At 41.5% G+C, this 143,881-nt stretch overlaps 6 protein-coding genes across 10 annotated transcripts in view; 4 read left to right on the forward strand and 2 right to left on the reverse strand.

Annotated features, from left to right (window-relative positions):
• Positions 1-12,533: 12,533 nt before the first annotated feature.
• On the forward strand, positions 12,534-17,677 carry LOC110368971 (mucin-1). Its single transcript, XM_021320168.2, has 4 exons — positions 12,534-12,617; positions 14,230-14,897; positions 15,749-15,874; positions 16,744-17,677. Exons 1-4 carry the CDS (start codon positions 12,569-12,571, stop codon positions 16,798-16,800), a joined length of 900 nt encoding a protein of 299 aa, XP_021175843.2. The 5' UTR covers positions 12,534-12,568; the 3' UTR covers positions 16,801-17,677.
• Positions 17,678-38,638: 20,961 nt separating this feature from the next.
• LOC105931221 (malate dehydrogenase, cytoplasmic) lies at positions 38,639-50,419 on the forward strand. 2 transcript variants are annotated; one of them, XM_036136751.1, is made up of 9 exons: positions 38,639-38,909; positions 44,095-44,193; positions 45,403-45,499; positions 46,134-46,309; positions 47,114-47,236; positions 48,032-48,208; positions 48,306-48,419; positions 49,623-49,712; positions 49,982-50,419. In XM_036136751.1, exons 1-9 carry the CDS (start codon positions 38,856-38,858, stop codon positions 50,102-50,104), a joined length of 1,053 nt encoding a protein of 350 aa, XP_035992644.1. In that variant the 5' UTR covers positions 38,639-38,855; the 3' UTR covers positions 50,105-50,419. The 2 variants fall into 2 exon arrangements, with proteins under 2 accessions (XP_035992644.1, XP_012725260.2); XM_012869806.3 differs by lacking the exon at positions 38,639-38,909 and adding an exon at positions 42,994-43,131.
• A 2,697-nt stretch (positions 50,420-53,116) lies between these two features.
• On the forward strand, positions 53,117-66,994 carry LOC105931220 (UTP--glucose-1-phosphate uridylyltransferase). 3 transcript variants are annotated; one of them, XM_021320156.2, is made up of 10 exons: positions 53,117-53,310; positions 56,058-56,173; positions 57,611-57,718; positions 62,480-62,665; positions 62,753-62,886; positions 63,333-63,630; positions 63,725-63,922; positions 64,103-64,345; positions 64,562-64,666; positions 66,583-66,994. In XM_021320156.2, exons 2-10 carry the CDS (start codon positions 56,075-56,077, stop codon positions 66,688-66,690), a joined length of 1,479 nt encoding a protein of 492 aa, XP_021175831.2. In that variant the 5' UTR covers positions 53,117-53,310; positions 56,058-56,074; the 3' UTR covers positions 66,691-66,994. The 3 variants fall into 3 exon arrangements, with proteins under 3 accessions (XP_021175831.2, XP_012725258.2, XP_012725257.2); XM_012869804.3 differs by having other exon boundaries at positions 53,117-53,306; XM_012869803.3 differs by lacking the exon at positions 53,117-53,310 and adding an exon at positions 55,608-55,834.
• Positions 66,995-68,598: 1,604 nt separating this feature from the next.
• On the reverse strand, positions 68,599-89,696 carry vps54 (VPS54 subunit of GARP complex). 2 transcript variants are annotated; one of them, XM_012869801.3, is made up of 25 exons: positions 89,480-89,696; positions 89,223-89,353; positions 86,663-86,837; positions 85,904-86,145; positions 83,960-84,044; positions 82,473-82,507; positions 81,653-81,781; positions 80,857-81,242; positions 80,624-80,750; positions 80,214-80,243; positions 79,713-79,820; positions 79,562-79,617; positions 78,051-78,147; positions 77,589-77,914; positions 77,156-77,285; positions 76,854-77,035; positions 75,256-75,368; positions 75,003-75,066; positions 74,692-74,797; positions 74,252-74,339; positions 74,042-74,163; positions 73,861-73,941; positions 72,206-72,313; positions 71,999-72,093; positions 68,599-70,049 (listed from the first exon to the last, which is right to left on the reverse strand). In XM_012869801.3, coding segments are annotated over exons 1-25 (3,123 nt in total). In that variant the 5' UTR covers positions 89,481-89,696; the 3' UTR covers positions 68,599-69,943. The 2 variants fall into 2 exon arrangements, with proteins under 2 accessions (XP_012725255.3, XP_012725254.3); XM_012869800.3 differs by lacking the exon at positions 80,214-80,243 and having other exon boundaries at positions 89,480-89,695.
• Positions 89,697-91,047: 1,351 nt separating this feature from the next.
• LOC105931263 (E3 ubiquitin-protein ligase pellino homolog 1) lies at positions 91,048-114,167 on the reverse strand. The gene is made up of 7 exons (XM_012869867.3): positions 113,922-114,167; positions 103,659-103,836; positions 96,252-96,381; positions 95,903-96,004; positions 94,591-94,788; positions 94,296-94,484; positions 91,048-92,836 (listed from the first exon to the last, which is right to left on the reverse strand). The coding sequence occupies exons 2-7, from the start codon at positions 103,742-103,744 to the stop codon at positions 92,258-92,260; spliced, it is 1,284 nt and encodes a 427-aa protein (XP_012725321.2). The 5' UTR covers positions 103,745-103,836; positions 113,922-114,167; the 3' UTR covers positions 91,048-92,257.
• A 10,264-nt stretch (positions 114,168-124,431) lies between these two features.
• Positions 124,432-143,881, forward strand: part of LOC105931209 (equilibrative nucleoside transporter 2) — a 19,637-nt gene continuing 187 nt past the window's right edge. Inside the window, exons 1-13 of the mRNA XM_036136752.1 lie at positions 124,432-124,538; positions 126,328-126,386; positions 126,473-126,554; positions 126,649-126,788; positions 126,980-127,119; positions 128,047-128,181; positions 140,192-140,289; positions 140,464-140,539; positions 140,636-140,733; positions 140,920-141,028; positions 141,909-141,994; positions 142,872-143,068; positions 143,639-143,881. The exon at positions 143,639-143,881 is cut by the window's right edge and continues 187 nt beyond it. Coding sequence (XP_035992645.1) covers positions 126,349-126,386; positions 126,473-126,554; positions 126,649-126,788; positions 126,980-127,119; positions 128,047-128,181; positions 140,192-140,289; positions 140,464-140,539; positions 140,636-140,733; positions 140,920-141,028; positions 141,909-141,994; positions 142,872-143,068; positions 143,639-143,750 — 1,311 coding nt within the window. The 5' untranslated portion in view covers positions 124,432-124,538; positions 126,328-126,348 and the 3' untranslated portion in view covers positions 143,751-143,881. The remainder of the gene's footprint in view (positions 124,539-126,327; positions 126,387-126,472; positions 126,555-126,648; positions 126,789-126,979; positions 127,120-128,046; positions 128,182-140,191; positions 140,290-140,463; positions 140,540-140,635; positions 140,734-140,919; positions 141,029-141,908; positions 141,995-142,871; positions 143,069-143,638) is intronic.

The raw sequence follows: 143,881 nt of genomic DNA on the forward strand, positions 1-143,881 counted from the left end.
GGCTTAAAGAATACATGAATTAAAATAAAAAAGCAGTTTATGTCGAATGTGTGACTTGGACTCAATTAATTTTCTTATCTACAAGCAAGACAGAAATCCTCGTGTCAAAACTTGAATGGGTTTATTTAGTTGTAGTTCCTCAGCCTAGCCAATACTTGATTGTTTTGATGTATAGTTGTCACTTAGTACAAACTCAAAATTATCTCAAAATCTCTGATCAAGGACTTAAGTAAAATAAACTATCGAAGCTTCAACAAAATTTTTTTGCAGAAGATCACATTTTGCTCCGTTTTGCAATTTTGTTCCTGAAATGTATGGAAATATGGCCGTTTATGGACGTATGATGGGTAATCACACAGCTATAGCCAAAACCTAATCACTATTTTCTTAGAAATGGAAAATCTTCCATATTAGGAAATAACATATGCCAGATCAAATCCAGCAATTGTCAATGGGTTTGCTGACAGGAGAAATAATGCAGAATTACCTAAATGTTTTACATTCTGGAGTTACTGTCACTTTTAAACATGATGACAAGGAAACATATCACAAAATTGAGAGGCCAAAGACTTCTTGAAATTGTAAAAATACACTACAATACATCCTTCTGAAAACGAGTAATTGGATATACAGGTGCTACACCGGGCATCTCCAAAGTTTTTTCTTGAACAGCCTTTCTTGTAAAGTGATGCCCTCCCCCATCCCCTTTCGATATCAGACCACTCAGAGGCACTCCAGGTTTCTGCAGTGACTAGATCTTCAAATTTCATGTGAATGTCAGATTAGCTCGAGAACAGTGCTTAGATTGAGCAGCTACATCCAAAAGTGACATCACCAAGACCAATGTAAAGCGTAGAATGTCCTGATGTAAAGTACACTGCCAATGGGCTCTAGCAGTGCATAAATATTCTCTGGAGTGACAATTCATGCCTGTCTATCTGGCAATTCAACCGACAGGTCTGCGTTTGTCAGCTGCCAGGAGAACAGCACTTGGCTGACTGTATTGTATGAAGTGTAATGTTTGGTGGAGGGAGAATAATAGTCTGGGGCTGCTTCCTGGAGTTGGGGCTGTTCCCTTAGCTCCACTTAAAGTAACTCTTAAAAGGTACATAGCCATGTTATTTGACATTTTTTTAATTTATGCATCAGTAGCTTACTCTGGTTGCAAACAAAGTTTTATTTTATGAAAGATTATCACATCCTGCAGGCGTATTAGTTGTTATTTTGCTGTTTTATGCTTTGTATTTGCTCAATTTGTTAGTAAATAAAACTTTTCGTGTTTATTTTTAATAACAGCAGAGGTATATGACTCGACATGCGCAACAGGGGAAGGAAGGAAGCTAACAGCTAATAGCATCTCCCAGTGAAACACTGAAGAATGGTCAAAGATCCAGTGGAAAAAAAACACATAAAATATATGATTAAAAGAGGGAAAAGACTGGATTGAAATGGAAGCTAAACCTGCCGAGACTCAGATGTGACCACAGAGTTGATTGATGTGAGTAAATCTTCTTATATGAGGCTTTTAAAGTTGCTGTAGATCGATGTATTCAATTAATAACGGTCAGTCTCTGATCACACCAAGCTGCTGCTTTACTGAGAGGCATTGCAGAGGGTCAGGCTGGGTCCAGCATTATTTACAAGTGATTTATTAATTAAGTAAACTGTCATTATGATAGTTCTGCAGTACTGCTGGTAGATGTCGCCACGTCTGTTTATATCTGCTCATTGCGTCTGTTGTGGGGCTATCTTTAGGCTCAAAGAGGACCATAAAAACATTATCAGGATGGACGCTTGGTGTATATAACCTTATTTCATCATGATCAAATGCTTTTAGTCTTTTTTTTTAAATATATAACATGGCTATATAAGACATAATGGACAATTGAATGCTTCCAACGCTGTAGGAACTGTTCAGCATGACTCTAGATGAACAAAGCATGGTCCATAAAGTTTTGGATGATGGAGTTTTATGTGGATAAATAAATCACCTTTTGGGATGAAGTGAAGTGGAGATTGTGCCCCAGGCCATCTTGTCCCACATCAGTGTCTGACTTCACAAATCCACTTCTGGAAGAATGGTCAAACATTCCTTAAAAACACTTCTAAACCTTGTAGACAGACCTCTCAAAAAGAGCTGAAACTTTGTTTAGCTGAAGGGATATTAAAGCCTTTGTAATAAAAATGGGATGTTATTAAGGTTATGTGTGTAGAAGTAGTTTACCAGAGATGAGCTGTATGGATGCCTGCAGCATCAAATACTGGGATTTGTTTGCTTTCATGAAGTGAGAATCTGATCAAGTGAAACAACCTTAAGCTCAGTGTTTGTTCCGCTTAAGAGGAACCACGTGTCTTTTGGTAACACAAAATGTTCTGCCCATGTTCTTCATAAAATATTCATTTGATGCTAAATCCCCCGACAGACTAGCTCCTCATAGATAATATCAGCTGTAAAAGTAGAAGCCTCTGTAGGGACTGGTCGCCGTCATTAAGAAAGATATTTGATTTCCTCTTGGAGATTGCAGATTATTTGTGTGTAAAAATGCTCAAAGCCACCAAACTATCCCACCTGTGGTGCACATGGTCTTTATTCAAAATTTCCTAACTCACATCTTGAATGGAAAACCATTTAAGGTATCAGAAACCCTTCGATCCAATTTTTTTATTGACATTATGTTGTTAAGCAGAGCTATAAAGCTGTCTGGGGTTTTCTCAGATTTCCTCTTACTTGTCTTCTGTCTTTTTCTGTATTAGCCCAATGTAAATGGTGACATAAATACCCCTACATGTGTAAAAGAAACCTTACTGCTAAACAGTGTGTATTTATCTAAAATAAGAGAAACATCAAATCAGAGATTTTTTTACATCATCAAGTTTTTACTCAATAAACAAATAGCAACTAGATATTTTGTTTCATTGAATATATTAATGTATGATAATAAATTATTTGTTTAAAAACTCCTGGTAGGCTTTTTATTGATTATAACAGAATGCTGTTAATGACAGAGAGTCATTCTGAGACGGAAATCAAGATGTTCAATGACTACAACTTTGTGGCACACAGGTAACCTTTAACATCCTATGAAAAACATGGGAACAAACTATGCAACAACTTCAACTGGCTTTCTGATTTCTTTTTTTTTATATATATATAACAGCAGGTCATGGTTCAGTTGTACCCTGATCTGCACCCTGGAAAACAGCATCTGAGCTGCGATTACCAGATGATTTAGACTCCAGAAGAACATTACATACAAACAGTATTGACTGGGTGGAGTGTGTTGATATATATATATATATATATATATATATATATATATATATATATATATATATATATATATATATATATATATATATATATACATACATAGATAGATAGATAGATAGATAGATAGATAGATAGATAGATAGATAGATAGATATGTATACGTGTGTGTGTGTGTGTGTGTGTGTGTGTGTGTGTGTGTGTGTGTGTGTGTGTGTGTGTGTGTGTGATCTATTTGTGATTTACAAAAATGTAATGTAAATAAACAAAAGAAAATCTTGCTTTTGTCTCACAAGCACACATTTCAGCGAGGTCTTGCTGAAATCTGAGCTCTGAGTGACAGAGTGTGACTCTGGCTCCTGTTCCTTGACCTTTCATGGGGTCAACAGTAAGAACTCTAGTTTGGGGAGGAAAGACGCTTCGGACTGCTGTGCCGAGTTCCGACAGGTGCGACAGTGGCACAGAGGTTAGGAAGTTTTGTCCTGCAATTGGCAGTTCAATCCCCCGCTCTGACTGTCTCAATTGTTGTGTCCTTGGGCAAGATACTTCACCCACATTGCCTGCTGGTGGTGGTCAGAGGGCCCGGTGGCACTGATGTATGACAGCCTAGCCTCTGTCAGTCTGCCCCAGGGCAGCTGTGGCTACTAACATAGCTCACCACCGTCAGGGTGTGAATGTGTGAATGACTGAGCGCTTTAGGGTCGTCAGACTAGTTAAAGCGCTATACAAGTACAAACCATTTACCATTTAACTCATATATCATTACATGACGAAAACACACATGGACAATGACAAAAGATAAACACCATTGTTTATGAGCTGCTACTCCCTGCATTAGGTTTGTCACATGAGCAAATCAAGGTGGTGGACCACCTGGAGCAGTGGCCCTTGGAGTTGGATGATTTTTACCCACAATGGGCTCAGACATTGCAGGTAATTTAAGCAGACCATGTGAGAGGTGTGGCTGAGATATCAGTTTCTGGATCTCAACAGTCACTGTTGCGTCAGCTTGAAGCCATACCATCCACTATGCAAAAGCACTGCTTATAAGGCTGAGTTTAGCTGTAACTCTTCATACTGACAAAGTCTCTTGGAAAAGAGAGAGAACATTTCATCAAAAACACTGTTATTGACTGCACCCTGTTGGCGGTCTTCCTGATCCTTTTACTCTGGAGGAGCTCTCTTCATTTATTTATAACTTCTTTAGTAAGAAATTACTCTCAGAACAGAAACTATACTTAACACATTTAATCTAAACAAGCTAGATAAATGGTATAGACTTTATCAGAGCTGAGGCTCTTGATTAATCACAATGCAGAAAAAAAGGTTTGTATTAGCAGGGACACACTCTACAATAATGCTACAAATCTCGCATAATGAACAGAAACTGGTGACTACTGGGGTAATACTGTGGAATAGGCTGGAGCCAGAGTTTATCCACTATGTGACACTCTTAGAAACTTTGGTTTAACTCAATATGTCACACAACCAACACACAAACAGGAACATATTTCAGACCTGAAATATGTTTAGACACTAAGGGTCTAAACATTTCCAAGGTCAATGTAAATGATGTTGCCCTATCTGATCACTTTTCTGTTACCTTTGAAAGCATCATTTCCAATGACTCAGTCAGCCAAAGGGACATCATAAGAAAACGCATCTTTAAGGACGATACCACTGAACCCTTTAACCAAGCCTATTTTTATACTTCCTCTTTGTCCTGCAACTCAGTAGATGAACTAGTATATAAATGAGATCAGATGATCAGACATCACTGAGCGCATTGCCCCAATTAAAATTAAGGTTGTTTCTGAGAGGAATAAATCTCCATGGAGAAGTGCTCCAGCAGTTAGAAGTGAAAAAAGAGAGTGTTGAAAAGCTAAACGCAGGTGGAGAAAGGCTAGACTCCAGGTTCACTGTGACATCTATAAAGAGAGACATTACAGATACAGCTGAGACCCCAAACCCCTGCTTTCATCACCCTTTCAACCAGGACTGTTCCGCTATCCATCCCACAAACACAGTGGTGGAGTTTGCAGACAACACCACTGTAGTGGGTCTCATCTCGAACAATGATGAGTCCCACTACAAGGATGGGGTCAGAAATCTCACACAGTGATGCTCCAGGAACAACCTGATCCTGAACACCAGTAAGACTGAGGAGGTAATAATAGACTACAGGAGGTCCAGGAGGACTGAACACACTCCTCTCTACATGCAGGGGGAGGTGGTGGAGCGTGTGGACACCATTAAGTTCCTGGGTATCCACATCTCCTCCGACATCTCCTGAACTGTGAACACTTCCCACTTGGTGAAGAAGACCCAATGACAGCCCTTCTTCCTCAGGACACTGAAAAGGTCTGGACTTTCCACTAAACTGCTAAAGAACTTCTATAGAGCTACCATAGAGAGTGTTTTATGTATCAGCATAACTGTGTGGTATGGGAGCTGCACAGTCCAGGAGAGAAAAGACCTTGCACGGGCGGTGAGAACAGTGCAGGGGATTGTGGGATGCCGTCTGCAGGATCTGGACTCAATTTATGCAGAACGAATCTAGAGAAGGGCAAGACGCATCTGATCCCACCCAGGCAATGCGCTCTCTCTTTTTCCATCAGGTAAGCGCTTCAGAAGCATTAAAGCCAAAACAAATAAACTTAGAAACAGCTTCTTCCCAAGAGCTGTGAAGGCTATCGCCCCCTGATGGGATACTTCATCCAACACGTTAAAAATCATCCCACTGTGAAGGATAACTAATTCATATAACATGGCTCTACCACTCACAAAGGGACTGATACCAAAGCCCTTGGATTCTGATACAAACATTTGAATTTTTAACTTTTAACTTAATCTTTTGAACGTAATAATGAGAAAAAAACATAACCCTTGTTCATTGCCTGTTTGTCTTTTATGTGTACTCCTGGTCAGAGTGGCCAAAAAATAAATTTCACCACGGTAACATGCGGTGACAATGAAGAATCTTTGAAAAAATGCAAGGCAATCTTTCTTTTCTGAGATCATCAACAAAAACATTGATAATACTCTTGCCTTATTTGCCACGGTCGACAGGTTAACAAATCCCCCTGTCTGTGGCATCTGAACTCCATTCCACCAGAGCCTGTAATGAATTTGCTAACTTCTTTAGTGAGAAAGTCCAAAAGATTAAAAGGGCAGTCTGTACATCCATATAATGTTCAGAAACAAAGCTGTCTCCAACTAGAATTGATCTCGACAAAATGTCCCAATTCAGACAAATAAACCACAAAAGCTTAGAAGACATTATTTACCAGCTAAGTTCCTCCTCCTGCTGCCTTGATTTTCTACCCACAGCTTTCTTTAAGAATGCTTTGCCTGTCATAGCGACTGATTTGACTCAAATAATAAACACATCCCTTCTGTCAGGAGTTTTCCCCTAACAGCAATTATCAAACCACTGCTGAAAAGGAACAATTTGGACAAACTACTTATGCAGAATTGCAGCCTCATCTCTGTTTCAACAATTGAATACCTTCTTAAATATGACCAGTCTCTTTGGCATTTTCCAGTCAGGTTTATGTGCCCAGCACAGTGCAGAAACTGCCATTGTTATGGTGTTTAGTGATATTCATATAAATGCAGACTGTGGAAGAACCACAGCTCTGGTATTATTGGACCTCAGTGCAGCATTTTATACTGTCAATCACTCCATTCTGTTAGAGTGCCTGGAAAACTCAGTCGCCCTTTCTGGTACAGCTCTCCACTGGTTTAAATCCTACTTAAAGGACAGGGACTTTTTGTGTCAGTAGGTAACTTTACGTCAGAGATGACAAAAATTACATATGGGGCTCCCCGAGGGTCCATCCTGTTCAACATGCTCCCTCTAGCTCAGATCATAAAAACATAAGTTACCATAACTATGCAGACGACACACAGCTGTATATCAACATGTCACCAGGTGACTATGAACCCATTCAAGCGCTTAGTAAATAAATAGAATAAATCAATGCATGGATGTGCCAAAGTTTTCTTCAATTGAATAAAAACAAAACAGAAGTAATTTTTGGAGCGATAGAGGAGAGATCAAAAGTTTGTGTACAGCTTCAGTTGCTTCAGCTAGAATCACCGATCAGGCCCAAAATCTGGGTGGACTGATGGACTTAGACCTGAACCTCCAAAAGCATCTAAACACAATTACAAAGTCGGACTTCTATCAACTGAAGAACATTTCCAGAATTAAAGGACTAATTTCTCAGCAGGATCTGGAAAAACAAATCCATGTGTTTATCTTTAGTTGAATAGATTACTGCAACAGTGTTTTCACAGGTCTCCCAAAAAGTGGATCAGACAGCTGCAGCTGATCCAGAACGCTGCTGCCCGCGTCCTCACTAAGACTAAGAAAGTAGAGCACATCATCCCAGTTCTAAAGTCCTTACACTGGCTCCCTGTATCTCAGAGAATAGACTTTAAAATACTTCTGTTAGTCTGTAAATCACTGAATGGCTTAGCACCTAAACACATCACAGACTTGTTATCAGTGTATCAACCCTCCAGACCACTAAGGTCTTCTGGCTCCAGCCTGCTCTCCAGAAACAGAACCAAACACAGAAAAGCAGCATTTAGTTTTTATGTGTAACACGGGGGAGGAACCCAAATTGTGACAGAGGACGTGGCCCTAAAGCCAACTGGTAGACCTCTCAAATAATATCAAGAGGCCTAGGGTCTCCCGATTAAAAGTATCCAGGTAAGTCTGGCTTAAAATAATGAAACAGAAATAGTATACACAATATATTATATTTTTTACATTCTTTTACAATATTGAAAAATAGAGTATTATTCTAATTTAAACCCCAATAAAGCACAGGAGCCCAGGACAACATTAGAAGCAATCTGAGACTTAAACAAGTCTTGCAACCTAAATTAGTAGCAACACAAAATAACACAAAATAAGGTTAAATAACAAAAGAAAAGCAACTCTCACATTGCGTCAACCCAGTCCTATAAAGCTGTGCCCAATCAACTAATTCATAAAATCAAATGAAATATGCACCATTGTTCTGGTTCTGTAGTGGTTGTGCTACAACCCCAGCTCTAAAGGATGACCTGTTAGCTAATTAACCCAGAGCATAACAAACAAATGCACCTTGGTGAGTGCATAATATGCAACAGCAGCAATCTTAATCAGCCACACAAACGGGTACATTCAGACGCTGCAGTGAAAAGCCACTGAAATGCATCCAGCAGCAATTACTGGCGCCGCAGCCCGACGAGCACGGCGCCAGTGGTCATCCAACTGCACACAACCACGGACCTGACACTTGGCGGGCACACCTGGTGCCTACATACACTAATGAGCCCAACAATGCTGCAAAACCAAAGTGAAGGTGGGGAAACGGGGCATAGATGCATTCAGGGGACCAAAACGGGTGGGAATTTACAGCCACTTCATGTAAACACTGTTCTCAATTAATACACCACCCGGTTACAGATGCTCCACTTATCTGGAACATACTCCCAGATGACTAAAAATGTTAGACCTGAGTTCCTTTAAATCAAGGTTAAAAACCTGTTTGTTTATAATTCCCTTCAAATGTTGATGTTGAAGTTTGTAGTCCAACTTGTCTACTTGTAACGGTTACCGCTGGCGAACCCAAAATTCAGCCGGACACAGAGTTTCGTAAAACGGGGTTTATTGAAAAAGCAACAACGGACCAGGAGATGCAGGTGTTACCAGTCTGGAACCGAAGCAGGTGGAGCACGTAGACAAACTGAAAAAAACACGGCGACAGGGCACAAGTGAGGCGACGAGGCCGCCTCACTTGTGCTGTGAAATGAAATGTGAAATGTGATAAGAAATGACGATCTGGCAGCCAGTGGGTTAGTGAGGCAGGTATATGATGGCAGGTGAACAGATGAGCAGAGTAGGAACTAATGAGTGACAACAGGTGGACATGGTCTGGGCAGAGGACTGGGCTGACTGGAGACTGAAGTGTGGACAGGGAGGTGACAGGGGCTGTTTGCTGAGGAGACTGGAAACTAAATAGTCAAGAACAAAGCCAACAAAAACCCAAATCATGACACTACTGATCCAATGCAATGTGCTTGCCTCTGCAATGTTTTTCCTCTGTAATGCTTTCTTTGTTGTTGTTTTTTGTTCTGTTCCTGTACAGCACTTTGAATTGTCTTATTACTGACTTGTTGAAGGTCTACTAGTTGATGTTCCTGCCCTCTAAAATAGAGAAGAGTATTACAGAGCCTATTCTATAGCTGTACATGCTACGTGGTTTACATGAAAAATAGTTGGTTAAAAAAAAGTCAAAGCTGAAGTCGGCTACTGGTTATAGATTCATATCTCTAAATTAAGTTCAACAATACAACTATAAATTTAGAATACTGTGGCCCATCTTAAAATAATCTAAGTAGTAAAGATTGTAATCTAGTACGGATTAAAGTTCCTCAAGAAATGAAAAATTAGGTGAAAAAGCCAATTGTGTTTTCCATATCTGAAGCTACAAATTGCAAGCCAGCTTCTGCTTCTTGAAAAATAACACATCTTCATAATAAAGAAAGGCTAGATATTTAGCAGGCTGAGTAATCCGTTGACCTTTACGTTGATCCCCAGTACAGTGTGGACCATCAACTAGAGTATAGATAGTCTAGTAAATCCAGCCAAACCCGACCAGAGCTTGCAGGCATAAAGCCCGACCCAACCTGAGCCTGACCAACAAACTTGAACTATGCGCTTGACCCCAAAGAAAACCTAATGAGAATAAATATTTTATTTAAGATATCACTGCTACTAGACTCAGTCAGTCTGTGCAGCGTGCACTACCACACCGAGTTTGCACACAAAGGAACGCTAGGCTAAACAGCACACAGATGTTTGTGTCATGCAGTTCATGCCCAGGATGTAGCAGAGCAGAGTTGACTCAGATATGCTATCTGTCCCCACTGCCGCAGCTGCAATATAGGCTCATATCTGGCATGAGAGAAAAATGAAATAAAATCTTAAACCGCAGTTCCATCAACCTTACACAGTTTAGTTCGCCCACATTTGCTCTTCCCTGCTTGGTTTAACCCTCTGCTCTTCCTGGGGTGGGGAGGCAGCTATGCCTGAATTGGGCCCTCTTGGGCACCTTTGCTCTGGGGGTCCTTTCGGGTGTCTGGGGTTTTGGTTTCCCCGGTGTCTGCCTCGGTGCTCTGGGTGGCGGGTCTTTGGCTCCTCACAACCACTACTGAGCATTTTTCTCATGGATATACCTTCCATACACAAGTGCACTCTCACAAACACTTACAGGTGCTTGAAGGTACTAACAGATTGACTTTTATCCAGAAAACCCCTATTATTATATTTTGCTGTCACTTTATAAATCTTGTAATAAATAATGCTGTGTATTTTACAGAGATGTTATCACGGTATTAGCTGTTTGTACCTGCAATACTTTATCCGTTGGTTTTGCTGTTCATTTATATATATCTCTGCAGGTGTAGAAGTAGACTCTGAGGATATTGCCCTGTTCTAACCTTTTCCTCTCCTCTATTTTTGTCACCTTTTCTCCCTTTTAGCACTTTTCCTCAACTTTTTCTCTTCTTTTATCTCTTTTACCTTCCCATTTATGTGTCCATTGAACATGAAATACTCCCAGAATAAAATCTAATAAAGCTTTATGCACATATAAATCGAACGGAGCACTATGGCGAAAGCAGCGATGCTCCACTTGTGAAAGTAAAATTTATTGAGCTGTCTTTGGCATTAAGAAAGCAATGCTTAATCCTACACTGCCAGACAGGACGTGTTAAAGAAAAAAAAGAAGAGATAAGTTGTGTCTATTCTGTATATTCGCTCCTTCATCTATTGTTCCATAATACTACAGCTCACCAGGCAGGTTTTCAGAACAATACTCTGACAGCTGATAGACTATTATTTCCTAATAATCAGTTGGTAATTTTTTCAAAATTTACCAACTTTATTAATAATTACCCTGGGCACATATTAATAATTCTTCAACGCCAAACCAGAGCTGTTGTTGTGTAACACTGCAAAGTCAATGACAATAGAAGCAACTGTTGACTACATGATACATGCTCATACAGGAGGAGTGAATATTGCAAGTCAATGACTAGATACAATGGGTTTCACTAGATAGAAAACTCTGAGTAATAAACTGAACTGAGCCACACCGTCTGATGATAACTAAGATCAATTTGAAATGTATGTAATTGACTTGGAATCTGTTTGCATGGTTGAATTTTATTTAGGTTTTGGATTTGTAAAGTGTCCGGTGGGAGCATGTTGTGAATTGGCTCCATATGAATAAAATCAATTAATCTCTGACTGGATTCTAAATCAGACGACATCAAAAATTCAATATTCAGACAGAATTGGAAGTTATTTAGTTAATTTGGACATAAAATTTGCCACCCTATTTTGAAAATGTGATGACTTTTCAGTTCATCGACTGAACAGAAAACAAGAAGACAGAAAATGGAGTCAAATCAAACCTTAAAAACACCACAGTGTGTCTGTTTCGCACCTCCGAATGATAAAATCTGCATGTTTAAGTTTTTTATATTAAAATTGATTTGGAGGATTAATACAATTTACAGACTGCAAATTAGGTTACTGATGGGAAAACAGGACAATCAGCAGGAAGTCTTTCTTGATCTACAGCTCAATTCAAAACTCCTGATCCTACCTGCATATTCATTTCTCCTTCAGCCAGTCAGGGTTCTCTGCTCTTTTAAAATGGTTCTTATCAATGGTTCTCTCCAGATGTTCTGAAGGTTTGTTTTTTATTTTATTTTTATTTTGTTTTTTTTTTGGGGGGGGGGGATGACTTTGACTGCCTTTTTTCTTGTCCAGTTGTTTTAGTCCAGTTGTCGTGACTCATCATTACTGAAAAAGGCACCTGAAGTTAGAAAAAACAGTTTACATATATGCTTATTTATCCAGAATTGATTTAAACAGGAACAAATTATGAAACAATATTACATTTAGGGAAACAAGCAATGACGTTACAAGAAAATAAATGTTTGACCAACACATTTTTGATAAATACAATTGCATCCTGAGCAGTATCTGATAACAGATACAAAGCAAAGCTTTGCTGCTGACTATGAACAGTTTGACCACAGAGGGGCGCCGTGCTGCTGCTGAGAAATCTCAAATCCTGAGGAGAGAGCCCCATCCCTCCCTGTGTTCCTCCCCCACCTGTGTGCAGGTGAGCCAGGTGTATAAAGGAGTCTTTCTCCTGGTGCAAAATGACTCCGAGAGATTCACACACTGAGATCTTTGTCACAAACTGTCGGCTTTCCTTCAGAAAGATGGAGACACTGCTCCCACTCTGCATTGTTCTCATGTTCCTCTGCTCAGGTAAGTAAAACCAACTCAACATTTTCATGGATTTACATACTTCTCACAGTTTGTCTGACTGTATCTTACAGTAAAACGGGAAAAATTGATATCCAAAAGGTTTGCGGGGATCTAATTTAAGTAGAGATGGAAGCCTTGGTGTTATGTTTCAGTTACAGGCTATAGAAGGAAGCCAGGCATTTTTTGAGTAACGTTTCAAACAACCAGTTTCTTCTTTTTCTGGTAACATTCACCAGAGCCTGACAAATGTTACCTACGGTAATTAATTGTTGTAGTTAAACATGTTGTTACCTGAACCAGCAGATTTTATTTACTTTCTTTTCTCTTAAATATATTTATGTTTCAGCAAAACTTTATAGAGATAGTATTTTAGCTGTAGTCATATTTTTTTTTAAAAAACGTCTTGTTTCAGCTTTATTGTTTAAATTGTTGTTTCTCTTCATTGGGCTAAAATTAACTTATCTTAAAAAATCCTGAATCCATCATATTTTAGAAGATACATGTTTAAGTTGCACAACATAATAACTGTCACTGCTGTGTCAGTGTGTGCAATATGGTCATTGAGACAGACTCTTACTATATTTTGTAGACTGTAATATATCTAGCTTGTTGAATAGAATTTGTTGCCCGTCATGTCCAGACCTGATGGAGACTCTGATGTAAAGGTGAGGAAAATGTGGGTTATTTATAAATACAAAATTCAATAATAATATCACAGTCACAATTTATTATTGTGAAGCCCTTATTTAGGTTTAGGGCAATCTAACTAATTTTTCAGCCTTTCAGTGTGATTATAATAAAACGAGCCAAAGTTACACCAAACCCACTGAATATACCAGAAAGCTTTTGGAAACTACACAAGCATCTTTGTTACATCTTGTTATTACACATTTAGTGCTGGCGATAAGCTTATATCCTACTTATGTTTTCTTTATCTGGATCTTTTTATTCACTTTTTTGCTCCAATAAGAAAAGAAGTTCAACAACACCAACTCATTTCTGAAAAAGCTTTAGCACCAGCTCATCAAGATCGCTTTTCCAAACCTCCTCCCGGGTCATGAAAGGCTCTAATCCACATTTCTTGAAGTTTTTTTTCCCCAGAAAGCAAAACTAAAACCAAGAAAACTAGCCAAGGATTAATACTGTATTATTCATGTAGGGAAAACTTGTCAGGATAGACAGCGAGATCATTCAACCAATAGTTTTCTTGTTTTGTTTGGTAATGTAATCTGGTCCAGGATCAGAACCAGAACTCCAGTTTAACTTGAATTTAAAGTTGTCTAAAATCTAAACGAGTAATTGTCATTTTCTTGTGAATGATCATGCATTCAGTTGATCAAGAACCCAAATATTGGGGATAAAATGTCAGTATGAAGGTGGTGTTGCAAATCAAAGTAAGGTTTTTGATTTACATATAAGTAAGAATAAAGATGTCAGTTTACTCAATTATAATAAATTAGGTTTTTCTCCTTGGAAGGAGACAAACATCAGGTGAAAATAATAATAAAACAGGAACTATGTTTCAGGTTTATGTTACTGTGATTTAAAGACAAACCAGGTCTAATTTTTTTCTTATTCAACTTCTGTGTTGTGTTGTGTTTTGTTTTGTTAGCGTCTGCTCAGACAACCACCTCTGTCAGCACCAGCCAGAAGGTTTCAGCACAATCTACGCTGATCACAGCGACTGAAACCAGTACCAGCAATGGCTTAATATCTTCTCAACCCAGCAACCCCACATCTGTAGCCCTCGGCTCAACAGCCACGGACAGCAGCACAGCAACGGCCAATCTAACAACCAACTCCCCTTCTCCACAAAACAGCAGTTCCACTGGGTCTACAGTTTCATCCGGCATCACAGCAAATGGAACCAACACCACACAGGGAACGAACAACTCCACTGACTCACCCCTCTCTGTTTCTCCAAGCAATACGGTCACAAGCATGAATGCAACCACTCTAACTGCGACAAACACAACAATGGAAGTGAATGTTACCCTGGACACAAGCTCAACAGCTGTTTCAAACCTGACCACAACTCCCAACGCAACCCAAACATCTCCCAGCAACAATGTGACTGGACCCACAAGTGTGAGTCTGACTACTACCCCAAACACAAACCCAACGACGATCCAAAACTCAGCCCCCACCTCAAACCCAGCAACGAGCCCGACTCCCCCGGCCGCCAGCAGCAGCGGGGGCGGGGTTCCTGGATGGGGCATAGCTTTGCTGGTTCTGGCTGCCGTGGTTCTGCTGCTGCTCCTCCTGCTGCTGATCGCTCTGGTGAGTCCTCACACTAAGTCCAGGGGAGTGTTTCATTAGGGCGCCTTGGTTGAAATGCTATGGCTAGATGGACTTTTATTGTACTTACAAAGATTGAACTGAGAAAAAAATATGCTCATAGTTCCACAATGAATTATTCTCATTTAAATTTAAATTTCCAACCTGAAGTAGTTCACCTTCATTTATCTGCTTAATGGTTTATTTGTATTTCTTGCTAAATGTTTCCAACAAAATGTGTCTGAATGCAAGTAGATGACTTCATTTGATAATCAGCATAACACCCTTTCAATACGTAACATTTATTCAGACTTTATTCTTTGTTTTAAGCCATTTTTATTTTGTCTATCAATATACTGCATTTTAAATTAGCAGAATTTCCAACAAAGCGCCTCTCTTTTGGACATTTTCTCATGGTCATGGTCTCATGACCATGAGAAAACTCAATTAACAAACATTCCCAACATGACATTTAATTTCCAAATCAATTACATAACAAATTTCCCAAATGATGATGGAACCCAGACCGGCACAGGGACCCTGTCTCTCACTAATTTCACTGTGATGCAGAGATGCTGCAAAACTGCGCAGCAAGATGCACAAATGATGCCCCCACCACACCCTTGGCTTTGTAGCTGACTCTCTCTCACACACACATACACACACACACACACACACACACACACACACACACACACACACAAATTGCAATCACCACCCTAAGATACTATTTCAATCAGAATAAACCCATCAAAGGGCACCGTTTGGCTGCACCCTCATCCACTGCACTGTGTTTCATTACTTTGATCCTGTCTTTGATGTCATCTCAGTAAATCTATTTGTTGTCTCTGCAGCTCGTGTGGTTTTGCTGCTGCAGGCACAAAAACAGCTTCAGTCCCTACACGCACCTGAACCCTGCAGACAACATCCCGTTGTACACCACCCACAGCCGGTTCTTTAACTCCAACGGCAGCAATCACGTGAGTGAAACTTTTCCCACTAGGCTACTGATGTGATTAAGCTGGATCCTGGGGTTCAATGGGGTTTTTTGGTGTGAAGCCTTTGTTTTTTAAGCAAATGAACTCTGATCTATGAATCGTTCAGGCAGGAAAAGGTTTCTAAACTCAACAAACTAATCTGTGTTTTGCCAGCACAAGTTAGTTCCAGCTACTTGGCACACTTTATAACACTCACTGCCCGGTTCTGTTTTCTTTTCCCGACCTCCAGGAGAGTTGAAGGGAAAAAAAACAACTGCCACCTTTTCCAAATTTCCACAGATATGAATCAAAGATATTTATTCCTCAGAGAGAAAACACTTTGATTTCAACCAAACACTGTGGATTTATTTGTGAACATCTTTCTCAAGTATAAAATCTGAGTGGACAGGAAAGAGCAGGCCATTAAAAATTACAAATACTCCGATGATGATGTCGAGTCTGGGTGTGTTAGGGAGGATGAGGTCAGTGTAAAAGTCATTCAGATGTTTAATGAGTCAAAGTGTAAACAGGGAAAACACTGAAAGCCACAGCCTTTCTTATGGCCGACATGAAGAACAAATAAAAGCCATCAGAGTGCGCATTGACTTTCAGTCACACACCCCAAACAGGTGGTGTAAATCCTCACTGACTTTTGTAATTTAATTTTACATTTCTGATATTTCTACCTGGAGATCAAAATAATACTTTTCTAAATTCTGACTAAGTTAAATTCAGTTTGACAACCTTCATTAGATGCACCCAAAGTAGAAATGTTCTCCACCTGAAGCTAAAAACAACAGGCTGTCCATGTGTGAAAACACAGAGTAAAAGGCTTAATCAGAATCACATTACAACTTATTGATGTGTTTCAGGAAGACTTGGGGAAACCCAAGATCCAGCGGTCGGGCTCATACAGCATCACCCAGTAACGAGCCTTAACAGGCCAATCACCAGAGAGGACACATCCCATTAAACCTGTCTTACATTCAACAATTTTCTTTTTGTTTTGTTTTTTGTTTGTTTGTTTTTTCTTTTTTTTCTTTTTTTTTTACTGTGGCATTTCATGTATGTATTACATTTAGTAAGTCCTGCTGAATTTTTATTTATTGTCTCCAAAAGAACTGTGGGACTTTGTTGCTAAAAAAAACAAACTATAGAACTGTTTGTAGGATTTAGGATTTGTTTTTGTTTTGTTTTTATGTCAAGTTAATAAAGGTAAAAATGATTGTTTTAATATTTTATCATTTGTACATTTTATCCATCCATTGTTTATGTCCTTGTAGGGTTGCTGGGGGGCACTGGGTGAGAGGCAGGGTACACCCTGGATGGGTCACCAGTCCATCACAGGGCAACACAAACACACACAGGACAAAAAAACATGCACACACAGCCACTCCTGAGGGCATTTTAGAGTAGTCAGTTACCTAAGAGTTAAGTTTTGGGACTGTGGAGGGAACCAGCGCCCCCAGAGAGAACCCATACGTACAAAAGAGAACATGCAAACTCCATGCAACAAGATCCCAGGCCCAGATTTGAACCCAGGACCTTCCTGCTGTGAGGCAACAGTGCTATCAACTGCTAAACAGTACAGCCCACTAATATGTAATTACTATAAAATATGCTAATTATATATGTTATTATAAGTACATTTTATAACAAATATAAACAAAAACTACATCAGAAAGTAAAGAGGGGCAGACGACACTGAGCAGAGAAGGACAACAACAGCTCTCCTATTATAAGGTATCAATCACCCCAATAGATGGTAAACATATTTATTATTGTAATTTTTCCAATGAAGATGACAAAAGCAGTTTTTAAAATTGCTGCAAAGACAGCCCTAAGCACAGTTAAACTCAATAGTATATAGCTGCAGACTCAAGACCAGTATCAAGCCTGTTCCACCAGAACGGTTCTGGTGCGTAACTGGTTCCAGGGCTCACTAAGCACAAGTTTTTTTGTTTCCCCCAAGAGAAACTCTATTCCAGGCCCTAACACACCGCCGCTAACCCTGTGCCTAACCCTACAGCCCTACAACAATGGCAACTCAGCCATTATTGGAAAGGAACAAATGAACTGATCAAGAATAATCAGCAGATTGATATTAAGGTACATATAAGCCCAGATTTAACAACAATTCCCATCGAAATGACTGAGAAGCATAAATTAAAAAAGAATGATAATAATAAAAGTCCTCTTACTGTGTCTTACAGTCAGCCAATAAGGGTTTGTAGATATTCAACAAATAAGTCAGCAATAATTTTTTGCAATTTTTAGAAAAGACTTCTGATTAACCTGATTGATAGCACATCTTTTATAAGGCTGTGTGTAGTGGAGAGATCAATATCTTCTGACATCAGCTGCTGGGGTAGCAGCATTAGAGCAAGAGACAAACAAACTGATAATTGCGTGAAATAAAAGGAGTCTTAATCAAATTCAGAACATTAGGGGAAAACCCTGAGCATCCTCCTCATGAGTCTGTCATACAGCCTTTGAGTGTCTGGAGTCAGAGGCCTTATGCTTCGGCTGTTTTGATCTTGCTTTTTAAAAATATTCCAGGTTTGTTAACGATCAAAAGGTGCTTGGATTGTCAAAAAATTCACCAATTGTCATTTATTACCCATGATTAATGGGCAGAAACACAAAACTTTATGTGGCTAATTTTGAACTTTTTACATTGTTTTGTTGCTTGATATTCACAAACAAAACCAGAAGTCCACCACAACAGATGTTTGACCATATAACATCTATCTTATATATGTATACATATATATATATATATATATATATATATATATATATATATATATATATATATATATATATATATATATATATATTTGTGTGTGTGTGTGTGTGGGGGTGTGTGTGTGTGTGTGTGTATAATTCATTTATTTTTGTACTATAAGATCATCTGATGTGATGAAGCCTAAATGTTTTACTTCCTACATGTCAGATGGAAATCTTAGACATTTTCCTGGATTACTGTAAAAGGTTAGGCGGTTAAATATTGGTTTCTTTTTAGGAACCAACCCTGCCCTCATGTCATGTTATTTCTGATTCCATGTTATTCGTGTTTTCTTCTGCTGCATTTGCTCTTAACTATTCATTCAGGGTCCGGGACTTAATTTGGCAGCAGCCACTGTGTCCCAGTTTGCTCTTTATTCTGTAGCTGCAGGAAAATTCCACCTGAAAATGGATCCTCATTGTTTGAGGACTGATGCCTCTCTCGCAGCCAAAGTCCAGCTTTACTTTTAGTCAGCGGGCTCAGAGAGAGAGTTTCACAAAGGCAGAAAGAGAAGACAAAGGTGGGGAGCGAGGTGTGGCAGGAGAGCAATTCATGGCCTGAACTGTGTTGTTTATTAGAGAATGATGGAGCAGATACCAAAGTCAAGAATTGGGCAGGGCAGTGAAATGTTTCCTGTTATGATTACTCAGCTGACGTCAAACTGAGTGATTTGAATTATGGTTTCTATGTACCTATTTCATTGTGTAAAAGGGAATCAGTGCTAAGTTCTGATTGAGTATTTCATTTTTATTTCTCTTTTCATTCATGTCAGTGGAGGTCTCAGGACCTTCTAATTTCAGGGCAGCGTTTTGACGGGACAGTAAATTTATTCAAGCTGTTATACAAGCTGTTATTCATGCTGTACACTGACTGCTTTACACTTCATCAACATTTCATATATTTAGTTTTGTTCCATAAAATGATTTTAAATATTTACAGATATGAGGGATCTATCCATCTTTTTGACATACTAAACATGAACTTAAGATCTCATTTTATGTATAATGTATAATATAGTGATAATATTAAGTGATTATAAAAAATATTTTTAAAAATCATGACTGCCTGTTTCTACACACACACCAAGCCCTACAGACAGACTGTAAACAAAAAATAACTAAAAACAAAAGTTGCACATTATTAAATAGACTACTTCAGTAGACCAGTTACATTAGGTAGTGCAACTGTACCACTAGACACATTGTTTCTAATAATATGTTTTTGATATATTGATCCTTTTTGATGCTCTCATGGAACCAAGAATTGATATAAAATGATAAAAGTAATAACCCTCACCATACTTAATTTTTTAAGGTTTGGAAACATAATCTATTACAGTTTAGTTACTATGCTCCGCTTATCTGGAACAAACTTCCGGAGGATTGTAAAAGTGCTGAAACTCCGAGTTTCTTTAAATCAAGGTTAAAAAACATTTGTTTACAGCTGCTTTTAAATGTTGAAGTTCATAGTCTAACTTGTCTTATACTGTATCTAACCTGCTGTTACTATTCCACTGCAATGTGCTTGCCTCTGTAATGGTTTTCCTCTGTCTCTGTCATGCTTGCCTTTACTATCACGGAAAATCAAAACTCTCATCCAGATAAAAACAAATTCACAGATAAACAATTATAAAGAACGATATACTAGTTCCCATCCCTTTCAAGTGTTTCAAAGCATTTTAAAAAGACTTGTACAAAGCAAATAATCTCTCTATATGTGAAATGTAAATTCTTGGCAATGGTGTATGTAAAGACTAATAAAGATGTGCAAACAAGCTGTCACCTGTTTTATCGATATGCTCGTTCATGGGTTAAAATCCTGTCTTTCTTTTTAAAGTACTTCTGTTCCTTCTCTTATATTACATCTCTTAAACTACACAAGCTCAGCAAGAGTTTGCTGCTGGAATAAGGCAACACAAATTACACTGCTTAATCTGAACCACGTAGTTGTCTGATTGACATAGGTGCCTTCCAGGTGCCATCTTTGATGCTACAGATATTACTGTTTAGCTGACACCCTATTCTGTCCTATAGTCACATGTATATCTGAATATACAGGTTCTAACTCTGTATAGTGTAGACAGTTCTAAACAGTGGCATAACCACAATTTGCACCCTTTTTATTTAAAAGAAGCTTGCCAAGTTTGTGGGTACAAGTAAGGAAATGTACTTTAGCTTCCAATGTTCGCAGACAAGCGGATCAGCAATCTACAATCTATATTTATATAATAAAACATTTTACTTGGATTAATGTGAAAGCATGGGCTGTATGTAAAGGAGAGTTTTTTTCTTGCATACATACATATCTGTAACTATGTATCTGTACATATATACATACAAGGGGTAAAAACTTGCAGACATAGTGCTGATATGTTTTTGTTTTTTTTTCTCAGCAGAGGAGCTGGTTACCCTGGCTGTAAGGTATTCATCAGAGTCATTGGGGATAGACACTGGCTCTGGGTCAGCTCATTTTAGCCATCATCACTCTGTAGTGCTGACCTAAGTGTAAAAGTCAGAATAACCTGTGACCAGGATGAGTTGGGTCAAGAGCTATTTTAGCTGCCTTTTTATTGGCCTTGGACGTGTACAGTTCATGAATGGAAGGTCAGTCCTGATGTTTCTCTCTGCAGATCATACTGTGTTTTACAGTTTGGTCCTGTCTAGTTTAGTGGTTGAGCTAGACCCCACAGAGATGAATGAACATGACTGAATGATGGCAGTGTAGAAGATGATTTGTAGCTCCTGAGAATGGTTGTGCTTCTTAAGTTGAGTCTCTGCTGGACCTTCTGTCTGATGGTGTCAATGTGGGAGGACCATTTTAAGCCTTGAGAGAGAGTGGTTCCTAGGAACTGGAAGTGATCCACAGTAAACACAGTGAAAATAGTTAAGAGGGTGGGGTGGGGTATGTTCTGTAGAAGTCCACTGTCATCCCCATAGTCTTTAACGGTTGAGCTTCAGGTGGTTCTGGCTGTACCAGAGGACCAGCCAATCCACCTCCTGTCTGTATGCAGACTCATCACCGTCCTGGATATCAGTCCAATGACAGTGGTGCCATCTGCAAACTGCAGGACTTACACAGAAGGGTCTGCAGATGAGCAGTCATTAGTGTATAGAGAGGACAGGGGAGAGGACACACTCCTGGGGCGCTAGTGTTGATTGTTCATGGGCGGGAGAAGATGTTCCCCACCCTTACCAGCTCCTGGCGGTCGGTCAGGAAGCTGGTTATTCACTGACGGGTGGAGGGTGGCACTGGGAGCTGGGTGAGATTCTGGTGGAGGATGTCACAGCTGATTGTGTAAAAGGCCGATCTGAAGTCTACAAACAGGATCCTGGTGTATGTTCCTAGATGGTTGGGGTGGCACAGGATGAAATCTAGACCCAGGCTGACAGCATCCTCTTCTGATCGGTTTGCCATGTAAGCAACCTGCAGGAGGTCCAGCAGAGGATCTGTGATATCTTTCAGATGCTTCAGCACCAGGTGCTCAAAGGATTTCATGACCACAGACGTCAGAGCAGTAGGTCTATAGTAATTTAAACCTGTGATGGTCCGTTTTGTGGGGGACAGAGATGATGGCAGAGGGGTTTACGCAGGTGGGAACTTCACACAGTTCTAGAGACTTGTTGAATATCTTGGTGAAGATGAGGAACAGCTGGTGAACGCATGTTGTTAAGCAGAGGAGGAGACACCATCAGATCCTGGTGCTTTCTTCCTACGCAGACAATTGAAGGCCCTCTTGACATCTTCCTCTTATCTCGGTAAATCCGTGGATTTGATACAACGTGTCTGGGAATAGAAAGCTGAAGTGTCCCTTTTCTATATTTTTTTACCTTTCAGGCATGGTTTGAATATAACACGATTATATTTTGGTTTGAGCCACTCTGTTCATAGTGGTCCTTAATATTAAGGTCTTCAGATTTTTTTTGGACTTCCCTGGAAAATACTTCTCACTGAAAAGAAGGGTGTTCAGTTATAACTCCTCTCAAGTGCGCTCAGTTTGACCTTATTTCTCAGCAGAGCCAGAAAAACCTGGGCTGCCCCTGAAAAAGACTGCTCCTGAAACGCTCGAAAGTGAGCAGAGCCATGTGGTCCACAGCTATTACGAGCCAGTGGAACTGGGGCTTTTGATCTTAGGTGCTGGCAGAGGTGGAGTGGAAGGGTTTGAAGAGTTGTTGGTGGGGGTCTCCACTGGAAAGCATCTTCTTTGGTAAGAAGCTTTCCACAAAGGAAAGCTTCTTACCAAAGAAATATGGATTATTGTTGTTGACCCTGTGGGTGGTCTAAAGCTAGGTTTGTACTCAACGCACTGAACAGGGCACGAGGGTCTGCGCGGCGAAAGTGGAGGATATGGATTCACACCTGATTCACGCTTGGGTGACCAGGGTCTGGTGGGGTTGGTAGACTGTCGCTCCTGGATCCTGCTGGGCTTCTGCTACCAGGAAGTAGAAAAAATTTTTGTAGCAGGTGGTTCGAGATTTGCAGTTTTTGTCTATATGTTTCTTAGTCTCTTCTTAGTCTTCTTCTCTTTCTTTTAATCTGTCCTTGTTATCCCTCTTCTCCTCCTCTGTTATGTTTGGCATCAGTTTGTGCATAATACCTTACAGCAATTAAATAAATCATCAAGGGTTGGGTGCCTAGGGTGTATTTATTGGTATAAAGCCTCCCTTGGTAAAGTAAGTATGTTTGGCATAACTAAAGCAGTCAGAGAACATTTTTCTTGCCATTAAGCTGGACATGACAAGGACAAAAAAAAGAAAAGTAGAGTTTGACCCTAATAGTGTATCCTGTAAAGGCAGGTTTATACCTGATCCTCAGGAGTCTGTTTCCCTTCGAATTGTGTTCTGAGTACTGTTACACATTCACTAATGTGCACAGACTTAATCTCTTTCAGCGTTTCATTGTTGCCTTTGTTTCTCCCTCCACCAAAATGTAACGACAATCTTATTATGAAACTTTAGTCCTTCAATAAAACTGTGGCAGTGCCATCAGATCTTGCGTTTCCTTGACCTTATGCAACCATATTGAAACTTTATTCTGGGCCTGGATTCAGGTTGTTATCGCCAACGTGTAAAATACATCGAAGACAGACATTTGTTTTAAGCGTTAAATTGATTAAAATAAATTTTAAAAAGGCAAAAGAGTGGTGGGGCTCATAAATACAGTCACTATAAAATCAAGATCATGAACAATTTTTTATACATGTTCCAGATTCTGGAGGAGGAGGAGGAGGAGGAGCAGGAGGTGGTGGTTTAAGTCATGTAAACAGCTTCCACTCCATGAATTTGTTTTATGTGAACAACCAGTCTTAATGAAAACACATAATCCAATGAACAGTCAACCTGCTCTGATTGATAATATTGTTGTAACAACACAATACAGGTAAAGCTTAATTTCTCTTCTTGACAATTCACATAGAAGATAACATATTTTATATTCTGACTCCCGCAATTGTCCATCACATATCCCCTTATATCTTAAATGTAGCCACTACAAACTGATAACAGGTTGGAGAATGACAGTAAGGATCCCAAGAGCAGGATCTACTGGCCGCATTCAGTCACATTTGCACCTTCATCTTGGAGGATTTTGGCCGTGACAAATGTCTCTTTAGCTTTAATACCTTGATACCTTGAGCCACTGCACTATTTTAAACTGTAGTTAGCTGGGTGAAAAATCTGCCCTTGTTCAACAACAGGTGGCAGTTCTTTTACAGAGAAAATGCATTCCCAATCCAGCGAGTGTTTTTTTTTTTATGACATCTGAACATGCAATGTTTTACCATCTAATGTTGAACAGATTACTGGATCAATGTGTGCTTCTGTGCTTTTTTGTCTCTCTTGTTGTGTCTCTGCTCTGTCTTCTCTAACCTCCAGTCGGTCGAGGCAGATGACCGTTCATACTGAGCCTGGTTCTTCTGGAGGCTTTTCCTTCCCGTTAATGGGTGGTTTTTCTTCCCACTGTCGCTTCATGCTTGCTCAGTATGAGGGATTGCTGCAAAGCCATGTACAATGCAGACGACTCTCCCTGTGGCTCTACGGTTCTCCAGGAGTGAATGCTGCTTGTCGGGACTTTGATGCAATCAACTGGTTCCCTTATATATTTTGACAAATCAACTGGTTCCCTTATACATTTTGACAAATCTATATAATCTGACCCAATCTGAATAATATGTTTGAATTTGACTTTGTAAAGTCCCTTGAGATGACATGTTTCATGAATTGGCGTTATATAAATAAAATTTTATTCAATTGAATTCAATGTTATTGTTTCAAAAATAAAAGACGAAGAAGATTGAAGGAAAGATAATAGTCAGGAAGCTTGCTTAGAGAGCGGGACTATATGGTAAATGGCCTGTACTGTATAAAACTTCATCAAGTCCTGAGGACCCCAAAGCCCTTTTCACTAAATGCAGTCATTCACCCTTTCATTCACAAATTCACACGCTGGTGGTGGTGAGCTACATTTTAGCATTGTAGCAACAATCCATCTGTTCGCTAATTTTTTGAGTCCAGTTTTCAACAAACGTATTTTCCCACCAGCAGTTGAAACACTCCTACTCTTTAATGAGCGGCAGATCAGTCGACCCGATATTCACGATTTACTCAGGTTTATTCATAAATAAAGCAGAAAACAAACACTGGAGGATGGCAGGCAGTATTCCAGAAAGGAGTGGACTCTTCACAGCAGGAGATGACAGGCAGATGATGCTGCAGGCGGAGAGCAGGTCCGTGAGGCGAGCTAGGGTCATACATGGGTTGGCAGGCAGGAGAAAGCGGACAGGAACAAAGGGCTGGGCTGGAATCGTGGTTGAGAAAACAGTCCAAGACCGTGTCCAGAAGTTAGAAGGTCGAAGATAGCAGCTGAATCAAGGTTGTTTACCAAAGGATTAAAAAAAATCTGAACGCTGATAATAATGGGAAACATTTTATTATCATACAGAGTAGCTAATCACATTACTTTTACTGGACTGTTTAAGTAGCGTGTTGGTTTTTACCTGTGATGGTTTCAGCCCTGATCCTCCAGATGTCTCTCAGTACTCTCTGCTGATCTGTGCATCAAGCAGAACCTCCTGGAAACACAAACAAGAATTTCTTTAGATAACACATAATGACCTTTTCATTCTCTACTTGAAATGTTTCATCCTCTTAGAGTAATTTTATTATCAGACAAAAGCAGGTTTGTGTGTGCTGATGGACATGAAGATGGTACTTTATGAGTCTAACTGCCCGAACTCATGAATACATCTAATAAGTTCTTTACAGTCAGATGAAGATGGATGTCAATATGGCATTTATCACAGCCGTCACACTGAACAGAACCACAAAGGTAGGTTATTCTGCGCGTCTTTTGAATCCTGTGAAGTAGATCAACGTTTTATCAGTAAAACATCTGGGTAAAAATGCAAACCAAAGGAGAGGAGGCGAATGGCTTTTACTAAATACAACTCAGTAAGGGCTCTGAGGGCAACAGGCTGCCTGTTTCTTAGCCTGTTTGGCATACACTGAGAGAGAAGCCTCACAGCTGAAGTTTATGAGAAACCTGCACAATGAGCCTAACTGCTCCTAAAGAGGGAAGGACAAGAAAGGTGAACACATCAAGGAAGGGTTTTAAACAGTTTATTTTCTATAATATTAGAAAATATTATTATAGTAATATTTCCTCAAATGCTAGGGATAGGGAAATGGAAGTTTCTGTAAAATGAGGCAATTGTTTCAGTGAGGCCTTGTTATGCGCTAGAGATTTTATGAAGTTCTTCATGCCGTGATTCTGGTTTTAACTCAGAGTTGGAAAGGGGGATTCCAATTGATGAGGACAGCTTTGATCCTGATAAATTACAGGTGCAAGAGAGAAATAAAGAGCTTATGTTTAAGGTTGAAGACTTTTTACCTACAGTTATAAAATACTGAAGAAATGTGTGTCTGAGAGACGATACTCAAAAAGCTCTGCACTCATATACATGCTATTATGTAGCTATTATGTCCTCTCCGACTATTCAGGATTAAAATTCGCAAATGTAAGGTTTGCTTCTTTTTATCTAATTATTTCATACCTGTTTGCCACCACAACTGTGACCTTATGCTGCATTCAACAATTAATGTCAAGCATAGACAGGCTGAATGAGTGGCTCTTAAATAATGATCTAACATTTATTGCAGACCAAATAGTTATTTGCAATAGGCATGCTACATACAGTTACAATGCAATGAAGCACTCAGCTGGCTGTCTGATAGTTAAACCACTGTCAGTGTGAAGCGCCTTACATGGGCCGATACACCGGGAACTTCCAAACCACATCTTTGAGAAAATGAAATCTGTTTTTGAAACCAGACAAAAGTCTGGTTTCCTGTGCTGCCGGTTGGCTGATTTGAGCTTCAGGCTCAGGTCCAACACTCACGATTTCTCTGGATTATCCTCTTCAAACACTCAGAGAGGACTCTTCCTCTGATTATCAAGTCGTTAAGATTGCATCAGTCCAAACATTTTAAAACATGCATCTAGATTTCATGTGTAATAAAATCAGTATAAAGGGGACTGTACTATAAATGTTTAATTGGCCGCTATGTTTTGTCATTCACTCAGTTTTTAAACTCACCATGTGCAAAATTAGACCTGGCTTTCGCTGTTTAGAGTACCAAGAGTATATGTAGAGAGGATAATTTAGAGAAATCTGCCGACACAAACCTGCAGCCTCCACCTGCAGGAGGAAGCGTGTCTCTGTGTCGTTCCTCAGAGCACAGGTGTGGCTCCCTGAATCTTTGGCAGTCAGAGAGCTGAACAGAGGGGTGGCGCCCGTCGCTGAGAGGACGTGGCCATATTCAGCCAGGCGACCTCTGGGTGGCTGGAACTGGAGCAGTTTGAAACGCAGCAGAGTATGACGTTTTCCCCACTGCTGAAGCCTCCCTCGCTACTGTAGCCAACTACTGTCATTTTTGTATTATCTGCACAAAAAATCTCCCTCAGTTATTTTATATATAAATCTCATTATCATGACTGCTTAGTACATGGAAGGTATATTCTTACCAACAACAGCGAGTTTAACTCCTGTTGTGTTCCCAAAATTTCCTTCAACGTCATCAGTTTCCACTCTGAAGCAAAAGGTTGCATCATCTCTCGTTTCAACATGTAATCTGTAAAGTGCAGTTTCCCTTCAGGTCTCCCAGGTACTGATATCGAGGGTTGTTGTTTGTTGATTTACCTTCAAACACCGAGGAGGCTGAACCCTGACAGACCAGATGGTTCTTATACTGGTGAACCCTTACAATCTTTAGTGGTATTTCTAGTCCTTTGGAGAAAGATTTGGAGGGTGTGAAGGAGCAGACCAGTTTGGCTGTTGATCCTCTGCTTACACAAGCAGACGTCAACTGATGCTGAATCTAGAGCTCCTGGAGGCAACAAGGCAAGGCAAATTTATTTATATAGCACAATTCAGTACAGAGACAATGCAAAGTGCTTTACATGATTAAAATATAGGAAAAATAAAACAGAATGAAAGCAAGTAGGGATAGAATGTAGAAACAAAAAAAGAACATTAAAAACAGTAAAACAGTTTAACTAGAACAGTCAAAGGCAATTTTAAACAAATGTGTTTTTAATTTTAATTAAAAAGAACTCAGGCTTTCAGCACTTTTACAGTTTTCTGGAAGTTTGTTCCAGATAAGTGGAGCATAGGAACTAAATGCTGCTTCTCTGTGTTTGGTTCTGGTTCTAGGTATGCAGAGCAGGCTGGAGCCAGAAGACCTTAGTGGTCTAGATGGTTGATACACTGATAACAAGTCTATGATGTAGTTAGGTGCTAAGCCATTCAGGGATTTATAGACTAACAGAAGGATTTTAAAGTCTATTCTCTGAGATACAGGGAGCCAGTGTAAGGACTTTAGAACTGGGGTGATGTGTTCTACTTTCTTAGTCTTAGTGAGGACGTGGGCAGCAGCGTTGTGGATCAGCTGCAGCTGTCTGATCCACTTTTTAGGTAGGCCTGTAAAAAACACCGTTGCAGTAATCAATTCTACTAAATATAAACGCATGGATTAGTTTTTCCAGATCCTGCTGAGGTTCAGGTCTGAGTCCATCACTACACCCAGGTTTCAGGCCTGATTAGTGGTTTCTAGCTGAAGCGACTGAAGCTGTGTGCTAACTTTTGATCTCTCCTCTATTGGTCCAAAGATTATTACTTCAGTTTTGTTTTTATTCAATTGCAGAAAGTTTTGGTACATCCATGCATTGATTTCTTCTAGGCATTTACTCAGTGCCTGAACTGGTTCATAGTCACCTGGTGACATGGTGATGTAGAGCTGTGTGTCGTCTGCATAGTTATGGTAGCTGATGTTGTTGTTTTTTATTATCTGAGCTAAAGGGAGCATGTAGATATTGAAGAGGAGGGGACCCAGGATGGACCCTTGGGGAACCCCGCATGTGATTTTTGTCATCTTTGATGTAAAGTTACCTACTGATACAAAAAAGTCCCTGTCCTTTAAGTAGGATTTAAACCAGTGGAGAGCTGTACCAGAGAGGCCGACCCAGTTCTCCAGGCGTTCTAACAGAATGGAGTGCATGTGCGCCGGACTGGTAAGCAAAAGGCGAACACAATGGCGGAGGCAAACAGAGAAACTGACGAGTTCTCCACGTATTTTTCTTCTTTAGATAACGTATCACAAGATCGTTTTAAGAATAAGTTGATGGTTGATGGTATCAGATTGCCAGATCCACACAGCAAAAGCCTGAAGGGACGGAGCGAGTCTGTGAAATGCTGACCAAGTGTTCCGTACCGCGACATATACAGCTGCCTTATAAACACGCAGGCCAGTACAGACGAGAGAGCGTGAAAGCCCCTGAAACCACTGGACGGCTACAATTATTTTATATCGGGAAAAAGGCTCCAGCAACGCCTGCGACCCCATGAGGGATTAAGCGGGTCAGAAAATGGATGGATGGATGTTCAGACATGTTTGTGTAACAGCAGAAAGCGACGTCGGACACAGACTGCGTCTCAGCAAAGAGGAAGACCCGCCCGGTAGGTTAAAAAAAACATTGTTCACTACGGATTATTTTGGTGTTTTTGTCTTGTTAAAATGGGTGGAAGTGTCGGCGACGTTGCAACGTAAACACAGACGTACTAGCGCGCGTGAACAGGGGCGTAATGCAGCCGCTGTCTGAACATTATGGCACACTGATTGCACGAAGAAAACTAAAATGATGCGGCATGCTGCTGCTGCAGCGCATCGACTCCGCTTCTCCGGCCCGTGTAGCGATCGCCACCTCCCCTACGACACTATTTAAGTAGAACAATGACTAGAGCAGAATGAAGTTGTATTTACTGGAGATGAAGTGTAGACTGCAAATTCTGTCGTGGTATGATGGCTCCCCCAGTCCATTGGGAGTGTCTGCCTGTGCTCTTTTCATTGAAATTATCCATTTCTCTCTTCTTTCTTCTTTCGGTAAACGACAGAAACGTACATCCAACAATTTGGACTGCCTCTGTGTGCAGCCGGGAGCATAACAAGTCGTAGGCATTGTTTAGATTCCAAAAATAAACTAACTAAAAGTACGCTCTAAATCACCCATTTTGTCATGTAGTAGACGAGAACAGTACTGTTTTTGCCTACCCGCGGGACCCGGATGTAGCGCTGACATCACACGTGAACTGGTCTATAATACCAGCACGGTGGTTCTTTCAAATTCATTGCAGGCCCTGGTGGAGTGGAGCTCAGAAGTCACGGACACAGGAGGATGTGTTAACCTGTCGACTGTGGCAAAAAAGACACAAGCATTATTAATGTTTTTCTTGATGATCTCTGAGAAGAAAGATTCTCTTGCATTTTTCAGTTGTAAGTTATATCTGTAAAGTCTCTCTTTATAGATGTCATAGTGAACCTGGAGTCTGTTCTTTCTCCACCTGCGTTCAGCTTTTCGACATTCCCTTTTTTCACTTCTAACTGCTGGAGCATTTCTCCACGGAGGTTTTTTCTTCCCGGAAAGAACTTTCACTTTAACTGGAGCAATGCAGTCAATGATGTCTGAGATTTTAGACTGAAAGTTATCTACTAGCTCATCTACAAGGGAGGCAGATTACCATTCATTAGTTTGCTACAGTTTACATTTTATCATTGAAGTATATACTTTGCATTCAGAAGCTGTTTAATAAAATAGGACTAACAGATAAATGTGCAAACTGAAATAATAAACTGGATGTTATAGAAACACTCGGGTGGGAATTGATTAAACAAATATTTCCATTTAAATATATTTTTCTTTTCTTTTTGATATCTATTCACTCGGTGTGTCCACATCCTTCATGACTTTAAATGGTCATATTTTGGATATTTTCTTTTACATTAAACTTTTTTCTAAAAATAAGAAAACTGTAGAAAGTAGTTGGGGAAGACTCTAAACCCTTCCTAGCCCCATAACTTTTTAGAATACTTCTTTAAAGTTTTTTCTGTTCTCTCTCTCTTCAGAGACGGTCTGTGCTCCAGCTCCAGATGTGCTGGAACGCAGACTGGCTTTGGTGGTTGAACTCAAAGTGGAGATGGGATAAATTCTGGATGTGAAACGCGGAAAAAAGCCCAACAAACTTGGATTATTGGATTTGCCACGTGGAGCCAGCAATGAATAGGACATCTCTTCCCTTCTTCATCTTTTGATTTCTTTGTCTACATGTTGAGTTTTGCTCACTTTCTTTGAAGCCTTTGTTCAGGAGTGAAACCACCTCCTGATCAAAGCCCGCCCTGCACTAGGTGCGTGCGCTAGATACGTCATTAGGACCTCCTCCTCATGCATCACGCAAGATTGTAGGTCATATGTCGTCATAGTCGCCATCTTGGAAAGGTGCATAGGTAGCCCTAGACGGTTAGCTTACCGTGTTGTGGAGTACAGAAGCAGCTCTCCATCTAGCTTCAGGCCTGTTTTCTCTAAGCTATATTGTCTTTTAATGCTGTGATAAAGAAGTAAGGGTTAAAACTCCAATTGCAGTTATAATTTGAGTTATCAACGTTTGCTGGATAAGTTTAATCGGTCAACAACCGGTCAGATCACACCTTTCCAGCATAAATAAATTCATAATTTAATAATTTCATTACAGGCTTATAGCCCTTGGATCACAACCATTTGAATTATATTTGTTATAGCTACTATTTGAGTTTGAATTATCTATTATTAAATTATAATAGCAAATTATAATTAATAATAATATCCATAATCAAACAGGTTTCTGGCATAACAGTTGTCTCATTGCTAACTTGGTTAGGCAAGTCAGTTTTACAAGCTTGTCAATCAAAAGTCGATAAAATGCCCTCCCAGCAATACAATTAGCAGTTTTCTCATAACCTGTGAGCGAAAGGTACCGCTTGTAGTAAGTGGACTGAAAGTGCTTGTGAAAGCAAAATCTGTCGAGCTCTATCTGGCATTAAGACATCAATTCTTATTGCCACATTGCTAGACAGGACACTGGGAAAAAAAAAAAAAAAAAAAAAAGTGGACAAATCCTTTTTTGGAGTTGCTCGACCTTTCTAAACAAATTCAGTCCTGAAAAAAATCACAAAACATCTGCAAACAAATCCATGTCTTCTCCTCCTTTAGATATTTTGGGTTGACAGAAGAGCTATGAAAAGATGCAGTTTGTTAGCTCTCGTTAGTTCCCTCTCTGACTACACGATCAAACAATGGAAACAATACGCTGACATTACCTTACACACATTAGAAGGCCTTGGTGTCGCCTGCTCGAAATCAGACTAGTTGAAGAACCAGCTGAATCACCACTCATTTCAGGCTACAGGTCTCACAGAACTGATAGTGAAGGCCTCCAGGCAGGTTGGTTTGCCCCTTGCAACAGATGATACCTGAAGTGTAATTGGTCAAATGTTTTAATATGAAAATACACATCAGGAAGCAGCAACCAGGGCAAAAGCGATACAAGGAAATTTACAGATCATTTGAAATTACTTAGTCTTAGATAAAGCAGTCATGATCAAAATATAATGAACACCAGTGTGGGATTCAGATATTACCACACTGGTGGGAATCAGCACTGGTTGTTTTCTCATTCTGTGGGTTTTCAGTTTTGAACAAATGGTCTAGGTCTCCTTCATAATTTTTCTCCTAAAGTCAAATTTCACATCATCTTTATCTTGTGTTGTGTGGACAGCAAGTTGCTTGAAGGATTTTGGCAGCCCATTTAATACTATGGCCATAATCATGCTCTCACCTCCACTACTCAGAGCTGTAATGAGGTTCTCTGTTTTAAAAAGTGCCGTGTTGCTCTCTGTACTTGTTATGTGCAACGTTGTCAAGAATGGATGCAGATTTAGTATTTGTATAATAAAATGTTCTCACAGAATTTTCAGAGCTTCTCTACCACCATCTCCAGCTTCATGACTTGTCAGCAACAAGTCTTTTATCAGCCAGCACTTTCACACGCTCTTATTCATAATCAGCATTTTCCCATCTGTCCTCAGTTAGCCATACTGCAACATTAGGGTTGTTATGGAGGTGGTGGACAGCAGCAGTAAGGAGCCAGAGAGCAAATCTTCAGGTACAAAACACACCTGCTGGCCATGCTTTTAGAAAATGTTGTGCTTCACAATTAACTGTATGAATGTAGATTATTTAAAATTATAATTTTATTTACCAGAGCAACTAGATGTAATGAGTGAAGAAGAAATAAACAGGTAAAGAAACGGACAGATTATTTTGATAATTTTGCCAGACCTTACAAAATGCCAGTCCATCAAAGCTAGGTCAGAAAAAGAAGGCATGTAATGTAATGTGCTATTTATACTGTAGAAGTTATTAGTACACGTGTTATAGAGAAATGTGGGCTCCTTGCTGTCACTGGCTGTGTGTCATAGACTGGACAACACTTTATAGACCTTGTGAAACAGACTGTTAATGACAGCTGTTCTTTACTATTTTTGCTTGATTACTTTTGTGTGACACTTGGAATAATTACGTGCCCTGACCCTTGTATGTCCGAGGGCAGAATGCTAACTCAGATGAGTGATATAAGCTTGCAGCAGTCTATGTGAAGGCTAGCTTGTGTAGATTTCTCAAATTTTTTTGCACCCTTGGGTGATCTTTAAGTGACAGCTGCGGGAGAATTTCTCTCATCTCCCGAAGGATGTTGGGGACATGGAACTGGATTGGACCATGTCCAGGAGTTTTAGCTTGAAGGTTATCGTGCCTGTCGCAATGGCAACTTGAGTACCCCCTGGTGGACACCAGTGGTCAGGAAAGCAACGAAAGAAGAAGACCTTTTAGTTGACCTGTGCCGAGCAACATATGCGATCTGATGAACTAAACACACATTACATTAATGTTTATTTTCAGGGCATGTCCTTGCTATTTTCTAATACTTGGAATAATGTGCTAGTTCTTCAAAACAGGCCTGATGCTAATAGCCCAACTAGCCACAATGAGCTTCAGCTGCTAGGCTAAAGACTCAAAAGGTGACCACTCATGCACTGAGCGAACCACATATATCCAAAAATAAGCAGAGTCATAAAGAAGAAAGGAGGAAAAGGAAGATTAGGATCTTACAATGGTGTTTAGAATAATAACCCTGGAGCAGACGGCGCAGATCCTCCAGAATAATAATGATAAATTCACAATAGTGGTGGTCTCACAGCAACCAAATAAATAAGAAATACAATAAGCGGCTTATCACCCGAAATCAGTCACAGGTTAGTGTGACATTTAAAAGACAGCCCAGCAACTTCTGGAGTAAAGACCACTGGCATTAAACCTACTTCTAAATTAATTCTGCTTTAGGATTTTTTGGTGGACAGCAAAATTCATGGGTCCATTCATCACAGCAAGTCATCCGGGTCCTGCAGCTACAAAACAGCCTCAGGACATCACACTACCGCCATCATATCTTACTGTTGATATCATGTTCCTTTTCTGAAATGCGGTGTTACTTTTATACCTGATCTCTCTCATTTTTCCCAGCACGATCTCTAGCTTTTGAGGATCTTTTGGTGTACTTTACTTCAGGTAGGTCCTATTTTTATTGATTTCTGGATTGAGAACAGGTGTGGCAGTAATCGGCCTGGGTGTGGCTAGAGAAGGTGAACTCAGGAATGAATTATCGGAATTCTGCAATAACATTTTTATTCAGGGCCATGTAGGTTTGGATTTTTTCTCTTAATGATTACAACCTTCATTTAAAAACTGCATTTTGTGTTCGATTGCGTTATCTATGATTAATATTTAAATTTGTCTAATTTTCTGAAACACTTAAGTGTGACAAACATGCAAAAATACAAGAAATTAGGAAAGGAGTTACACTTTTTCACACCACAGTAGATATAAACATCAGACAGCGTAATGGGGATGCAACAGATCGTACAGCTAACAGACGGGGACAATACAGTGGCTTATCTACATTGCTCACAGCAGCATTGCCTAACCAGGTACACAAATGGTGTTACTCACATGTACACAACTTTGGGATGATACCATGAGGGTTGTTATAGCAAGTCAATCTTTTTTTCACTGCTAAATGACAGTATGGTAATCCAAGGCCCAAGCTTACAAGGATTCCCTCATGAAGTATAAAACCATACATCATGAGATTTTTCTCAAGAGTTTTGAACAGAAGTCCCCCTCTGTCTTTGGTGACTACTTAAAAACAAGTGCTGTGAATTTTACAACAGTACAGAGCTTGGTGAGAGGAACAGAAGATCATTTGGAGAGGTTTGCTATAGACTTGGAGGGTGTCAAGAATGTGGCCGATATTTTTAAGTGGGCTAATGGCAAGCTGGAGACGCAGAAGGACGGTGATGCAGAAGCTCAAGCTGCCGTCCCAGTAAAGAGAATTAAAAGAGTGAAGAGGAAACCAGGTGAGCTGGCAGAAGATGAAACCCTTGATGATGCTGAAATTGATTAAAAATCTACATTCACAACAGAATTGTGGATGCTGTAATTGTAAGTATTCACCGATGTTATATAGCAAATACAATAATGTGTACAGATGTGTCCTGCGTGGATTCAAAACATTTCCCAGATATCAGGAAGGCCTTTCAGACACTGAGAGAGCTCAGAAAATGTGTGCTGTAAATGAATACACGTGCCAGCGTTGATAGGCTGCAGGCTGATCTGATCAGCTTTGCACAGCAGTGAGAGATTTAAGCAGTCACCACTGGATAACTACAACACCAGGACCACCGTGTCCAGCGATAAAACAGACAAAGGCAGGGAGTAGAAGTTGTTCCACTTGTAAAAACTGCCCAATATGCTGCTATGCCTCTCATGATCAGTTCATACAGCTTCTCCATTGTCAGTGGTTTCCTGTTTAGGCTATAAGTTCCTCCTCACACCATCGATTGCTCAGGTTGCCTCTGGGAAGTGAGTGAAGAACCTCCCTCAGTCAAGAAAACCTTAAAGTTCCTTGTTTTTTTTTTAAGGCACCGGGGAAAGATTCTGATGGAAATGGTCAAAGAGGATATTACTCATAGAACAGCAACTGCGCCACCTGCTGGTCTACTAGTAGTAGTGCATAAACTTGCACTGTTCATGTCTTACACATATTCTGTACATATAAAATCTATTTGTTTGGTTTGCTGCTACATTCCTGACAAATGTCACAATATTTTTATCACTGTTTGTTTCTTTTATGCACTTTCTGCATTATCATGCTGTCCATTCATTGTTGCAATACATCCTGCTGCTACATGTACTTGCACTGTTCATATAAAATGTCTTTTTTGGATTGCCACTACATTCCAGACAAATGACAAATATTTATAATGTTTTTCTTTTGCCTTTTGTTTTTACTCGGAGCTTTGTAATGAAATTTTGTTTAAATGTAGATTGTAAATGTGCCGTTAAAATGTCTAAGTCTACTGGTGAAAATTGATTACTGTTTTTTTCTCCACATGAGTAAGTAAAATGTTTTTGTGAAATGTTGTTTATGGTTCAAAATGGTATAGAGAATAAACCGAAGTGCACCACTCCTCTCATTTATTGTTTGATACTTTGATTGTCATATTCATAGTTTAAAAGTACATATTATAATTCAGGTGAATATAATTTCACTTTATGTGATTTGGGTAAAGATTATTGCACCACAGCAGAAACATTCACTATATAGCTGTTCAGCATGCATTCAAAGTGCGCTCAACTGAACTCAGGCTTGATGGTTTGTGTTAATCAGGTGGAAGTGGCCTGGGATGGTGTCAAATTCCCCAGCCTGAATTATTATCCCAGTCCACTGCGGTATACCAGACAAATACAGCATTGTTTTATACCCAAACAAAAGCAGAATGTTTGACTGGAACTGAGTGCAAAATGCAACATTCTGTGGCGCAAATTTAAAAAGTGACACCAAGACAAACATAGAAAGGACTCCCAGCTCTCACTAAACTCTGCTATTTGGGAACATCAAGGTTTCTCATGCAGCTGCAGTTGAGAAAGGTGGACCAAACCAGAACTTTATGTCAGGGTACATATTACTGATCTACTGACCTAAAACATCAAGCTATATGTAACCATCACATATCAGCTGACGTCCAGAAGGTCACCTGTAGCATCCAATTCTCCTAAACTCTGTACATCATGAAATGCAAGGAGGAGGAATCTCCCTGAGGTCCAGCTGGAGCTAGGTTGTCTAACTATAAAAACAACTCCTAAGTGATTTTTAAAATGTTTTATTCTCAATTAAATCCTCTCACAGCTGTTCCACATTCCCCCGATAAAGCTCACCTGAATCCATTTTCAATCTCCATCCTTCCCTTGATGTACTGTATAAGCTCCATGGTCTTCAGTGTTCTTTACTGGTTGCTACAGTTATGCTGCCTGTGCTCCATGCCCTCTTCTCGGTTTTTTCCTTAAATGTGCTACCATCCTGAATCCAAGCCTTTGTCTGCATTCCGATCGGTCTCCTAATTTACAAAACTTGATCAATATTATTTCTACAAATGCCTCCATCCATCTAAAAGTGTTACGGTAACCATGCCAGGTCTGTATGTGATGATGTAATGCAGCCATTGAAATATGCTAAACCAAAGAAGAAGCTGTGATACAAGTAGTTCAAGCTTAACGTTATGTCTAATAGGCTTGAAGTCATGTGTTAGGTTTCAGGTGCGTCCTGCTCTGTTACACAATTATTTACTATCCAGACATCAATCCACTGTATATACCAACTTTTCTATGGAGGATCGCAGGGAAGCTGTTTTCCCATCTCCAGTTCTCAGAGGCATGGTAATGGACAGATCGCCAGTCGATCACAGGCCAACACAGAAAAAAAACAACCATACACACACTTGTACCTAAGGGCAGTTTAGAGAGACCAATTAACTCAACAATTATGATCTCTGATCCAGGAAGCTGGAGTACCTGGAGAGAACCCACATATGCACAAGGAGAACATGCAAGCTCTATTCAGAAAGACCCCAGTCCAGGATTCAAACCCAGGACCTTCTTCCTGCAAGGCAATAGTGCTACCAGGTGCTCCACTGTGAAGCCCCATTGCTCACTAATCGCTGCATAAAAATTATGAAACAATTAAAATCCAACAATTAAAACAAGTTACAGTGAGAAACTCTTGAGTTGAAAAAAACAAAAAAACATTTGGAGCTTCGATAACCTCAGGGCTCTAGCTACTGTTGTTTTAGTCCTGCCCAGCCTTAATAAATGGTGTAAAAGAGCCACCCCAAGATAATTACTGCCCCCGTCTAGTCATCCAATGCAAAAATTCTGCTTTAACCTGCTGCTCAGGATCCTTGTATGTAACCCTACCGACATACATTTTTGGATTGCAGCAGCCTTGATATCAGGGTCCCCGCCCGGCATTGACGTCACTGACTCCCACACACACCTCCTTCACAGCAGTTTTACTGTAGAATCGCCAACACTTTATATTTGCACCTGTGCCACGCATGAAACACTTCATGGCGTCCTGGTCAGAGGCTATTTGTGGACTCAAAATCTTATTAAGCGACTAGACTGGTTGCGGCGCTCTGGCTCTGTGCATGTGCAGGCTGCAGGTAGGGGCGGAGGCGTGAGTTGGAGCCGCTCGTAAAGCGCAGCGCACTGCAGCGCGGTTACGGTGCCCTCCGTGTCTGCGGAGGTATCCTATCGCACCTTTCTCTTCTCCCCCTGCATGCCATTTACTCTGCATTGTATCTGCTGACCGGGTAAAGGTGCTCTTTCTCCCTTCTGAGGACGCCATTCATCGTTTGAAGGCAACAGAACATCGGCGGGACCATGCTGACGCTGCTGACGTCCATGTATCTTGTGGTGCGGGCTGTTTCCCAGCAGGTGAGTTAAAAACAGCACACAGCACCGCTGCCTGCAAAAAAAATAATTTAAAAAAGACCCGCCGCTGGGACTGAGTTGACCGCGAGTCTTTGAACGCACCACAGCAAACCCGAAAGGACTCAGTTTGTCCTTTAGGTGCCTGTGGTAAATGTATCTGTCTGTTTATCGTTGTTTTTTCGCTACAGTGATAAACATTGGGGTGCAGCATATAGTGCCCTAAATTATTTATAAGATAGGCCTTTAAAATTACAGTGTGATAGAATAGCCCTAAGTTGTCTACTAAGTTGTTGACAGAGGGAACTCTTGCTGATTTACTCACTATAATTTAAGTCAAAGTCTCATGTTTCGACGAAGTGTTTGCTCCTACAGTAAGTCAGACAATGTTACTCAAAGAGCATCCGCTTGCTGTCTTCAGAATAAAAGTTTGCACACAGGGATAACCTCATATTAGTTATAAAGCACTGTTAAAAATAATTTCAAAATTATATCGACAGAAACAAGTAAGTTATTTTCTATCCGTTTTTGAAAGGACCCATTCAGAGATACATGTAGGCATGTGTAACTTAATCTTTATTTAAATGAAAACCAGAGCTAGACAATATCCTAAAATCATGCAAAGTGATATTGTTAAAAATAACAGAATCTCTTGTGATAAATCCATATTTATCTCAATTCTGTTTTTCTCATCAGTTATTAACTTTCCAGCACTGTTTGTGACCTACAGCATCGTGGGTACGATCACCTTTCAGGGCAGTAAGGCGTCTTCCAGCAGGCTAGTTATATTATTGGATACAAGGTGCAAATTCTATGCACCTTGTATCCCAACAATATGAGTATTAACACTATATTTGCAGTATATACAGTAGTCTTAATGAAAGCATTTATTACATTACATCATTTTCAAATTGATGTAAGATTTAGACTGAACAAGGAGAGCAGGTAATCATACAGTCTGTTGGTAATGGCGTAATGAATGTTAGATTATGTAAACTAAGGCGCTGAAAGAAATAAGACATGTTTTTTTTTTTTTTTAAGCTTATTTTATTTTGAAGGTTCAATGTTCAGACTTCCAGCTGTGTTTGCCGGTACCTTTCAGCAGCTGAACAAACTGCAGCATATCAGCACCGTGGTCAGTTCCTCACAACGCCGACCTGCTGTAGCTCTGAGTCTGAGCAGCTTGACGAAAGCAGAACTTGAAAATCCAACATGGCTGTTGTGCCCTTGACCTGCTTACGTACTGACATCAATTTAGCTGAAAGCACCACCTGACGGGAAACGTTTCCATGTCTGATGTCTCTAACACAGAGCTTCCCAACCCCTCCCGCATGTTTCCCAGCCTCAGCACAGCTGGTTTGAAGAAATTAGTTATACCTCAGCAGATTCTCATCAAGTTACCCTGTTTAGCCTTCAATTAAAACCCTGCATGCTGCAGCGCTCCAAGAACCACCAACGTCCACTTCATTTTAGCCACATCCCATCCTTTACTCTTTCAGTTGTTGTTTTTTTATTCGCTGCATCTAATCAACAGCCTAACTTTGTCCACTACAGTGGATAAATAAGAAGGCAAACCGGAACATAATTAAACTTCGATCTGGTAAATGAACTGTATTAAGATCCTTCTTTACCTGAAGGCAATAGACTTACTTAATAATGAGTCTGTTCATTCATATGGATCAGCCTTTCTTTGACTTTCTCTAAAGGGTTTCAGTGTTCAGAGCATAACAAAAGTATTCCTGATTGTACGATTAAAAAAATCAATATCTGTTTTAGACCTGTGATTTCTTCACTGCTCCTTGTTACAACATAGTTGTCTTACTGTTTCACTCTAGGTCAGACCGGATGCATTAAAAGGATTTACCTCCTGTCAGGCACCAGATAACAGGTTAACAACTTAACAAATTCATAGTTGAACCAAGAGACTTCCTACAGCTGTGGGAGAGACTTTCACTTTGACATTAAAGCGATCATCTAATTCAACCCAGAGAACCGGATGAATTGATTTATTTTTTATTTTCCATACATATGACCATATTTTAAAGTACGTAAATTGTTTTTAGTTGTTGTTGTTTTTGCACTTCTTTGCACCTCATTGCATTTCAATTTATGTTTATGTAATTTCTTTTTAAGGTATTTTAGGGAAATTCCTTAAAAAATTTATATTTCATTGTTGTCCACTAGGGGCAGATATTTACTTCTTTATCCTTAAGCGTTTCTCTGCTGGAGTTCTGTGATTTGTGTGGCTAAAATATTGCATTTCATTTGCAGTCAGAACTTGAAATCTCAGGTTTCGATCGGAAAAAATCAACCGTAACGGAAAGTCAGAGACATTTTTAAGGCTGATCCAATGTGGCAGCTCCTTGTGTCAACAACAGTAAGCTGTGAAAAACATGTTTATTTTATAAGACACAGTTGTAATAGTGCGTCTAAGTTCAATGCTACGTGTAGCGGCTGAAACTCTGAACTGAACAAATTAAAAGTGGTGTCTACATGTGGAAAGCACAGCTTTAAAGAACGTTTTTAAGAGGTACTATGAACAAAACAACAGCTTTCCTGGCTGTCGCCATATTGGAACCCTAACGTTTTTTTGTTTTTGTTCTGTTTTTTAATTTTGGAATCCCAACTTCTCCAACTGTGTTAGCAACATTATTTACATGGGTTTACACCATTTCCAGCTCTTATTTTTGAGTTCCGAAGCAAATGGAATGCAGAATAAGAGCCAAGCCAACTTTATATTTAAGCACTTTAAACACAGCACAGCTGACCAAAGTGTTAAACAAATATATAGAGCATATATGATAAGCACATAAAAGATGTTACAAACAACTTGAATAAAATGAATAAGGTGAGCTCTGTCATGCTGCATCAATAGCTAAGAAAAGACGGTGGGTTTTCAGAGCAGATTTGAAAATAGTGAAGAGGCCTGTGAAGGTCTGTAATGGCAGTACGTTCCAAAGCCTTGGAGCTGCAACAAAAAAAGCTGTGTCCCCTCTGAGCTTCTGTTGCGTCCTCAGCACGTCTAGGAGAAGCTGGTCCACTGACCTGAGTGAGAGAAGCTGGAGACGAGACAGGGATGTCTGTCAGACTCCGTAGGATAAAGAGTTGAAGCATGTTGTGAGAAAAGCATGGATTACAGTTTTAAAGTCCTGTTTTACGAGAATATTGCCAGTTGTCTCAGTTGATGTTGAAGAACCAGATTTCACGACTGAAGGGATGAAAATCACTGTCCATTTTTGCCCCAAGATTGGTGATAATGGGATTTATATACTGACCCAGAGGGCCAAGATCCATAGTTGACGACCCACTGGAGACCCCTGGACTAAAATAAATAACTGTCTTTTTGCCACTAAAATTAAGGAAGTTAAGAGTCCTCCAGGTTCTTACTATAAGAGGCACCAATAAAGCTGCCACACAGAATAACTATAGTCAGGTATATCAAGTGAAGGATAAACTTAAATAAAGTGTGATTTTAGAAAGTAACATTTGTTTCATTCAGATAATTAATTTAATTAAGTTTTGTATTGCTGATTGTTGTTGGATTGGGTCTCTCTGTCAGAGGAACATCAGTATTTATAGAATTTAAGTTGTCCTGTTTGGGTTTAAAGGATTAAATGAAAATTAGATTTGTTTTTCTTGAAAACGAAGGAAAACTGGAGCTTTTGTATATATATTTTTTTTATTTTTCTAAGTACCCTTCCCTCGATAGGATCTTGAATGACTATAGGATCTAATAGCCTTAGTCTTTAAAAAATTCCCATAAAAAGATGCAATATTTATGGAAGGGGATAAGACTTATTTGATTATTTTATTCATAAATGCTTAAAATGATGCCCTTCTTCCCATTCAGATCGTGCGACACAGTCCCGAAGTCTCAGAGCAAGTTGTGTAATGTCTCTGTCGGCCACAAGATGTCACTGCACTGCAGGTTAAAGAAACTCCCTTAAAAAAAGGAGTCTTTTCAGAAAATATGTAGCACAAATGGGCGCGGTTTGATCAGAGCAATGCATTCTGGGACAGTGTGTTCTTTTTGAAGAAGTCGTCGTCAAAACGATTGTAAAAGCATCGCGAGACGACTACAAGTCCCTTATTCAAGCGGGGAGTGTCGTTTCAACATTGACTCTACAATACACGGATAGAGGTGACCCCTCCGCCGCGTCTACCAGTCCGACTCCGAGCAGGAAGAGCAGCAGCAGAGTCAACGCAACTTCATCCTTTAGTAGAAATGGTGAGAGGAGCAAATTGTTGTTCACAAATGTCGTTTTGTCATGTTCTAAACGTTCTCTACCGACGTGCGTCTTTCGAATCGATGCAAGAAAAAAAAAAACTGGTGTGAACGGCGCGCCTTAAGTGTCACATTGAGCTAAAACGCGACCATTATTTGTGGTCTTCTCTGGACGTGCTCGGTTATCGTGCAGAAGTGAAGGGCAGAGCTGGCCGGTTGCGGCTGAATGTGGCGCCGCTGCAGCAGCCCGGTCAGAGCTGCAACACAAGCCGAAGCATCTGGATTTATAGCATCCAGAGGCAGCGGCGCGGATTAGTCTGAGGGAGGCTGAAAGCTGCAGCTTCTGCTCGGCTGAGCTTTCATACATCTACATCCGCGCTGACACGGAGGTGGCGGTGGTGGTGGCGTGGCCCGGGCGTCGCGATGACGTCACGGAGCCTTTTTGTAATTTTTTTTTTTTTTAATTCTGTCCGATCAGCCAATCGGGACAGTTTTCAGCAGGTTGACTCGTCGCTAAGCGCACAGTTGGAGGGTTATATATTTTGTTCAGTTTCATAGCGACTCCATGTTGGTGGTTTTATCTAACCCTAAGCAGGACGTGAGGACAACCGCAGATGGATTTCTGGATCAATGCAACCGGATCAAAGTCAAAACTAAGCTGGACGACTTGGTTTGAAATGCAAAGTCCTTCTTCTGTGTTCAGGGAGCTTAACTGAGTCTGTTGACAAGTCTCCTTCATGTGAAGGACAGCCACCCCGGGGCCTGTGGCCGATGATGACCTTGTGATCGAGCCTCCCTGCAGAGTTTAACTTGCTCCACAGCCCTGCCCTGCTTCAACACAAGCACCGTACTCTCACCATGAGTGATCCGACCTGCAGAGCAGCTATGGCTGCTGCCGTGACATGTCTTTAAATGAACTGGGTGAGTTATTCCAAATGAACCGCTCCTGTTTGTTTTCCCCTGCAGGCTGAACCGATCCGTGTTGTGGTGACTGGTGCTGCAGGCCAGATCGCCTACTCCCTGCTGTACGGCATCGCGAAGGGAGACGTGTTTGGGAAGGACCAGGTAAGATTCCCTCTCAGCGTTGCTCAGCCGTCCCCATGAACCCAGTCGCCGTACGGCCGGGACCAAGCGCTTTTACTCTTATGTAACGGAATTACGATCGCACGCTCTCACTGAAAGGATGCCCTGCATATACTGGTAACCCTGCTTAGTAGGGGGAAAGGAAAATGATGGGTTTAAAAGAAACAATTCAAGATATTTAATCTGTGTCAACTTCAGGGTCGTCCTTGAAACTTGATTAAAAAAATGTCTCAAAATGTACTTCATGCTTTCATTTGCTCACAATGTAATAATGGTGGAGACGTTGCAGCCGAGTCCAAACAACAAAACGTTTTTGTTTTTTGTTTTTTACAGCTGGCTGAGAAAATGCCATGAGGGAGAATATGTTTACGGTGCCTTTCAAAAGTAATCATACAGCTTGAGCTTTAATGCTTTTTAATTAAACCGCATGTGATTAAATCAACACAAAGATGGCACGCAATTATAAAGAGGAAAGGAAATGGGTTTCAAGTTTTTTACTAATAAAGATCTGAAATGGGTGGTGTGCGTTTGTTTCTGGGCCCCTTTACCCTGTTATTAATAATATAAAACCAATCCATTGCATCCCATTGCCTTCAGGAATCAGCTGATTGGTTCAAAAGTGCCACAAGCAGGATTCGTTCAACAGGACAGCTGTATGACCCATGCCCTCCACAAATCTGCTAGCAAGAAGAAACCGTAGTTTAAAAAAAAAAGACCAACAGGAAGTGTGTGCTTTGGTCAGGTGAGACCATAAATGGACCTCTTGGTCTCTATTCAAAGGGCGAGGAGCTCTAAGCTTCAGGAATCCACTTAAATACCAGCTAGAGCTGTCCATCCTGTTCTAAACACCAACTTAGGTTATCAGTTGTGCTAAATACCCTGCAACGTTTCATTAGGTCTGACCTGAAAGTAAAATTAATATTCCTAGCTGCAAAAATGATAAGCAAATGTGTGAACATTTTTGATGTTTTGTGGCGTAAATTTCAGTAAAGACTTCAGGGTCCATTTTTCTGAACCCAGTGGACTCTCATAGCCTGCCTACATCCACAGTCCCACAGATCCAAATTCAAACCGATATCAGAAAACTCGTTTACACGTTAGGGAACGTATGAGCTGTCGCTGATTAGGGCTTAAATAACTTCCCTCCTGACTCCCTCTTCAGTTAACATCAGTTTTCTGTCCTTTCCTCAGCCTCTCATCCTGGTCCTGCTGGACATCCCCCCCATGTACCCCGTTATGGAGGGCGTGGTCATGGAGCTGCAGGACTGTGCTCTGCCACTGCTCAGGGGTGAGACAACAGAGTGTTTCTGTCTCTAATCAAACTGGATTTAAAGTCTTCGTTTAATGAGTCGTGTTTCTCCAGAGATTTTGGATTTGGCTTTTTTTTTTTTTATTTTTTTTTTTTTTTTTTTATTGTTTTTATTTTTAGACTGGAGGAAATGTGTGTAGAACTTCTTGCTGGCGTACTTTAACGTGTGGGTTGCAGCGCGTCGTCGTGTCTCTGTGTTGTCCTTCAGAACTGCTTTCCCCGCGCACATGAGGAAGGAGTGTCAAAAACGAGGCTTTTGATTGGACGCTGGTTCAGGCACCTCAGCAGCCAATCAGAGCTGTGGCGGTTCAACCCTGAACTGAGCAGGAGTGAGCACAGATTGAAGTTCAGTCTGATAGCGGCTGGATTAGGTCGACCAAACAACAAACTAATCTTATCATTAGGATCAGTCGAAGCAGCAGGAATTTATCTTGGAGATCTACTAACGTTCCTGAAGGGACAAGTAGCACACCATGCATGGAAAGTCTAACAGCATATTGAGGATGCGCAAACATAGACCCTGATATGTACATAGGTGTCAGTTTGTTTCCTTCCTATCAAGATGTTTGGGGCGACTAAACATGTCTCACACTTCTGTCTCCGCCCTCTACAGAGGTCATCGCCACTGACAAGGTGGAGGAGGCCTTCAAGGACATCGATGTTGCCATCTTGGTGGGCTCCATGCCCAGGAAGGAGGGGATGGAGAGAAAGGACCTCCTTAAAGCAAACGTGGCAATCTTCAAATCCCAGGGATCCGCTTTGGACAAGTTTGCCAAGAAGACCGTAAAGGTGACGCCTCTGGCTTCCTTTGGACTCGATCAAATGTTATTTCTCTCTTTTGAGCCATGTTAATGGTGTCTAAACTGTGTGCTACACTACACTTGATTTAAGGGAATAATGCCCTGGAAATTTTGCAGCTACTGACAAAACCCAGGACATGCAAGTGCTGAGGTGGGCACTTTTCATCCGGGGGGAAAAAAACAATGTTTCCTTTTACAAAGCCAGCAGTTTTTGTTTTGTTTTTTTCTGCCTTTAAATAAAGTCTGTGTTTCAGCTTCACGTCTAATATAACCTGTCAGTGCAGAGCGTGTAAATCAGCAGACAGGGGCACGACACCTTATTTGAAATAAAGGTTTGACTGACGGCAAACCTGTGAAGAAAGGAGAACAGTCCGATGTCAAAACTCAAACCTTTTAACGACTTTTTCACTCGGGGCCAGGGTGATAAATAACTGATGCAAACTGCTGTATATATTAACTCTAGTTAACTCTGTCTGATATTGGTTTATGATCTGAAATGTTCAAGTGGCCAAAAAGCAACACCAGAAGGAATCTGTAAGGCTTTTTATAGTCCAATAGGAATATAAAAGTTTAACTTCCCATATTTTGCACACATCACACATACTAGATTTTCGTGCCAAAGGTTTCTTTCTGATGATATACACATATAGTTGGTGATAATATGGTGTAGGTACGTTAATTCTTTTAAACCGTATTATCAGTTTCTGCTCCCAGGGGGCACTGTTTGCCATTTTAGTTGTGCTTGTGAAGAACTGCTTTATAAAGCAGAAATGCCTGATTCCTGTCCCCTCAGGTCTTGGTGGTTGGAAACCCGGCAAACACTAATTGCCTGATTGCCTCCAAGTCGGCTCCATCTATCCCCAAAGAAAACTTCTCCTGCCTGACCCGCCTGGACCACAACAGAGCGAGCTCCCAGGTACACCCAGGTTTGATCTTGTTTAGCGAGATGAACCCTCCTTTATGTCCACGTTAGGGCACAAGCTTGGAAAAAACGACTTCCTTCTCTTCGTAGAAACGTTTTTGATATACAAGTATTTAAAAAAAAAAATACAGCTGCACCTTAACGCTGTTCTGGAATGAACAGAAGTCCATTTTTTATTTGCATGCGTCGTACGCTGCTGGACTGTTTTTAGTCTTTTACCGATTTTCACTTTAGGAACATTTTATGTCAAATAAGTGAGGATCAGTTGTTGTCCTTCCTCGGCGTTCATGTATTGTCCCAGATTAGATTCATGGTAGAGATTAACATAGTTCAGGTTGAATAAAATTAAAATATGAACCCTGTTCTTTCTTGACCAATCAGGTGGAGGAACCTGTGCCCAGTTTAAGGCTTGGTTTCTCCCAATGTCTAGAGTTTATGACTGCTAACATGGAAAACAGCACTTCTGTGTAAATAAGATTAGATGTTTTTAGAGAATGATCTGTTTTTTCTGGTACAGGAACAAACAGCATATCCAAAATTTGAAGAAAACCACTCTTAACATGTAGAAGTCTTACAGAGTTCAACAAACCCACCTGTTGTTTCTAGTAACTCTATGAATCCTCCATGACATTGTTTTAAAAACGGTGCCGATAACTGTTTGGAATTTAAAAATGTGCTTTTTGTTTGTGTGACTGAAAATCAAAAGTCCCACATTTATGTTTTCCAGCGCCTTTTTTTAGAAGCCCAACAAACGATTTGACCTTTAGAATGTCTGTGTCTGTTTTGTAGGTGGCTATGCGTTGCGGAGTGTCCTCCAACAGCGTGAAGAACGTCATCATCTGGGGGAACCACTCCTCCACTCAGTACCCTGATGTCCATCATGCCAAGGTCAACGTCGGCGGCGCCGAGAAGGCTGCGTACGACGCCGTGAAGAATGACGCCTGGCTCAGAGGAGACTTCATCTCCGTGAGTGCTCAGCCTCCCGTTCAAAGATGGGTGTGAAAAAGAGGTGTAATAAAAATAAAATACCTTTTTGGATGATTTTTCCTTCTTCCACTTGCAGACGGTGCAGCAGAGAGGCGCCGCCGTCATCAAGGCCAGGAAGCTGTCCAGCGCCATGTCAGCTGCCAAAGCCATCTGTGACCACATGCATGACATCTGGTTTGGCACCAAGGAGGTTGGTTTGTGCAGAAAAGAAATGAAGTTACTACATTCATTTTTAGTGTCCTCAAGTCTGAACGGTCATGTCTCATTTTGTCCGTCTTTCACGTCACTCTCCTGTCCTCAGCTACACATCAGCACACACAGTAACAGTTAGCGCTCCATAAAAGACCGTCATTAATAGCTGTGCTGCTCTCTTCTTACTTTACTACGGCTTTCTATGACGTGATCTTAATATTATCGGCTCCCGTTACTCAACCGCTTTCTAATAATAACAAGGAGAGATGACAGCCGGTATCTGTACTTTTTAGTTTTCCGTGTTTTTTTAAACAAAACTTTATTGAACACTTCCAGAAACAGTTACATTCACCATTACATCCACAAACAGCGCAGTGCTTGGTGGCGTCTCATCTGTTTTCTGCCCATGCCGGTCGCTTTGCCTTCCTGAGCCATTCAGACGGCAGTATGATGGCGGTCACATTTAATAGTAGTATGAACGACCACCTCAAAGAAAATCTGATTTCAGCAAAAAATCAGAATTGGGCATCAAGACCTGCAGTGTGAATGTAGCTCGTGTGCCTGATTGTGAAGAGAAAGAATAGTGATTGCACACTTTTACATTTTCTTCTCAAGTTAATGTGACTCTATAACCTTGACACATTTAGTTATTTTCTGACTGATTTTTGCTAAATACAACAAGTCAGATTGGTTGGAGTTTCTCTGCACATCAATTTTCAAGTCTTCCCAAAGACTGGCACTTTGACTGGGCCATTCCGAGTTCAATTTTGATCTCTTCTGGCCACAACACCTACTTCCACATGCTCGCTGTGTCCCCTGCAAGACTTGGGTCAGACTGATAATGGGACTTCTCGTGACTTTCTTTTAACAATGATCACTCTTCCGTACTTGTACTTGTCCTATCTACAGAGATCCCCCAGCCCTTGGAGCGTTTGAACTCTGCAGCTCCTCACAGAGCACTGTCAGACATCTAAACCTTGGAATCTTGTTTTACAACCCAACCCTGCCCTTAAACTTCTACACCTCTTTCTCTATGACCTGTCTGCTGTGTTCCTTGGTCTTCACGATGTGTTCTCTAATAAGAACTACTAATAGCCGCTGGATTTAAACAGGGATTCAATTACACATGAAACTAGAAAGCAGCACTCAAAGTTGTTGTTTTTTATTGATCTAAACCATTTCTGTGTTTGGTTTCCCGCAGGGCGAGTTCATCTCCATGGGTGTGTATGCTGGAGGAAACTCCTACGGCATCCCAGAAGACCTCATTTACTCCTTCCCTGTCCAGATCAAGGTGAGCTGGTGCTAGAAGTCAAGACCATTTCGGCATGAGTGATGGATTCAGGCTTTATTGTTCAACAGAAGTACATTACTTGTAATTGCTAGAATTGGAATTGGGTTCTCCTGTAAAGTTTTCTAACCTCAAACATCTCAAATCTGCAATTTTTTTTTTGCATGTTATAGCAAGTCTTTTGAGGACTTGTTTCAAAGCCTTTAAGTATCACACAAAGTAATATTTGAAGCACTTTCACAAATGGGTGTTGTCTCCGTCATTGTTCCCAGAACAAGACCTGGAAAGTAGTAGATGGACTCCCCATCAACGACTTCTCCCGAGCCAAGATGGATGCCACAGCAGCTGAGCTGGTGGAGGAGCGAGACACGGCGCTGAACTTCCTGTCCCAGTGACTATCCCCCTCTGCTGACCAACAGCAGCTCTTAGATGCACCGAAGGCTGGCTGTTCTCGGCTCTGAAGATGCCCTCCACTGTTATGCCACCTGAGCTGGAGTCTGTGTGTCACCTCTGAGTGGATGTGTGTGCGTTTAACTTGGCCCCTTTTTTTTCAGGTTTCCAGAAAACCTGTTCTAACCTCCACAACCTGGCCTCCTCTGTGTGCAAAACACCAAGAGAATGTCTCTGTTAGTAGATGAAAACACGCACATTAGCTGTGCAGAAACTGTAACAAACCATCTTCTCTTCAATAAAACTAAGAAATAAACTAACCCTCTCTAGCCTCATCAGTGTGTTTCTCACCCTGAGGTGTACAGGTACATCTCAAAAAATTAGAACATTGCATAGAAGTGCAATATTTTTGACAGCTCAGAAAGTGAAACTCATATAGAAACATTACACATAGTGATGTATTCCAGGCATTTATTTCTTGCAGTTTTGATAATTGTGGCTACAGATCATGATAACCCAAAATTCAGTTTCTCAGAAAATTAGAATACTGTAAAAAATTTAACAATAAATAATTGGAAACTCATGGTGTCACACCCTAATCGGCTAATTAACTCCTGAAAAGGTTTCCTGAGCCTCTAAACGGTCTCTCTCTCTGGGTCAGTAGGAGACAATCATGGGGAAGACCGCTGACTGGACAAATGTCCAGAAGACGGTCATCAACGCCCTTCACAACGAGTGGAAGACACAGAAAGTCTTTCTGAAGAAACTGGTTGTTCAGAGTTCTGAATCCAAGCATATTAGCAGAAAGTTGAGTGGAGGGAGATCTGATTTGTCAAAATCCATTCAAGAATTTGGGGGAGCTTCACAAGGAGTGGACTGCGGGGCTGGAGTTGGCACCTCAAGAGCTACTACACACAGACTAATATTAGACTGGGCCACAAGTGTCTCATCTAGGCTAAGGAGAAAAACAACTGGACTGTTGCTCAATGGTTGAAAGTCCTGTTTTCAGATTATAGTAAATTTGGCTTTTTATTTGTCCCAGACTCTGTGGTAGACTGGCGACCTGTCCAGGGTGTACCCCGCCTCTCGCCTATTGAATGCTGGAGATAGGCACCAGCACCCCTCGTGATCCCACAAGGGATAGATGTGTTAGAAGATAGATGGGTGGATGTCCCAGAGTCTGGAGAAAGAGTGGAGATGCACTGAATCCATGGTGATTGAGGTCCAGAGTGAAGTTCCCACAGTGATGTCATGTGCTGGTGTTGGTCCACTTTGTTTTCTGAAGTCCACACCCAATCCTGGTCCAGTGACCATGGCGTTCCTGTTCTTGATTGGCCAGCAAACTGGCCTGACCTTAACCCCGTAGAAAATCTGTGAGCTGTTGTCAAGAAGAACGAGGAAGATGACCTGAAGGCAGCTATCAAAGCAATCTGAGCTTCCTGAACACCTACCTTTGCTTTACCTATGAGCCAAAATAATAATAATTACAAGAAATAAAAGATTGAAATATTTTACTCTGTGTAATGATTGTCTGTAAAATATCTGTTTCACTTTCTAGTAAAAAGTATTGCACTTTTACTCAATATTTGAATTTTTGTGAGACATGCCTGTACACACCTTAACCTGCTCCTAAAACCCTTTGCTTGTTTTAATCTGAGCTCAAACTAGAACTCAGTTGTAGTAAATGTTGTACATCATGGTTTTTAATACATTTAATAAGCGGACTCAGATCTAGCCCATATAAAATACATGGCAGTTACTTGCAGTAGATAATAGTGACCACATGGGAGCGCCATAATTTTAAATTTTGAAGAAAAGCGTAGCTGAGAATTTAGTTTTGATTTTTTTTTTTATCCAGTTGTGCTATAAGGTATTAAAGTCTGTATTATTGAATCTGTGTGGTCTGCTTTACAGCTACTGTTCATTCAGTCTTGTGTCTTTACTCGGGAACCCTATTTTCTATTCTGCTAAAAAGTTAAAACATGTCCCCAAACGGTTGGCTGACTTTAAACCAGGGGCACATTGGTTCCAGGACACTGGCCCTCAAGGACCGGAGCTTGACTTCTGTGCTTTGAAGGATTCCATACTGTTCAAGACTTGGGTTTTTGTTTTTTTTTAAGTGTTTGGCCCACTTTCACCATATCAACACAAATGTTTCATGTCAACACATCCCCCCAAATCAGGGACAAATACCAGGAGCCAAAATGGAATTTAAATGTCTTGTCACATGGAGAGGGGTATTGGGATGGATATTTTTTGGTGTCATAATAGAAACTTAAAAAAAGGCACTGACAATTTATTTTTCTATCAGATTCAAACATTTATTTTCACTTAAGCTGGGTTTTGGACCTGCAGCTCCCAACCCCATCCTTGGTGGTCCAGCTGTGCTAAGAACCAAAGTGGAAGAAGGGAGGTGTAGAAGCCAGGGAGGAACGGGCCTGTGGTCTGGAAGTCCCAGAGATAATCGTTCTTCATCTCTTCCATCTCCTGAGTTCTGTCTGTGCAAGAGACAGCCAGAGTTACGTGTGCACCTTTTTTTTCCAACATGATTATGATGCTTAAAATAAACTCCTGACCTGAAGAGATAACTGACAAACTCAGTCTGGACAAACTCATTTAGGAAATTTCAATTCGAAATAAGAAAAATAAAAAGTGTGGAAATATAATTGCCCATACTTAAGTTATTTTGTACTTATTCAGACCTGAAAATGTTGAAATCAAATTCTTTACATTTCCACAGTGTTGAAGACGAATGAACCCTGAATGGGGTGTCTATAACTTCCAGCGTCAATTGGTTATGAAAAACTGGGCCTGAGCACTTGGCTATATTATAATATACTATATTATATGTAATATAGTATATTATAATATAGCTCAGTGGGCCTGAGCTAAAAATAGAAGCAAAAAGAGTATCGCCTTCCTCGGTGGGCGGGATAAGCAGAGTGACTGGCGCCTTCGACCAATAGCCACCGTGATTCAGAGCTCTTGTCGTTACGTCACTGCCGTGAGACAGAAGGGTGGGCTCGGCTCGCGCTGCTGAAGCAACAGGTTAAGCTCCTAAAGGAGTCGGTGACGCTGCAGCCAGTCCCCCCCGTTAACTCGCCTTGTTTCCGTCCTCGGCTCGTCCATGATACCCGACCTCAGCCTGAACCCGGGCGCCACATCCTCGGAGGGTTTCCTGTCTCCTCTCTTTGACTTTTGGCGCTGGTGGGTAAGAGTTAGAGAAAGCTGCAGCTTTTAGTGCACGGGGACTTAGTGCAGGGTTGGTGGCATTTTTCACGGCTGCGTGCGAACGTGCGTGTTAATTGAAGAGCTCGCGGTCATTACCGTGCTGCTGAGGCGGAGGCAGACCGATGCGTGGTTCTGTTGCTGCTTTTATGTGTCACAGAACTTCCGTACACACATTACTAAAGTGCGCAACCTGGCTGGGCCCATTGTCAGGCCAGCCAGGTGTATTCTGCGGCACAGCAAGCCATCTAACCCTTTATATCAGATTTCTGCTGCTGTAGAAACATTAAAAAAACACGTAACATGCTCAGTTGAACACGTTACAAAAAGTCTTTTAAACAAGCTTTGCCCTCAAGGAGTTGTTGTTTACATAATTTTGAGGTTATAATTCAGTTTAGAAGCTCGATCTTTTGACCCCATAAACAGAGCGTCTGAGCGACTTGTTTTTCATGCAAACAACAAAGATGTTAAATGTTCTGTTGCACCAGTTCAAGGGGAGTTTTAAGGTCAATTTAAGTTGTGTCGGGGAGCTGGGTACTTTTACTATATCATGTTTATTGGAATAGTTCCAGTTTTTTAGGCCTGAATGGGGGCTGCGCCGTCCAAAACATGACAAAGTTTGGAGTTTAAGCATAGATGCACACACAAGAGGCAGCATGATAGGAGGATGTGGTTGCAGGAGGGTTTTCCTCAACTCTCTAAAACCTGTTTGGATTCAGAGTCATCCAAAACCTAGAAAGACTGCAATCTTTAGTAGAGAACATTAAATCATAAACATGGTCAGACTGATGGATTCCTATTACTTGCTCATTGGTTAGAATGGGAATGTATTTCTTGTTGATGCCTGTTTTGCATGGCATTGCATCTAGTTTTCTTCCGTTTGAGTCTACCTGACACTACCACAGGGCGCCATATTAAGTAGATTTCTTTTGATTTAATAGAGAAGCCAAGACAATAAAAATGTCCTCAGGGTAGCACCGTGCAAACTGGGGCAAGATGATTTTGTTTAAAAATGATTGCATTTCATCGGTTTTATTACGAGAGCCGTCTTGTCCAAATCTTTTCTGCTGCTCATCTATAAAGAATCTGTTGCTAATCGGTCAGTGCAGAAGGACTTTATCTCTTGAAACCATGTTAGCTTTTACAAACATGAATGAATGCCTGAAACTACCTACAAGCTACAAAACGTCTGCCACTAATCGTTTACAGATGTCTGTTTTATGTAGAAAGGCTTTGTGGGTTTCTTTGGGGTCTTACCTGTTGATCCTGGTTTTGACAGATTTTTGAAGAAAATCATTATTAACGCATGAAAAAGGAAAAGATGCATAGTTGGATTGAGGTATTAGTTCAGAATCCAACAATTATTTAGGGAATTTCAAGGTTTTCCTCATTTATGCATCAAAGCATACACGTTCCTAACCTCTGCGTCAAGGTGCATACTGCTGGTATGCACCTCCCACAATAGTCATTTATTCCCACAATAAATGACTACTGTGGGAATTCTTGTTTGTTATGCACGTGATAAGAAGTGAACCAAAATGGAGATATTTGGGTATTGACTTCATTCTTGAACATTGGCTGGTTCTGATCACCGTGTCTCTAGTTTCATCTTGGGAGTTCTAGCATAATCCTTTCTTTGGGGGCATGCAGAACTATAAATGAGTCAACTGGTTTATTCAGCCATTATCCATAGGAGGAAAAAATTGATAAGTTAACATCAAGAGGGATTAAGATTTTTATGTAAATTCTGTTTAATTTTTTCCCCGCATTGTTGATTTAGACTTTTTTGTTTGTAGTTTTATGGTAAATGTAGTCATTCCTATCTGATGGGACTGAGCAGCTGCCCGTGTTTAAGTGTTACATGATCATTTAGAGCCACGAGGCTGGAGACCTAACTCAAACTGTTGGTTTTCTTCATCTTCTGGGCAGAAATCTTTAAACAGTGACCTCTGCGGATGAGTTTTTCAGTAAGTTATATTCAAAAGAACCAGTGCTAACCCTAAGCATGTATCCACTGGAAGGACTAAGAGTTTTATTTCAATACTTTGAAGTGTTCTGGTATGGGAGGGGGATCTGGAGGGGGCCGGACAGAGACACTCCCACCCAAACACACACTGACTCCCTGTGTGTGTGTGTGTGTGTGTGTGTGTGTGTGTGTGTGTGTGTGTGTGTGTGTGTGTGTGTGTGTGTGTGTGTGTGTGTGTGTGTGTGTGTGTGTGTGTGTGTGTGAGGGGCTGGCCCTGTGCTGAGGTCACAATCACAGCCCAGGGTCTGTGAGCGTCCTCTCAGCTCAGGATGAGGAGGCTGAGCATTGTTGCGGGACCGAGACTCGCCGCGGGGCTTTACTGGGGACCATTTTTGACTTGTTTTAATGCACACAAGGACTAAGTGTGAGCTGCTGCACCTGCCACGAAAAGCCGCGAGCTGCTGCCAGTCTTCACGTCTTATCCTTACTGTAGCTTTTGTTGTTTAAACAGACTCTGGCGACATGTCGCTTACTGTAGCGGGTAAGTTTGGTGTTCGGTTATCAGGACTGATGCTTTTCAGAACGCTGTTGAGCAATTCTTGGTAGACATGTAGAAATGACTGCCAAAAAAGTTTTCAATAATTTTAAGACTTATAACGTATATAACAACTTTTTTTGTTTACTGGGACAAATAAAAGCAATAGTAAATGATAAACAGCTCATCACAGAGGAGTAAAAAGGAAGATGGTCGTGTGTGTTTCCAGCTCTCAGCAGAGGACCGATGACAGAGTTTGAGGAGAAGCTCCGTCGGCAGCATGAAGCCTCCATGCATCAGGAGCTGGAGGCGCTGCTGGCCACAGCCAGCAAAGCTGAAGCAGAGGTGGGTAAACTGCTGTGGGACTGCAGGCTAAAAAACATCAACACAGACTTCTAGAGAACTGTTTACAGGTGAAACTGTGCAGAGTAACGAATTTCTGTTGCTCTCAGATCTATGAAAGTGTTAAGTTGTCTATGTTGCACTTTGCTTCAGCGTGGGTTTATCACTCTGTCCCATCTTCAAGCTGATCTGCATCATTAAAACCGGAAACGTCTTCCTCACCCTGTACAGCAGTTTGTCTGTGCACAGAAACATTTAGAGCCTGGTTCATTATTATTATTGTTGTTGTTGTTTTAAAACCACCCAGTTTTTATAGTCCATGACTCTTGTTCCAAAGTGGGCCGAACAGTGGAACAAGAGTCATGGACTCGTTTATCTGTATTTACATGTATTGAGCAAATGTTTGCAGAAGTGTTCCAGCAAACTGAAAGGCCATCAGAGCTTCTGTCTGAAAGGATTTGAGTTAAACAACCTTTAGGTCCTGGACATCAATGCCCCTGCAAGCCAAGCACCCTCGCGGTCATAGGTTGGCCGATTAAAGGAAAACATGGAGTTGCAAAAGAAAATCAAGTCAATAGTTTGACTAAACTGTTTTCTGACTGTAAATGGTATAAATGTCTGTAAAATACTGACAGGAGACATTTGCAAATACTTTTCTAAAGCAGTTTTTTCATATTTCTAAAACTATTTAATACTAGTTTGTACCTTAACTTTGCTCCACGGACACAGTTCTCAAGGCCAGCAAATATGGATCAGTTCAGCGGTAAAAACAGTGCTCAGAGAAAGTGTCCAGTTTTTTATTATTATTATTTTCTCTATCAAAATGATTGTCTTTGCCTGCATAGATAATGTGGGTCAGAAAACACAGAAGTGTACCAGCATTGTTTTTAAACCTTGGTGGAGACAGTCCCGTTGGTGTGGTGGCCATGAATCTTTTTCAGTACTGTGATCATTGAGAAATGATGAAATTCTAAAAGCAGTAATGCTCTTTTTTTCCACATAGTTCTCAAACTTTTTACACCAAGTGCCACCTCAATAAATGCAAGTACCACAATGTTGGCGGACATTTTGGAACAGAAAATGAACTTCTTCAAAACAATGTTTTCTATTGTCTCACATGATTAGTTGAATGAACTTAAAACCGGTTTGCTTTTTCCCTAAGAAGCCAATAACACTTCCTGTAAAAATGACCTGATGTCAGGTTTCCCAAAATCCCCTAACATCAAGATCCAACATGGCTGTCGTCCATTTAAAACTTATATAGATAGATGGTGTTAAAAAGTTAAATCAACATTTTGTGCTTCTGACAGTTTCAACCACATGTTGTATTTTGACCACAGTCCAGAACGATGGCTTTAGTCAATTTAAACAAAACATTAGTAAAAATAAAACTCCTTTTCCTTCACTGACAGCACTAATGTTTGGTTGGTTCTGTTTCAGGTCTCCAGAAAAGACTTTGATGGCTTCAAGAATCTCTTCCATAGATTCCTGCAGGTCAAAGGTCCCTCAGTGGACTGGGCCAAGATCAACCGGCCGCCCGAGGAGTCGGTAAGCCCCCAGAGACCTGAAGTCACACTGTTTGTTTGTCCGCACGTCTCAATCTCTCCGGCCTGTGGTCCAGCTCTAGTGCTAAATAGGCACACATGGTTTAATATAAATCAAACATGGGTTAAAATGTTATTCTAATATATTTTCACAACATCAGGTTTGTACAAAGGTACCCCAAAATTCAATGAATAATCTCACTTTAACTTTGAATCAATTTAATGGATTACATAATTTTCAAGCCATTACTTTCTCTTTAGTTAACGTAACATTTGCACGTCTGCTCCAGTGTCAGCAAACAGCCCTAGAAAAGGAAAAGGGTGGCCAGAAAGAAACCACAGACTGCAGCATCAGCAGCTCTCTGCTGTCATCCTGCGCAGATGCCAAATCTCTCATAAATGTTATTTTACAATAAATCCCTCCAATTAGATTTCTGTTTAACTGCATATCTCTTCCTAATAGGCATCTTGAAATGTGCACTTATTACCTATAAACCAAGTCTTCTGCAGACTGAAGTCTGAACTGGCTGCAGCATAACGGAGGTTTGCTTTTCAGACTGTCAGCTATAATCTGCTGTGTCTGCATGATGAGTAACTGTTGCCCTGCAGCATAAATGAATGTCTCTGCTGTATTTGGCTACGTTTAGTATAACTGATGTCTCAGATTATTTAAATGTGGCTCCTCCTGGATTTGCAGCAGCCTTACACGTTCTCTGTCTTAACACTGAAAGAGTCTGGCTTTAGCCTAAGGACATATTCACATAGAGGGCAGTCACATGGTTAGTCACAACTTAGTTTACTTCCTGAAACTAGACCCCCTTATCCACCCACCCGCCCACCCACCCTCAGAGGGCTGGTCTGTACGTTGCTATATTCTTCGTTACTTTAAGAAAACTCTTTAAAACCATTTTTTGTGTGTAGGATCTGTTCATGATAAACATGAACCTGTACAGAGCCTTGCAAATGGATTAATGCTGCTTAAACCTTTTTCATAGTTGTTTTTTCTTCTAATTTAGGACTATTTTGTTTGGATTTTTAGTAGTAAGACTTCTCAAAATGTGAAGTGAAATAAAAATAATAGATGGTATTCAAAATTATTTGCAAATAAAAATCTGAAAAGTGTGGTATGACTTTATATTCGCTCCACTGGGTCAAAATGTTGCATAAGCACCTATCTAGAATTACTGTGTGTTAATTAGCTTTAATTACATCTGTTTGTTGTTTAGTGTGTCAAATAGGGTTAGGGTTTTGTCTTCTTACACTAGGACTCACGCTCAGTCACACTGGATAGAGGGCATCTAAACATAAATTTTACACTCTTGCCACAGATTCTTCATTGCATTTAGGTCTGGGCTTTGACTTTGAAAGCATTCCATTGTAGCTTTTTGTGTATATAGCATTTTTTTTTTGGTGGAAGGACCTTCATCCACAGCTGTGTCCCCTACATGGTTTGGTGGGAAGAAAAAAGGCCATCCTTGAGAGAAAGCCCGTAGAAGTTTGCATATTTCCCACAAAGACCAGATTTGTTGAGTGCAAGACTAGTTATCCTGTTGGCAGTTTCCCACACCCGAGCTGGGGATCTCTGCAGCTCCTCCAGAGTTAACATGGCCATTCTACTTGCACCATACTTCCGGTTTCAGATGATGGGTTGAAGTAAGGCTTCCTGGGAAGTTTAAGTTATTGTCGTATAACCTCTCTTTCTTTTAAACGTGTTCTGTCTTCTACCTGACCTGTCTGTGGTGTTCCTCGCTCTTTACGATGCTGTTAGTTCACGAGTGTTCACTGACAAACCTCTGAGGCCAGAAACAGTACAGCTGGGCTTATACTGGGCCAGGTGAACTCCAAATAGTGGACTTATGAAGGTGGCTGTTGATTTCAGGGACACTAAGAGTCAAGCAAAGGGAGGCTGAATACAAATGAATTTCATACTTGGTGCTCCGTCCACTTCAGTCATGCTCTACTTTGTGTTGGTTTATTTCGTAAGATCCCAGTAAAATACAAGCTTTGTTGTAGAAATGTGACTAAATGTGGAGAAAGTTTTAAGGGGTATGAATGCTTTTGTAGGGCACCATTGAAGGGTTGTTGGCTTGGGCAGTTCTGCTAATGTGATAGAGGAAAAGAGAAAGCTAAATGTTACCTCTTTGTTTTTAAATAAGCTTTTGAAATGGTTAGCAGTCGAGTCTGAATGGGTTCTACCTGATCTACTGGTCTGGATCAGGTTTATTTGCTAAAATGTTCCTTTGAATGATCCGCTGACAGCAGGATGGAGCAAGCAAGTGTAACCGGATCTAAAGGTTGAGAACATCCAAGTTCTAGCCGGCTATTAATCAGCATGGTGACTTTTCTCTCAAACACTTGCGTACTATCTCAGTCCCTCGCTCCACAGCTCCCAAAATAGCCCAGACAGCGAAGGTTACAGCTAAGAATAGTCTGACCGTCACAGCATTCACAAGGTTCGCTTTGGGCGACCCAGAATGACATGCTGCCAGTAGGCCCTGAGAAAAGCTGCCCACCCTACCCCCACAGCGTTGCAGTCCAAGGTCTCACTACCGTTGGTGATCACATGGTCCCACACGGCACCAGAACAGTTTGGTCCAGCGCTCACATGAATCACTGACTGTTTTTAGTAGTAGTACTTCACGCTAGGGCCGGACTATATCAGTAACAATGTATACCGATCTATAGACGTGTGGAGCAATAGGGGAAAGAAGGTCTAAAAGTTCAATAGAAGAGTTTTCCTTCCTTTTGAATTCTAGCCTATTAAGTAGGTTAAACAAATCAAAAAACGTAGACCCAAGAATGCTACATCAACAAGCTCCGCCCCCTTAAGAGTTCAAAGAGCACATGCTCTTTTCTCTGCTTTTAAAACTTGCAGTTTGTTAAAAAGTTGATTGACTAAAGGGCTGAGTTTTTGTTTCAGGCTTTGTGTGTCTTTATCTAAAAATAGATCATTAAGTAACAGCCTATAATGGTCAGGGCTACAGAATATATGCTTTGATTTTTGTGATAATAACTGATATCGATCAATATTTCTATTTTATCAATATGCTTTTTTTTCTATATCGTCCAGCCCTACTTCACGCAGGACCTGTTTCACACCATTCATTTTAACTTTGCATGCTTTCTGCCTCTGCACCTCCACAAGATGGTTATTTATAGAAATTCACAAAGGCTGCAGTTTTTTTCATTTTTCAGTAAAAGTCAACCTGTGTTTATCCTGCTCCATCAAGTCAACATGTCTGCTGTAATGGGGGGTTTAAGAGCTTTTCTCATGCTGCCCTCCCCCTAGAACAGCACCAGGACACGTGGTCTTCAGATTACAGACAGGTGGTCTAAGACAGAGGACTAGCAGGCTGTAGGCTTGTCTTTGCACTCTGCATCTTTTCTAATGTCTTGCAGTCTGCTGCTTGCTAACCAGCTGACCATTTCTGGATTGGTACCATCAGTCCTCCACATAAATGATCTCTCTGTTCATTTAAGTACCGTCTGCTGCTGCGTGTTCCTCCCTGATTAAGTTACACCCGGTACTTAGACCTGTGCCGTTTGTTAAAGTGATGCAAATCTAAAATCAGGCATAGGGAAGTTGTAAAGCAAACGTCTGATTCTGATTGTCGGAGCCAATGTTGGGCATACTTTTAAGTGGTTCCTATTGAAATATCAGCCCTGACCTCAGAAAATAACTGTGTCTGCTTCATCCTTTATGCTATTTCAGGGCCATGGGGGTAGCAGGGAGAACAGTCGTCTTGCAACAGGAGCGCAGGCTCAGCACTGATGCAATGATGGCCACCAGCCTGTATACTGACATATGATTGTGTTTGGGAGGGTAAATGGGACTTTGTGCTGTAAAAGAACTTTGGAAGATCACTATGACTTGAAAGTCTATTCACCATCTCTATTGTAAGCACAGGCATCCTTTGATTTTAAAATAGTAGATGACGGCCTCTTCGTATGGACACAATAACCTCTTTTGATAAAATTCAAGGAAGCTGATCTCGTTCTTCTCTCAGTGACGAGTTTGAATACTAAAACATTTTCAAATCTTTTTTTTAAATACATCTGAACATTTTCATATAATCTGCCTGTGTGTAACTGGCAGCTCCCGTTGTACAAACCTGCAGCTGAAGCGATGGACTCCATGATCACTTGATGTTTACGGCCACGGATCTGATTACACTGTGACCTTGACCTTCTGCGTGACTCCAGCTGACGGTGATTATTGATAGACTGAGTGACGGGCGCGGTAGCTGCTGGTCATGTGACGTGCATCACATTCACATGGAGGCCAGCACACAGATCAGTTACTTCAATGACATTAGGCAACATTCATGTAAAGTTAGAGCTACCAAGTTTCCTTCTCATCTTGCATTAACAAGGCCCTATAATGTGTTAAAGGATCCATTTCTTTTCACATTTGTCATATCACAGACACATTTTATTGGGAGTTGATCCTGTGTGACAGACCAAGTGGTCAGGTAGTGCATTTAATTACTATTCTTACAAATAAAAATAAAAATAGCCATGGCTGACTGAGGACCACAGCTCAGGTTTTTGGCTTTTCTCCTTAGTCTGGTCCTCCTCATGTCTCCCATCAGCCAGCTACTCAAGCTATGATCCTTGGCGTGTCTTCCAGTGCAGCTATCAACCAACATTAGGCTTCTCAGTAATTTCACCTAATTCACAAGTGAAGGCACACCCTTTGATGTGAGGTTGAACCAGTAGTACGTCTGATAATGTAAATATCATCCCCACTCTGTTGTCTGATCAGATCCAGCCGTACGAGAAGATCAAGGGGAAGGGCCTCCCTGAAAACATCACCGCCTGCCTCAACAAGCTTGTTGTGGTCAAACTGAACGGAGGTCTGGGAACCAGCATGGGCTGCAAGGGCCCCAAGAGTCTGATCAGCGTCCGCAATGAGAACACCTTCCTGGACTTGACCGTGCGGCAGATCGAGGTACAGGAACAGAACAGCGAGCCGCTCTGCTCTGCACAGATCAACGGCTCATGTTCTCTGCTCTCTTTCTGCTTCCTTTGTTTGCAGCATCTTAACAAAACCTACGATGCCGACGTGCCACTTGTTCTCATGAACTCTTTCAACACCGATGAGGACACAAGGAAGATCCTGCAGAAATACTCCCACCTTCAGGTCAAAATCCACACATTCAACCAGAGCAGGTGGGCAGCGTGAACATCCACGTCGCTTCCTGTAACTGATTCAACAAGGTCTATGAGACATCAAAGTCACATGAGTTGTTTGTGGTCCTTGGGCTAAATTTCTGAAATTGTTGCAAGTTAAGTTTATTATTTCAGCTTCAGGCAGCTGGCAGGTTCCTAAAGATCTCCAACATGGACGCTATGAGTTGTAGGCTTTATACAAGAAAATGAAAATGCCCTGTCCCCTCTGGACTGTTTGTGACTTGCAGTCACAAAGACTGGTAACATTTCCTGTTCCATGTGAAAGCGTAAACAATAAACTTGCTGAAGCTAAATACAGCTAAATCTGTAAAAGTGTTCAAATACGCGCTTCAACTGATTTCTCATGAAAGACAAGATATTTCAGCTGTTCTGAGAAAACCTCAATGTCAAGAAGTCATTAAGCTACTGGGCTTTTTCAATGACAGGTATCCGAGAATCAACAAGGAGTCTCTGCTGCCGATTGCTAAGAGCATGGGCGTGAACGGTGAGAACACAGAGGCCTGGTACCCGCCAGGTCACGGCGACATCTACGCTAGCTTCTGTAACTCCGGCGTGCTGGACAAGCTCCTCGCCGAAGGTAGGGAATACATCTTTGTGTCCAACATCGACAACCTGGGCGCCACCGTGGATCTCTACATCCTCCACCACCTGATGAGCCAGCCGGCCGACAAACGCTACGAGTTCATCATGGAGGTCACAGACAAGACCAGAGCTGACGTCAAGGTGAGGGCAGTTACTGCTGCCGTCCAGCTTCTGTACTGATCTGCTCCAGGTGGGAGAAGGAAAGCGCTCAGTCCTACTTTCTTCCTGTCTGCAGGGTGGAACTCTGATCCAGTACGAGGACCATCTGAGGCTGCTGGAGATCGCTCAGGTTCCCAAGGCCCACGTGGACGAGTTCAAGTCCGTCACCAAGTTCAAGATCTTTAACACAAACAACCTGTGGATCTCCCTGCCCGCCATCAAGAGGCTGCAGGACAAGAACAGCATGGATCTGGAGATCATTGTAAACCCAAAGGTACCAAACATGAGAGGAGCTGTGAAGGACAGAATATTTCTCTTTTTAGTTTCAGAAACAGATTTCCCATGGCGTGCATTCTTCTACACTCAGAAGTCCCCTGAAAGTTTGTTTTAATCAGAAAACGTAAGACTGAATGAAATAGGAATGATTTAACCTGAACTTTGAATTCCTTGGCAGACATTAGATGGTGGTCTGAATGTCATCCAGCTGGAGACGGCTGTGGGCGCAGCCATCAAGAGCTTCAAGAACGCCATGGGCATAAACGTCCCCCGCAGCCGCTTCCTCCCAGTGAAGACTTCATCGGACCTCCTGCTGGTGATGTCCAACCTGTACAGCCTGGATGCCGGCTCGCTCACCATGAGCAAGAAAAGAGAGTTTCCCACAACGCCGCATGTTAAACTGGGCAGCTCCTTCACCAAGGTCTGGAACCATCAACACCTGTTGGTTACTTTTCATCTGCAATCACAGATTATCATTATAGAACAACTGAAACCAGACGGATGCTCTGAGACTTGACCGGACACTGATGAAACTGATCATTGTCCGGTTCAGAGAACAGATAAAATCTCTCCTGCAGTTTAAGTAGACATTCTTGAAGTTCTTGCAGCTTGATGCTGATTTCATTTGTTTCTGCAGGTTCAGGACTTTCTGAGGAGGTTTGAAAATATCCCAGATATGTTGGAGCTGGATCACCTGACTGTATCTGGAGACGTGACCTTTGGAAAGAACGTCTCTCTGAAGGTAAAGGGATAATAGAAGGTTCCTGACTTTTCCCATCTCAGTCCCATCTCGATCTTAAAGCTTGCATACACACAAAATGGAGCCTGAAACTTGCTAACGTCACTCAACGCTCAAAAGTTGTGATCTGTTTAAAAAAAAAAAAAACCTGAGGTTCTCATGGCAACTCTGACCCGAGCGTGCGCTCATTTGGAAGACGGAGAAAATTGGCGACACAGATGATCAAGTCAATTCAGTTTTATTTATTTAGCGGCAATTCACAACACGTCATCTCAAGGCACTTTACAAAGTCAAGTTCCCTCAAAAAATTGAAAAGAAAATTCAATTTCACTCCGTATCAGACTTAAATCATAGATCAACTTCGTCATAAGTATCATAAATGTAACAATGTCAGCATGTCCTCTGTGTATTAGCTACTGGGAATAGCTACGGTCATCGTGTGAAATGATTTTGGCATTGTTGACAAGTCCGTTTTTTTTTTTTTTGTTTGTTTTGTTTTCTAAAGTCACTTGTAAATTCCATGAGTCGTGTTTTTTGAGCCAATTTCTGAACGTGTAGATGCTTATTTGGGCTCTAAAAAAGCAACTATAAATATTAATAAGGAGACCAGGTCTCGCTGCATCCCACAGACAGTGAACGGACCTGCTGTTATCCCTCGGTCTCCTTCCCACATGCTCCCTGGGAGTGAGAGGGAGACGAACAACGAGCCGTCTCTGCCAGTAGGACAGAGTAGCTGCTGGACTACACTGCCCTGTTGCTAACATACGGCCAAAATAAACCTCAGTGTTATATTGAAATAATTTACCTGTCCAGGAGAAAGCCTGCAACATCCACATCCTTTTTTAATCCCCGATCCCTCATTTTATTGTCTCCACCTGGTAATAATAGCTGTGCCAATATATATACTCTCATTTTCTCCCAGTTATTAATTATTTTCTTTGCTTGGTTACTTTCTCTTCCCTCTCGCTGGGCAAAGAGTATGGATGGTCCTCCATTTCAACAGAAAACAGCAAATAGAATGATCTACAGTCGACTTTGCTTGTTTTCTACTCCTCCACCACTGACGCCACGTCTTCATAGAGAAGACAGAAAGGGAAAACGCGTATGGCTGACAAGTTTTAGATTTCTGCCTAAATCGTGCAGTGTGTGCCGCTGTGCATTTCACATGCACAAACTGACAGCGGCTTCACCACATCATCAAATAGGAGGAGCATCTATCCGCTTGTCTGTTCAACTCAACGGGGCGGACCGGGGTTTTACCAAGCGAGTCATAGTGCTGCATTAATGGGGAATGTCGAACAACAGCGCTGGCGTCCCGCTGATCTGCGTTTTGATCTGCTCAGCGGATCAAACATGCTCTCTTGCTAACAGCAATATAAAGTTATGAGTTACTTACTACTTTACTAGACATGTTCCTCCGAAAAGGTGATGCTGTTTTGCTGGTTTGTTTCTATGTGTATACGAGGAGGCGGGTGAGAAGGGGTGGGGAATGGTGCTGAGTCGTAGCTGCAGTGGAGGCGGAGAGAGTCGTTGCTTGATACACATCTTGTTATGGTCTACAGAAAGTAGACCATAACAAGCCCCACATAGTGGCCAAATATAACTTATTGCTTATTCCTTTTTAAAGTTTAGTTCCAAGTATTTTCTGAAAATATTGACTGATCCAAACTGTTTTGTTTTAACCATTACAGTGTCTCTGAACAGACCTGTTTATAGAGAAAAAGAACGGATAGACTAAATGACACATTAAACATCACTATTAAAATGTGGTCCTGTCAGTTGAAATAGAGTACTTCTCTGTAGAGGAATAGTTTGGATTTAATGTCTAATATGCTAACGGGGGTCAACAAAAAAAAAAAAACAGACTTTGCTCTAAAACTTTTTTTCATCTTTAACATGAAATTTGTCATTCTCAACAGGGAACTGTTATCATCATCGCCAACCACGGAGACCGGATCGACATTCCAGCTGGAGCAATGCTGGAGAACAAGATCGTCTCAGGAAACCTGAGGATCCTTGATCACTGAGGCCTTCTGGGGAAAAAAAGGAACCCACACAAAGCCATGTGTGCTATGGAGAGTTGCTGCTGTTTGAGATGATGGGGGCGCTGTTACTGTAGGATCACTGTTTCTCAGGCAGGAAATGAGAATGTTTTGGTCAGATTCGTCCTGCTGACGTTCTCTGCAGACACTAGCTCATCATCAGGGAACTTGCTGTTACTGCAGAGACGCACTGCAAGGTGTGCTACATTTCCTCCTTAATAAAACTGTATATGATGGGTCATTAGAGGATGTTGTGGTCTGTTGGTGAATAAACCGAACACAATACAAATTGTTTTTTCTTAAATTCAGGTTTAAGTTCTCATTCAGGCTTCTGGGGTTGTTGTTGTTTTTCAAACTGTCAAAACCACCCTGTGAAATCAAGTTTTAGAACAGGCTTAAAATACAGTTCAGAGGTCAACATTTAACATGCAACTTCTAAACTTTTTCTGTGATTGGACTGCAGACGCAAAAGGTCCAGGAAACCCAGACATCCCTCTCCCCAACGACATTCTCCCGCTCATTCTGGGGGACCCTAAGGTGTTCCCAGGCCAGATGGGACATATAGTCCCTCCAGCGAGTTCTGGAACCTCCCTGGGGTTTCCTCTCAGTGGGAGGTGCCCAGGGAGCACCCTGATCAGATGCTCAAACCACCTCAACTGGCTCCATTCGATCATAATTGCCCAACTCATGTTTTTATTTTATTTCCCCCAGTGTGTTTCAGTCTTCTAAACTTGTAAATAGGAAACTATTTGAAATATGCAGTTTTTCACAGTTGTCTACCCCAGGGGTCAGCAGCCTTTACCATCCAAAGAGCCATTTCTGCCAAATGAATTTTGTCCAGGCTCCAAAAACCATCAATCATCACATACCAACATCAGACCTATCTAATCTCAGAGGAGCACTTTCTCTCTCTCTCCCCTTTCAAGGGAAGCGCACAAGACAAACGTTCACTCTCAGAAAAATATGAAGGTTCATTAGAGGAAGTGTCCAGGTTTGTTGAGGCTTTGCTCAAGTAGGACCTGAGCAGCATCACAGAATCCAACATGAATTCTATCCTGTTTCAGGGGTTACTCTAGGAAAATATACCATCTAAAAATAAATCAATTAAGCTGCAGCAGAATTGGACCATGCAACATGACAGTGACCCAAAACATACCAATAGGTCCAACAAGCTGAGAATGAAGAACTTAACATTCCCAGGCCGAGTCAAAGCTCAGATGTTGATCTAATTTAGATGCTGCGATCACTTGAAACAGGCTGTAGATGCAGGAAACATCCCAGAGCTGAAAGTGAGGAGCGGAGCCATCTTTCCTATCAGACTGGTAGATGGGTTACAAGACGCATCTCAAATTGATTCAGATAGAGGGCAGCTCAGTAAGTGAGGAGTGTCCTAACCTTTTCCTCAGCAATACACTATATCTGGTGTTTAAAGCAAACACTGAACATTGGTTTTGTTTTTCCATCATTAAATACAGAAGTAGACAAGTAAAGGTCGCCTTTTCGTCACTATTTCTCCAATAGAGCCTCTCTGCCTCGGTGTCCGTGTTGATTGAACGGAAGTCGTGCACTTCCACTAGTTGGCCAGTAGGTGTCATTGCGTAGCGAGATACGTCTTGGCCCATATCCTCTGTGCACTAAAGGCTTACATTTAAAAAGGTCGGGGTACTTCAAGATTATTTTGTGTTCTTACAAAACATGCGTGTAAGAACATGAAATTGAAGCTTATCCCGCTCGCTCCCACTTTACACAACAGGATGTTAGTGACACAGCTTTATTTTCTACACATGAAAGCTCCATGTTGAAAAGCATCAGATACCATGTTGAATAACCTCCCTCCCTAAAATGCAGTCTGAATCACGCAGGAAAAAGACGAAATAAAGAGGCAAGCAACAATGCAATCCATCATTCCGTTTTATTCACAGCAGGATTGAAGAAATCAACATCTTTGGGACTCTCATACACGCTTCCTCCCAGACTGGGTCACTCTGGCTCCCTTGCACAGACACACAGTGGTATATGGTAGGCACACTGTATTGAAGAGCTCAGATGTGTCGTCTCTAACAACAGATCAAAAGGAGGCACTTCTGAAGCAAACAGTGATGAGCGTTCATGCTTTACTGGAGACAGATGTGCTCAAGTAGTTTCCAGTTCACCGACTTCAAACTGTGTCAGCAACTGCACACATTCACGTACACACACACACACACATACAGTTACAGCCCCATCCAATGTTTACTAGCTTCATCACCCTGGATTTTGTCATTTTTCTTCCTCGTAGGAGAACTAGCATCCCCATGTTCCCTTAAACAGTGATTGTACAGAGGCAGCTGAACACAGCTCAACGCACTGAACCAGAACCTGTGGGGGTTTGAACTAAATCCACCAAATGCTTCATAATCTGTCAGTGAAAAGCTACAAGCAGCGGAGCCCATTTGGAAACTGGCCTCAGCTCACCTCCTCTTTGTGCTGATTCTTATTAGCAGCCGGTGCATAGAGCATTCTCTGTGCGGACTTACAGCCGGTAACTCCGCCCCTCCCAAGAAGAGACTTGAGGAAAGAAAGGATGAAGCCGACTGAAGGGGGGGGCCCCCTGTGACATTTCTAAATACTAATCACCGCTCTCCCTTCTTCTGTGATCATCCCAATCGCTAAGCCTGAGTAGCAACCGGCTAAAGAGGACATGATGCATGATTGGCTAAACAGCAGAATTCCCCACATTAGAAACATTAGTTTTACTTTGGTAACAACAGGATGAAGCTGAGGTTTGTGATGCCTTCACAGTCAGGGATGTTTTCAATTCTTAAGGATCAGGATTTCCCCTGACACAGCAAGTCCCACAAAAAAGCTGCTTGTTAGTATAAAAGTAAGAAAAACCCTTTACCGTCACAGCCAGCTGAAGGAAAAGTTTGTCCCAGGTAAGAATGTTTGCAAGAAGTCAGAAAAATAAATTACCCCACCATGTGTTTTCCTTCTGCCCACCAACCCTCTCCAATAATTTACTAGTATTTCTATTGAATTGCACACAGTGGGATGAGGTGGCTCTGTGTGTGTTTTCTTTCCACTTTGAAGCTGTCAAAGTTCCAGCTCGCTGCCACTGCTCCTCTCCTAGATTAGTGTTTCTGGTCCCTGTGGGGCCTCCTCCACCCCGATCTCAGACAGCCACTGTTGGCCAAGGCTCGCCCCTTGTTTCTGGGTGTGCGGGATTGTTTGATCTGGACGTCCAGACTCTGCTCCTCCATCACCTCTTCTGCTCCCAGATCTCCGCCATGTTTAGGTCGAGTCGCTCGAGGCTCTTCAGGGCCAGGATGTTCTCTGTGTAGAAGGCCACGTCCACCACCACCAGCCTGTAAGCAGACGCAGGTTATCCAGGGACATCTAAACAAAAGCTGACTTCAGGAAATCAAACCAGTATGTATAATTTCATAAAAGAGAAAATAAAGTAAATGTTTCATTCTGCTCAACACAAACATCACATCAGAACCCAGTGAGTGTTTAATCAGTAGGCCTCTGCATTCGGTGGTCGTTTCTGATATGGGCGACGTGGGCAGCTGCCTAAGGTGGCTTCTCGTCTGGGGTGACATGAGATCCCCCCGGACCGACAATGTTCACAGTGCCTAATGCCCTACTCCACCTGCAGGTAGAGGGCGCCCTCTACCTGCAGGGGATGCTGTTCCAGGGTGCACACAGGCTGGGTCCACCACTCTCTGCAGACCATGGATGTGACTCAATTTAGGGGCTGCATCCTTTGAAGGACCTGGCTCACGTTCTAGACTCTATGGAGTATTATCAACTGGAACATGAGAGAAACCAGACCCAACAATGTAGGTGACCTGAAGGCCTCCATAATAGCAACCTGGGCCTCCATTACACCTCAGCAGGCACAAAGAGCCCCAAACCAAGTTTTGACTGAGCCCACATTTCTGTACAAAAGTTTGGTTTTATATATTAATCCAATTTGTAACATTCCAACTGAGAAACTGCATTTAGGGTTTTCATTAGTAGTGAGCCATGATCACCAACTTACACAAGTGACTTGTGAGAATATTTCTGTTAATTTGAAGTCACTTATTATAATTATTATTATTATTATTATTATTATTATTATTATTATTATTATTATTATTATTATTATTATTATTAATAATAATAATAATAATATGTAAACCTGTTCATAGACTAATAGTGAATCAGCCAATCACAAGGCAGCAACTTGCATCAGAAATGGGAAAAAAAGGATTAAAGTGACATTGAATGTAACATTGTTCACCAACTTACACAAGTGACTTGTGAGAATATTTCTGTTAATTTGAAGTCACTTATTATAATTATTATTATTATTATTATTATTATTATTATTATTATTATTATTATTAATAATAATAATAATAATAATAATAATAATATGTAAACCTGTTCATAGACTAATAGTGAATCAGCCAATCACAAGGCAGCAACTTGCATCAGAAATGGGAAAAAAAGGATTAAAGTGACATTGAATGTAACATTGTTCTTGGTGCCAGGCAGGCAGATCTGAGTATCTCATTATGCTGCTGATATGTTGGGATTTTCTCACACAATAATCTCTCAGGTTTACAAAGAATAGAGCAAAATAAAAACACCATTGGGCCAGTGAAAGCTGTGTGACTGAAAATGCCTTGTTGATGTCAGAGGTCGGTGGTGAAAGGGGACAACCCCAGTGTGCCAGATCCTAACACACAGCTCATGGAACTGGGTGATGATGAATTTTAGGACAGAATAGATTACAGACGAAAAGGGGGTCCAAGCTGGCGAGGTGTACCTAATAAAGAGGCCAGTGAGTGCAGTTTGCCTTTTTGAACAGATGCTCTGAAACAGAGTAACATCTTTGATATTCCTCTTTGCTGACGTGCACCTGTCACTTTAAGGTCCACAAGTTTGAACAGCTTGGATCTGTTGGGTCTAAGGGCTTTTTGAAAACTAATATCTCCCAAACATCATTTAAAAAAAAAAAAAATAGCCTATTGTCCACAAGGTCGTTTTCAGAACAGTTTCCATCCTCACAAACCTGCATAAATTCACTACTGAGCGTTGTTTTAAATCTGCCCAACGCACACTGCCAAGCTAAAACCCATGTCTGCCAGCCAATAGTCAGTCAGATTGTTGGTTGGGGGGTGATCGGTCTAATGGACTAAGTAGCAATTCTGGAAATTGCTGACATTTGAATTTTTTTTTTTTTAAATTAAAGAAACCTAGAAACAAAGACCAAACATGACAACAGAAGATGTAATAGGTGACGTGTGTATGTGTTAGTTACCCATGCTGCGGTCCTCCGTCATTACTGACCCCGAGTCGAGCCAACTGCCTCTTAAGGTGCATTTTAAAACCAGCATTGATCCTCAGAAACAACATCTGGGCAGAAAAAGGCATTTTTCCGTTAGGCTAAGCTGAGGACGTTTGCTTTGGGTTTTTAAACTTATGTGGGGAACATTTGGGATGATGGCTGAGCCTTTCAGAGCCTCACCTGTGTCTGTTCTTCAGGCAGAAGATCAAAGATGGCTTCATGCATCTTGGCCATCTGTTTACAGATGTTTCTGAAGCAGGCCGACGGCATCGGGGCCTTCACTTCATACTGAATGAAAAAAGAACAACAAAAAAACAACTTCTTAGCATGCAATTGAGCCTGTACTTCACACCCAGCAGACCCAGGAACCAAGGAGATGTTGGTTCTGGTGGTCCGTTTGATCGGCTGAGGGCATCTTTGCTTGCTCACAGATAGCTTGGTAAGTTTCTTATGACGGTGGTCCAAGAGGGCCAAAAAACAGACAAGGGATGACGTGTTTGGGATCTTATAAATGAGATGCATTTATATATCAAACATACACATGTTGAAAGATCTTTTGATTGGTTTGGGATTCTGTTTGTAAGGTGCTGCCGTGCAAATGGCACTGAGGAGATAGAGAAACAGAACAACTACTTATTGTCATGTCATCTTAAAATGACTTTAGTGATGTTATCTTAATAACTAGAAAACTTTCCGGAAACGGCACGGTGCACCTGTCTAGTCAGAGCAGCATTGCTGTTGAGACGTTCAGCTTCCTGTTATCTGCTGATGGGTACATCCCCACGGTGACAGCCGGCAGGAACAGGCGACACCTTTCTGTAGAAAATAGTTTCCTTTCTAGAAAGTTCTTACAGCTTCCCTTTTATACCTCACTGGAACTGAAAACAGTACCACTCATAGGCCTGTCACGATAACATTTTGCTGGACTTTTTAATTATTTAATTATTATACCTTTTAATTATTGCGAAAAATCATAACATTGTCATTTGAAGACCTTTTTCCACCAATATGATAATGGCATAATAACGCAGGTATATCCTCAGATTGAGCAAGCGGTTGGCCTCCCGTCGTTTGGCTTAAATTAAAAAACTCCCACCCTGCAGCGGTCGTGTTCGCCTTTGACACAAACACAACTTTCTTTTCAAACCAGCGTTTCTCTGGTTCTCCCTCACGAGGCTCTCATGCTAAACTTTGAGCATGTGCCTACCTGACAAGATTTAACTCCTCCTACTCTGAGGAAAAGAGAAGGAAACGGTGAGCAGACACCGGTACACCGTTATCCGGTCTCAGAGAGAGGAGAGGGAAACACAGGGGGATAAACGCAAGCATGCCTACACAAATGATCAAGCTTTTAATTAATCATGTGATTAAAATGTAATGTGTGATTAATTGATTTATTGTTTATCGTGACAGGCCTAACCACCTGTAAGTCTTCTAGACTTGACTCACTCTTCACCTCAACACCAAAGAGTGTTGCTGTCACTGTGAACAGGAAGCATTTGAGTACGGTGCGTTCACTGAACAGAAAAGATTTTTACTTTCCAGTCAGATCCGTTACTGAATCCGGCTACAAACCCATTTTTCCCCCACTGCACCTCGTCTTAAATTACTAGAGAGGGCGAAGCGGCAACAAAATGTTCCCCAGGTGGGAACAACATGACATACGATTTATATCAGAGGACCACAGGAAGACGGTTCCTTTTAGAACCAGAACAAATCAGATGAATAAAGTCTATCTTATCTTAAATCAGATGAGCAGCACCTGATAGAACCAGCTGGTTCTAGAGCCCCGTCTGGAAATGTGAGTTTCATATGAAAATGGTTTATGACGTTACCTTTGCCAAAAACTTCTCAAACAGACTGTCCATGATGGCCACCAGCTTAGCAGAGATTTCAGCTATATGATCATTGTAGTCCTGCAGAAAAACAAACCTCCAGTGATCTCTGGGACATTACCAACGCCACGCTTGGGTCTGGATGTAGGGCCTTCTCTACGTTCTTAGGAACGTTTGTTACCTTCGTGATGTGGTCGAAGTGTCTGAGAACGCTGAACTGTTTGGGCTGCAGTTTGGTCTCAAAATGAGCTCTGATGATGGGAATGTAGTGAACCACCAGCTGCAGACAGCGGGACGCTAATGCTACACAAACATAGAAACACAGCAACGCCTCTATTCAGCATCCAACACAGACGCTTCAGGCCAAGTAAGGCAAAGCGTGTAGACTTACCCAGGTTTTTTGTAGTGATGGTCTTGAGACCAACGATCTGCAGAGCTCCGGCTCCTAGAACCAGCTGGCAGCTGCGGGAGTTAAAGTGCTGCAACAACACAGTGCAATTATTCTCTGATCAAGTTAAACACCACAGTCATGGCTGACAACAAGCATGACATCAGGGCTGTGCCATATTACAAAAGGGGGGGGGGGGGCATTTTTTGTGAAATATCTGCATTGTTGGTGTGAATTCCTGACATCAGATATAAAACCTCTGTTGGTGTAATCGCGCTTTGATATCTCTCTCTGCCATTCACTGCTAGTAAGCCACGTGCGGACCACTTCAAAGTGAAGACGGCCGCCGGGGCCCGCTGGGCTTTGGCGGCGCTGTTCTGGTCAATCACGCTGGGACATCCCTACTTCAGCTTGCTTCTCACACTGCCGTCGGGGCCTCTTACCTTGAGCAGGTCGGACAGACGTGTCAGCATGTCTGTGGTGATGGATGGGATGTCGTTCACACACTGACAGTATTCCAGAAAGATCCGGATCAGCAGCAGAACCGTTCTGGATTAACAGACAGGAGCATTTCAAAACGCAGTAGAAAACAACCCTTCTCTGGGTGGTGCATTCAATGTATTTTTATATTTGTTCATTCCAACTTTGATTAATTCATTTATATCCAAGAATTCAGCTCAAATTGGTGTGATAGCACCAGAGCACATTGAAGTTTCCCTGTTGTTTAACATCTTGCCTGTGGGAGGAAACTTACCCAACAACAGCATATTTCTGGCCGTTAACAAGCAGAAACTCGGCAGGTTTCCTGTCCTCTGGGCCTGCAGAGTAAACAGTTGGTGTTTATCTAAATCAGCTAGTAGTAGATGTCTCTGTATGCTGTCAGTGTTTGGAGCAAGAGGAAAGGTTAGGGCAGGTGCATCATGATGCATCCCTGGATGAAGCGGACTAATGAAGGTTACCGATGTGTGTGGCAGGGCAAAGCACAACAAACTGACGTCTGGGCCCACCTGACGCTTTGCGCTCTGGTAGGGATATTCTGCCGTCGGCTATGGAGTTCACCAGATCCTGAAACTCGGCTGGAACCTCTGCCTGCTTCCAGCGCTCATTATCCAGGAGGAGGCTGCAGAGCGACAACAATGAAACTAAAACCATCAGGAAGCCAACACAGCATCAGACACCTTCAGCCAAATTCAACATTATTAAAGGAGGACGTTCCTACAAATCTTAATCATCCTTCCTTCCACTGCTTTATTTTCTACAGTTTTGTCCCTTTTGAGCCAATTTATAAATGTAAACTTCAATATGCATTTATAGGGCCACAGTTTGTTAAAAGTTAAATCTGTACAAAAAAAAAAAAAAAAAAAAAAAAACAGACGGGAAGGAAGAAAAGAAGCTAATGGGTTAATAGATGGCCTTAAGATTGAATGAACAAAGACGGATGAGCAGATAGAGCGGGTCTCCAACTGAAACTTTTACATGCGTCTCTGCAGAGCCTGGCTGCATGCCAGTGAAGTGGTTTAGCTGTTTGTAGCTCCAGTCCTCAACAGCCGGTGTCCTGCAACTTTTACACGAGTCACTAGCCGTACACATCTGAATCAGACGACTGAGATGGACGGATGAAAGGATGGATGGGCGGACAAGTACCGCATGAACGGATGGATAAATGAATGAGTGGCTGGCCAAACTGAGAGATGGATGGATAAGGCCCTTAGATCAATACGAGAAAATAAAGACTAAAATTATAAATATTTTTTATACTTTACGGTTTTCCATATTAACCCAAACCTGAAAAGTAGTTTTGCAGACTGAAGCCATAAGAGAATAAAAAATTGGATGAGCTTCTACTGTTGTCCAACCCTTAAAAGTGCATAAAAACTAAAAAAGTGCATGAAAACTACATCTATATATGTCAGTAGCCCACTCTGGTTGCATACAAAGTTTTCAGTAAATATTATCACATCCTGCTGGCGTATTAGTTTTTATTTTGGCAGTTTACGCATTGTTTTTGCTCAATTTGTAGATAAATAAACCCTTTTGTGTTTATTTTTAATAACAGAGGAAGTACAACACTGCATGCGCAGCAGGGGATAAAACAAGGAAGCAGCTAACGACTATTAGCATCTCCCAGCAAACAATGAACAAAGGTCTTAGATCCAGTGGAAAAAAAATAAAATAATGATTCAAAGAGGGAAAAGTGCAGCATTATTCACAAGCGATTATTAATTAAGCAAACTGGCACTATGACAGTTCTGCGATACTGACGCTAGATGGCGCCACGTCTGTTTATATCTGCTCATCGCACCCGGTGCTGGATTCTGTTTAGCCTCAAAAAAAATAAAAATAAATAAAAAATAAAAATAAAAAAAATAAAAAAATCAAACCAGTATCAAGATGGAGTCTTTGTGTATATACCTTTATTTTATCATGATCTAATGGTTTTTAGCCTTTTTGTTTTTTATATAAGCATATGACGTGGCTATATACCTTGAACATGCAGGACACATGTTACGGTACCAGTGTCCTCAGCTTCTGCCTTAGGCCGGTTAATTTCAGAATCAAATTAAGAAAAGGACCCGTCAGAGCAAGAGCTAAACAGCAGCTTTACCTGAGTTTGGTTTTCCGCTCTTCATGGAAACGGTTGACAAAGCGGTTGGCCTGGCTCTGCAGCGCCCCCCTCAGGGAGACGCTTCGCCTGCCGCACAGCTTCTCTGTATCCCTGACGAACCTCTCCACAGCCTGAGAGAGGGACACGAACTCCGCCGAGGTCAGGCGCTCCAGGGAGCCGTCCTGTTGGAAGGAAGCATCAGCACAGGTTTGGTGAAAGGGAATAAAACCCTAAAAACCGCCAAATGAGCGCCTCGCACAACAACATCCCACAGCAGGTTCTCACGGTGCTTTGTGTCATACCTTGGCTCTGGCCGTGAGGACTTTGACGCAGCGGTCGTGGCTAACATCAGAAGCCATGTACAGCAGCTCCTGCAGGTTGTTGATCACGCGGTTCAGCTCCAGCTCAGTGGGCATCAAGTTCTCACCAGACCTGAACACAAACACGTTCTCCATCAAGCTTTTCTTTCTGGTGGATGGAAGGGTTTCAGGTGGAAACAGGAAATGCAGCTAAAACTTTCCCTTTTACCGATGCAACATTTGCTGGATTCAATCCGTTGTTCTCCCATTTATAGTTCAGCTGACAGTGAGAAGGCCGTTTCTATGAGTGCATCGAGTAAAAGGCTGCTGAGATCATTTCCCCTTACGTACCTCAGATTAGCGCTCCATTTGTCTAAATAAACACATACAACTTAAATGATCAAACAAAAAAAAAAACTGATTGTGGGGAACCTACATGAAGCTGTGTTCTCTGCCACCAGACGTTTCTGTGACCCCGGAGGAAGTGTCGCTTTCTGCAGCAGCTTCGGCCCGGTTCTGCTGGAACCTTGAGCCCACTGTGGAGCGCTGATCCTGACCTGCCAAGCCCGACTCCTGCTGTTGCTGGGCTTCATTCAAAGCATCGCTGATGAACAGACCCTCGTGGGTGAGGTAAGCTAGCTCAGCTTCCCCCTGGGAGGCATCTTGGCCCACTGGGCCTGGACTGCTTTCTGCCACGAGTCGATTCTTGTGGTTTGAAGACAGAACCTGAAGAACTACATTGCTGATCACGTTTAACGTATCCTAGCAAACAAAAACAAAAAAAGGAGGAGACAATAAGACCTAATCATGTGCGGAGACTTTAATGATCTGAGACCAGTGATGAACGCTGAACTTTGCTCCAAAAACTGTTGCTGTAACTCGGGGAGTTTTCCCTCACCTTGATTCTCTGCAGGAAGAGAAGGAAACTCTCAAAGACGTTTTCTAGCAGCTCAAACCACTGAGGGAACGTCATCAGACGCATCTGGTCAGCTAGCCTTAAACACAATCATTTACATTATGGTTAACAAAGGTTAGAAATCTCGGTATATTTAGTTAATAAAAGCCTTCAGAACATATTGATATAAACCTTTTCACTTGTTTTTAAAAATCGATCAGACCACCAAAAGTAGCTCATAATGTAGAAAGGAAAGGATCTGTTAACATTTTCCCCTTACAGACTTATATTGGTTAAGAATAAAGAGTGGAGTTCATTTGTATTCAACCCTCCGGAGTAACGACTAGAACCTTTTTCACTTTGATTAGAGCAGGTCGTTAAAACTTTCTCTCCATCTCTGCCTCTACTTTTAGTTTGAATGGATGGACATAAACTGTCAACATCAAATTTTACGTCTTTACACAGTTGGATTGAGGTCTGAACTGTGACTGGGCGAGTTTACCATTAATATGCTTTAATTTGTAGCTCTGGCTGGATGTCAAGTGTTCTAGGCTACGTTCACACTACAGGGAAATGCGACTCGGTCTGGACGATAATTCAATAACAACATATATTGTTTGATAGACGTATTGCAATGATAGAAAAAAAAGGGTCAATAAAAAGTTCAATAGAACAACAGTTTTCTTTCCTTTTGCATTCTAGCCATGTAGAATATTATTAAAATCATTACATCCTCCCAACCAATCACAAACGCAGACCCAGGAACGCTCAAAGAGCACAAGTTCTTTTTTCTTTTTAAAAACTTGCAGTTTTGGTAAAAAGTCGGTTGAATAAAGGGTTGAGTTTGAATTCAGTGTTTGTGTGTTTTTATCTAAAAATAGGTTGCTAAGCAACAGCATAAAATGGCCAGGGCTGCACTTAAAATATATGTTTTGAATTTGTTGATAATTGTCGATATCGATCAATATAATTTCTATTTTTTCTACATCATCCCGCCCTAAATGCGACCCAAATCCGATCTTTTTGCAAATATGCGACCCATATCCGTCTTTTTCTTTGCAGTGTGAACGCCCCAACTGCAATCTTTTCACCCACCCCTAAAAAAAAAAAATTAGATTTGTGCCACTTCAATAAGATAAAATACTTCGTCTTTGCTATGATGTGATCTTACTATTTTCGGCACCTATTGCTCAACAGCTTTATAATATTAACAAGGAGAGATGCTGAACGGCATCAGCGTTTTTTTATTTTAAACAAAACTTTTTTGACACTTCTAGAAACAATTACCTCCATCATTACATCCGTAAACAGCGCGTTGCTGTTTTTTCCCAAAATGACGTCACTAAGAGCTGCTTTTAGTCTTAGGATTCTTTGTGAATACGAGCACTGATCTTCATTAGTAAGAGTCAGTTTAAACATTCAGTTGGGAAGTTAAGTTAATCTAGATCAGGATCCATTCTGTGTAGAAACATCTTAAACAACCTGAGGATTCATGGATAGATCAGGTGACTTACTTAACGAAAACTTCAGTGTCAATTTCTTCAATGTGCACAACACACTCTGCCACACACTGCAAAAACAAGCAGATCCAATAAAAAAAAAAAACAGAAGCTTAACACGATGGTCTATGATGCTGATTGAAACGAATGCTGGCACGACTTGTACCTGTGAGACAATGGCCTTAGCAGCCGTCATCATCTCATCGCTGTAAATATCCAGGAAGTCCAGCTTCCTCTGCCGCAGCAGACCAAACACCAGCGACTCCAGGCGCTCCTTTAAACACAAAGGAACAAGCAGGAGATCCTGAGTCCACAAGCACTGAGCGCAGCGTGGACTGGTGAGGCTTTAACCCCCACTGACTGAGCTGCAGGGAGGTTTCCATTTCACACCAGTTATACATACTGACGTTATATTTACAGGGAAAGGATCAGTAACAATTAAAGGGGTGGCAGATGTCAAACAGCCTGAACATGTTTTACCATCAAAAATTACAATAACCTCTGGATCTGCCTAACCGCACCCACAAAGCAAACAATCAAACAATCATCTGCATGCAGGTTTGATTCCCAACCTGTTGTGTGACCTGATTTCAGCAACACGCGGGATTTTATGGATTGGCTGAATTTGATTCAACTTGGCAGCTGTGTGTGTGAGTGAGTGTCCCACCTTTTGAGAGTCAGCATTTGATTTAGGGACCTGTGACGAGCACAGCATCCATTAAATACAGAATCAGTTTTTGTCAAAGTTCATGGAATAAACAAACTAAACAGAGCAAACAAATGTCTTTGCTGGAAAGCAGATATCAGAAGTCTTGGTTATGGTGCTTCTGTGGGTTAATATAACCATGTACTTGCCAGCTGTGTTGCAGGATAAACATCTGGGAAATTTTTAGATTTCTAAAGAAGAATAAATACGCAGCGTGCTAAAATAAACACCCTAAAGGCCTGGTGTGGAAGGAAAAAGGTAGAAACTAAGTGGCTTTCGTGTGAAGAAGCAAAAGCTGAGCAGAGGGATCTGTCTGAAGGGTTTTTTTTTAGAGGTAAATGTCAGCTAAAGCAAACAGGATGAAGCCAGACCTTCTCCAGCACCTGTGGCTCCTCCTTTAGACTGCGGTTCAGATCGCTGCGGGCATACATGCTGAAGTCCTCCACCATCATCTTATCGATCAGCTTCTCCAGCTCGCACAGCTGGGAACCCAGATGTCTGAGGGACACACAAGATACATGACATCAGTAACGTAGCGGCAGAAGGAGCAGTTTGCACTGATGGGTGGAGAGCACAGCTGTTATAGACTGATGCACTTTCCTACCTGAAGCTGTGGATTCCCTGCAGCTCCTGCTGCAGCACCTCCTTGGTGGTGGCGATGAGCTCCAGCGCTCCAACAAACTCTGAGGTAGAGAGCAGGAGCTGCACAGTGGGCTGCGTCTGATGCACCGCCGCCATCAGCTTCAGCTTGTTGTGCAGCTTCACGCAGTTGTTGCGTGTCAGCGCGGTGCGGAGGGCCCGGAGAGGCCCCTGGCACATGACCCGGTCCATGGCTGCTGTCCGGCTCCGCAGGACAGCCACTGCCTGCTGCGTCTCCTGCAGCCGGTCCTGCAGCTCGTGCTGGGAGGACATGGCGTGGAAAAAAGCCTCGGAGCGCAGCGAGATCTGCCGAGCGATGCTGACCTCTATGACGTCCAGGTAGTGACTCAGCTGGAGGAGAGCAGGAAGGAAATTAAATCCCCATTAACACCCGAGAGTTCTCCCTTTAGGTGTCGGCTATTGCTGAGCACTTCTAGAAATGCAATGGTAAATTGGCAAATTTTACCAAATAAAAAGGACATTTTAATTCCCTAGAGAGGATTAAAAAAACAAAAACTAATTCAACCCATCAATAAGATTATTGTGTTTTCAATGTGTGTTTAATCAGATTTCAACTGTGAGAGTAAGAAGGCAGAAGGTTGACGTTGTGGTACAGAAGAATGTAAACTGCAGGGTTCAGAAAAAGTCAAAGCAGTTAGTGAGACTGCTTTGGTTATCTCCTACTCAACCTATTAACACTGGGAATGTGTTGAACCCCCGTGCTCTTCCCTCACATCTGTGTGTTTCAGTCGTGGGTTCACCTTTTCCTGCAGCAGTTTGGAGGAGGCCACGTCTCTGCTTTTCCCCCCCGCACCGTGAAAGTGTGACCATGGCAGGACAGTGTTGAAAGTAGCTGGATCCTCCAAAGCAAACTCTGGCCTCATAAAAATCTAAGAAAAAGCCACAGACAAAATGTTATTGCAGACAACTTACTGTGTCCAGCTGTTTCCACACATGCTTGAACATAATATTTCTACAAATGATAAAATTTATCCCTACAGACAGTAAAGGTAAGCATAACTTCATCCAGTTTCAGGCATCACTAAAGGGAACGACGAAAAAGAAAACTAGCTTCTGATCATCCACACCCTTCTCCCTCAGCACGTGGAGTTGGTTCAGGAAACAAAATGATGGTTTTCCTTCAGAGGATTATGTCAATGTCAACTTTAGTTATATAGCACGTTTGATATGGATGCCTCGATCTAAAGGGCTGTACACAGCTACAACATATAAATATGTATATACATACAAAATAACAACTACACAACACAAAATGAGAATAGTTAAAATGAAAAAGTTCAAATACTAATAATACTAAAAATATATTTCTTTTTTATAAAAGAATGATAAAATAATCTAGTTAAAAGCCAGTGCAAACAGGTGGGTTTTTAACAAAGACCACTAAAGCTTTTTGGTCCGGCTCAGCTCCAAATTCCCCTAAACAAACTTTATTACAAGACCAAACAACTCAACTGTAAATTATTACAGCACTGTGTTGACATCACACCTTGCAAACTAACCTAAACTAAAAAAGCAAACTAAAAACACTTATAGCAGCAGATAGTAATGTGAAGGCCTTACCTTTGGAACTTGTTCGAGCTCGGCTCTGGATTTGTCTGCAGTAAAAACAATGAACGTTTATCTGTTTTATAATAATTTAACAAAAACCTAGGTATAGATTAAGGACTTAATGTAAAAAAAAACAACAACAACATTTGTATGTACAGGCAGTGATATATAATGCCCCATCAAACTGAACAAAGGAGTTGCTCCAGGATGTACATTTGGTCCCATGTCGTTTGCATTTCTGCCACCTGACTGAATAATCTGCAGACTAAGTGAGCTGCTTTGTACTGGAGGAGGAAATTCAAAGTGAATAACCTCAAAGCAATAAACACAAAATATGCACTTTTTTTAATAAGGAGAAAATTATTCTCCATATTTCAGGGTTTCCCCCAGCGTAATATACGCATGACGGGTCGCCAAGAACAAGTCCAGTGTATTTCAATTGTTACTAAGTTTAAAACCATTGCAGCTAGATTTAGTGCATTACTTATCGTAAACATAAAATGTCTAGCACAGTCATTGCTGCAAATTCACTCATCCTTAAGATGCTCAGGAAGTCAGATAACAACAAAAGAAACTTCCTTGCAACAGAAAAAGATTAACAGCAAAAGCAGATTACAGAGATGATCTTAATCGGTTGGGGTGCAACAAAGAAGGGGGGAGGGTGTCTTTGCTTAAAAATGGTGAAGTCACTAGAACAGCATAAACTGTATTTTCTTTTGCTGTGTTAGCATACATATTTTTTGCAAATATAAATTTTTCTGGCAAATAATCAGTACAGTACAACATAGATGATACCAACCTCAAATAATTACTATTATTATTAATACATACAACAGGACAATGCAGCAAATTTAGCTTTAACTCAACTGCTGACGTATGCTGATGATTAACTCTAAAGTATTCTTTATTATTAACCCTAGGGAGCCACTTCCCCTTTTAATCAGTGTGGAAACAGTACGAGTTTCAGGTCTATTCCACATTGCTTCTGCAATTCTGCATCCACTGATGCAAAAAAACATCACATGTTTCACATTTCCTTAATTTTACAACATCATTAGGTCTGAAGTATTTCTACCACTTCCTGAAAAATACAACTTATTGTAAAAACGGAGGAATAAAATTACTTCTTAAACTTTAGGCATTATTTTGGGGGAAATATGATAATCCCTAGTCTTTGAGGCAGATTTCAATTAAACTCCTCAGAAAGTTTCCTAAAGCCTGATGAGGGACACACCTGAGGTAACACTTCGACTAAAGTCTGAGCAACATCTTCCTGCTGTTAATGTAAACCCACAATATATCTGTCAACTACAAAGCTGTACCACTGTGTTTGTATGAAATATAATCAGTTAATAGGTTTGTTTAATTCTAAATATAGTGGTCTTTATTCTACGTGCTGGGTCGTGCAATAGTGCGTTCAGTTTCACTGACTGGTTTATGGACTGGAGAGGATACAGAGTGAGGGGAGAGCTCTGCAACAGCAGATTAATAATTCATACCGTGGTTGGTGGTGACACTGGAAACTGCATCCACATCATCTTTATTAGGACAGATCGTCTTGCAGCGTTCGTGGATTCGTTCCCTCTAACAATAACAGCATACAAAGAAAATAGATGAGGCGTTTCAGATTAAGCCCAAACACCAAACGAGCGAGAATCTGTTGAACGAGAGTAATAAAGCTCCATGTAGCGGCAATAAGGAAACAGACAAATGGCAGCAGCTGCAAAGTCTATGCATCAAAGTAAAACCTGGGGGAGGAAATAAAAACAGAGATAAACAGCTGGTAGCGGGTCACATGATTCTTTGTAAACTACATGACTAACGGAGATAAAGAGCCTGCTGCAGGAGAAAGGTCAAAAGGAAAATAGTTGAGTAGACAGTATCTGATCAATTTCCATAAAACAAAGGTCCAAATATTTCATTTTCCAGCTCCGTCAAACTGACTGCAAATAACGAAACAACTCTATAGGGAATAAAAACCCGCTGAGTAAGCGTGTGTAACAAAGCAGGATCTTCTTACACTACAACACACATGGGTCTTCAAAGGTTTGTATTAACCCTTATCTGGATACATCTCAAGTAAATCTGTAGTTATAAATCAGAGATTGTAGAGATATCTGGTTTCACGAGGCTGTAAAACAAAACTAATAAAAAAAAGATAAACTTCATTCTTTCATACATTCCTTCATTCTTTTACATGACACTGTAGCAAGATGGCGGACTCTTTTGGGAACGGGACTGTGATCAAACAGTTTCTGGCTGACCGACTGCCACCAAGAATGGGACCCAACACGTTTGTCAGGATGTTGGGTTCTGCTGCTGGAATCCTGCAGCGCATATTAAACAATGATGAAGACACACAAGAGATGAGCTAAGTGGGACCTCTTTCTAACCAGAACTATAGGAGCAGGTATTGGTAAAGAGCAGTTTATACCATTTACATCATTTTTAAACTGGTTTAAAGAAGTAGGAGAGACAAGGCAGCCAGAGGTTACAAAGCCAAGAGTCCAGCTGACTCGGTTAAAGCTAAACCACACAAAGGACAACCTTTTAAATCTGTTAAAATCCATCTGCTAAACACTTTAAAATCCCAGACTGGGCTCTAAGCTGAACAACAAACAGGACATACACTGGTTTGCTGATGGTTCTGTGACATATTTTACTGGAACTAGATTATTATTCAGACACCCACGCAGCTGAAGGTAATCTGATTCACATCTATGTGGTATTATTTCAACTACAAACTCTTAATTGTGTAGCTTAAGAGCCAGAGAGTAAATATTATTGGAGTGTAGAAATCTCAGTAACACCAAAAATTCAAGATTTTAACCCTGGCTCCTCTCCTGTGGAACCAACTCCCTGTTTCAGTCTACGAGGCAGACTCCCTGTCTACTTTTAAGACCAGGCTTAAAACGCTCCTTCCTGATAAAACCCAAAGTTCTCCTCTGTCTTCTCCAATCCCCAGTGGGTCGAGGCAGATGACCGTTCATACTGAGCCTGGTTCTGCTGGAGGATTTCCTTCCCGTTAATGGGGAGTTTTCCTCTCCACTGTCGCTTCATGCATGCTCAGTATGAGGGATTGCTGCAAAGCTATGGACAATGCAGACCACTCTCCCTGTGGCTCTATACGCTCCTTCAGGAGGAGTGAATGCTGCTTGTCCAGACTTGATGCAATCTGCTGGGTCTCCATAGATGGAAAACGTCTAACCAATCAAGCAAGTTGTGCTTCAGTAAAACTACAGAGTTTCCCCCAGTGTATTATAAGCTGAGCGGGCCGCCAGACCCAAGACTTTTAAACTTGCTGCTTACAACAACTAAAGGTCTCTTTAGTGCTACAGTTAGATTTATTTAGTGTATTTGACATTATCATGTGAAGGTGTAAAGGCTATCAAATGTCCATTAAGAGAAAAACGTATCTATGAAAAGCATAACCGAGGGGTTACCTGTGTCATTTCCTGCAGGTACGGCCCAAAGTGTTCCTTGGTGATGATGGGCAGGTAGAAGGAGGGCATGATTTCCATCTCTGTAAAGTCCAGTCCCCATGTTTTGGTAAAAAAGTCAGACTCCCGTTTGGCCAGTCTTGGGTCGTTTAACGCTGCGGGGAGGTTGACCTTGGAGCTGTACACCGTCCACCGGTCATGTTCCGCCACCACGGATGGACCGTTGCAGAGACCCCGCCCCCCACCTGGAGAACATACAACACAACAGCGAATCCTTTTGTAAAGAAAGTCATTAAGGTGATCTATTTTTTATGATTTCTTAAAGCTCAGTTTTAATTTAGGATCATAATGATGAAAAACTACACAAATCATACAATGCAAAATGAAATGAGAGCCTTTCCATGTAGGTTTGCCTGTGTGTAAAGGTGTTAAAAAATGACTGAAAACTCAAAAAACACCAGAAAATACCAAGAAAAGAATAATCTGGTTAAACTCTGGCAAGTGAATTTTTACACAGATTTTGGGAATGGTCAGTAAAAAAATTAACCTGCTTAAAATGGTTTAAAGAACCATCTAAACCAAAACACCTGGGTTTGGATCACAGCATTATTTAACAGGGGAATAAACAAGAGGCTTCAGGGGTCCAACAAAAACAAAGACTTGTTCCTTTCTCAGCTTTCTAAACGTTCCACTTGGATTTAGAAACTGGCAAAACAGATGTAGAAGTGGTTTGGTAGAATGAAGAGGCTTTTTTCTGCTCACCTGTCGGTTCCTTGGGGCAAACATCAGGCAGGGAGCGAATGCCCCGGCAGCGAGGAGGGGAAGCACCGTGCTCCTTGCGGTAGATCCCATCTCGGCCTCCACCGGCAGGGCGAGGCACTGGGGAGGAGCTGTTACTGGAGGCCATGGCATTGGGACTCGCCTCCCAGGAGGCTAGCTGCAAATCCCAATAAAACACATTAAAGTTATGGTTCTAATGTGGTAATGTGTTTAAAATAAAGAGCAGAAGATATGAATAAATTTGCTTTTTTTTTTTTTTTAAGTACATGATGATTTCTGCTTTACTTTAACAGCTGGAGAACCCAGTGTCTGTGGACTCAAGGTAAAACAAATGAAAAAAAAAAAAAGCAAGAAAAGTGTAACACTGCAAGCGTTCAATTTTATGAGGGTAATATTTTGCTTTTTGATGTTACAAAAACCTGTCCAAGACTGCAGAATGCCACGTGCGAGGGAAACTTTATGCCCTATTTTTGTGTGTGACCGCTTTACCAGAGCCAGCTCGTTCTGTGTTGACGTCAAGTCCGCCAGGAAGGGCTGAGATTTTAACACGCTAACATGTTAGAGCCTCTTCTTTTAGCTGTAGATGCATCCTTTACTACAAATGTTGACGTGTACACTAAAGACGTGCTATTTTATTGCACTTTAGGCAACAAAAGGTTGATTCTCTTTTAAAAATGGAAATTGTTTACCTGCATTTTCTTTTTCATGCATTTCTATTACTCATAAAATAAGCTTAAGTAGTTGAAATATCTGCAGAATGGGCCAGTTTTTCATCGGACTCCTCGATTAATCATCAGGACACCCGATAAAATACCAGATCACTAAAATAATTGTTCGCTGCAGCCCTAGAGCAAACCCAACTAAAATCTTAGATATATTCTCACATCCACGTGACAGATGCATTAATTGGTTGTAAAGGAAGTGACACCTGACTGTGTTTGCCTTCAGGCTGCAGCTTTGCACGATCACAGCCGCTGCACCAGTCAAAACTCAAACTCTCCACTTTCATCTACTGCGGTGTTCTGCGTCCCGTGTGGGGGTGTTCGGCCGGCTGCAGGTCTAATCGGACTGCTCAAACCGAGGAGGTGTAAGACCCCCTGCAGCTAATCCCATCACATAGATGAAAGGATTATGTGAAACACGGGCAACCTCACCGTCCCTATAAGGACTATTACTGAGGCAAAAGTTAGATTGAACTTCTAAAAAGGAAGATACTTTATTTCCCTCACATGATGATGGTGGGAGGTCATTAAAACAGCTGACTTTTCTATTTTTTGGGAACTTTTTTTTTTTTTTTATTACCTCTATAGATAGGAACAGTTTTATGAGACATTAGGAAACTTTATGGAACTCATTATCTTTTCATTTCCCAAATAATAAAATAATGTGTCTAAAGCAGCTTGATCTATTAATTATGCTCACATTAATTGCCCACTGGCTTGAGGTGAAAAAAGAAAACATTCATAGAATTTTTTTTTTTATCCTGCACATATGCAACAAAACCCAAGTACTCCCACCATTGTCCATAAACAGGTCAACAAAAAGCATCTTCCTTGATGTTCTTTGTGAGAGTTTGGATTGAGAAGGCCTGTCTGTGAGCAAAGTAGAAACATTTCCTGCAAGGGATCCATAATAAACAGGAAAACAGATAATTCATGTCATCAATCATGATTAACCCGACTTTCTGTTTCATCGATACAATATCTGTGAGTTTTAGCATCAGAGCCTTTAATATATATACGCATTAATGGCAGTTAGAGACCAAGTAACTAGCAAAATATAGTATTGCCATAAAGACAGTGAATGCATGGCACATGAACTATAATATCCCTCTATTACTATTGAAATATTGCTAGGACGCCTGCATTTCGCTATGTTTTGCAGCTGTAGTTCCTACAAAGTTTCCATTGTTTTTTTTTCCCCCGGCAGTTTCTATAACAATGTGGAAATTTAAGAAAACAACCCTGTATTTAAACTCCTGACACAGGTTTGCAGTGGATGTGAAGGGCGGCAGACGTCAGAAGCTGGCCAGCGGCGTCCCTGTCTGTCTGGAGGAGCTGCCGCGATGCTTGGCTCTGCTGCAGCAGAGGTCCTGACTGGCGGCATGACTCGCAGCAAGCAGCCGACATGTTTCCAGGGAGAGATGAACCTTTTCTGACACTTTGTGTTGCCGGGCTGAACTGTCAGATAATGGTTGCGGTTCCCCCTCAGAAAAGGGCAACTGTGCTGGGAGCTAGCCAGCTAGCATTAGCTCGGCTCTTCTTCTTCGCCTGTGCTCTCAAATTACCATTAAGACAACTGACAGCAAAGTCGGAAAAAAGTGCCAACACACTGCAGACAAACACACCTCCACGTTTGATATCGCAAGGTGGACCGGCGCTGAATGTGGGCTGTCTGAGCCACTAGCTAAAGCTAATGCTAATGCTGTCAGCTGCGGTTACACGTAGACCGGCTAATGCTAACAGGCAGAAACAGAAGCATCCGACCGGACCAGACCCACACAGGGACACACATGTTCAGCGACCCGGAGCTACGTCCGTACCTGTCTTGTGAAGCGCGGCAGCCGGTGGTTCTCCTTTTCAGCATCACAGAAACACCGGGGGAACGGCGAGCAAAAGAGCAAACACACTCGTCCAGAGAAAGGTAGCGCCCCGGCACAACGACCATCATGCACTGCTGAAGCAAAGCGAGACTGTTGTTCTCCTCAGTTCCTCTCTGCTGCTGCCCCCTGCTGGCCGAAGCCTCCTTTTCATAGATTCATCTGTAAATCTGATTTCAAAATACAATTTATTTACTTACTTTTATACGCGGTTCCGTTGCCTGCCGTCGTTCATCTGGACCAAAACAAACCCTAGATTCAACTCTTGCTCGTCCCACTGCGAAATATCCAGAGACGAGACGAGCACAACTTCAACGAGCGAGCGATAAAAGATGACACCAAAGCCTTATAGTGAGCCTTTACACTGAGCCACAGTCTCCAGCTCAACAGGGATTTCCTTGGCCAGAAGTTTAGGGTCCCAGATCCAAGTTCACCTGCTGTCTAACGCAGGCCGCGTGTCAAACTCATTTCTACATGAGGCCACTTTGGCATCATGAAGTCATTAAAAGGCCCGGTTGCACCTGTTCAGATGATACTTTTGATTTCAGAATTTCACATAGAAATATAAATAAATCACAGTAACATAAAAGTAGCACCGTAGGCCCAGTTTATACAGTTTATCTGTAAAAAAAAAAGACAGAAAAGAAAAGAAAAAAAGAAGTTGCTATTGGGGCGAGTTACACTTTAAAGTTTAAACTAATCGTTCTATTTTCTCTTTTTGGACATTTCTGGGTTGTTTTATTGTGTTGCAGAAAAACTGACGTCTAGTGGCAGGATGCTGTTACTACACAGTTAAAAAAATCGACATTCACCACAGGAGGCACAGTTTAAGCCACTTTATATGCTTTAAAAGAATATATGCTTCTACTTTATGACACAAGATGCATTTTTTGGCTCTTGAGATCCAGATAAATTGGCTTGACGGGCCTTGAGTTTGACACATGTGTTCTAAAGGTTTCCTCCAAGTAGCACATGCCCAGAGATTCTCCTGACCAGGAGCCTGCAACCTTTACAGCCCAAAGAGCCTTTTTGCCTACAGTCCACTTGAATTAAACCCGTTCAGAGCCGCAAATATTGCCTGGCCTTTTGAAAAAAAGGCCAGGCAAAAGGCCAGTTATAATTTTTGACAAAGATCTACTGTAGTAAATATGTTGTAATCGTTAAAGAAACACCCTTTTATGTCTATTATCAATTTTCTTTGTTTTGTTTTTTTTAAAACAGAGGATGGACAGGATGTTGATAATGATGTAAAAAAAATCAGTTTCCAACATAATGAAAAAATATTGATTTAAAATTAAATATTACTGGCACTTTGAGAATTAGTTTTGAAAATTTAAAGCAATTATTCCAAGAAGAAACTGCTAAAACCTGCATTTATTATCATTATTACATTTAAATGCCATAATAAAAATATAATTTGAAGCCAGTTATTAAGAGCCACAGGTTGCAGACCCCTGCTCCAGACAAAAGTGTGATTTAAGTAGCCAAGGCTTCAAGCATAAACACAATTCAAGATGGACTATTTTTTACACCGCTTTTAAGAATATGTGGAAACCTAACTAATTCAATCCAGTATTTGCTCTTAAAAAAAAATAGATTGTCAAAAAACAGAAGTTTGGAGTTTTGTGTATTAATTAAATTCTTCACTGCTTAAATTTGGCTTCAGTGAGTACAATTGCAAATTTGGGCTATGACTTGTTGCTTGTGCAAAAGAAAGACAATGTTTGTGATGATATCGTTGTTCCACCCCAAATAAAGAGGCAGCTAGTAACGATCAGCAGAATCTTTATTATTATGGACAGTACAAAAACAGGTAAGAGTCAAAAGGACAGAATGACAAACGAAAACAACGGTGGCCGAACACCAGCTACTTTAGAAAAAAAAAAAAAAGGACATACAGAGACAAAATTTAAACGTGTGACAGATTCTGAGGGGTTGAAAAGGTAAAATAAACATGTTTTATCACAAGGATATTTTAAAATTACTTCTTACATTCAAAAAGTGGTAAACTGAGCCAGATGGTGGCACTGCAGAAAATGTTGCATATCAATGTTTTGGTAAAACTTTATTGTTCACATAATGGGAACTTGTTACTTTACAGTGTCTGAAGAACAGTACTTTGCTTAAAAATATAGAAATATTGCTATTTATTTCACAGGTCCAGGGTTTAAAAGTCTCCCACTTGTGTGTGTGTGTGTTTGCATGAAGGTTAAAAATACACGTTGTCTCCAGTCGGGAGAGATTTCAGAAGGCAGTAACTCAATTTCAGAACAAAGACAAAAAGAAAGGTAATCCCAGAGATTTCTTGTTTTTCAATCCAGTGTTTTTGTCAGAGAAAGAACTTCCCGACCAGCGCTGCGGCTCTAGAGGGACTCCTGGTTTCTACTGGACCCAAAACAAAATCAAGTCTTGGAGTTATTAGTGAGTAGCTCTAAGGTCACACTGGTGTAGCCCTGCAGTTCATCTCTGCACTGCTTTAAAAACACAGTACTGAAGAGGTAAATGAATAAATAGAAGAATAAAGACAAAATATACATTATTACCACTTTCCCAGAGTTCTTATGACGGTGCTCCTTGAGAGGAAACCCACCACAGAGTCATTCAATTTTAATCTTTTTTTTTTTATGGGGTTGATGGACCTGATTCAGAGTTTTATTTGCCCTCACCACAGTAAAACCCTTAGAGGAACCTTATATATTTAAACAATATAAAAATAAAAATTCAAAAAAGGAAATCTGCCATCCATCTGGGGAGAAACAGATGCATTCACTCCTGAGAAATCTGTTTATGCACCCCCCCCCCACTCCCCAAAGAATGAAAGGGAATTTCCACTTTGATATTATTTGATATTAAAGGAAAAAAGTGACAAGCGTTCGCCCAGTAAATGCACTTGGTGTTTAATAAAATGAATTTCTGTTTAAAAAAAAAAAATGTCTTGGTTTCACCCCCCTCTCTTCAAACAGAAGTTCAAGTGGTGTCTAGTCCAGCGGGGTTTGGAAGATGAGTCTGACAGAGCCGGTCTCTCCACTCAGAGGATGGATGCAGAACGGGCAGGCGGCGTGGAACGCCTGCGTGCCGTGCGGCAGTGAGATCTGGCTCCAGTACGCTGTCGTCTTCTCTGAGCACACGTGCCCACAGGGGACGAAGGCGTGAGTGGGGGGCTCGGCGTCTACGTAGAAGGCCGGCTCGCAGCCCAGCCACAGCGGCACGTAGGCTCCCTGTGTTCGACACATGGGACACTCCCTCTCCTGGCTCTCCGCTTCCACCCTGGGCTCCCGGCGCCCTCCCCAGCAATGGTAGCCGTGGACGTGCCCACAGCGCAGGTACACCCACGGCTGCTTTTCGTCCAAGACGCCCTTGTGCCGCATGCTGGGGAAGGCCAGGGTGTTGAAGCCGACGGGGCACTGTGGCCGCCCGGCGTTGAACTCCTGCCGCAGTGCCTCCAGGTGCTTGACCGTGGGGGTGCGGGCCAGGCCCTCCGCTGTGCGCCACAAGAGGGTGGCCCCACAGAGATCGATCAGGGAGCCGTCCACCAGCTTGTTACACTCAGAATCCACCTGAAAACACAAACAAAAACAGGGATGTCTGGGTAAACATGAAGGAGGAAATAAAGCGTTATCTCAAGTCGTTCCTTGAGTTTATTTTACCAGCCTCAGGAAGACCGCTCTGATGTTTAGAGTTGATTTAAAAGCTACTAATAAAATGACATCCTCCTCTGTTTGGTCTGTTTCTGTGACAACCTAACAACTGTTCATATATTCTGATCTGCTTTTCTTTAACTCGTTTAAGGAGTGCTCAAGTTAGGACTAAAAGTTCAGTAAAACTGAAGAGGACACTGATCCACAACCCAGATTTTTTATATATATATATATATATATATATATATATATATATATATATATATATATATATATATATATATATATATATATATATATATACATATATACATACATACATATATACACATACAGACACACACACCGTATATTGACGTGCCTTTTATTTTTGGCCACTAGATGGGGCTGTTTCACATTTAGGCGATCTTTCTACTTTCATACCCACTGCATTTTTATGGCACAAAGAAAAAGTTTAATGACACAAACCATTAACCTAGGAGTAAAATTAGTGGATGCAAGGTGAAAAAGTTCAAGGCATACAGATGTTTTTGCAAGACACTGTACAGTCTTCAATGTTATTTATATAGCATCAATTCACAACACGCATCATCTGAAGGCACTTTACAAAGTTCAAATCAAATCATCCAGACAGATTAGTCATAAAGGTCCCCATCTAAGGAAACCCAGCAGTTTTATTCAGTACAGTAGATAATGTGGTCTAATCAGCTGGTTTGTCAGATTAAAAGTACCTTTTGAAAATAACCTTTAGGAAGATATTAAAACATACTCATCATTAAGTCCAAATCTCTGCATTAAAAATGACTTATTTGTGCTGATGTGACATAATCTTTAAAGGTGCTATGACAACAAATTTAATTTCTCGGAGGATTTGGCCGTATAATATGATGTGTTGTGCACTGATGAGGCCGTGTGACCGGTTTTCCAAATATGGTAACAGCTGCATATCACTGACGTGTCCAATCCTTTTACTGAGGACGACATTTGACATTTGGCCTGGCAAAACAACAAGCTGACGTTTTTATTTTATTTTTTAGGAAATTCTTTGGAGAATTTACATATGCTGTAATATCAACTACATGAAATGGTTTATACAGTGATGTCATGCAGTGATGCATGACTGTATGATGTCATGCAGCCATCATACAGTGATGGCACCTTTAAGGTCGTGTTTTCATCAGCTGTAAGCAGAAAATCCTTATAATTAGCAGAAGTCCTGAAACAATCAGTCTGTGGAATTAATCTACAGTATATACTGTTTTTCACAGTGGATAAAGTAACTAAACTAAGGAAGCTTTTCAACAATATTCTAATTTATTGAATGGGTCTACTGCATAGAAATAAATCTGATCAATATGCTTGAGCAACAGTGACCCACCATCTGGCCTCTCTGCTGAGCAGATCTGGTCTCCCGCAGTGTGAAGACTTTACCGCAGACAGAGATTTCCCTCCACACCCCGGGTCGGGAGTCCTGGGTGAAACCTTGCCGAGGATGCATGACCAGAACACCGTTTGTGGTCAGTCCGTCCATCTGACCGTCAGGCGTTCTCCACTTGGCTGCCTTCTCCTGGAAAGAGACCATTAGCAATTGGTAGAAAGTCAACTTTAAAGAACAGCAAACGTATGAATCCCTGCAGAAAAAAGAACCAGCTTTAGACGTTCTTAAATCCTACCCCAAGGAAGATGTTTTTGGAGGAGTCGAAGCCAGCAGCGTAGATCCGTGCAGAGAACGGAGGGTGCCTTTGGCAGATGATGCGGCAGGCAAAGCGGGAAATTGTGCTCTGAACTGCCTGACCGTCAGAGAGGTTCTGCGCGTCAGCAACAGTGTCTGTGACCACAAAGTCAATAGGATTCTCTGTGGAGCGGCCAATCTGTAAACATATACATGTAAACAGACTGAACATTTATGAACCTGAGCTTTTTCCTGTCCCATTTCATTTTCCTCATCGTTTGATTGTTGCCATTTGGAAGTTTGTAAAAGTATCGAGTCCTGTTCCTCTGTTATCTCAATTTTGCATGTAGGAAGCATTAGTCTATGATTATAATGTGAAAGGAAAAAGGATTTCAATGGTTTACATTCTGTTTTTCACAATTAAAATCCAAAATGTGTTCCATAGTTTGTAGAAACACCTTTTGCTGCCATCACAACTGCTACTCTATTGGGGTATGCCTTTATCATCTTTGCACATCTGGAGATGTAGCCGGGCTCAGTCAAATTGTATAGAAAGCCTCAGATTTGAAGTCCTGCTACTGATTTGGAATTGGAATTAGGTTTAAACTTTGACTAGGCCATTCTAACATGAATATGCTTTGATCTAAACCATCCCGTTGTAGCTCTGGCTGCATATTTTAGTCATCCTGCTGGAAGGGGACCCTCCCAGGTCTCAAGTATTTTGCTGACTTACACATCTTTCAGAATGGCCCTGTGTTTACCTTCATCTACCTTCCCATCAACTCAGAGCAGCTTTGTTGTTCTTGCTGAAGAGATATGATGCATTCACAATGTCTCACCTATATGTGTGTCTGGGTGTAGTGCCATGGTGTTATCTTTGTTAGGTTTGATGGATTGAACAGAGCTCTAGGAGATGTTTAAAGCTTAAAAAAATCTTATATTAAAAAATAAAATAAAAAATCCACATTTTAACCACAACCTTGTCCCTGACCTGTCTTCATGATGCTAATTGTTGACCAGTGTCCTCTAAACACACCTCTGAGGCCTTTCATATTCTAATTATATGACCAGCACATGTACAAGCCTGAAACATGCTAATGTAAAAAAAAATGAAATAAAATGGGACAGTGTTAAAAAGTACAGAAAAAGTGATTTCTACTAAGGGATTATTAATACATTACAGCCAGTAACCATAGAGATCTCACCAGACAAGCTTTAACAATCATTAAAGGGACTATATTGCCAGATAAAAGCTACTATAACACACTAATTAGAAAACCTTTAGTCTCCATGTAGAAATGGGTGCTACACACCTGAAACATGTCTGTGTTGCTGTCATGGGTGTACTCCACCACCACCGTCTGCGCCCGAGACAGCGTGTATGAAATGCTGTGCTGCTCCTTGTTGCTGATAGCCTTAAAAAACAAAAAAACAAAAAAAAAAACGAGGGGTTATAACACATTTGTTTTTATTGCTCACACTGTAGAAGCTCAACACTTTCTATGTAAAGCCTTCTCCAAGATCTGGACACAGAGATGAGTAGATGTAGTGAACGAGGCTCTTCCTGTGGCCTCTTATTTCCATAGTTACGGTAGTGAAGACGGTATCTGAGGCCCTGATCGGTGCGATGCAAATGGCCGGCTCGTATGTTTGAGCTCTCACCTTGGCAGCCTGGGGGGTGCAGGACGTGTGAACAGTGCTGGGTTTCACGCCATTCGCCTTGTCTCTGCGACACAGAGCAAAGCGGCTTCTCCTCCTGCCCTTCTCACTGGACGGCTGCGAATTGTTACACCTGGAGACAGACAACAGGGGCCCGTCAGCTCGTTGTGGCAAGAGCTGTTAAAAGGTCCGCACCACAGCGTAAACCAAGCAGCCAAACAACACTCGGAGGAGTTTGTAGTTGATTTGCTTGTATTCCTGTTACTTAAACTGGGATTGTTTGGCTTTATAAGCACAGTTACAACATGGCCTCTACGCTGCAGCTGCTTCAACAGATCCAGTGTTCGTTGGAGAGACCCGGCACAACTAACACCAACATTCAAGACTGCATTCAAACGGTGCTACACAGCTGGCTCTGAGCTCCATAGGCCAGCCGGGGTTACGGACTCTGAACGTGTGCGATCATGGACACAGCAACTATTGGGACGCCATGTTTCTTAGACACACGTGGTGGGTAGGGCTAATGGTGAGAGGCATGGGAGTGAAACAGGATTCTGCATTTTAGCCTATCTCCGTGTTGGTGTCTGTGGACGTTTTACTTCCCTTGGTGACGAGATAAATATGGTGCCTCGTTCAGCCTAGTGGCCAGCAGCTAAATGAAAGGGGCCGCTATTTCTAATCATATCTATTATCAACTAAAATTAAAATATCAAAGAAATGGTTCAGTTCTATTCATTTTAAAAAAGCCATTGAGAGATAGAAGCTGGTTAGACAACTTCAGCAGGGGTCTCACCAAGTGAGTCGTGTCAGCAGCTAACATAAATCTGACAGCTTTCACGGGAGAAAACTATGTGGAAGAGGGAGAACGAACACTTTCTACCCACATTCAAGACAAGGCTCCAGAGATTTGATGATTCCCAATCAGTCCACTGAAACCATCAGGGCACTAAACAGAGGTTAGGTTGCTACCAGACCCCGCGGCATGGGCGGGCATTTGGGGGCCGTGCCCGCCTTGGACTGGAAGTTTTTTTTTGTTTTTGTTTGTTTGTTTTTTTGGCCATCGTTCTATTAGTACTATCTTTGATTTGTTAATCATACAATTCAACCAATCAAAACAAGGACTGAGGGCAATTTGCTAGCCAATCACAGCTGGAGAGGGGGCGGGGTCACTGGGTCAGACGTTCATTCAGAGACACCGCGTCTCGGCTGTGGTCACCGTCGGTGTCGGTAGAGCAGGATGGATATTCGGTCTGATTACCAAACAATTACAAGTGACAACGAAGCAAGCAAGAGCGAGCTGGAAGCAGCGCTATTAATTTCTGTTTGAAATGTCAGCATTGAAGTCAACAGTGGAGTAAACATTCAGGCTAGGAGGGTTAGCTAGGACAGCTAGGAGCACAAGGAGCAGAACCAAGCAGGAAACTGCTGAACTGAAGAAACTTTGGTTACTTCAGGCAGAAGGGAACTCTGCTTTGTTCTGGTCCTTGTTCTCATAGCTGCTGTAATTACAGAAACTCTTCTAGTATGAATTTTTACTTCAGTCAGTGTTCAGCCTGATACCAGTGTTCATGTTTATCAGCATATGCTTATGCTTGACTTTTGAGTCAAGACAGCGCTACAGTTGCTGTATCTCACTGTTATATAAACCAGCATAAAACATGCCCAACTTAAAAAAAAAAACAAGCCCAAATCTCAAACTCTCTCATGTTAAACGCACAGAACTATTAAAACACATATGAACATGCCATTAGCACACAACTGCGCTGAAGCAAAGAAAAAAACGTTGCGCTTACGGCTCCGCACAAAATGTACAATCAGGCAACCAAATAACACACAAGACCACTTTAACAATCATGATATATCAACCCGAAAAAAAAAAATCATCTCTTTCACAGATGAAATATTTTTAAGTTGATCAGTAGAACTCAACCCCTCTTGGGGCGTTTACATTGACCGATACAATTTTATAGTGACACTTGATTAACCATTATTATTTTCTTGTTTTATTATAACTATTGATCAATATTATCTATTATAACTATTATTTCATTGATGATGTCAGATTTGAGAGATTCAACTTATTTAAAAAATAAATTGATCAGTAAAATGAGTTGAAGTAGAAGGAATTTCATTAAAATAGTTTTAGTTTTCTGCCGGACATTGACAACTATTTTGATATATTTTGTTAGTTATTCTTTCTAAAAGCCCAACAAATGTTGTGAAAAGCTTCCCAAATGTTTACAACTTGCCCATAAGCTATTTGTGTTCCAGTTCAATGTGTTCAAAAGAAGCCTAATTGAGTGGAAACCTGTCTAATTTGGCAGCACTGACTACACTATTCCTTTTGGTTTATTCATCTTTTTAGATTTTGGGATTTTATGAGAGTTTCTTTCTCTGCACTGTAAGAGTGGTCATAGAGCCACTGATCAGCCTGAAGCATATAAAATGTTTTTTGAAAAAGTGTGCCCCCCTAAAAAAATGGAATGCCCCCCCCCCTGTAATTTGTTTCTGCAGCCGGGTCTGGCTGCTACACACCACAAAGAAGATGACCTTCCTTATAAACTCCATGACATCTGGGATGACAGAAGCTTTAATCAAATGTGCGGTTCGTTGGAAGTCATCTTCACAGCCAGACTTTTAGCTGCAGGTCACGTAAACAGGAGCTGGGCTATTCTTTTAATGACCAAAGCTCACTTCCTGCAATTCAGATGCCGAAAACAAGTCAATCCTTTCTTAGACAAGGTCAGACCCCCATTCCAATGTGGCTCCATCGAATGAGCCAAATGTCAGCTTCTGTTTGCAAAAACTATATGGCTCTTTAAAATGAAGCCCCATGAGCAGAATGATTGCAGGGTTGCACAAACTGCCAGACTGTTTAATTTCATATTTCAACACTCCAATGCACAAGCAAACAAAAGGTCTGACACCGCAGCGGCCACAACTTTACTGACGTCCTTCGACTTCCTTGAACCACAAGCTGAATCTCGTGTCGCCAGTGAATGGCTCCGTGTCAGGAAGTCAGCTGAATTCTTTGCTGTGGTCGCGTTTCTCAACACTTACCCGAGTTTAAGCTGAGTTACATGGCAGCAAAAACAATAAACTGAGCTCTCAAGGTTCAGCTTCGATCCAGTCCAGCCAGTTATGATTGCATGAGTGTTTGTTTTCATAAACACTGAGCGTAACCAAAGCTTTTCTTGTCTGCATGACACTAGAAAAACAGCAGGGTGCTAAACCTGTAAGGCTGTAGTGCAGCATTCTTAAATGCCTCCGTAGCACCCCGTCGTATTTTCCTCATTTGTTGCTCGTCCACAGCAATGGGACTGTTTTTGGTCACAGTTAAATATTTCATATAAAACTAAATATTTTATTACAAACAAAAAAACAAAAAGTAAGTTGCAAAATGCAGTTTTAAAATAATCAGAAGAAAAAAAAAAGCTATCCAAGTCAACCTTCACAATGGGAAAAAGTAACTGATCCTGTTGCTAAATCACAATTTCACTGTCATGAAATACTTTATTTTTTGGAAAGTTTAGTTCACTTTCCCCAACTACTCCCAGCTCAGATTAAGCCTGGTTCACACGGCAGGATTTTAAAACAGTCGGACGATTTTCAAAGCCTGAGACACATCACACGTAAAGATAAGAAAATCGTACATAAAATAGGGTTGCTCGTATAGTGTGTGGAGTCCCGTCAGACGACACACACAACACACCACACACGAACAGATTTCACTCAGGATCATTCGGCCGTTAAACAGTAAATCTCGTAAAACCTCTCAAGATTAAATGCGAGTTCAGAGTAAATAAACATGGACGACAAAGAAGAATAATGGTGACAGTCTGTAGACTAATTTTAACAGAGAAAATGCATTAAAAAGGCGCTGGGTAAAGGAGTGAAGACAGCACGAACAGGGCTCTACGTTTGGTGCACTTTAATATAGAGGTGAGCTGTGGTTGTTTTTTTTCTCTGGGTTTCCCTCACCTCGCTTTCTAATTGGCTACACGTCACATTCAACATTCTGCTCGCTGGTTTGTCCTCAGGGGACACCCCACACGCTGGGATATCAATCCAACATGTTGAATATCCCCAATTTGAGGTCAGAGCGACCCCGGCGTCCTGTTGTGTCTTAACACAACACACACGGCAGGAATATCTCTTAAAATGATCTTAAGAACCATCCTGATAGTCGGGGCCTGTCGGAAGGGGAAGATTGGGACAGAAATCGGGCAAATTACCCTGCCGTGTGAACCAGGCTTTATTGATAGGCCTCATTAACAGATGACTTAAATAGAACCTTTCTGGCAATATGAAGTAGGCCAAACAGTGTCAAGTAACATCACCTCATGCCTCAATCTGAAGAAATCTAAGAAGAGACAACAAAATCTCCTTGACATGATTAAATAAGCAAGCATGACTTTGATCCAGGTCCCTCAGCAGTCAGTTATCAGGACATCTTTAACTTTGAAAAGAGACTAACCCTCGGCGATTCAACAGAGTCTAAACAGAAACTGTGTTCATTTACAGAGAGACTTCATACTTGTCTAAATCTTATCAGATAGGGCAGAGATATACTAATGTCTAAACTATTTTTGCCTTGCACAATCTCTGTATGATCCAGAATCATCCTAAGCCTCATTACTATTACCAGTTTCCTGGCATCACCACAGATGAGAGGATTGTTAGAGAAAACTGATCAAATCTGCAAACAACTCAAAACAAATAGAAAACCATTTGGTGGATATCAAATAAAAACAGAAAACTAAATGAAATAGAAACGTATGGGTGCTCAAGCAGGTTAGAATATTTTGGAGGTTTTTAATGTTTGGGTTTCTTTTTAAAGCATTTGCCCAAATGTAGTGTTTTCGAACAGTTTTCTGCTTTTGAGGGGATGTAATATTTAGTAGTTTGATAGTGTTTTTGGTATTTGGTTAGCTATTGAACTTGGAATGTCCAAAAAAAAAAAAAAAAAAAATCTATTGCTTGTTTTCCAAGGGAATTAAGTCTCTTAACAAATTTCTTGACAAGTTCCTATTTTTTTGCTCCATAACACTCGATGGGCTTGATGCATGTTCATTTTTTTTAAACCTTCAGTTATCTGAACACAGTTTCAATCATTAGCAGTGCAGCAGTTTCGATAACTTTGCTCTAAGTATGACACAGAGCAGATGCTATGCTTTCTGTTTGTTAGCAGTACAAATACAAATTTGTCCAAGATGCAACCAGTTTTGATTTGACAATTTACACCTTCTTAACTTACAAGTTCAAACCTATAATTTCCATAAATGGAGTTCCTCAAGTGTCTATCCTAGGCCCCATGCTTTTCGTTCTATTTGTTGTCTTTGGCATCCTTCATGACTTAACAAGATTTATTTTCACTTTTATGCAGATGATATACTGAACGTCTTAGATGTGGAACTTTTAAGTTCTTAGCCAGAACAGAAACAAAACTGAGACACACTAACTCAAATACCCCTTTCTTTTCTTGGGGTTATGTTGCCTTACTAATATTTTATTTAAAATGCCCTACATTTGATGATTCAGTGTAATTGTAGAGAGATATTTATTGGTGGCTGTTATAAACAGACAACCACATCATTTAACAGTGGCTTTTAAAGAGGAAAAAGTGTCTTTTAAAATGCAGTATAATAATTAAAGGCTACCATTTTGTAAAATATTCTTGTACTTCACTTTCACTTGTCCGCATGTTCTAGTGGGTCCCGTGGAGGCTCTGACATAAAAGAACAAAGTAAATATGAAATTATTAAAATGAAAAATACATACTGTAGAAAGTGATAGAAACATCTACCATGGACAGCACTTACACATTTAATTTGTCTGCTACTTCTTCCCAGCCCTCTTTCCTGGCTTTAGCAGACTTTGAGGTGTTACCTGTCGTTTTTGTTTGTTTGTTTTTTTTATACTTTATTTTAGTGATTTTACCCCCCTCCAACAAAAATTACATAGTATCTAGTTTGACAGGAGCAGTTGAATAATAAAAAAAAGGAAAGAAGTAATTACATTACTTATGCAGTTGGTGTCAAGTTCCAATGAATGTTCCATTTTTTACAGTATTTATTGTATTTATAAATGGCAAGTCTTAATAAAAAAAGTCTTGCATTGTGTGAATTTCCTCAATTATGTCCTTCCAGTCCAAACATGATGGTGGTTCCGCATCAAGCCACCTGCAAGTTATAGCTTTCTTTGCACCTGCTATTAATATTAGTAGGAGATATCTATCAGACTTCCCCAGCTCTTGGGGTAAACTACCCAGGAAAACCGTAGTAAAATCACAGCGTAAATTTAAGTCCATTTTAGTATTGATTTCTTTTATCACTCCTGACCAGTAGGATGCAATCTTAGTACATTCCCTGAAGCCATGAAAATGTCTTGCAGACACATTCCCACAGTTCCTTCTCTGTGTCGTTACAATGTTTATTTTTAATGTTAGGTGTAACAAAAAAAATGCACCATGCATGTCCAGGAAAACTCCCTCCATAGGTCAGAACTTGATGTGTGGATCACAGAATTACAAATATTTAACCAAACATCATCAGTTATTGTTATTTTAGCTTCTTTTCCCCATTTAACCTTAAGATATGTTGTATTACATTTTCTCTTTGTTTGTAGACATGAGTATGGTTTGGATATTGTTTTTTTTTTGGGAGGTCTTTTGTTGCTGGAATCTAATAAGATTTTAAGTATACCCGTCTCTTCCTCCTCCAAAAATGTTATATTTTTATTGTAATGGTATCTAACCTGAAGGTATCTAAAGAAATCACATTTTTCCAGGTTATAGTTGTCTTGAAGTTGACTTAAAACTCTTTAATTCACTATTGCTTGTAATATTCCAGTAACTTTTTTGTGACTGTATAAATCCCCTGTCGTTTTAATTAATGACACAAATTCAGCATAACCTTCCATTAAAAGCTCTTGTTCTGCTTGGGAGAAAAACTGTGGGCGTTCTTTGTTCATGCTGAACAGCCAATAGCAGCGTTGCTGATCATTGTTTCTACTATCGATACATTTCCCCTTTTAAACCGACGCATGAACGCGCAGTTATCTCAGATAACTCAATCCAGCCATACTAATCATAAACAACAGGTGTGTTGGAAGAACCCAATTAGCCGGATCATGATTAGCACGATGATATTATCTTGGATGTCTCATTTGATCTCAGATGTTTTAAGCAACGTACGAAGAACGAGCTCCTGGTGTCTTCCTTCTGTGTTTTAAACTAGATTGGATTTATTTTACATTGCATTTGATAATTTTTTTAGATACATTTCCATCTTTGGAAACTCTTGTTTCACAATTTGATAATACAAGTTTCTTGGCTTGTGGGGTTTTAATAGTGATTTATAAATAAACTGATACTGACGTTTCAACAACCCAAAATAGTCAACAACTTACCCCAGAACGATGAGCTCTCCATATCTGACTGGTCTGTCGGTGGAAGTAGGGGAGATGGGGATGTTTTGCTGACCCCGTGAGAACATCTGTGCAGCGTTCTGAGAGAAGATGTGTGAGGACTTTCCCACTTTGAGTTATCTCTTCAAACAATGTCAGAGCACCTCCATCAGCACGTCATCTGGAGACAAAAATCAGCAAATCAAGCCACAGCACATGATTGTGGAGGTTGAAAGCCATTCATCTTCAGTTATCAAATTTCACTTAAAATTCAAAAAAGCTTTTTACACATTCATGCGAAACACAAAGGCCTTAGCATGGCACCACTCACTGCTACAATACACCCCCATGCACCCACACTGTCTTTGTACAAGGAGCAACAGTGGCAAACAATGTATGTATTCACCCCAGCACACTGAGTGGGGTTGTTAGGTGAAAAAATGGAGGGCATTTGCGTCTGTAGCAGGGTGACTCACTTAGCAGCACGCTGGTGTTGATGTAAAAATGCTTTGTATCAAGGGGGGAAAAAGCAACAAAATGAGCATTCATGCAAAAGCTTATTGTGATGTCATGAGCAGCAGATAGAAATGTAAGCTACACAACTGGCTAACATGATTAATTCTGCATTAAATTTGTCATAATAAATCAGACGGTTCATTTCAGGGCTCTCTCAACTGCTATCTGAGCAGATCTCTTTCATCTTTCAACACATTTACCTCCATGCTTGTATCATCAAAAGCCTTGTGATAAATGTACAGAAGAGTCAAAACTTGAACTAGGCCACTCCAAACCTCTTGTTTTGTTCATTTTGGCTACACTCATTTGGACTCGCTGGTGTCAGTTAGATCAAAGTCCTACTACCTAACCCAGGTGAGCTTCAGATGAAGATCACAAACTGCTGGCCAATCATTCTCCTTCCTTCTAAGGAAATCAGTTTGTGGTTCCATTACATGGCGAGTTGTCGTTGTCCAAATGCTGAAGAAGCAAACTGTCAGAAACGTAAAGAAGGAAGTGGTTGCGTGGTTTAGGGCGGATGTGGCTAGAATAATTTAGCTCATCTTTATTATTTCGTGATATATTGAATGATCATTCAACAATGCTTTTTGTATTATTCAGAGTATCTTTGTCTGATTTTAGAATATAAGATGTATTCATATTTGAACTTTTGATGATCTGAAACATTTAAAAAGGAGCAATAAGGAAGATTTTATTATTTTGGATAGAAAGAACTAAAAATAGTTTTGTGGAGAACTAAAGGTATCTTTTTAGACAGAATATGGTATGACGTAACACACCATCTCTCTGTGTTGTTCTCCAGTCTCTTGTTTACAAACTGGGCCGGTCACGCCTGCATGTATGCACATGTGAATAGCTGCCACTCAGGGCTTAGCCCTGTCTCTCCCCATAAAACACCACCGTGGCGTTCACCTGAAGACTATCAGCACCCATTATTACCATTAAAAAAAAAACAAGAACAACAGTCTTTGATAAAGAAGTTGTCAGATAAGGAGAGAGACAAAACAAGGATTAACTTTGGCCTCGTGTTTCTAAGGCGGAGAGCATTTCGAGAGAAGAAGTAACTCCGGTTTAACTTGGAGCTAGCTTTTTTCCTCCAGACAGGTGAGTAACAGCATGAAGTCAAATGTTGGTTTTTGGTGTTACAGTCTTACTAGACTCGTGGTGCCATGTTCATTTGATTCAGTGTAATGCAACGATTGTGGAATGTGGGTTAATTATTAGAGTTTAACCAGCAATAAGCCAGGCGTAACTGTCCATGTGAGGTGAGTAGCCGATAGCCCAGCTAACATAGTTAGCATTGTTTAATGCCGCCTGGCGGGTTAGTGAGCAGCCCACCTTGATGATCGCATACATCAAGGGTATTCTTTTTTTGACAAAAAAAAAAAAAAAAAAGTAAAATTGGTGCTTAGATTTTGGAGGTAGAGAGGCGTGGCTTGCCACGCATCTTGTTTAGGTCTACAGACAGTGCTCAATAGCGCACCTAGTGGTGAAATTTCAGATATTGCTCCTTCAAAGTGTAACTCATTCCCATGTAAAAGAATAATTCCACCACCAGACAAATTTGCAAAAATAAAAATCCATCAATGTGGGCGAATGGGGGGGGGGGGGGGGGGGGGGGGGTGGCTGTGTTCAGGATAGGGTGGGAGTTGCATCTAGCTTGAGTTGCCATATTGAATAATGGAGAGTGAGCAGAATTATGCTGGTGGTTACCATGGTTTGGTCTTTTGAGGTGGAGGATTTTTCACCCCGCTCGTCAGCGGAGCTCGAGGGAGGCTTTCTGGAGCCCAGTGGGCCAAAGCCTTGTCAGACTCAGCAATGCCCAAAAGCGGGTGCTCCTGAGTCAGCATGTGGGTTTCAGAGGCAATAGTCTGCCTGTGACGCAGTACAGGCAAGCCTGTTAACATTTAATCGCTAGGCTGGTAATTAATTGCTGGTATCTGCAAGATAATTGTGCTTAGTCAAAACTGTTACTCAAAATACCTGTAATTAGATTTTGCCTAGTTAAAACTTGAATTACAGATATTTGCAATTCAGTTTGGCAAGTAAGATTCCAACTGATTTGACTTTCATATGGCTTTTTTCATCATAGATATCTAAAATTTAGTTTTGACAAGTCAGAATGACATTAGCTATATCTTAAATCAAAATTCATACTAGTCACAGTGACATTATGACATTGAAATTATGTCAGATATCTATAATGGTTCCAGATAGTTAAACTTACTAATTAAATGTTAAAATGGCTTGCCATAAACCCACAGCAGCAGAGCTCCTTACGTCAGTTTCTCCAAATAACGTCACAAAAACTTTTGAACCAATAATAGCGATATGGATTCGACATTCAGTGCAAGACCACCGTGTGACGCTAGGAGGGCGCCACACTGATGATTTTAGACACAAAAGCAGGATTGCAACAAATATGCACTAATTTGTCAAAATAATGACCAGGATATGTAGACAGTATATGTAGACCGCAAAAACTGAAGAAATCTGTAAATAGCAAAAAAACTTTTTCAAAGCTCTGTATAAAGTCTTGACATGATTTCCAAGGACTGAATAAAATGCTGCGGATATTTTTATTGTCAGTATGGCTTTTTGCTTTTGCTTTTTAGTAAAATCATACACCAACTTCAATCATTAATATTTAGTAAAAAGCCCCGTTGACTGTGGCTTACTACAAAATGGTGAGTAGTACCAAACTCTTAAATATGAACAATTAAAAAATTATTTTTACACATGAACATAGGCCTGGAAAAAAAAAAACATGCCCACATACTATACAAAATACACTTAGTTGTGGCTTCTCAATAAATACAGCATGGATGCAGCATGGCCGATAGGCGATCAGCCTGTAGCTCTGCTGACAGGATAAGAAGCACAGTTTGCTTTGATAGTGATCTTCAGCTTTTCTGTGCAGAGTCACAGGTTCGGCCATCTTGCTGGCCAAAGAAGCACAGTGATACGATGGTCATTAAAGAATAGGTACCAAGATCCATTTGCGTGTTCGCTTATTCAGGGCTCACCACAGCAAGTCAGTAGAACTTGCACAAAGACTTGCCAGAGTTTTTACACCATATGTCTTTTTGATGCAGCCAGGATCCGAACCCGGATCCCCCGTTTCAAAGACGCAGGTGTAGCTCCCTACACCACAAAGGGACTAAAGGACAGGCACCTTTTTCAGCAGGACTTTATTCCTGTTGAACTCATAAAGCTTTAACAGCAGAAGAGAGCATGAAGCGTTCAAAACCATCCTGGTAGATAGCTGTGCAGACTTTGGACTTAAGAAAACCTAGCTGACTAACACCAGCAGATGACAAGGCATCCTAAATCATCAGTGACTGTGGAAACTTCCCACAGCACCTCAGGCAGCTTGGATTCTCCACTCCTCCTCTCTAATCTGTGGCCTTGATTGCAACAGGAAACACAAACTTGACATTCATAGAAGAGGACTTTAAAGCACTGAGCAGCAGTCTAGTCCTGCTGCTCCCCAGCTCGCATTCTAAGCTTTCCTCTGGTGCAGGAGTACCTCAGCAGTGTGACAGCTGTAGTCCATGTCCTGCATAAATAAGCCTGTGTGTTCTCCACGCTCCCCCAAATTATTCCAACCTCTGGCAGATTTGGGTTTAAGGGAATTCTTTTAATTTGACCAACATGTTTTTTTCCCTCAATGGAAGGAATAGAAATGTTTTGGAGACTTGTAGCTCATAGCCCCAACTCATCATAAAGAGCAGTGGAAAATTTTCAGCAACCATAAAACAGGGTTTGATTGATGTCACGTTAGACAAGATTGTTCAACTGGTTGTTGAGAAGGTTGCAAATACTTTAACTCAACATTTTCACTTGAGTGTAAATAGAGATAGATAATTTAAGAAAAGATTATTCAACCATCGGCATGAATGTGATCATTTTCGCTGAGGGTTTAATTCTGCGTGGTGCGTCATCTGCCCTTAAGCAGTGCAGTTTCGCAGCACGTCGTCTCAAGGCACTTCACAAAGTCTGTTTTTTTACATTATACAGACGGATTGGTTAAAATATTGTCTTGCCGAGTAAACCCAGCAGATGGCTTGGAGTCGTTGACCTGCAGCAGTCAGCATTAACCTGTGCACACTTTATCCACACTTGTTGAACTATTGAATCAAACTGAGCTTCTTCCTGATCCAGGCTCCTGTATGAGAGCAGAGAGACACACATTTCTGACAAAGAACATGGCACGGAACCAGGGGGATAAGTGGTTTGTCCTACAGCTAGGGCTGTGCAATATGGCTGAAAAATACATCACAATGTAAGCCTTTCATATCAGTCGATATCGATAATTATTGAGTAGTGCTTTGTTTACCTATTTGATACAACAAATTTAAACTGTAACCCTAACCCGATTTAAATGTAACCTTTAAGGTAAGTCCGCCTAACTACTAACCTTGTTTGGCTTAGCTGCAAGAGGTTGAGAGGCTAAATCATTTCCTCTGCCTTTATCTCCCAGAATACCTTGTGGATGGGGGTTCAGTGGAATTATTGGACATTTTATCGGACATTGGTTTGGATGAGGTGTCTAACGCGATTTTTATATATATATATATATATATATATATATATATATATATATATATATATATATATATATATATATATATATATATATATATATATATATATATATATATATATATATATATGTTTATTTTCGGATTTATTGCCCAGTCCTACCTTTAAAAACAGGAAAACGCAAGCAGTGCAGAAAGGGCTCGTCTAGCTTGCATTTAATCTCAGTGAGCCATCATGAAGAGGGAAAACTAATTTACCAAGGTGGCAACAAAGTAAACATAAATCCAACATGACACCACGAAGCACAAACTATGCAGAAACTGAGTAACTAATTATCCTGCAAGGGACGCTGAAAGACAGAAATAAACACGGCTAAGGATGGTGTCACATAAAGGCTGAAAATGATCAATTATTTAGCTCCTTTAAAGTCTGGCCAGCTCTGGGAACATTTCAACTGTAGAAACTAAGAGCAACGTTCAACCAATAAAGTTAAATGAACTAAAAAAAAAAAAAGGCACGTCAATAAACATACTATTTTATTGTAAATCCGTAGTAAACGTTTGTCAATTAATCGACCGCTAACAAATCAAAATGTTGACTCTACAGCAACTTTGCATCAGGAATAATAAACGAGAAGGAGGAAAAGACACAGATGTGTGAAGCTACCAGGAGACCACGCTGTGCCTGAGCTCGCCTCTACGCGACGTTTGGACTGGCAGCCGTCCTGCTTCTTAGTCTGTCGAGTGATTTCTACATCCGCACAATAAAAAGAAATAAAAGGCTTATTTGAGGACTCTGGAACAGTCAGGTCGACCGATGCAGAGCGGTGGCAGGTTTCATCCGCTAAATTATTCATCCACAGAGGCAGCAAGCTCGTAAGCGGGACTGAGCTGAGCCACAGCCGGGTCCCGACAGCGAGGCTTTAGGCTCCGTTCAGGTCCGGATCACTTTCGGTACGAGCAGCTCGCTAAAACGCTGAGTCATCCAAAGGAATCCGCACACATGTGACGACATGCGTCAACTTAAACAGCATTAAGTACAACAATTGTCTTTTGAATATTAATTTCTCTCCATCCACTTTGCTCTAAAACAGGGGTTCCCAAAGCGGGTCATGAGATGATTAGACGTTGATGTGCTAAAAAAGATGTAGTATTTCCTGCACTTTTTTGTAAAAGTTCTTAGAAAAATCTAACTCTTTTACCATAATATTTTGACTTTATTCTCAGAATCTCAAAAAAGGACCCCTTTTTTAGGGGAGAAAAAAGGAATATCGTCATAACAGTTTGTCAGATCATCTGTGCTTGTTCACAGCTCATTAACTGTTATTGTTTACTCGTTCAGCCTTCTGAAGGCCATTCCTTCACAAAATGAGGAAGAAAACATAGCTAGCTGGGATATGAAGCTCCTAAATGACTCATCAAGCATGCATGCCTACGAAATACCTGAAGTGGTTTGGCCAAACAACAACAGATCGCTAAATGGAAAGCAAAATCGGTAAAAAACCACAGAGTTCCAAACCCAGTTCTCCAAGCTGGGCTATAAAACATCCCAGAAAGCACAGGGGGGATGTTGTGACCCTGTTTTACCTGAGATGCAGAAAACAACAGAGAATCATTGCTAGGAGGCAAAACAACAGGAACCATTCTTAAAAGGAGCCGGTTCCAGAGTGTGTTGAATAGAGAACATGCCGATGTAAATCCGACTACATGTAAACTTCACCCTTTCTACTGGGTTACTATATTATCACACCAAGTTAGCTTAAAACTGATTTTACTGATGGTTTTAAGGCCTGCGCTGGGCTTGTGCCAGAGCAGGTCTCCACACAACCCACTCAGCCAAAGCGCTGCTGGCCACTGCACAATACCCACTGAGAAGCGAGGGGAGACCGGGCAGCTAACTCTCTGGAATACCTTCCTCGGGAGACCAGATTGGGAAAATCCTGTCTATGGTTTAAATGAATTTTTCTATAAGCAGGGATTTATATTAGCTCTGTCTGTGTAACCAGACAACTACTGATTAGAAAGCAGAGTGGGCGGACGCTGTGCTGGACTGCATGTGGGTGAGTAAACAATCTCTCTTTTCACTGATTTTACTCGGAGAATAAATTTACACATCCACTTCTACACAGATAAGCCCTATAGTAGCGTTGGCTATCACTAACTACATCTTGTACTAGACAACTCTGCGTAGTTTTCACTGATGTTATCAAAGCCATGTTCGCATCTGTGAGACTTTTTCTCCTGGTTCTGTTCTTTCTATCTCTCTTTCTGCAGGTGTAGAAGCAGACTCCGAGGATGTCATCTTGTACTCTCTTTTTCTTCTGCTCTGTTTTTTGCCCCTTTTCTCCATTTTAACATTTTGCCGCGCCTTTCTTTTCTCTTTTACCTACCCGTTTCTGTGTCCATTGAATTTGAAATAATCACAAAATATCTTTGCATACGTACCAAGCGAATCACTATAGCAAAAGCAGCAATGCCCCGCTCATGAAAGTAAATCTGTTGGGCTCTCTTTGGCATTAAGAAAGCAACTCTTAGTGATACACTGCCGGACAGGACAGGCTAGTTAAAAAATGTAATTAAATATGAATTAATAAATTGTGTGATCTGTTGTTCAGATATAAAATTTGTTAGAGAAGATACATTTTTTCCCCTCAGGATCATAAAAGAACATTCTGATCAGGACCAAGCGTTTCTGTTTTTAGAAAGGAAAGAACTGCTGTGTCTGTTCTTGGACTTTTTTGCTCATTTTACCAGTAAAGAGAGGATTTTGATGTAAAGTGAGGACGTTTTTTTTGGTCCTCACCTTTTCCTGGGTTAGGGGTTAGGTTCAGTACTAAGGTGTCAGTCAGGTTTAGGTTAGGTATAGATGTTAAAGGTTAGGGTTGGGCCATAGAAAGGCTTGAAAATTATTGGAAGTCTATGGCCGTCAATACACGGCCCTCACTTTGTACTTTAAACAAGGATGTATGCGTGTGTGTGTTTGGTTCCTGCTGTTACACACACCAGAAATCTTCCTTTGTGATAGGTAGGCTTTAATCTTAAGGGTCATACTAGTGAAATTAAGCAGAGTTTCTGCACCCTGCTTCTGTTATTACTTAGCTGGAGCGTGCTGCAGGCATGGAGAGACTGACTGTGGGTTTGCAGGTACAGCAGCAACAGAAGACTGAAGCCACAGCTTAACCAGTTCTGTCTGTCCGACTACCCAAAGAGTAAGTATAAGAGTACAGATGTCATCTTTAGTTCAGTGTTGATCATGTCAGCTGGCATTTTAAACAGCATCTGGATTCCAATGGACCAACCTCGTTTGTAACCGGGGAACACATTATATCCCGATTTTTATCGGTCGAAATTTTAGACCTTTTCATTCTACTTTGACAAATAAAGCAGGAAAATATACAAGAGGATCATTATTGTGATTATAAAAATCAAGTTTGTGTGAGCAAATGCAAAAGGAATGAAACTGATGTAAATGAAGTTGCAAATGCAGCTGAACTTATCCTAGCTCTTGTTCTGGCTGAACTGGCACTGGACGGAAGTCCTTCTACAAGTACGAACCCGGCGGTTTTAAAGTTAAGACGCAGAAACACGTTTTTTGTTTGCGAACGAGTATTCTATTTAGGCCTGGGCGATATGGCTTAAAAATAAAATCTCCAATTTCATTATATTAAATCCAATTAATGGATTTTTTTCCTCCTTTTTGTTTGACAAAAAGAAATTAAGCAAATTATTTTCAAAACTCGCTGGTCTGTCAAGCATTTCATCTAGGACTTGACCTGAATTCGAAGTGGCACTAAATACAAGCCGTGAAACAAGATGGCAGCCCAGCCATAGTAAACAGTGAAAATTTAAGAAAATGTTTGCTGCTGGTGGTTTACACAATGTGCTAAGAACAGGCTCGACTTCACTCGTGTAACTTCAAACTGACCTAAAATGAATACGATTAAGTGTCTCGTCTTATGGTAATAAATAAATAAAAGTTTCCCCTTTACAACATTTTCACAATATATTTTCCCAAACATATATCCAGCACTGCGTGATATTGTCTTCAAGAAAGCTCAATGAGTGCAACGGTAAAATAAAATATACATTTTCCAAGAATTAGATGTTCTTGCAAAAATGTAAATTCGAATTAATCAATTTTATTTGTTGTCATTACCAGCTTTAAAAAACCTCGGTTTGTGCTACAAACAAGGAATTTGACTTGGGTTCCTCTTTGCGCCCAATGAAGACATCTGAGTTGCAAATATATATATATATATATATATATATATATATATATATATATATATATATATATATATATATATATATATAGTTTAAATATGTTTTCAAAAGAGCAAGTCACGGTATAAAGATTTCAGCAGGCTGAACCATCACCTTGACCTCCCATCCATTCATGCTCACCGGAGTCAAGCGTTTTCGGGTTTTAAGGTCAACATCTGCGTGTGACGATGGGCTGACATGTCTCTCTATGGGCTTTTTCATATAAAAGGGGACAACCGGAACAAAAAAGGGGCGCAAAACACCCAGGTTCTCCACGGGGAACAAAAGCACCGTCTGCCGGCCCGGGGGGACAGAGGCAGTCCTGGTGGGACGGAGCATGTTAATCGGTCGGTGCTGCCGAACAATGAAGGCCAGCTGGTCCGTTCTGATGAGCCGGACCACCGGTGCCAACTACAACCACTCAGGAAGAGACGGTGATAAAACGAGGCACAGCCATGGCCGTGGGCTACTTCCACGGAAAACACAACGTCTCTGCGTTTCCAGCGCATCCCCAGAGGAGCTTTTCACCGAAGCCTGTCATTAAGGCTTGGATCCGCATTTCTCTGAACCCTCCCTGCTGGAGAGAAAGCTAAACAACAGCGAAGCCCACGGAGAGCCAAAAAAAAAATGCGGAGTAGCTCAACATTTCTGTTTCAACGTAAGAAGTAAAAGTCAGGACAGGCGCTGCCTTGTATCCTGCGGGACTGACGTCACTTTTTAAAGAGAAAGGTTAAAGCTAACTATGTTCACAGACTCCAGCGAGGAGCTAACTTCTCAGGCTGGCATTGAAAACAAGCAGCAGTTTCCTTATTTACAACAACCGCTGCCAGCTACGTGGAGCTGTTCGGTCAGAGGCAGCCTTCACCGGGACAGGACGCCGAGGAAAAGCACGGAGATAGAGAGGATGCCGGGAAAGCTGCGTCAGAAACGATATAAAACTCACCAAAGTTCCACTTTCCCGGGCGGCTTCGGTCCGAACCTGAATACGGGTTTATTAAGAGTAAATAAAAAGTGAAAACCGATCCTGTAATAAAATACAAAAAAAAGATGTAACTACTGTAGTGTCCGCTCTTAGTTTAGTGAGTTTCTAATCTCTGGAGAACTCGAAAGGAAACAGCGAAACTCTCCGAGGTCTCGTTTCAGCTCCAACCAGTCTTCGCCCCGCCCCCTGCGCTCCAGCGGAAGGAGTCTTCCTAACGAACTGTGGCCACATCCGGGGATGATTTTCAAAATAAAACGAACATTATCAGAATAACCATTGACATATATCTGATATGTCTGAAATTAACCGGGTGGAATTTCCTTGGACGTGCTCTTATCTGTCCCCCGAATTGTAGCTGCGGTATGGGGCGCCGTATAATGGAGAAGGGGATCTCTGCAGCACCTAAGTGGGAATTTACTGTTGTGTAGGAGGAGTTTGTGCAAGAAATGATTGGTCGGATTGACTGTTTAGGTCGTTTTTTTAAAGACGACTTGGCAGTCGTTTTACGGATGTCCCTAACCCCTCCCGTTCCGGTCAATCCATTCAATTACAGATCTCCAAAGAGGAGGACAATTTGTCCTTCAAAAGAGGACAAATTGTTGGTGCACGTCTTGCTGGCGCATCTGTGACCAAGTCTTTGTGATGTATCAAGAGCCACGGTATCCAGGGTAATGTCAGCATACCACCAAGAAGGACAAACCACATCCAACAGGATTAACTGTGGACGCAAGAGGAAGCTCTCTGAAAGGGATGTTCGGGTGCTAACCCAGATTGTATCCAAAAAACATAAAACCACGATTCCCCAAATCACGGCAGAATTAAATGTGCACCTCAACTCTCCTGTTTCCACCAAAACTGTCCGTCGGGAGCTCCACAGGGTCAATATCCACGGCCGGACTGCTATAGCCAAACCTTTGGTCACTCGTGCCAATGCCAAACTTCGGTTTCAATGGTGCAAGGAGCGCAAATCTTGGGCTGTGGACAATGTGAAACATATATTGTTCTCTGATGAGTCCACCTTTACTGTTTTCCCCACATCCGGGAGAGTTACGGTGTGGCAAAGCCCCAAAGAAGCGTACCACCCAGACTGTTGCATGCCCAGAGTGAAGCATGGGGGTGGATCAGTGATGGTTTGGGCTGCCATATAATGGCATTCCCTTGGCCCCATACTTGTGCTAGATAGGCGCGTCACTGCCAAGGACTACCGAACCATTCAGGAGGACCATGTGCATCCAATGGTTCAAACATTGTATCCTGAAGGAGGTGCCATGTATCAGGATGACAATGCACCAATTCACACAGCAAGACTGGTGAAAGATTGGTTTGATGAACATGAATGTGAAGCTGAACATCTCCCATGGCCTGCACAGTCACCAGATCTAAATATTATTGAGCTACTTTGGGGTGTTTTGGAGGAGCGAGTCAGGAAACATTTTCCTCCACCAGCATCACGTCGTGACCTGGCCACTATCCTGCAAGAAGAATGGCTTAAAATCCCCCTGACCACTGTGCAGGACTTGTATATGTCATTCCCAAGATGAATTGACGCTGTACTGGCCGCAAAAGGAGGCCTTACACCATACTAATAAATTATTGTGGTCTAAAACCAGGTGTTTCAGTTTCATTGTCCATCCCCTGTATATATATATATATATATATATATATATATATATATATATATATATATATATATATATATATGAGTTTTCAGAATGATTTAGATTTTTTTTTTCATGGGGCCAAAAAATAGTGACGGCACCCTTCAGCTGATGTATCCTTTTAATAATTAATTTGTTAGATATAACTCTACTTTAGCAATTGCTGTAAAATCACCTAGTTTGAGAAAACATGAAGTGTTTTACTGGCAGAAGTTCCAGTTTTCTCTTTTCCAATCTTCCTGGAGCTGCAGTTTAGCTACCAGTGACTTTCTGCTTCTCTCCACAGATCAATCGCATATGTTTTCATCATTTGCATATGTCTTCATATTAAATACAACAGAATCTAATCTTTGATCATTTCTATGCTGGCATTCACAACAGCCTTTATTGTCGAATAAGCCATGTTTATCGTTAGATGTATTAATCATTCCAAAGATAAGTCTACATGAACAATGATGGAAACATGCCTCGGGCCAAATTCGCTGGCATGCAGAGGACAAACCTGTCCAGACTTGGAGAAGTTCTGTGTACAATATGTTCCAGATAATTTAATTAGCTATCAAATTAAAAGTCCATTAAGAAAGGTTCTCTTATACATCACGTTACAGAAGAGCAATAAAAATAAAATAAAAAATGACACCTGTGAGAAAAAGAAAGTTTTCTCGCCTGTTTTCTATTATAATGTTCTACATTACTCATAACATTATTTAATTAACTTCAACACAAATCTTGTACTGAAAATTTGTTTTATTAGAAAGTTAAAATTATTGAATTAGATTTTAGCGCCCTCCGGTGGACACATCATATACAGGAGAAGACTTCGTCATTATCGTAGCCCCATTGTTTATTTTTCACAAAAAACAAACAGGGAATAGAACAAAGAACACATAACAAAGCCAAGGCATACATTATTACAATACATTTATTAAGTACAAGATACACAAATACATATGCAAATTAAATAAATGATAAAACAAATCTAAAGAATATTCGAAATCAACTACATTTCTATACTCCTATATGTGTTCATAGCTGTTTTTTTATATACTGTAAGAAATGGTGTATATGTTTTTATTTCCCTAGCCACAACTGGGAAACATTTTTGATATTAAAAAAAACAAACAAAAACCAAACAATTCATTGCTTATTTGTTAACTTTTATCTAAAGAAAAGATCTTGCTCTAATATTCTGTTAAGTGCCTTGAGAAAACTTCAAATCAAAACATTTAAATCAAACAACAATGTAAATTAAACAGCAAAAAACTCATGTCCACATTTCCTACTACCCCCAAACTACATACACAAATACAATTAGAACAGGTGAGAAAAAACTTTAACTAGGCTTTAAAACCTACGTGAAATGTTGGTAAGGCTAAAATGGGTTGTAGTTAGAAATGTTTAGCAGGGGGAAAAAAAGAATTCAGAGAGAGATAAAACTTTATACAACATATTAAGAACTGACTGTACAAACATTTTAAGAACTATGTTCGCGAAACATGGCATTGACCTTTAGCCCCTTTACATTAACACAGTTGATATAAAACATTTCCATGTCTTCCTGACACTGGAAGGAAATCAAGAAGGGATCCTTTGCAGAACTGCCATTTTCTGCCTGGCATTGCTCATCTGGAACACTTCAGGCTTTATTATTTCCCCACGGAATAAGGCCTTGTGCTGGTGTATCCAGTCCCATGCTTTTTGCAAGTCCCTCAGGATCTGCATCTATCCCTAAGGTAAGAAAAAAAGGAAATAAAAACCCCAACACACTATATATAGATCTGTGACTCAATTCTGTTATTTCAAAAGGGGTGATCAGGAAAGAGCAGAACCAGGAGCTTGGTGCTTTTCACCCTCTCTACACCACCACTAAGCATTAAACACTCACTTGTGTTGGCTTAAAGAAGCCAACACAAGTGGCTTGAAGAATTTGAATGTAATCAACCCCCCAAAAACAAACTTACCTGGGAAAAGGTAAATGGGGTTTATGTACTGTAAAACATCAAACAACTGTAACACACAGTTTGATCCATAAGTAACAGTTTTGAGTAACCAGTGAACCATTAACATGAAGATCCCACAGTCATGTCCATTGGACTAAAGAGGAAAATACTAAGAAAAAAAAAAGCAAAAAGACACGTAAAATTAGAGAAAAGTAAAACCATATAAGAGCGATATATATGTGTTTTATTACAAACTGTTCACACTTTGATAAGTAAAAACATACTTCAAGGTCTCCCCCTGTTTTCTCAGACCATGGCCCTGGATTGATAAAGGCTGCAATGCGTCTGCACACATTTGAATTATAAATTCAGATTAAGATGTGAAACACACTGCAATATACAAGTACCCGGTGAACGAGGCTTTTAATGAACACCTAGCCTGAGAACGAGGCTTTTATGAACATAAATGCTGGAGGACATCAGGGTCTAATTTTCTCACTCTACTGATTTCTACTGTTCTTCAGTCTACTGTTCTCCAGTTTTGCATTGTATTACATTGAAATGACTGTCGTCATTTCAGCTTTTAACTTTTGCTCTCTCTCTTTTTCTTCATAGTAGGTACACCTGGTCTGGCGTTCTGTTAACTGTGACATCATCCAGAGAAGACGGCTCACCCGCTACTTCCATCTAATGTAGAACAGATTACTAGATCAATGTGTGCTTCTGTGCTTTTTTGTTTCTCTTGTTGTGTCTCTGTTCTGTCTTCTGTAACCCCCAGTCGGTCGAGGCAGATGACCGTTCATACTGAGCCCGGTTCTGCCGGAGGTTTTTCCTTCCCGTTAATGGGTGGTTTTTCTTCCCACTGTCGCTTCATGCTTGCTCAGTATGAGGGATTGCAGCAAGGCCATGTACAATGCAGATGACTCTTCCCCAGGAGTGAATGCTGCTTGTCGGGACTTTGATGCAATCAACTGGTTTCCTTATATAGGACATCTTTGACCAATCTGTATAATCTGACCCAATCTGTATAATATGATTGAACTTGACTTTGTAAAGTGCCTTGAGATGACATGTTTCATGATTTGGCGCTATATAAATAAAATTGAATTGAATTGAAAAATTGAATTGAATAAATCCAAAGAAACAGAACTGGCAATGGGCCATAACCAATGAATCTATAGCTTGAACCTAAATATATTTCTCTAGGCCTTGTCACCAAAACCATCAGGTCAAAGGGAGTCAAGAAACACTATCTCTCTCTGTTTTACCAGCAGAACCTGCAATTGATATTCTTTTTATTATCACATCATTAAACAGCAATACATATCCGTTCTTCACTGAAATTATTTCAAATAGAAAATGTCATTACACAGAGGAGGTAGTGATCAGCAGCCCTGTTGTTGGCACCATGCTGGGAAAACTACAACATCTTTTGTTGTGAGGTCTTAATAATACCATTATGCATTAATATGACATCATACATGTTATATACACTGAAAAATAGAAAGAGTGAGGAGTGCAGCAATATGGATAAATTCATGAAAATACCTACGGGCAATGAACACAAAGGATCCACATCTTCTGCTTTCCACAGGGGCACCACATACAGATCAAAGATGTGTATTTCTCCTCCCTTATGAAAACATAACAAATGATTAACCAATAAAGCATTTCAATTGGTTCTTAGGGCTTAAAAACATTTAATTAAAAATCTTTTTGCCGTTTCCTCCACTATTTTCAGGCAAGCATTTCCAATCTGAAAGACACTGAAATTAACCAGTGAGTAGACAGTTAGAGGTTACAGCTTTTATGAGACACATTAAAGAATACTTACATTTGATTCCATGCACTGATTTAACCCCAAGGACCAGAAATCCTCCCGTGTCAGGCACACACTTCCCTCTTTCACAATCAGTTCAATAGATGAACGATCTTGGTCCAATTTGTAATTTAGCTAAACATAAGAAAATTACACTATTTCAGGAGAAGTTATTACATTTGGGGCAGCAATGTGAGGAAGGAGTAGAGATTAAATTAGCCCATTTGTCCAGAGCCAGTCAGGTGCTGAGGCCGAGCAACCGGGGAGTCAGGGATCCAAGTTTAACTTGAAAAATATGTTAAAGCATACAAGAGCCTCTAGAACTGGGTTTACATTCTATTCCCACTTTGTTCCAGAAGAACAACAGGAATGCTCCAGCTGCCAGTCCCTTGAGGAGTATTCATGGTCCTTGAGAAGCTGCCCCTCAGATAGTTGCTCATCTGATTGTATATTTGATGACAAAATCGTTTCAGTTATTCTCAAGAAGTTGTCATGATTTGGGTTTTGTTATGGTTTATGTTTATTATTTGATTAATTAGTTCACTCTCCTGCCTTAAGTTCAGTTTCTGTTTTGTTTTGTTTTTTTTCTTGTTTGGTTTCTATTATAGCTTGTGTTCTGTTTAGCCTTAGGTTTAGGTTCTGTATCAGTTTTGGAATAGTTTGAGTTTTATTGTGGTTTGATTTTGTTTTATGTTATCAGTTTTTCTGGCCTGCTCCGATCACTTCTGTCCCCAGTCTTAATTCAGTTCACCTGCCAGCAGTCTTTCACCTCTTAGTCACCACCCTGTCACGCCCCTTCTCCAGTCACCATCCTATCAGCTTCTGTTTACTTCCAGTCACTTCCCTTCACCTGATTAGCTCCACCCATGCCAGTAATTAGTGTCACTCCATTCATCTGCTCACTCCCTACTTATACCTGCCTCTGCAATCTGCCACATCATTGTTTTTTCCATGCCCATGGGTGAGTTTTGTCCAGCATGTCCTGTTCCCTGTTATGTTTCTCCAGCCTGATCTGACTACCTGCCTTTTTTGCCTTGGACAGTTTACTTACCACTAGCCTTGTGTTTGTCCTGCCCTTCATTGTTTTTCTTGGTTCCTGCTCACATCTGTATTTGGAAATAAACCTTCTAAAAAACGTGCCTCTTGTGCGGCTGAATACTGGGTCCATCTGTCCCCGATCATGACAGAAGTAAAAATATGAACACAGACTATTAGTACTCTGAAGTGTGGAACATCTAAAAGCACTTACTTGTTAACCTATAATAGGGCCTTAGTCTGGACAGATTGACCATCATGGAAGTAGATCCCTTCATCAGTGGCCACTCCTTTTGTTGTAATGTTTCCAATGATGTAAGGTCCTCTGTGGTCCTTATAGTTAGAGTGGCTTGTGTTACCCTGAGCTACCTCTATAGTTTTGCTGCTATAGGCTTAGGCTACTGGAGGACATCAGGGCCTATTTTTCTCACTCTACTGTTCTCCAGTTTTATATTGCTTGTCATTTCAGCTTTTAACTTTTTGTTCTCTTTTATCTTCATAGTAGGTACACCCGGTCTGGTGTTCTGTTAGCTGTGACATCATCCAGGGAAGACAGATCACCTGCTATTATCTAATGTAGAACAGATTACTGGATCAATGTTACTTGATCAATGTGTGCTTCTGTGCTTATTTGTCTCTTATTGAGTCTCTGCTCTGTCTTTTGTAACCCCCAGTCGGTCGAGGCAGATGACCGTTCATACTGAGCCTGGTTCTGCTGGAGGTTTTCCTTCCCGTTAATGAAGAGTTTTTCTTTCCGCTGTCGCTTCATGCTTGCTCAGTATGATTGCTGCAAAGCCATGGACAATGCAGACGACTCTCCCTGTGGCTCTACGCTTCTCCAGGAGTGAATGCTGCTTGTCGGGACTTTGATGCAATCAACTGGGTTCTCTTATATAGGAAATTTTTGCCCAATCTGTATAATCTGACCCAATCGGGTTATATATAACCCGATTGGGTTATAATATGATTGAATTTGACTTTGTAAAGTCCCTTGAGATGACATGTTTCATGAATTGGTGCTATATAAATAAAAATAAATTGAACATTGAAAAAAACTTGTGCTGGCTGGTCAATGTGTCCCCTGTACGTGCCCTGAAATCAGGCATTCCTCCCCAGCCTCAACTGTTGTGACACGGGTAAACTTGTGTTTGCGGCCTCCAAAAGTCCTCTGCTGTCTTTCTTGTGTCCGTTCAATATTTTGAAGAACCTTCAAAAATAGCAATGCACTTTAGGCAAAAGTGCATTATCTAAAAAAAAAAAATAAGAATCTTATTTCTAGTATTTTCTCAACATTTACAAACCTACCTTACAAAAAAGTTTCAGTCAGCTGTTTATCAATTTCATCCTCTGCATTGCCAACCACAAAGTTGTCTCCCATTGGACAGGTATTCACAATCTCGGGCAGACATGGGTGGCGGTGGAACAAGAGGAAGTATGGGGTGTATATGGTTGAAGACTGACGGCAAAAAAGTTCATGGATATTTCTTTTAAGATCTTTTGTGCAAATGAAACACTAGTGGACTCCCTGCTTGGCAGTGTTAATTCCAGAAACAACTGCAGGAAGGTGGAGGTCCCAGTCTTTATGGCTTTCGTTCACGTACTTCCTCAGAGCATGTTTTATATTTTGATTTGTCCTTTCATCCTAAATGAAAAATATGATTTTTCATAAATAAAGCAACTTGATTTAAACATGTTCTTGCAAAACAAACACTACCTGTCCATTGGTCTGGGGGTGGTATGCACTTGACAGCATGCTGGATGTTCAGCATGCTGCCACACAATAAAAGAACAAATAATAGAAAAATATCATGGAAATGGGCTATATTTACTTATACAAACAGTGCTTGTGTTTGTCTATTAATTAAAAATAAAAACCTTGATTGAATGTAGAACTGGTGCCACAGTTTTCCTAGGCTCATTAAGTTGGCAGCGGTGACAATGTTTGACCTGAAAGGAAAATTTGTTGTGTAATTGATGCAGACTGATGAACAATGAAATCAACAAAATTCAACATATAGCTTATACTATAGACCGAGAAACTGTCATGCAGGTGAGATATCTAAGGTTAGTGATGGAGGACAGGAACCGAGAGAGAGTGAGGAATTGGAGGCAACAGACGAGAGAATTACAACTAATCCGGGAGAAGAAAACGAACGAGAATCAGAAAATGTCTCTTTTTCTCTCTCCTGACTTTATGTTGTTTACGTCAGCAGAGGAAAATTTTTATTTGGGACAAAAGTTTATTTACGAGATTAAATTGAGTGACTCTGTGTCTATCATTCGCGCAGCACCTACAAACAGCCTTGCCAATTGTGCTGTGACTGAAATGCAACAAGCACTGATGCGCATTCTTGGCCACACCGCTGCTGCTTGTGGGAAAACTGATGGTAAACATGATATCTTGACTCTGCTCACGCACAGAGCTGTAATACTTTACATTGTGATTCAGACAGGTGCAGTTAATTTTAAAGAGGCAGTTTTAGCGTGTATTCAGACCGGAACAGGGAGACTGGCAACCGGCGGTGGGGCTGCGGGGAGCTGAGGCATGTTTACCTGCTGAACCGCTGTAAAACAATCAGGAAATAACTTTTTATTTCTCTGATAAATAACATTTTTATGGAGCACTCTGTTATTGTTACTGTAACAAAGTGTTCATTATCTCTCTCTCTCTCTCTTTCTCTCTCTCTCTCTCTTTCTCTCTCTCACTCGCTCGCTCACCCGCCAATGGACACAAATCAAAATCAACTTTTTAGTGTTTGTATTTTGTGTCGTAAATTGTGAGTCAGACTCAGATTTAGAAGCTGGCACATGAAATAAATAAAGTGAGAGCACACACAGGTAGATCATCAGAGTTTTGTCCGTGAATCCACCTGGACGGTCTCTGCTTCAGAGATGTTTCAGGTGGTGGAGGTGTGACCGACCTGAGCGTCTCTTTCTTTCTCTCGCTCCAGGCTGAGCCACCGATACACCTGAGAATCCTCAGGATTCTGTTGTGGATGTGTAACTTTATTACAATTTAATTCAAATTCTGTTGTAATTTAATTTGCATAAACTTTATGATGGTTGAGTTTTAACTGCAACTGCAATTTATTTATTTTTTTGAAGATTGAGGTGCATCAACCCAGTTGGTACACGGAAGACGGTGCACGGTAAAAAAAGTTTGGAAGCCACTGGTCTAAAGGTTCCAGCACAAGGATTACTTAAATGCCACAGACTGACTGAGATCCATGTCACGCTGTGTCGCTCCAGTAATCCAGGGAAATGGAGCCCCAAGTATTGAGTGCTGTACATGCTCATACTTTTCAGTTAGCCAACATTTCTGGAAATCCTTTTTTTGTATTGGTCTTAAGTAATCTAATTTTCTGAGATACTGAATTTGGGTTTTTTATTAGCTGTCAGTTATAATCATCAAAATGAGAAGAAATATACACTTTAAATGTCAGTCTGTGTGTAACAAATGAATATAATATACATGTTTAAATTTTTTAATAGAATAATTGAAGTTTTTTTTTACTATGATATTGTACTCATATGACCAACATCAGTGAATATATCAGTGTCTTACAATTAAAACGGATGATAAAATATTTGTGTGTGTGGGGGGGGGGGGGGGGGAGAAAGTATTTTTGAGGGGAAAAACCACACTACACATATTTATCCAAATAAATATGTGTAGTGTGGGTGTAAATAAATATGAAAAAATAAAATGAGTGGAGGAAAAATCACTTAAACGGATGATTGAAAATGAGTACTTTAAATAAGCAACACGCAATAAAGCAAAGAGATAAAATACAGCAACTAAATAATATGTTTTTACATAGAAATACATATATGTAGCTGATTAATTGATCAATTATTAAATACACTTCTTCTTTTTATTATTTTGTTGCATTTAATGGTACATCATTTTATATTTGTTGCTACTTTTTGGCCCAGTATTTATTTTATTGAGACTTATTTATTTCTGTATACATTCTGAATTATGGCAGGATTGGGCCTCCATAGATCGTACAACGTAAACTCCCCACTTTCACATTTCCCCGCCATCCGAACGTCGCCACAAACACACAGTATTCTTCATCGACCAGTTCTCTTCTTCATTCTACCCTCATCGACCTTCATGCTGGTGAGTTTTCTCTCTCATGCTTATCTGCCTTTGTCTGTTAAAACAATTTTCCTTTAGGTATCATAATCCATTAAAGTTTAACACGTGTGATAGTGTTTATTTAGTGCAAAGCGGTTTACAATGAACAGCCATGTTCAATAAATCAGAATATGGGCTCCGATGAGGCTCATTTGTCAGATTAAAGGTGCCTTTTGCAAATGACAGCCTTTAAGCACGTGATACTTTCATTAAGCCAACATGTATGTTATAAAAATATGTTTTTTTTCTCGGTTTGATGTAATATTCAAATCTTAAATGTTTTCATTATATGTAAGCAACTAATCACTGTTATCAACAGAAATAAGGGCTTTAAAACATTAGTCAATCTATATAACCAGTTATTTGGGTTATTGAAACAAGTGGCCGCTTTGGTAATATTCTAATTAACTGAATATGACTGCAGTTGGGATGTAATAGGACTCAATATTTAGACTACATTTACCAGTCTTGTTGTCAAATAATATGCGTTTCTCTGCTTCCCAGCAAACCTCTGCAGTTATTACTAGTCAGAAATTGTGAAATTGCCGGTAATAGCAATGTTGCGATTAGACAACAGCAGCTTCCCGGTTCTCAGAGGCGGCAAAGTTGTTTCGAAAAGCCCGCGTTCATACCCGGCAGGCGGGGAAAAACAAACTGTCAACTCCACGTCAGTCCTGCATGAAAACAAAAGATCCTCCTGAACCCGACGGGGCTGATTTATTTAGCTCTGAGTGGAAACCTTGGCATCAGACAGGTTAATCCGTGCTGGTTCAGTCAGGCTTCTAATCAAATAAAAAGCATACGTGGTGTAATTGCTGCATTTATGCTTATTGTACGTAAAAATAACATGATGATTCTATCATTTTCTGTCCTTTTTATTTTGAAGTCTAAAAAGGGTTTTTTGAACTCTCGCGGGAGAGAGAATTATTAAGTTTTTTTTTTTTTTTTGTAAAGTTTATTGCTAAAGACGTTTATGGAAACAGCATCTTAAAGATTTGGAATATTTCCCTTTTTTGTGCAGCATGCAGCCAACGAGTTTTCACTGTAATTCCCTGCAAGCACGAGCAGACTCAAGTGGCTTCCTTTACTGGTGGATTTGGAGAGACCGAGAGCAACTTCAAATAAACCAGTAAAGGAAACCACTTGAGTCTGCTCGTGCTTGGAGGGAATTACACATGGTCAAGGGCTTTGTATCAAAAACTACAGCGTTTTCAATAATTCATTGTCAGGAGCGGACCTAAGAAGAAGAACAAAATGCAGCAGGATCCGTGATGGGTTGGGGGTGATTTTTACTTCTACAGAAAATTAAAGGATTACAGGAGTATTCATGTTTATGCAGCATGTCCTTAACCTTTGTCCCTAGATTTATTGTTTTAAAGCCACATGCCTCTCGGCACACTAGGAGTTTTTTTAATTTTATTTTTTTATTCATTTTAAGGAACCGGGGAAAGAAAAAGAAATACGTCAGCACTTGATAATGCCGATCAGGGAAACATTTGCTGTTTTTGATCCTCACCTGACTGATTGATGCGTACATCTCTGTAAAAGATGATCCTATTTATAAAGGAGCTGCAAGTAAAGTGTAATGGATTTTGGGGCCACTTTCTGCTGTGGAGTTGCAAAAGTATGGACCTGAAGAGGATGCAGCTTAAGGTTTTCACCCTGGTTGCTTGTCACAGATATCATCAGTGGAGGGATGATGCAGGCTTATAATCAGCAAATGTGCTCAAAACACACTGGGATGTTTTTTTAATTATTTGTCTTCCTGCAGTAGAGCGACAGAAGCAGCAAAATGTGGAATGAAAAGAAACAGAGTCACCCTTCTGATCGGTGAGATTCGCACGCTGCTTGTTTTTATAGATGAATAAACTTGGGGTAAAATAATCTTCCCACTTTTTATTTTTCTCTACCCACAGCAGTCAGATTGTTGCCATCATCATCGTTGTTCTCGGTCAGGGAACTCTCCTGCCCTGGAACTTCTTCATCACCGCCTCACAGGTTTTCTTTTTAAATTCCTTCCATTTCTGCTCTTTAAATGTGTTTTGACATAAAACATTTAAACAATTCCTTTTTTGTTGTTGCCCACTTCAAGTACTTTAATGAGCGCCTAAAGGTTTCAAACGGTACAGAGGCCGCTGTGCAGAAAGACTACAACTATGACAGCTGGATGACTTTGCTCTCCCAGCTGCCTCTGCTCCTCTTCACGCTGCTCAACTCTTTCCTCTATCAGTGGTGAGTGCAGAGAGCAGCCACACACGCAGGTGCAGTGAAAATACGAGGGAAAAAAAAACAAAACAAAAAAAAACTCCTTTTGAATTCATCTTTCAGTTTTCTTGAATCTGCTCATATTTCATGAAACAATCCTGTGATTTTTTTGCATCGCTGCTCGACCTGCCAACATTTTCACTTTCTGCCCTCTGCAGGGTGGCGGAGCGTCTCCGTGTGGCCTTCAGCCTGGTTGCCATCTTCTTCCTCTTCGCCTTTACTGCCACCTTGGTCCAGGTCGACATGCATCCAGACACCTTCTTTTCAGTCTCCATGGCCACCATATGGTTCATCAGCAGTAGGTTCCTGAACATCCATCCATCCATTTTTTATTCCCGGTTATCCGTGCTGGGTCTCTCGCAGGGGTGGGTTGTGTGGTGCCTATCTCCAGTGGACATTGGGTGAGAGGCAGGCTCCCAATGTTATTCTGGAATGCTGTGTGTCCAAATCTCATAAAACAACTGCTTCATCCTCTATCTCATACCCTGTTTGGTACAGAGTGCTGTTCTTAGTGTGAGGTCCCACCTAGACTGTTTTTGTGTTTAAAAAAACAGGGATGCACCCTATACATATGTGTCTATCTATCTATCTATCTATCTATCTATCTATCTATCTATCTATCTATCTATCTATCTATCTATCTATCTATCTATCTATCTATCTATCTATCTATCTATCTATCTATCTATAGATATATATATATATATGTATATGTATGTATGTATGTATGTATGTATGTATGTGTATATATATTTATGAATGTATATATATATATATATATATATACATAAATATATATATATATATATATATACATAAATAAATAAATACATACATACATACATATATACATATATGTATGTATGTATATATGTATGTATGTATTTATGTATGTGTGTGTATATAGGCAGACCAGTCTATTGAAGGTAAGGCCAGTGAGAGGAGGAATAAGAACAAAACAAAAAGACATATTTTTGTTGATGAAACAGCTGCTTATGTGCAGGTTTTAAATGGTGCAGTCAGCACCTGACTGTTAAATTAGTCCAGTGGAGAAAAGCCCAGCTGTGTCCAATATTTAGATGGGACACTGGGATGGACAATAAACATAATTCAACCACTGCTGTGGTCCTGCTGTCATTTCGCAGGGCTCAATAAAAACAGCCTTAACTGTGATTGTTTTAACATGTGTGTGTGTGTGTGTGTGTGTGTGTGTGTGTGTTTGCAGTGTTCGTTGCTGTGCTGCAGGGCAGTCTCTTCGGTGTGGTCAGCCTGTTTCCTCCTCGTTACAGCACTCTGTTCATGAGCGGCCAGGGCCTGGCTGGGATCTTTGCTGCCGTCGCCATGCTATGCTCCATCATGAGTAAGCATAAGTGTTACAGACAAGCACCTATATCAAATACATGACAAGAAAACTTTATTATTCTCCTGTTATAATGGCTGTATTTCCGATCATTATTTTTGGAATGCCCCCTGATGCTAATTTTAGCTGATTTCTGTCTAAGCACGGTAAAAATAACAACAAAGTTATTTCTTCTTTTTTTAAACAACAAAATGCAAAATCAATAAAAGTGATAATCTCAAAAACAACACAGAGATGGAGAACTGTCTTTCTCTGCATCAGTGGAGCTCTACAAATACAGTAGAATCACCACGTATCTCATGTCATACCTTACACGACAGATTATAGTTTACAGGCCTTATACCTTCTTTTTTTTTGCCTCTGAATGTAGTGCACCATACAACAATATCTAGACTTTTTTCCCCAAATAATATCTGTAGAGCTGCAGATATCAATTATTTTAGCAATCAATGAATCTGTCGATTATTTTTATGATTAATCGTTGAATCTAAGTATAGATACTCTTTGTAAATGAGCATACCTCAATAATATATCTCTGTAGACACTATAACAAGGGCAGTTATGGCTTATTTACTGCTTGGAGTGGATCGTTCTTTCAGCAAATGGCAGGTATACACTAGTTGATGATTATTTGATTACTAAATTAGTTGATGATTATTTCAATAATCAATTAACCACGATTAATTGTTTCAGCCCTAAATAGCGATATCCAACTTAATACCGGAAAGAGAAAAAAGCGGTGATTCGCACTTATCTTTTACATGACAAAATCACTCATTCAGTTATTGTAACTAGGAAAGAGCCGTAGGCAGCCTCTCCATCATTATCAATCATTACCTAATTATACTGGCGCCAGAGACGATGTCACACTGTGTGTGAGCGAGAGAGAAACAGCAGTGTTTCCTGCAGCACTATCTTGGCGAGGCGGCCACTTGGCCAAACTCACGCTCCCGCCTCGCCAACATTCCAAAAAAAAAAAAACTAAATCAATATGGTTGTATGTTTATTTGACTTTAACACGCGTTTTTTTGTTGTTGCTTTCTCGCGTGCATATAGTGAATGGCAGGAAAAAAACAGGCAAGCGAGAAGCAGGTCGACTTCACCACTGCCGTCTGCCGCATCAACCCCCCCAGTGCCAGTTTGTTCTCTTTGATCTCGTTTTCCGTAGACTTTTGAATATTAGCAACTGAGAGCGGATGGGGAGAACTAGCTCTGCAGGCCGTCTTTATTTAAGACCTTGTTTAAAAAAATCGTGTTACGCTCTGATTTACGAACCCTGGATGAGATTATCGCGTTGGCCATCCACATTGACAACACTCAGCGGGAACAGTTACAAGAGAATCCCAGCCAGAGAAGGACCAGTAAACCTGAGACTTCACCTCACAGGACACCCGTTGAGTCTGTCTGTCCGTCTTCTTCCGCTTATCCGGGGTCGGGTTGCAGGGGTAGCAGCTTCAGTAGGGAGGCCCAGACGTCCCTCTCCCCGGCCACTTGGGCCAGCTCCTCCGGGGGAATCCCAAGGCGTTCCCAGGCCAGCCGGGAGACATAGTCCCTCCAGCGTGTCCTGGGTCTTCCCCTGGACCTCCTCCCGGTGGGACGTGCCCGGAACACCTCACCAGGGAGGCGTCCTAACCAGATGCCCGAGCCACCTCAACTGGCTCCTCTCGACGTGGAGGAGCAGCGGCTCTACTCTGAGTCCTTCCCGGATGACTGAGCTCCTCACTCCATCTCTAAAGGAAAGCCCAGACACACTACGGAGAAAACTAATTTCAGCCGCTTGTATCCGAGCTCTCGTTCTTTCGTCCACGATCCAAAGTTTGTGACCATAGATGAGGGTAGGAACGTAGATCGACCGATAAATCGAAAGCTTCTTTTGGCTCAGCTCTCTCTTCACCACAACGGATTGGTACAGCGCCCACTTCACAGCAGACCAATCCGCCTGTCGATCACCCACTCCATCCCTTTTCCGGTTCAAGACCATGGTCTCGGATTTGGAGGCACTGATCTTCATCCCGGCCACTGCGCACTCGGCTGAGAACCGCTCCAGTGAGAGCTGTAGATCACGCCCTGATGAAGCCAATAGGACCACGTTATCCGCGAATAGCAGAGACGCAAGTCTAAGGCCACCAAAACAGATCCCCCCAACACCTTGGCTGCGCCTAGAAATTCTGTCCATAAAAGTTATGAACAGAATCGGTGACAAAGGGCAACCTTAGCGGAGTCCAACTCTCACCGGAAACGAGTCCGACTTACTGCCGGCAATGCAGACCAGACTCTGACACCGGTCGTACAGAGACCTGACAGCCCTTAATAAAGGGACGAAAACCACACTGCTCTTCCTGAATCCAAGAATCGACTATCCGATGGACCCTCCTTTCCAGAACCCCCGAATAGACCTTACCAGGGAGGCTTAAGAGTGTGATTCCTCTATAGTTGGAACACACCCTCCGGTCCCCCTTTTTAAATAGGGGGGCCACCACCCCAGTCTGCCAATCCAGGGGAACTGCCCCTAATGTCCACGCAATGCTGCAGAGCCGCGTTAACCAACACACCCCCACAACATCCAGAGCCTTAAAGTACTCAGGGCGAATCTCATCCACCCCCGGGGCCTTGCCACGAGGAGCTCTTTAACAACCTTGGCAACCTCAGCACCAGAGATGGGAGAACCTGACCTAGAGTCCTCAGGCTCTGCTTCCGCAATGGAAGACGTGTTGGTGGGATTAAGGAGGTTTTCGAAGTATTCCGCCCACCGACGCATGACGTCCCGAGTCGAGGTCAGCAGCACACCACCCCCACTATAAACAGTGTTGGTGCCGCACTGCTTTCCCCTCCTGAGACACCGGATAGTGGACCAGAATCGCTTCAAAGCCGTACGGAAGTCTTTCTCCATGGCCTCTACGAACTCTTCCCACGCCCGAGTTTTTGCCTCGGCGACCAGCCGAGCCGCCTGCCGCTTCGACTGCTGGTACACATCAGCTGCTTCCGGAGTCCCACAGGCCAACAAAGCCCGATAGGACTCCTTCTTCAGCTTGACGGCTTCCCTCACCACTGGTGTCCACCAGCGTGTTCGAGGGTTGCCACTGCGACATGCACCGAAAACCTTGCGGCCACAGCTCCGACTAGCCGCCTCAACAATAGAGTCGCGGAACACTGTCCATTCAGACTCAATGTCCCCCGCCTCCCTCGGGACGTGTTCAAAGTTCTTCCAGAGGTGGGAGTTAAAGCTCCGTCTAATGGGGGACTCTGCCAGACGTTCCCAGCAAACCCTCACAATACGTTTAGGCCTGCCAAGTCTGACCAGCTTCCTCCCCCACCATCGGAGCCAACTCACCACCAGGTAGTGGTCGGTGGAGAGCTCCGCCCCTCTTCACCCGAGTGTCCAAGACATGCGGCCGCAGGTCAGATGAAACGACAACAAAGTTGATTATTGAACTGCGACCTAGGGTGTCCTGGTGCCAAGAGCACATATGGACACCCTTATGCTTGAACATGGTGTTTGTGATGGACAATCCATGACGAGCACAGAAGTCCAACAACAGAACACCACTCGAGTTCAGATCAGGTGGGCCATTCCTTCCAACCACGCCTCTCCAGGTCCCACTGTCATTGCCCACGTGAGCGTTGAAGTCCCCCAGCAAAACGAGGGAGTCCCCAGGAGGGGCACTCCTTCCAGTACCCCTTCCAAGGACTCCAAAAAAGGTGGGTAATCTGAACTGCTGTTTGGCGCATAAGCGCAAACAACAGTCAGAACCCGTCCCCCCACACGAATGCCAAGGGAGGCCACCCTCTCGTTCACCGGGGAGAACCCCAACCTGCAGGCACCGAGATGGGGGGCAACAAGTATGCCCACCCCAGCTCGGCGCCTCTCACCAATGGCAACTCCAGAGTGGAAGAATGTCCAGCCCCTCTTGAGGGGACTGGTTCCAGAGCCAGAGCGGTGCGTCGAGGTGAGTCCGACTATCTCTAGTCGGAACCTCTCAACCTTGCGCACGAGCTCAGGCTCCTTCCCCACCAGAGAGGTTATTCCACGTCCCAAGAGCCAGCTTCTGCAGCCGAGGATCGGATCGCCAAGATCCCCGCCCTCTACTGCTACCCGTTGCACAATGCACCCGACCCCTTTGGCCCCTCCGACAGGTGGTGAGCCCATCGGAAAGGGGACCCATGTCGTCTCTTCGGGCTGAGCCCGGCCGGGCTCCATGGGTAAAAGCCCAGCCACCAGACGCTCGCCAACGTGCCCCACCTCCAGGCTTGGCTCCAGAGGGGGGCCCCGGTGACCAGCGTCCGGGCGAGGGAACACGAAATCCAATAATCTTGCTCATCATAAGGGGCTTTTTGGGCTGCTCTTTGTATGGTCCCTCACCTAGGACCTGTCTGCCTTGGGTGACCCTACTAGGGGCTTAAAGCCCCTGACAGCATAGCTCCTAGGATCATTGGGACACTCAAACCCCTCCACCACGGTAAGGTGGCAGCCCAGGGAGGGGACCCGTTGAGTCATCAGTTACATATAACCGGCAGGTGGCGTCCCTTACCCATTGGTCTCCCCAGGATACCAGTGAACCCATGCAGCTGGGAAGAACCAAGTTGACCATGGCGGAAAGAAGCCGAATCTTCCGAGATAAATTATGTCTCTACTGTGGTGAAGCCAGACATCTACGCAACAATTGCCCGGCGTTAAACGAGCAGACTCACCAATAAAGGGAGGATTATGGGATAGTAATGCTATCAATAAGTCCTCCAGTTATGACCGCATGGCATTGGACGCCACTCTCATCAGGTCTGAAGGTCCCATCAATCTGCGAACCTTAGTGGACTCTGGAGCAGATGATGATTTTATTGATGAGAAACTGGTTGGGACTGCCAATCTACAGACGGAGGAAATAAAGGATCCTCGTGAGGTCAACGCCCCGGATGGACGCCACTTGGCCCGCATCACACGGATTACTACACCTCTTACTCTGCTACTGTCCGGTAACCACAGAGAGGAAATTCAATTCCTGGTTATTTCCTCACCCAATGTTCCCATAGTTCTCGGTCACACCTGGTTGAAGATTTATAATCCCCACATTGACTGGTCTTTGTGCACTGTTGCTAGTTGGAGCCTGTTTTGTCTCTTCCATTGTCAGCTATTTCACCCACCAATTCTGTCCCAAAGACCCCACATAAACCACCTGATCTCTCCACAATCCCTCCCGAGTACCATGACCTGAGTGAGGCATTCAGTAAGGCCAAGGCTCTCTCTCTCCCTCTTCATCAGCTTTATGATTGCTCCATTGAATTACTGTCTGGAGCCCCCTTACCATCAAGTAGGTTATTTAACCTTTCCCATCCTGAACGCGAGGCTATGGAGGAATATTTATCTGATTCCCTAGTGGCTGGTCTAATCTGCCGTTCATCAGCCCCTGTTGGAGCAGGGTTCTTTTTTGTTAAAAAGAAAGACTCTAGTCTAAGACCATGTATCGATTACCGAGGTCTCAACAATATCACTGTGAAGAATAAATATTCTCTGCCCCTAATGGATTCAGTTGTGGAACCTATGTGCAAGGCCACAGTCTTCAGCAAGCTTGACTTACGTAATGCATATCTTCTCGTGCGTATTAAGGCTGGTGACGAATGGAAAACTGCATTTAACACTCCCCTAGGTCACTTTGAATATTTAGTATTGCTGTTTGGATTGACTAATGCTCCTGCTGTTTTTCAGGCAGTAGTTAACAAAGTTTTGAGAGATATGCTTAACCAGTTTATCTTTGTCTGCTTGGATGACATCCTGATTTTCTCACGCAACATGGAGGAACATGTGAGACACGTCCGGATTGTTCTTCAGAGGATTTTGGAGAACAAACCATATGTGAAAGTTGAGAAATGTGAGTTTCACACGTCATCCATTAAATTCCTGGATTATGTTATCCAGAAAGGAGAGCTAAAACCTGATAACAGCAAAATCCAAGCGGTGACTGAATGGCCTGTTCCTAACTCCAGAAAACAGCTTCAACGTTTTCTGGGGTTTGCAAATTTCTATCGTGGATTCATTCGAGACTATAGTAAGGTGGCTGCACCTCTGACTACTCTCACTTCACCTGTCAAGCCTTTTACTTGGAGTCCACAGGCGGATGAAGCATTCTCTAGACTCAAGACTCTATTCTCCTCAGACCCCGTTTTGGCACATCCAGATCCCGAGACTCCATTTGTTGTGGAGGTTGATGCGTCAGATTCTGGTGTGGGTGCTGTACTCAGTCAACGGACATCTGGAGAAGGTAAATTAGGTCCATGTGCCTTTTTTTCCAGGCGGCTCACAACCGCGGAAAGGAATTATGACGTAGGGGACCGAGAACTTTTGGCTGTGGTAATGGCACTTCAAGAATGGAGGCACTGGCTGGAAGGTACTGTGAAGCCTTTTGTTGTGTTCACAGACCATAAGAATCTGTCTTACCTGAGAACCGCTAAGAGACTTAACTCTCGTCAGGCTAGGTGGTCCCTGTTTTTGGGAAGATTTAACTATACGCTTACTTACAGACCTGGATCAAAGAATACTAAACCTGACTCCCTGTCCCGCCAGTTCCAGTCTGAGGAGGTCGCTACTGAGGTTGGCACCGTTCTTCCTACATCATGTATTATTGGTGCTGCCACATGGGATGTGGAAACTTCAGTTAAGGCTGCCCTTGCCGACCAGACAGCCCCTGATGGAGCTCCGTAGGGTTGTCTGTTCGTCCCTGTGGATTTACGTTCTTGAGTCCTGCAGTGGGGTCATGACTCTAAACTTACCTGCCATCCTGGATTTTCGAGAACTCTGTCATTCATCCGTCAACGCTTCTGGTGGCCTTCCATATCATCCGACACCAAGACCTACGTTTCGGCCTGTTCAGTGTGCGCCAGGGGCAAAGCATCACACCGCCCTACCATGGGTCTTCTGCGACCTCTCCTGGTCCCCAGCAGGCCTTGGTCCCTTGGACCAAGCCTTGGACTTCATGACTGGACTTCTGTGCTCGGCAGGTAAAACTGTCGCTTTAATGATTGTCGATCGTTTTTCTAAAGCAGTTCACTTTGTCGCCCTCGAGAAGCTGCCTTCGGCTACAGAGACCGCAGATCTGATGATGTAGCATGTCTTCCGTATTCATGGATTACCGGTGGACATCGTGTCAGATCGCGGACCCCAGTTTTCATCCATGGTTTGGAAAGCTTTTTGTCACTTGGTGGGGGCTACTGTTAGTCTGACGTCTGGTTACCATCCCCAGAGTAATGGCCAGACGGAAAGAGCTAACCAAAGCTTGGAAGCGGCACTACGCTGTGTCGGCAAAGAACCCTCTGGATTGGTCATCTTACCTGCCATGGGTCGAATATGCCTGCAACTCTCTCCCCAGTTCTGCGACGGGAAGGTCACCTTTTCTCGTGATGTTTGGCTGTCAGCCTCCACTATTTCCGAAACAGGAGATGGAAGTGGCGGTTCCGTCGGTCCAGGCCAACATCCCCCAATGTCGGGAAATCTGGAAGGAGACTCGTTCATCGCTAATGAAAGCTGGGGATTGTATGAGACTGGGTGCGGACAGGTGAAGGATTCCTGCTCCTCTTTACACACCTGGTATGAAGGTTTGGTTATCATCGCGGGACTTAACCTTCAAGTCGAGTCCCGTAATCTTTCGTCTCGCTGCGTAGGACCATACGAAGTGGAGAGGGTCATCAACTCATCGGCTGTTCGTCGGAAGTTGCCCGCAGCTCTGAAAGTGCATCCTGTGTTTCACGTGTCTCTGCTCAAGCCTGTCTCAAGTTCTCCCTTAAGCCCTCCAGCCGTTCCCCTCCACCCCCGCGTGTCGTCTATGGTGGCACAGTTTTCACTATGAAGAGGATTATGGAGGTACGCCGGCGTGGACGTGGTTTCCAGTAACTTGTGGACTGGGAGGGTTATGGTCCCGAGGAGCGGTCGTGGATACCCCGCTCCTTCATTCTGGACCGGTCTGTCCTGGAGGACTTCTACCGGCTCCATCCTGATTGCCCTGGCTGGACGCCAGGAGGAGCCTGTTGAGAGAGGGGGGGGGGGGGGGGGGGGGGTTCTGTTGTGATCTTAAGCAGTGCTAGTGGGCGTGGCTGAGTGTGGCTCATCCTTGGTTTTGTGGCGCACCTGCTGGCTATCCTGAAATCAACCTGGCAGTATATAAACCCCTGGAACCAGACAGCAGGTGCCAGTTTGTTCTCTTTGATCTTGTTTTGGAGTAGTTGGATGCCGCTCAGACCACTCTGCCTGCCTACCTGCCAAAACCACAGCCGAAGATAAGTAAACTAGAGAGTTTTTTGCCTTTGTTCCAAGTTCAAGTTTGCAAGTTAACTGGAGAGTCTTGGACCTCTTTGTTTTCCTTCCCTTTTGGAAGCACCTTATGTTAAAATAAATTATTATTTATTTTTACATCCTGAGTCTGCATTTGAGTCTGTACAAAACTAACCATAACGGATTTTCAATGAATGCACGTTTCAGAACAGCATCTAAACGGTTAAACCAACAACCTTTCTGTAAGGTATTCTGCTTCCTGCTATTTGCTGAAGTCCCAGCCCCTTTTAAAAAATATAAGCTTAATTTAACAGCCGATGTACCGATTTAGAAATGACATTTTCTTTTCAAATAGCTTCTTTTGTTCTCCACTGATATCAAAAATTGGTAACTTTGTTTTGACAGTAACATGCTAGCGCCTGGTATGGTGTTTTCAGTGATGGGACAATGATGGGATTTTTAGGTTCAAGACAGATGATTATTTAAAGAATAGAGTCAGAGTGCATGTTTTAAATTGAATAAAAAGCAAAAAAAGTGAATGATCAATTCTTAAAAAACAACCTTTGTTTTTTTTATTATTCTTAAAACATTTTTTCACATGTTATCATCATGTTTTAACAAGGTTTTGAACAAATTTGCATACAATTAGTTGAATTTGAATTACTAGCACCATATAAAACAGATAAGATTAGGTGAATATATGACAATTTACTAACATCTGAGCGCGCAGTGAGACAACACGCGCGCGCTCAAAACCGGTCTCGCGTGCGCTCGGTTCCTTCTCTGCTCGACCTGCTCATTCCATGCTCAACACCAGCTGTGCTGTGCGCTTGCCTGGCCGTTTCTCCGCGAGCGTCGCGCGAGAAGAGTTTTTCAGAGTTAAGCTCGGATTGGTTCCTCCGCGCCAGACCCGGTTGCAGAAACAAATTACAGGGGCGGCATTCCATTTTTTAGGGGGGCACAAAAAAAATAAAAAAAAAATAAATAAATATATATATATATATATATATATATATATATATATATATATATATATTGATTGTTATAATAAAACAAGAAAAGAATAACGGTTAATCAAGTGTTTGGTCAATGTAAACGCCCAAGAGTAGTTGAGTTCTACTTATCAACTTAAAAATATTTCATGACTGCAAGAGAAATGTTTAATTGAGCTATACTGAGAGAAATTAAGTTTATATTAAGGTAGATTTACAACTCATGTTGGGAAGCTATTTATAATTTATTTTTTCTGGGTGATATATCCTGATTGTTAAGGAGATCTTGTGTGTTATTTGGTTGTCTGATTGTACATTTTGTTTGGAGCCCATATATGCAGTTTTTTTCTTTGCTTCAGTGCAGTTGTGTGCTAATGGCATGTTCTTATGTGTTTAATAGTTCTGTGGTTTTAACATGAGAGGGTTTGAGATTTGGGCTTGTTTTTTTCTTTTAAATTGAGCAGGTTTTATGCTGGTTTGGGTTACTGGAAACTAACAGTGACATAGCAGACCTCTCAACTTTTACCAAAAGTTAAGAGTGAGATTATGCTAATTTGGGGGCGGGGCTTGTTTGGGACGGGGCTAACCTGACCTGGAAGAGCCGGTGGAGTCTCAACTCCATCTCATTTAGACATGTATTACTTTTGTTAAAAAGAGAAAGAGACGTATTACTACTTTATTGTTCAGTTAATGGATTAAGACATAAAAAAATACACAATTGTTCAAATAATACTGAATAAAATTAAGTAGTTTTAAGTTATTGAACGAATTATTACACTGTTACACATTCATCTATGGGTTGTTTATCATTGTAAATCTATAACCTGATTGGTGAATCAGGCTGAGTTTCATCAAGCCTTTATGGTCAACAATTTCCCCTTTAGCAGCAACACTGAAGCACACAGAGGTTCCCGCTGCGTCTTTACGCACGATCCAGCTGCTGATGTCTCCCTCCTTTCAGCTCAATGCACTTCTAGACTGTTACAGTTTCTCATCACCTTTCACAGCGACAGGTTTCTCAGTCAGTCGCCGCGCTGCTCAGACAAATCTCTATTGCTCTCGTCAGTGCGCTCTGGGCGGTGAGGTGGGCGGATTTTACCCCCGTGCGCTGCGTGCGACGGATAAAGAATGGGGAAATGCATAATTACTGTAAAGGGCTCCTATAAAGGGAACAGGGGTACTGACAGGTCTGAGATGAAGCCCCTGATGTTACAAGTTCTTTAAAATGACCCTTAAAAGTGCGCACCTGAATTAAAGCGCGAGGCAGCAGCCCACCGAAGCGCCACTGATTCGATGTTGTTAAAAATAAAATAGCATGAAACACAGCTACTAACTCTCCTATTAACTTTAACTGGCACACGTTGCTACCGATGTGAGGACATTAAACGGAGTGATTCACGTTTTGAATGGTTAATGGTGATAAAAGCACCTGCTCCGAGGGAAAGGAGGGGGGAGAGGAGCAAGCGCGAAGGCACAGAAATACGGTGCATGTAGTTAAAAAATGCAGAATTAATAAAAACGAAACTTATAAACAGACTAAGTGGCGTTTTAAACTGCTTCTGGTTAGCAGAACTGTTATATTATCCAGCGTGCAGCCATGACTGGTTCTGAATGAACCGGTCATCTGGCAGCAGCTCCCCCCCCCCTCGCCCCCTCCCCTCCTGTGTACGCGGTACAGGACCTTACCGGCTCACTTTCACCACTGTTAAGACTAAAATTATTCATAACTCTGATCACTCTTCCTGCTGCTCTGTTAACACGAACTGCAGCAGGAATTACTGATGGCCACAAGCTGTGAAAGAAGCCGAAACAGCTCAGCAGAAGGCGGAGTTTTGTCGTCCGCAGCCCAGATGGGCTTTGTGATTTTTATGCGTGAGAAATGCCATGTTTGCGTGTGAAATGCCATGTGTTGCGTGTGAGCGTGTGAAGTCAGTGAAATGCATGTGTCACACGGTCAATGCGTGAAAGTTGAGAGCTATGCATAGGGTAACCTGTAGCGCTGTGTCTTAACTCAAAAGTCCAGCATAAGCTACACGCTAATAAACATGAGCGCTGGTGTCAGGCTGAACACACTGACTGAAGTAACAATTCTGACTAGAACAGGTTCTGTAATTACAGCAGCTATGAGAACAAGGAGCAGAACAAAGCAAGAGTTCCCTTCTACCTGCAAGTAACTCAAGTCTCTTCAGTTTGGCAGTTTTAGGGCTTGGTTCTGCTCCTAGCTGTCCTAGCTAACCCTGCTAGCTGTCCTAGCTAACCCTGCTAGATGTCCTAGCTAACCCTCCTAGCGTGAATGTTTACTCCAGTTTAGACTTCAGTGCTGACATTTCAAACAGAAACTAATAGCGCTCCTTCCAGCTCGCTCTCTGCTTCGTTCTCACTTCTTGTAATTGTTTGGTAATCAGACCAAATTTCCATCCCGCCATTGGAAATTTGTATGATTGACACATTAAAGATAGTACTAAAAGGAAGATGGCCACTACGAGGTAAAAAAAAAAAAAGACAGCTTCCAGTCCAGGGTCTGCTCCGCGCTCAACCAGAAGGCACAAATATCGCTCCATTATATAATTGGGGAAATGTAAGCGGCGACAAGAGCTGCTATAGACGGCGATTTGCCGCCGTTGACCGGCTACTTTTGACTGCCCTGCTTATTATGGATCATTTTGCTAATTCCAGATGGATAACAAGGATTGTCAGCTGGTAGTGCGTCCTGCTGGTGACGCCAGACAAGACAAAACTAAAAAAAAAACATTTTTCTCTGCAGGCAAAAGTGACACCAAGTCCGCTGCGTTGGGATACTTTGTCACTCCGTGTGTGGCCACATTATTGACTCTTCTCGGCTACCTTCTGCTGCCACACCTGGTGAGCCGAAAGTCTCCAGATCTAAAACATCACTTTATTTCAGAGCATGCTAGTTACTGTGCACATCTGTTTAAATATGTTACCTGCATTCATAGGACAGTGGCTATTACAGATATCAAATGGTGTGTTTGTCCGTCTGGGTAACCTTCTGATGGCCTTGGCTTTTTCTTGTAGGAATTTGCTCGTTTTTATCTGAACAGACATCAGGCAGACAAACTGGACACATCCAGTAAGCTGACCAGCAGCACAGGTTGGTGCAGCGCAGCGTAAAGGCGTGTCAGCTGATCTAATGTGGCCGCTGTTAGGGATTTGGGTGATCTTTGACATCTTTTGTTTTTTCCTGAAGATAAAATAGCCTTAAACGGTAACACGAAAGACCTGGAGGCCCGAGGCATTCAAGAGGAGAGTAATGAACGGTCTTCTGTCTTTGCCGTCTTTAAAAAGGTAAACTAGTCTCAAGTGTTACCTGTGGTGAAAGATGGCTAAAGCTGTGATAACACAGACGAGTTTGGCCCCGAGTCGACGGCAGTCTGCCTCAGCTGATAGTCAGACGAACCTGCTTTTCTTTCTCGGTTGAAAGTCCTGTGTTGCCTGTCACGTGTGATTCAGCAGCTTTTTCCTGTCTGACAGATCTGGCTGATGGCTCTGTGTGTGACCTTGGTGTTCGCCGTCACCCTGTCGGTGTTTCCTGTCATCACAGTGCGAGTAAAGACCGTCTACACGGACTACAGCGACTGGGGTAAGCAACTGGCCAGTCATCGTGCAGGACAGGAAGAAAAGGAGACACAGGCGCTACTATTTCAAGTCTCAGCTTTTGTATTATTGGGACCTATAAATAAAAAGAGATATTTTAGACTTAATGTGAAAAGGTGAACTGAATAAATTTGATCTCTGGAGTTTATGCTCTTTATAATGGGGGCCATAGTTATTTCTCATTATTTAAGATTTATAATTATTTACATTTTATAATATTCTTTGTGTAGTTTTAATCAGAGGACCAATAAAATAACAATAAATTGCTTATTTTAAAGCAATAAAATATATTAGATCATTCAGTGAACCAACATCGTATCAAGTAAGGTACATTAGTGACTTTTTTAGCCTACTGTAATGTTATAAAATCCTTCCAAGCAGTTTGCTGACCCTTAAACTGCGGTGTGATCACCATGGTGTCCTATACAGTCAGAACTGCATTCTGTCTAGAGATCCCATGTTTTCAAACAATGGTAGAAGTGTGGAGGTGGAACTGGGAATTTTCAACTTCTGAGGAAGGGACACACACAGAGTATTCTCCAGCTAACCATGCAGTGAGCGCACAAGAATATTTTCCTTATTATGTTTTTATGACACAACAGCATAAACTAAGTCCATTTGTACTACTGTTTTAAAATGTACAGTACATATCTTCTAATCTATTGAACGTGACTGCATTACAAAAGGTTTGCAAACCACTGATCTAGGTTAATTGGAAAGTAATTTTGTGGATTTGTTACCCTTTTACCTAAAGTAATCTGCTCCACTTCTACAGAAGCCCAGAATAGAAGAACCAAAGAATGGCTCTGAATAGTGGCATGTGAATGTGATCTGATATAGCCTGTCCTGTTTCCTGTGTCTTCCAGACAAAGTGTTCACCTGTGTGTGCTGTTTTATCGTTTTTAACGTCATGGATTTGGCCGGCCGTGGTGCCCCTTCTCTCTTTCAGTGGGTGAGTCCACAGACATGCTTCCACGATATTCCTCACTTCCATGCTAAAGTTGAAGCTGGGAAGAATTTGAGTAAAATTCGGTTTTCTTTAAGTCACTCTGCCTTCCTAATTAGATTTTGGTCAAATTTCTGGTCAAACACAGGAAGTCAGCATATGTATGGAAGAAATATAGTCTCATTAGAAGCAGATTTATTTTTTACACAAGGAATCTCAAACTGAATTTTTTTTTATCCTAAATGTTTTTTGTTTTTTACTTTAAATTCACCAGCAAAAATATCTCCTGTAGAAATCCACAAGAAAAGAGTTCAACTGCAAATGTGTTGGCCTTCTTCCATAAAAAGGTGTGCAGCTTTCATACTAGCTAAAAGTTAGTGGTGGCGAGAAGTTTTTAAACTTGCGGTGCACAAAAAAATGTTGATGTATAAAACCATGCATAGACGTGTCGCAGCACACGTTGCCTTGATAAAGCCAGATGTGTGGGAAATTAGTTCTTAGGCCGCCCTGTCCCCACCTCTAGATACATATCCAAATCAGTGTCAATATCCAAAAGGTACCCACCATGTTTCCAATTTGTTGATAATTATATTATGATTTCTATTTCATCATTATGCTTTTTTTCTATGTCGTCCAGCCCTAGTCTGCCCCCACATATATTTTGTGAAGTACTTTAAATCTATAAGACAAGTCAGGATGTTACTTAAAAATAATTACCTTGAAGTCAGCCACCGCACACGGACCCCGCTCTTATTTTGTTCCCAGCACAACTATTATAATTCTAATTATTATAATTCTATATATTATAAGTATCCTGAGTTGATCATGATTATAGCAGTTTGAGTGCACAGTTGATTAAAGTTTCCACCTGACCTTCCTGCAGCCGTCCAAAGAGAGTCGCCTGTTTCCCGTCGCCGTTCTGTCCCGCCTGGTCTTCATCCCTCTGCTCATGATGTGTAACATTCAAGACTCCAAGCTCACCGTCCTCTTCAGACATGACTGCGGCTTTGTTGTCGTCATGGCACTGTTCTCCTTCTCCAACGGCTACCTGGCGAGCCTCTGCGTGGCCTACGCTCCGCAGTGAGTATGATGCCATGTTCGATGCAGTTCACATATAGGCTTGGCTTTCATCGCCTAAGAATTTCATGCCGACCCATACAAACAAATTTTGGAGTAAAATGTCCATTTTTTTGTAAAACCTTTCACCTTTTTTTTCTTTTTTTGTGCTTTCTAGAGAAACATAAATAGTAAAATATAGCCGAACTCAGCTTGTTAATTAGACCCTGAATGATGATTTCAAGCTCGGGCTGCTCTGTCTGCGCCTCTAGAGTTTCCCTGGCGATCCATTGATCAGATGTTCAGCAAGAAGTGAAAAATAGATTTTGGTGTCCATCTGCAGAGCTGCTGTGACACTCATCAGTCTGAAGGGATTTTAGCAGCCATGGGATGACAGCTGTTCTCATCTAATTTGATGTTTCACTTGTTTAGTACACCAAATTAGCAAAAGCGGTTGTATAATTTTTGTCGAACAGTAGCGCGATCTGCTATACAACATGAACATAATCAGCGTTGAAAGTGAACAAGCTGAAAATCAAAGCTCAGCCAGCTTCTTCCTCACTTTTGTGCTCAGACTCTGTCTCTGTTCCACAGGCTGGTGAGGAGCAGGGACTGCGAGACGGCCGGCTCTCTGATGACCTTCTTTCTCGTTCTGGGGCTGGTTGTGGGAGCCTCGTTTTCATTTCTGCTAGGGAAACTCGTTTAGAGAATGTCCACTCAAAGAAAACCCCCAAGGACAAGCACTTAAGTCAAGGCTCTGCTGGCGCTCAGATCTGCATTATAAGTAAACCTGTTGCTTTTTTAATGGCCCTGTCACATTTTACTGTCATGATTTAT

This window comes from Fundulus heteroclitus, chromosome 5, assembly GCF_011125445.2.
Source record: "Fundulus heteroclitus isolate FHET01 chromosome 5, MU-UCD_Fhet_4.1, whole genome shotgun sequence".
NCBI classification, from domain to species: Eukaryota; Metazoa; Chordata; class Actinopteri; order Cyprinodontiformes; family Fundulidae; genus Fundulus; species Fundulus heteroclitus.

Excerpts from the sequence above, each read along its gene's own strand:
- LOC105931221 (XM_036136751.1), top strand. The coding sequence starts at position 38,856 with ATGCTGACGCTGCTGACGTCCATGTATCTTGTGGTGCGGGCTGTTTCC. Across the intron at positions 44,194-45,402 it reads ACGTGTTTGGGAAGGACCAG|CCTCTCATCCTGGTCCTGCT; the intron begins GTAAGATTCCCT and ends TCCTTTCCTCAG. Across the intron at positions 49,713-49,981 it reads CCTTCCCTGTCCAGATCAAG|AACAAGACCTGGAAAGTAGT; the intron begins GTGAGCTGGTGC and ends CATTGTTCCCAG.
- LOC105931220 (XM_012869803.3), top strand. Across the intron at positions 62,887-63,332 it reads CACACATTCAACCAGAGCAG|GTATCCGAGAATCAACAAGG; the intron begins GTGGGCAGCGTG and ends TTTCAATGACAG. Across the intron at positions 64,667-66,582 it reads GAAAGAACGTCTCTCTGAAG|GGAACTGTTATCATCATCGC; the intron begins GTAAAGGGATAA and ends CATTCTCAACAG.
- LOC105931263 (XM_012869867.3), bottom strand. The coding sequence starts at position 103,744 with ATGTTCTCACGGGGTCAGCAAAACATCCCCATCTCCCCTACTTCCACC. Across the intron at positions 96,005-96,251 it reads GCACCCCCCAGGCTGCCAAG|GCTATCAGCAACAAGGAGCA; the intron begins GTGAGAGCTCAA and ends TTGTTTTTTAAG. Across the intron at positions 94,789-95,902 it reads GCAACACAGACATGTTTCAG|ATTGGCCGCTCCACAGAGAA; the intron begins GTGTGTAGCACC and ends ATATGTTTACAG.
- vps54 (XM_012869801.3), bottom strand. Across the intron at positions 81,243-81,652 it reads CCAAACTGCTGCAGGAAAAG|CTGAGTCACTACCTGGACGT; the intron begins GTGAACCCACGA and ends GCTCTCCTCCAG. Across the intron at positions 72,094-72,205 it reads TGCCTGAAGAACAGACACAG|ATGTTGTTTCTGAGGATCAA; the intron begins GTGAGGCTCTGA and ends TTTTCTGCCCAG.
- LOC110368971 (XM_021320168.2), top strand. The coding sequence starts at position 12,569 with ATGGAGACACTGCTCCCACTCTGCATTGTTCTCATGTTCCTCTGCTCA. Across the intron at positions 12,618-14,229 it reads TCTCATGTTCCTCTGCTCAG|CGTCTGCTCAGACAACCACC; the intron begins GTAAGTAAAACC and ends TTGTTTTGTTAG. Across the intron at positions 15,875-16,743 it reads ACTCCAACGGCAGCAATCAC|GAAGACTTGGGGAAACCCAA; the intron begins GTGAGTGAAACT and ends GATGTGTTTCAG.